The 108111-nt window shown below is 36.7% G+C and overlaps 14 protein-coding genes across 23 annotated transcripts; 6 read left to right on the top strand and 8 right to left on the bottom strand.

Annotated features, from left to right (window-relative positions):
* Positions 1-1274: 1274 nt before the first annotated feature.
* On the bottom strand, positions 1275-17195 carry LOC145903785 (acetyl-coenzyme A synthetase, cytoplasmic-like). The gene is made up of 14 exons (XM_082991925.1): positions 16995-17195; positions 14216-14357; positions 12260-12317; positions 12008-12145; positions 9217-9289; positions 8806-8987; positions 8116-8253; positions 7471-7641; positions 7282-7415; positions 5948-6080; positions 5566-5703; positions 4813-4990; positions 4056-4232; positions 1275-1679 (listed from the first exon to the last, which is right to left on the bottom strand). The coding sequence occupies exons 1-14, from the start codon at positions 17176-17178 to the stop codon at positions 1480-1482; spliced, it is 2046 nt and encodes a 681-aa protein (XP_082848051.1). The 5' UTR covers positions 17179-17195; the 3' UTR covers positions 1275-1479.
* A 6029-nt stretch (positions 17196-23224) lies between these two features.
* Positions 23225-32093, top strand: LOC145903635 (exportin-2-like). The gene is made up of 23 exons (XM_082991744.1): positions 23225-23246; positions 23901-24036; positions 24109-24263; positions 24327-24453; positions 24852-24972; positions 25551-25692; positions 26134-26190; positions 26611-26703; positions 28030-28197; positions 28361-28462; positions 28805-28898; positions 29017-29126; positions 29185-29362; positions 29423-29621; positions 29753-29954; positions 30139-30313; positions 30417-30562; positions 30673-30803; positions 30878-31045; positions 31147-31293; positions 31529-31626; positions 31752-31879; positions 31941-32093. Exons 2-23 carry the CDS (start codon positions 23958-23960, stop codon positions 32022-32024), a joined length of 2904 nt encoding a protein of 967 aa, XP_082847870.1. The 5' UTR covers positions 23225-23246; positions 23901-23957; the 3' UTR covers positions 32025-32093.
* A 2589-nt stretch (positions 32094-34682) lies between these two features.
* Positions 34683-37648, top strand: LOC145903567 (uncharacterized). The gene is made up of 8 exons (XM_082991660.1): positions 34683-34930; positions 35076-35167; positions 35229-35277; positions 36106-36188; positions 36272-36359; positions 36446-36571; positions 36707-36973; positions 37149-37648. The coding sequence occupies exons 1-8, from the start codon at positions 34712-34714 to the stop codon at positions 37473-37475; spliced, it is 1251 nt and encodes a 416-aa protein (XP_082847786.1). The 5' UTR covers positions 34683-34711; the 3' UTR covers positions 37476-37648.
* A 915-nt stretch (positions 37649-38563) lies between these two features.
* On the top strand, positions 38564-41288 carry LOC145902911 (molybdenum cofactor sulfurase-like). The gene is made up of 12 exons (XM_082990999.1): positions 38564-38618; positions 38697-38842; positions 39079-39196; positions 39265-39370; positions 39450-39536; positions 39705-39808; positions 39885-40031; positions 40113-40245; positions 40567-40689; positions 40754-40888; positions 40952-41087; positions 41148-41288. Exons 1-12 carry the CDS (start codon positions 38564-38566, stop codon positions 41286-41288), a joined length of 1431 nt encoding a protein of 476 aa, XP_082847125.1.
* Positions 41289-43137: 1849 nt separating this feature from the next.
* Positions 43138-45823, top strand: LOC145902662 (uncharacterized). Of its 4 annotated transcripts, none has more exons than XM_082990718.1 (7): positions 43138-43255; positions 43589-43690; positions 43743-43836; positions 43937-44039; positions 44248-44352; positions 44478-44626; positions 44780-45823. In XM_082990718.1, exons 2-7 carry the CDS (start codon positions 43624-43626, stop codon positions 44928-44930), a joined length of 669 nt encoding a protein of 222 aa, XP_082846844.1. In that variant the 5' UTR covers positions 43138-43255; positions 43589-43623; the 3' UTR covers positions 44931-45823. The 4 variants fall into 4 exon arrangements, with proteins under 4 accessions (XP_082846844.1, XP_082846843.1, XP_082846842.1 ...); XM_082990717.1 differs by having other exon boundaries at positions 43155-43255; positions 43585-43690; XM_082990716.1 differs by lacking the exon at positions 43138-43255 and adding an exon at positions 43262-43440.
* Positions 45824-48242: 2419 nt separating this feature from the next.
* LOC145904065 (myotubularin-related protein 9-like) lies at positions 48243-51426 on the top strand. Its single transcript, XM_082992292.1, has 13 exons — positions 48243-48360; positions 48435-48589; positions 48940-49048; positions 49151-49276; positions 49343-49513; positions 49678-49796; positions 49919-50017; positions 50159-50320; positions 50375-50463; positions 50604-50700; positions 50760-50936; positions 50996-51147; positions 51214-51426. Exons 1-13 carry the CDS (start codon positions 48337-48339, stop codon positions 51369-51371), a joined length of 1638 nt encoding a protein of 545 aa, XP_082848418.1. The 5' UTR covers positions 48243-48336; the 3' UTR covers positions 51372-51426.
* LOC145904063 (uncharacterized) lies at positions 51423-57491 on the bottom strand. Of its 4 annotated transcripts, none has more exons than XM_082992289.1 (15): positions 57321-57491; positions 56817-56963; positions 56513-56596; positions 55931-56077; positions 55617-55737; positions 55024-55560; positions 54861-54963; positions 54706-54801; positions 54535-54646; positions 53999-54089; positions 53440-53570; positions 52862-53018; positions 52632-52725; positions 52188-52352; positions 51423-52076 (listed from the first exon to the last, which is right to left on the bottom strand). In XM_082992289.1, the coding sequence occupies exons 1-15, from the start codon at positions 57388-57390 to the stop codon at positions 51984-51986; spliced, it is 2148 nt and encodes a 715-aa protein (XP_082848415.1). In that variant the 5' UTR covers positions 57391-57491; the 3' UTR covers positions 51423-51983. The 4 variants fall into 4 exon arrangements, with proteins under 4 accessions (XP_082848415.1, XP_082848416.1, XP_082848414.1 ...); XM_082992290.1 differs by having other exon boundaries at positions 51425-52076; positions 52862-53021; positions 54706-54795; XM_082992288.1 differs by having other exon boundaries at positions 51426-52076; positions 52862-53021.
* Positions 57492-63617: 6126 nt separating this feature from the next.
* LOC145903835 (ras-related protein Rab-23-like) lies at positions 63618-66695 on the bottom strand. Its single transcript, XM_082991997.1, has 6 exons — positions 66541-66695; positions 66129-66214; positions 65445-65604; positions 65300-65382; positions 65009-65098; positions 63618-64703 (listed from the first exon to the last, which is right to left on the bottom strand). Exons 1-6 carry the CDS (start codon positions 66693-66695, stop codon positions 64552-64554), a joined length of 726 nt encoding a protein of 241 aa, XP_082848123.1. The 3' UTR covers positions 63618-64551.
* A 51-nt stretch (positions 66696-66746) lies between these two features.
* On the bottom strand, positions 66747-68648 carry LOC145903834 (BRCA1-associated RING domain protein 1-like). The gene has a single exon (XM_082991996.1). The coding sequence runs from the start codon at positions 68570-68572 to the stop codon at positions 66941-66943; it is 1632 nt and encodes a 543-aa protein (XP_082848122.1). The 5' UTR covers positions 68573-68648; the 3' UTR covers positions 66747-66940.
* Positions 68649-70487: 1839 nt separating this feature from the next.
* Positions 70488-70877, bottom strand: LOC145902910 (uncharacterized). Its single transcript, XM_082990998.1, has one exon. The coding sequence runs from the start codon at positions 70875-70877 to the stop codon at positions 70488-70490; it is 390 nt and encodes a 129-aa protein (XP_082847124.1).
* A 15863-nt stretch (positions 70878-86740) lies between these two features.
* On the top strand, positions 86741-89897 carry LOC145904012 (homer protein homolog 2-like). Of its 2 annotated transcripts, none has more exons than XM_082992223.1 (8): positions 86741-87531; positions 87591-87747; positions 88107-88264; positions 88323-88431; positions 88770-88906; positions 88962-89118; positions 89182-89373; positions 89521-89897. In XM_082992223.1, exons 1-8 carry the CDS (start codon positions 87527-87529, stop codon positions 89695-89697), a joined length of 1092 nt encoding a protein of 363 aa, XP_082848349.1. In that variant the 5' UTR covers positions 86741-87526; the 3' UTR covers positions 89698-89897. The 2 variants fall into 2 exon arrangements, with proteins under 2 accessions (XP_082848349.1, XP_082848348.1); XM_082992222.1 differs by having other exon boundaries at positions 89518-89897.
* A 23-nt stretch (positions 89898-89920) lies between these two features.
* On the bottom strand, positions 89921-99294 carry LOC145904010 (pentatricopeptide repeat-containing protein 1, mitochondrial-like). 3 transcript variants are annotated; one of them, XM_082992220.1, is made up of 14 exons: positions 93885-94034; positions 93121-93234; positions 92757-92881; positions 92488-92628; positions 92259-92426; positions 92056-92205; positions 91884-91993; positions 91664-91829; positions 90853-91062; positions 90639-90794; positions 90442-90570; positions 90306-90390; positions 90119-90249; positions 89921-90057 (listed from the first exon to the last, which is right to left on the bottom strand). In XM_082992220.1, the coding sequence occupies exons 1-14, from the start codon at positions 94012-94014 to the stop codon at positions 89965-89967; spliced, it is 1908 nt and encodes a 635-aa protein (XP_082848346.1). In that variant the 5' UTR covers positions 94015-94034; the 3' UTR covers positions 89921-89964. The 3 variants fall into 3 exon arrangements, with proteins under 3 accessions (XP_082848346.1, XP_082848345.1, XP_082848344.1); XM_082992219.1 differs by adding an exon at positions 99226-99294 and having other exon boundaries at positions 89950-90249; positions 93885-94020; XM_082992218.1 differs by having other exon boundaries at positions 89950-90249.
* Positions 94269-95857, bottom strand: LOC145904011 (CDP-diacylglycerol--glycerol-3-phosphate 3-phosphatidyltransferase, mitochondrial-like). The gene has a single exon (XM_082992221.1). It carries the CDS (start codon positions 95837-95839, stop codon positions 94292-94294), a length of 1548 nt encoding a protein of 515 aa, XP_082848347.1. The 5' UTR covers positions 95840-95857; the 3' UTR covers positions 94269-94291.
* Positions 98381-99337, bottom strand: LOC145904013 (2-oxoglutarate and iron-dependent oxygenase domain-containing protein 3-like). Its single transcript, XM_082992224.1, has one exon. The coding sequence runs from the start codon at positions 99335-99337 to the stop codon at positions 98381-98383; it is 957 nt and encodes a 318-aa protein (XP_082848350.1).
* Between the last annotated feature and the right edge of the window lie 8774 nt (positions 99338-108111).

Genomic DNA, 108111 nt, shown 5'->3' with positions numbered 1-108111 from the left:
TATAACTTTTTTCACGGGTCGACAGGAAAGATGATTCTGCCACCGTTGAGAAGCCTTTTAAAATCCCTTTACAGCGATACCTAACTTGTGCGCGATTTCGTGGGGGAAATATGTTTACCGACGGAATATTAAATAGGACCGTCATAACAAAAATCAGTCTTTTGCTTATAACTTTGGCTACAGATCGACAATTCTACCACCATTGCAAAGCTTGCACAAATACCTTTCCAACGATACGAAACGTGTCTTCTCATTCGCGGGGGAAATATGTTTACCGGCCGAATATTGTTCATATAACCTCGCCCCCCCAAAAACAGTTTTTCGATCATAACTTTTTTTCTAGCCACAGCAGGAAAAATAATTTTACCACCATTGCAAAACCTATTTCAAACGGAACCATAAACTTGTCTTCTCATTCCTGGGGGAAATATGTTTCCCGGCCGAATATTAATTATGATTAAAAAAAATCAGTTTTTTGCTTGTAACTTTTGCTACAGTTCGACGGGAAAGACAATTCTACCACCATTGCAAAGCTTGCACAAATACCTTTCCAACGATACTAAGTTGTCTTCTCCTTCGCGGGGCTTATGTGTTTACCGGCCTAATATTGTTCATAACCACGGTCCGAAAAATACAGTTTTTAAATTATTTTTCCTGCTGTGCCTAGGAACTATTGAAAAAAAAGCATGATTTTCCTTTTAGGTTTCTTCCAGGAGGCAGTATTATGAAAAAATTTATTACATTATTCTTTTGAATTGCAACAAATCTTGAAAAGATATGGACATTAAGGTATAATCGACTCTGCAGGCCAGCCATAGGGTCAATCATAAACTTCTGGCATTTTTGTCCCTAACACCCTCAAAAAACTAAAATTATATTATCCTGCTAATAAATGTACAGAATAACACACTGACATCGTCACAAACAACCTTTTAAGCAAAGAATCTTCCTCTGTAATGGCTTCAAATTAATTTGACAAAAAAAATATTTTCCAAGCCAACATTTTCAATAAAACAGATCGTCTTCTTGAGCAATGTCATGCAGAAGATGTTTTGAGTTTTCACTTTTCAATATTTGATGTAATTTTCTAAATTATGTTCAGTTCTTAATATAAAATATATTTTTCACTTTGATTTGTCAAAATATGCTTGATGTGATCAATCAACTTTAAAAAGTAAAATGCATATTTGTACTCCAATATACCCATGCAACCACTACAATTTAAATGTTTACTCAAATTTGTTTTCTTTAACTAACCTCACTAAATGTGATTGAGTATAAAAATTAATGACTTTATGCAAATGCAAAGTATGAAGCAAGTTTAAAACATAGCCCAATCAAGTTGAGGAATTATTCAAAAATATTGTCGTTAATTGGTGGAAATTCACAGGTACTGTTAAATTTAAACAATATTGGTGCAATGGTAATGAAATTTCCTACACCATCATGTCACAATTGAGAAGCTGTATTGCTTCTTAGTCACTCTTGTTCTGGTCGGTTTGCAAAGAGGATATCAACCACAGAATGATCAGCCATTGTGGATATATCGCCGATGTCATGGTTACCACGGGCAACACTTCTTAAAACTCGTCTCATGATCTTTCCAGATCTTGTTTTGGGGAGACCAGGTGCATATTGTATGTAGTCAGGTGTGCAAAAGGGTCCAATGCTGTGGCGAACTGTGAAAATACAGAAATACACATGGCAACATTATGTTCTGGTTTCATGTTCCCCATTTTGTTCTAGACTAGCAATGACAGCATTACAAATTTGTCAGCAGTACTCAGACAAAGTTTTTGTACTCAGACACCGTTAAGTAATGATTGTATATTCGACTTTTGATCTGACAAATTTCCCAAATTAATTGTTTAAAAAAAAGCTTAATATATCGTTAAATTGTGTTTGTGCATGACTAATTTTCATGTCAAACTTCAACATAAATGTTTACTTTAAGATGGTGCTTAAATTAATTCCCACCACGCTTTCTGTGTAATTGAATTTTATGTATTGTTTATTTGCGAAATCGCATGACATAATTTTTGTCCATGTTTTTTATAGCGTGATACCATGCAATCATGCTGCCTTTATAAACTGCCGCTGGCAATGAGACAGCCTGACAGAGGCAAGCTGGCATAACCAATGCAACTGTATTGTTTTGTGACAATTGCTCACATTTGATAAACTGTAGCTCTTTAACTCATAAATTTAATTCCGCATTTTTCTTTATTAATTGATCTCGATTTATAATGTCATTTTAACGTCAAAACTCATGTTTATCGAAGTAACTTTGAGGCACTGTAAATACATTTGGTGGTGTAGCAATCGTTGTAAAAAAAATAGTTTGTAAAACAATTTATTGAGTTTAGTTTGTGTGAAAGGCAGTTTTAGAATTATTCTTAGTTGGCCAAAAGTAAGCGAATAACGAAGTCATGAAAAGCGTGTTTAAAAAGCGTAACACACACTTTGGAGAACCAATTACCAATGAACTAAATTTGTACATTTGGTCATCCAAAAAGTTGTTTTTCAAAATTACTGCAGTAGCTGTCAAAAGAATTGTCTTTTGTCAAAAGAAAAATTATTTTCAGTCAGGACAAAAGTGTGCTTTGGAAGAAAAATTGACAAACATTTCACATTGTTGACAACTAGTATTTTAGACCAGGGTTTTTACCTTCCTAGGGCAACAGCAGACTTTAGTCCTTGGGATTTGATTGTGGCAAGTCGAGTAAAGAGTTTTCAGGACAGGCGAAAAAATATTGGGCCCAAGTTCACACACTGTCACATTTGTGTTGCAATTTCATTTTCTTACAGAGCCTTGTTACATGACAATTGAACTTAAACTCTACAAAATTTGCTTTGTTATTTGACTTGTCAGTCAAATACGTTGTTCACCAGAGCCATGTATACCCTTTTTGCACTAAACTTAGCCTAAGTTGCAAGGATTTTTTTAACCTTCCAAGCACATGAATCAAATTATGCAGATATATGAGCGGCATATTAACTCCCATAAAGTGTACAGTGTACTCTTCAAAGGTGTTGAATGTTGATTAGTTATCTACATTGTTGATTTTCATAAATGATTTTTCAAAATGTGACATGAATTTCACAGTCATCTTCTGCAATTACTTTATATCTACATTATATGTAGCAACCCTATTATAGGTCTGCAACAGAATTTGATGCGAAGCATAGGCCTGTTTTCATCAACAAATTATCTTGATTTTTAGTTTTGAACCTTATTTGTTCTTAACTAGTGTCATGAAATAAGCCAATTACAGTAACATTCATGGGCGTCAATTTTTTAACGTTTTGTAACATATTAAGGGTGACTTTTTCTGGTTTTAGAAACATGTAAAAAACATTTTGTCATTCGTATTGCCCTAAACATAGGCAAGCGACTCAAATTCTGTTAATGTCAGTTTGTTTTCACAACAAACCATGTTGTTATAGCACTAATTTTTAGACACTTCAATTACGGATCCCCTTACTGAAACCGACACATTTTTGTTTCACTGGGTCTATTGCAGATTTAGTAATTATGAAGTAACATACAAATCTATTATGCAACAATGCTGATTCTTACCATTATGCCACAACAATTGCTGCGTTGGGTAGCAATCCACGAGACACTTGTGTTTGTCATGATTGTGAGGGTGTTAATACAGGTCGTTTGAAACTAGCTTAATGTATAGTATAATGTATGTGGTTTCTCAGGAAATACTTTTTAATTTAAAACAAAATCCAGGGGTGACAATACATACATTGTCACCCCTGTTTGTTTGTGGGGGGTGACAAGTCACCCTAGTCACCCTTAAATCGACGCCTATTGTAACATTTGCAGTAGTTATACACAAGTGTATTATGTTCACATATCTTATAATTTTACACAACACATGCCAAAATGTTTTCAAAATATTATGGTTTATTTGGGATTGTTTCAGGGTACACAGTTGAAAAAATCCTGGTTTAGACAACTCTATGGATTATTTACTGCCTGAAGCACTGTGATGGTATGAAACAAATGGCTTCGGTAATTGCAAATCATTTGGATTTCTTACCTCTTTCCTTAAGTTCCGTTGCCAAGGTTGGAGTAAACTCTGTGCCATCTACCAAAGTAACAAAGCAATACAAAGATTCTCCCTTAACTTCATGAGGTTTTCCCACAACTGCAGCTTCAGCGACCAAAGGATGTTCAATCAACACTGATTCAACTTCGGCAGTGCTTAGCAAATGACCTAAAAACAGAAACAATATGTATTTTGTATTTATTATAAATTCAACAAGAAATATCAAATTTAATCTCTACAAAGTAGGCCAGCACCTCTTGACCTTTCAAAAGTTGCAGACAAGTCTATTTTCAAACAACTTCTAAAGCCCAGTGAAATCCAAACGGAATGTTATGAATATGAACAGAGCAAACTGATAAAAAATAATGTATACTAAGGCAAAGTATGCATCTGGCACTGGAAGAGTTCAATTTATTGTGAAAACTGATGATGTGTTTATGAAATAATATGAACAAATCACACCTTAACAAAGCTGGCTAAATATGTTTTATGTGACTATTTAAAAATGGCCACTAGCAATCCAAAACATTAACAGATGTGATTATCTTTTGGTCCAAATTAATGATAAAAAAAATAGAAAGAAAAAAAAACATGCAAAAATAGAACTTACAACTTGCTTTTTTGTGCTTTTTTAAAAATTTTAAAACATGAAGGAATAATCTATATTGGCTATATCGACAACTAAATGATCACAACAAATGAGTGCTAAACAACTCAAAAATACTTGGTTAAACTTTTGTAAATTCACCCGAAACATTAATCATATCATCAATTCTTCCTGTGATCCAGAAGTAACCATCATCATCTCTGTAACATCCGTCTCCTGGTACATAATAACCAGGAAATTTCTTGAAATAAGTTGCTTCAAACCTTTTCTGATCACCATAAACTGTTCTCATCATCCCGGGCCATGGTTGCTTAAACACCTACAATAAACATTATTTACACGGAAACATGCTTTTTTACCGTACAAAAAGCAGTTGTGGACAAAATTATACTTTTGGGAATCCTTCAAAAACTCATTCATTTTTAATCATCTTTATGTAATATTCAGGTTTTTTTTTAGAGTATGGCTGTTACATAAAAGCACCTTACTCCTTTCAGAAAACATTCATAATTTTTAAACCTTGTTTTATTCTGCAAGTAAATATCAAATTTTTGTCAACCTTTATTCCCCTTTCAATATATATTTAAACAACTATAATTAGTGGAATAAAAAAGCCAGGCAAGAAACATTGTTTTCAAAAATATTGGTGACTGTTAAACACAAACATTTACGGAACATTTTTTTTCAATTAAAAGGAGTTGTGATACAAAAGTAAGGAGAACAACATCAGATGTAATTTACTGTCCCTTGCATTATTTCCTTTTATATAAGATAGATCAAAAGATTATCAGTTCTTGCTGCTAATTGGTATTGCCACACATATTTTTTTATTTCATATTTTCTATGAAATGCTGGATTGATAAAGGCTATGTTTATTGTCAAGGGGACAATTACCAGATATCCTTCACCAGAGCCTGTGACTTCTTTGCCATTTTCTGACAATACAGCTGGAACAATACCAAAAAAAGGAAATGTTGCAGAACCAGGTTTAGTTGGAGTGCAACCAGGTAAAGGTGTCAGGACATGGCCTCCCTAAAATGAATCATTACTGATGTTGCGAACTAATTGTTGCATTCACTAAATAATACAAAAATATGCTGAAAAATGTTGGAGATTTAAAATAGTCCTTTCAAAAGCAAGGGTTTACATCAGAAGTAGGGGATTATTTCGGAAATTTTTCACATTACAAAAAATTTATTTGCATGCTTTCTAAAACAAAACATAACAGCATGGTAACAAAATTATACACTGCAAAGCAAGTGTTTCCATATCTTACTGTTTCTGTCTGCCAAAATGTGTCCACGATTGTGCAATTCCCATTTCCAATAACTTTGTGATACCACATCCATGCCTCTGGGTTTATTGGTTCACCTACAGTACCCAACACTTGCAAGGTATTTCTTTTATATCTGAAAAAAGGCAAATATGGTAAATCAACTACTTTCATCCACATCACAAAGACAGATAAAAGGATTAATCATATGAGAATCATTTAATTTTTTTGCAAGTTGATTTAACTATAAACTAAAGATACAAATAAATGAAGTCCTCCAATTAAAAAATGTCTTGCACAATTCTATACCACACAAAACTATTTCTGCATTATATCAGTTTGAATTGTATTGTTTTTTTATATATAGATTAGTTTTACAAATATGCAATTCTCTGGTAAAGGCAACTTCAGCTTAACTACTAAATCAAATTATATTCCCTTAAAACTTTTCTACCAAAATTTTCTGTCAAAATCTCGGTGGAAGCCAGTTTAGTAGTAAAACACGTTGCCAATATTACGCATGTTGAAAACAACTGTTAGCGCTCGCAAATGTGCAAAGAGGAATATAAGGCCACAGCATGCAACATAGTTTTTATTTGTTTGTTTTTTTGATAATGTAAGCCCACATTTAATTCCATTTAGATAACACCTATATTTAAACCTTTCTTTCAAAGTCGTGGTAATGAAACTACGGCGCAAGCACTACCGCAAAAACTCGCATCGAGTGTTCCACAGTGTTACGCAATTGCGTAAGCCAGGAAGCCACCGTTTATGTGACGATGCGCGCCAACACTGGCGTTTGTATTTTGCAAAGCTCGACCACAATTAACCTTAATTTACAGCGGAAAATTGGGAATTCCCCAAAAAATTTCGACCCCCCCCGCTCTAAAAACAAATCTGTAATGGTCTAGGACGTGGTCTTGCACCATCAAATACACATCGATGTTTTAGCAGTAGATAATTTGCGAAATATATAAAAAACAGACGAAATACAAAATACTCGTTTAGCTACATTTATTTTGGTGCAGTGCGACTTCTGTTTAGAAATGAATAAACTTAAAAGGTCTCGCTTTTGAAAACATAATTGTTGCGGTTATTGACCAACGGCACAACAAACGATTGTTTCATAAGAGTCATCGCCGCGTGAATGCAGCGCGCGCGAATGAGAAACAAAGAAACAGCGGAGACAAACTCTTGACCGCCGTGTTCGATCCTGCGTAGCGGGAAATTAATCGCACTTTCATACCCCACAAAATGCCGAGAGGGGTGTTCTGACACCTAAACACCCCCCCCCCCCCCCCCCCCCCCCCCCTAGATCCGCCACTATTTGTACATACTTTTTTACAGGGTTGTCACCATATTTCATCAACGACCTAACAGCGGTTGGAGCAGTGTAAAACTTTGAGACTTGGTACTTGTCGACAATTGACCAATACCGACTTGGATCAGGAAAAAGTGGAGTTCCTTCAAACTAAGAAAGATTAAACAAAAAGTAAGAAAATCATTAGTAATTGGTATGGACTTACCAATACAGAAGTAGCCCCATTTAATAGTGGTCCATATGTAATATATGTGTGACCAGTGATCCAACCAATATCTGCAGTGCAAAAATACACATCACCAGGATGATAGTCAAATGTGTATTTGTGTGTGGTGGCAGCATACAACATGTATCCAGTAACATGATGTAAAATACCCTAAATCATAAAAATGAAAATATTGTTGAGTGAAACCTTTTTTTTGCAAAACATTAAGATTGCATTTTCAACAAATAAAGCAGGTGGCGATAAGACCATTCATGGCAAGAGTCGAAAAAGTAACGAGAAAATATACAGACTACAAACAAAGATGTTGGTAGCCAAACCTGGATTTTTCACAGGTAAGGCAGGCTTTTAGGAATCAACGGCTATGTCAAGAGGCATTCTTTTTTGGCAACTATTTAAATAACCAAGTTATTTAGCATTACCAGTATGTGTTTTTAAAACAAACACAATTTGCTGCAAAAATATACTATGTGGAAACAGTTTGTATGGAAATCATAGGATTAGCCTGAAATGAAGTTACTAGCCGCATTTATATGCATAAATTTTCATGGTGGACTGCTGTACCATACCTTTATTGGTTTTGGTAAAATGTTTATGAATAGTCAAATTAAATGAAAATTTAATTGCCTTTGGTTTGCCAGTTGAGCCACTGGTGTACAAGATAAAAAGAGGCTCTTCACTCTTCAACCATTCTGGCTCATATTCAGTGGAAGCTCCATTCATTAACTCATGCCACCATTTGTCAACATCAGAGTTCCAAGGCACCTTTTACAAACACAAATATTTAAAAAAAATTGCATTCACATTTTTAACACAGATATATTTGCCAGAATGGGAAATACAACAAATTACACAACACATCAGACTCAACATTTTTTGTGATTTACATCTATAGTTGAGGTTCTGTGCATCGTAAATATAGGAAGCACAAACTTATCTTGAAATTGTCTAGTGAAACTGTCAAGGGTTTTTGAAATAGTCTTTTAATTAAATCTATAAAAATTTAAGAATAAAAAGTCCGCTCAACTTTTTATGGTTATAACTAATTTCTGCTCAGTAGGCATACACTTACTATAAAATCATAAACAAGTCATTTATCACTGGAAGTTTGAAAAACTTTTTACCTAATTGTTTGGCAATGCCCACTAATATTCAACATATCAAATTGTTTGAATTTAAAAAAAAAGCAAAACTGTGAAATCAGACGAGAAATGACAAGGTTATATTTGATGACCAGCTTCTCCTTGGTGTAAAATGTGCCCACAACTTACCTGAAACCACATACAAAGAGCTAAATTTTGTAGTATTTGTTCTTACTATTGATTTCGGACAGGGCCTTTTTGCTGGTCTGTCAGTAACATCATCACTGTAACTCTTGTTTGTTATGTGTTTTACAACAATGCAGGTAGAAACTTTATGTTTAGCCACACAACACAATTCCAGAGCTTCATCAACTATTTCTTTGAGCTGAATTAATTTTGGACCTCTGTACACACCATCTAAAAACAAATGACAAACTTTATCGGTCATTTTCTGTCAAACATTACCTTATGATTTACAGGATAGTATAAAAAATATTCTAGATTTTTAGCAATATTCCATTCTGTCATGGTCATGCATCTTGCCTATACATGCAAACTTACACATGCCATTTAAAATACTGCACATTAACCAAAAACATGTTTTTACAATTTAAAGCTACTAACTACAAAATCTAACCATACAAACCTGCTGTTAAAACAATATCACATTCAGCATCTAAAATTCTTGAGCTCAAAGATTCGGCCGAAAATCCAGCAAACTATACAAAAACAACCAAGATGTTTGGGTATGCATACTTATATAAAAAATAAAACCATTAAATTTGCAATGTACCAAGTGCAGTTTCGAAATGAAGGTGTAAAATCGCATTTCAGAGTCTGTAAAAAGTATCAATCTACTTTTACTTATCTGTAATTGTCTTTTTTTAAACCAAATAGTTGTGGATATAAATATATTAAATTTTGTTTCTGCAACTATTACTGTTTTTAGTTTGGCATACTCAATTTTTAGATTGCACGTCTGTAGTTTTTATACTGTATGTAGGCATTTTTTGGAAGCACAATCTAATGAAATGCAAGGATTCACAGAACATCAAAGTGACATGTTAGCAAATACAACAACTGACCTCAGAAACATTCTAGAAAGATAATTGGCAATTTACACACACCATACAATCTACTAAAGGAAACTAATTGTAGGTATAGGGAAAACAGAGAGACAGTTGAAATCAGTACATAATCAACAAAACATATTTTTATTACTTTTTACCACTTGGGAGAATGGTGGACTAAGTTTGCGTAGAAATTAAAGTTTTAAGTGTAACACAAAGATAAATTGTGATGGCAACAAGTAAATCAAAAAGTTAAAAGGCAGCCAGACTAAATAACACGTCTCAAATCAATTTTTTTCACAAAATGGACTACCACCCAAATGAACAAGAAATGTGACTAGAAAAATGTCATAACCTACAAAAATCAGATAGGTTTATTGAGTCAACCACACATACCCATAAGGAGCGTGAACAACAACATTATTGAAGAACTGCACAAAATTTGTAATACCATGTCACAGCAAAGATTGTTTTTAAAATGGCTAAGTTGATACGGAGATCTTTAAATCCAGCAACAGTTAAAATTAATATAATCAAGTGAAACCAAACTGTCACACTATTCCTGCCCAAAACAATTTAAACCTAGAGTGGATAATAAAAACAAGTGTAAAGTAAACATTGCAATTAATTAAATTACAAAGATAATATCTGTACAAATGTTATTTAAGCTTTAAATCTGGGGTCACCAAACTTTTTTCACAAAATTGCCATATAGGTATCAGGGCCATGGTCTCCTTGTACAGGGTACTACTTTGACAGACTAAAGTCACAGTATAATAGAAAGTAGTTCACAGCTGAAGTTCATGCTTTTTTTGAAACAAATCTTAATAGGTGCACTTCACTTTGTTAGCAAAATTCACTGTGTTATCGACTTACAAGCATGGGCGTATGCAGGGAGGGTCGAGGGGTCCGGACCCCCGTTTTGTGAAATATTTTGGTCTGTTTTTTTAGCAAAACAAAGGCCACTGTATTTTTTGTCAAAATCCGCGTGAAAACCAGAAGTTTTTTTTAACGTTGACCTAAAAACCGCATCGTGCTTGCACTCGCTATTGTTTCCAAACAGGGAGCATTGTTACCGCATGCAAAATAGTTTTTATTTGTATGTTTTCGTGATAACGTAAGCCTAAGCCCACGTTTGATCCCTTTTGGTTACAAATATATTCAAGCTTTTCTTTGAAAGTAGTAGTAATAAAACTACGGCACAAGCACTACCGCCGAAACTCGCATCGAGTGTTCCATAGCGTTACACAATTGCGCCAGAAAGCCACCGTGTATGTGACGATTTGCGCGAACACGGGCGTTCGTTTTTTGCGATTCTCGACCACAGTTTACACCTGAAAATCTTTCCCAAAAAAATTGGATCCCCTCTATAAAAAATCCTGGATACGCCAATGGTGATGGATTATTTCTTCGTAATGGCTCTAAAATTACTTTCTTACTCTTAAACAAATGTCAAAAGCCAGAAAGCAAACTGTGCCATGGTGCCGCAAGTTCTTTGAATTAAGGTTGAGGTGGGGTTGGTTACCCCAAAAATGTCCGAAATGTAAGTGAACTTTCAGATGAATTGCTTATTCTTAAGTTTATTTAGAATATCATTTCCAATTTTAGGCAAATGCAACTACGTACAGCACAAAAACTGGTGCGTCTGGAGCCAAAATATTTTAAACAATCAGGTTTGAACAGCATATTGGAGGGGGCACCTTAGCACAAACTGTGAACACATATGTTCAGCAATGCACAAATTTGGCATTTGGCTTTCACATGGGCTTGAAATTCGGACTTAGCATAGTTAGAATCCAATCTGTCATGCATCCGATCAAGTATATTAATATGTAGGGAAAAGCTGAAGGACACCAGTGGTTAAATGCAGTTTGTGCCAACCGTGGATATGTCATGCTGAGTTGCAAACAGCTAAATCTCTCACTCCTGCATCCACTTAGTCGGCAATGTCAACCAATATTTCGATGTTTTGTCGCTTCTAGTGTTGTAACAGACATGTCTAATAAGGATTTTCGTTACTGGTAGGCGTGATCCTTATTAGACATATCTGTAACAACAACAACACCGTAGGGTGATCTCTTTTGATGCAACATGCATTTTTATCAATAAACATTGCTGTTGTACCAGCTGAAGCATATACAGCAAACAATATGTAACCTGGTAAATGAAGTAACCAATATTGTACAACCACTACATGCCACCGGTTGGGAAACACTCCTCTGAACAAAAGAATAAAAAGGAGAAATCTGCTATTTTAGATGAGTGCAGGGCATCATTATCAAAATATAATTGCAAAAAAATTAATTTCAGAGAAATGCACCTATCCTATATTTGGTAATGTAGTACAGCTTCATTATATATACTTACAACAATGGAATGAATAGCTCCAATTCGCACGCAAGCCAACATAGCAACAACAAGTTCCATGATCATTGGCATGTAAATTGCAACCTTATCTCCCTTTTTTACACCCAAAGATTTAAGGACATTTGAAAACTTGCAAACCTGAAAATAAAACAACATACTTGTGACTCACAAATTTTGAGCATCGGTTTAAAATGTGCTGGAAATTTTTGTTGTTGGTTTAACCTAAACAAATATACTCTTTAAAAAACAAACCTCATTTAGCAACTCCTGATATGTAATGCTGGTGCAATCCATAGGATCATTTCCCTCCCTGTAAACACACAGGTAAAACATGAGTGATACTAACAGCACAATTACAGTTCATGCAACAAATCTTGTTGTATTTATGAACAAACATTTACAGTTTATAAATTTAAAAAAAAACTTAAATAAGTACAGTTCAATGTAATTTTGTGCACATTTTTTTGCTTTTCAGTTACAGTATTTAAACGTTATTTATTGTAAACAGGTAAGTTCAGTGTTTCTGAACTGAAGGGTTGTTTTTTACCGCCCAATTGGATGAGTTGTCTTGAAGTTTTAAACATGTTTCGGAATTTGATTGGACTTATTAAATATAAAACGCTGTTCGCCCTTGTTTTAAACACTAAAAAAATATAATGTCATAATTATATAGTAATAATAAAATGTGATACATGCCCCATTGTGATCTTAGTGTCCTGCTCTCTTAGTTTTTCGTTTTTATCTTTTTTGTGGGATAAGCACAGCCAACCATAAGCATGAACCTAACTAATATATGTAAATTTCATTATCTTAGGCATGTTGAAAAGAAAAACTTCTTGAAATGAAATAAATCTGGCAGCCCTGCTCAAGTGGGTGAATGGTTTATCCCAGCGTGCATGAATTTTTTCCAGGGGGGGAATGAAAAAACATTTTTTCGTATCTAGTTTGTATCCAACTAATATTTGCTTTCATCGACATGACAATAATGCAATACATAATATCTAAGATTAGTATTTTCGGCATGTGACAACTGTTGTTTGCAACCTCTAACAGTACATCCAGAAATATCGTACAATTTCTATAAAATGCAGTTTGCACTGTATAATTAAGGGTGAATGAAATTCCACAAACTTGAGTAAGGATAAAAGTGTTGGTTTGTAAATTATTTGTCCACGTTTAAGCATATGGTTCTGAACCTTCTGGCGACCCAACTAATGGGTTTGTTGGCATGGTAAATCCCTTTATTATAAAACATAGGTTCAGACAGTAGTACTACAACAGGATAGTTGTTCAAATATTATGGTAGTTCTTTGGGTTTCAAGGTTGTCTTGGCCTTTGTTGGTAGTTTCCAATTGTATTACCGATCTTGTGCCAGGTGTGGGCAAAGTGATAATACTTCCATGAACACTGTTGACTTCCATTTTGATATGTCGTTAGCGACTGTCAATGCTATGACTTGCATCACAAAAATAACCTGCCTTCGTAACATTTGGATTGTTCGTCACTTAACAATCAAGGCGTTTTTGATTCCACGTTAATTTTTGCTCAGTTCGTGTGTGATACACAAATACCCGGAAAAGACAACTTTAATGCCCAAAATACTATTATCTTTCATAGTATTATCTGATACGGTGGTAGAGATCCCCTATGTGTATGTGAAGGTTGCCTGGCAAGTTGTGCGCTTGCGCACCAGTGTACCTTGGCCACAGTATACCCCGTGAAACCACTGAGCTCCTGTAGCTCAGTTGGTAGAGCGTTGGGCCTGGTTAGCCCAGGGTTGTGAGTTCAAACCTCACCGGGAGCTTGATTTTTCAAATCTTGCTCCGACTTGTCAGGAAAAAGTGGCTGATCCAGCTAGGCTGCAATGCCTGGGCTGCCAAGCCTGCAAACCTAATGATCGCGATACGATAGCTGTGATTGCCAAGCAAGGACCTGCGCAGTGTGGCGATCCTGCCAATCATGCCATTGCATGAAATATTACTGCGTTATCCTTCATAGTATTGAAATTTATGCATTAATCCACACACTATTGTTGGTATTCCAGAACATTTTTCTTGAGCGTAAAAGTTCGGTTTTGGCCGAATCAAAACAAATTATTCGGCCGAAACGGAATCTTCGTAAAAAATCGCTGATTCGGCAAACTGAGGTTTCAGTAGATCACTAGTTTATGTTGTATTGTATATAATTGTTTATGAAAACATAGCTTACCAATAGAAAGCTGTAACATTCCCTCTTCCCTCCTTCACGTGTCTGTCCAGGCAGTTATAGCTGATATTAGTAATAGCATTTTCCATGAACTTCACAAATATTGGCCCATCATTTACATTGAAATTGTAATCAAACACCTTGCCTGGAATAACAGTTTTAGTAAATGTGCTGAAAGTTGCAAGTCAGACCGAGAATATTACAGAAGAGATGTACAGTACAACTTGAATATTAGATGAGTATTAATAGTTTAATTTGCCACTCAACCAAAGAAGAATAACCCACAGACACCTGGATACACCAATGTATAAATATTCTCAATTTCAAAGTACTTCAAAAGAAAACTAGGTAGAGATTCTATTTAAATAAGTTGGAGAAACTGATAATGCCTTTTTTTAGGCGAAATATATTTTTCTTAAAAAAACATCCACCATCTGAGCTGTCTACAGATCGCTTTGTTAATTGTAACATATAAGCACAACTGGTTAGTTGTGAAAATTTTTGTATTACCATTCTGTAATTGAATATGCTTTTAGCAGGCTAAAATGAAAGTTTAAAAAAAAGGTAGATATTAGGAATGGCCAACTTAGAATAATGAATCCAAAGGATTTAAATCACAAACTATTCAAATCGAAATTCAAATTTAAACAGAATAATATGATTTGGTTTATTACTTTATTACTTTATTACATAATTTGGCCACATTTTTTTGCAAACATGATGTCAATTTCGCTCAGCATTTAAACAATTTTCACACACATGCAACTTGTCAGAAGTTGTGACATAACACACAGTGGCGGATTTAGGGGCGTGTATTGGTGTCAGAACACCCGCTTCAGGCACATTGCAGGGTTCGAATTAGCAGCTCGCAATTCGCAAATTGCGAACCGTTTTTGGGTTGTTGCGACCCGTTTATGAGATTATTGCGATGCAACACGCAGCAGATTATAAGGCGCCGCATCCTTCTTTATCTATTCATTCGTACACGCAACAAGCGCTGATGCAAACAACGTTATTAACGTTTTTTGGCAATGTCAACGACTATTGTATTTCAATTCTCGTATTTTGTCAAGCCTCTATTGCGCAAGTTAATGAAACGATGGCGATGTGTTACGAAACAAATATTGAGTCAACGAGTTTAAAACAGCAGGTTTTAAGCGCAGTGCACAATCGCGTACGAAGCAAAATTCAAGTATTGGAATTTAGGTTGTAACGTTTTTGCGATACGTTTTTTTACCGCTAATTCGAACCCTGCATTGTTTTAAAGGGTGTGAAAGTGCAGTTACTTTCCGCTAAACAGGAACGAACACTATGACTAAGTGTTAGTCTCCTCGGTTGCCTTGATTTCGGTCGAGCGCGACGCATTCACGCGGCAATGACCCCTTATGAAACAATCGTTTGTTGTGCCGTTGGTCAATAACCCGTCAACAATACCGTTTTCGAAAGCGCAGCCTTATAAGTTTATTCATTTCTGCTACAATTTCTATACAGAGCTGCACGCTGTAAAAATTGTTTGACAAGATTGCACCAAATTATATGCAGCTATACGAATATTTTGTATTTCGTCTGTTTTTAATATATTTCCAAATGCTTATCTACCGCTGAAACATGGATGTATATTTAGTGGTGCAAGACTACATCCTAGACCATTACAGATTTGTGTTTAGGCACAGTTTAAAAACGATCCCGACGCAATACTTGATACTCGTCGATGATACAGATGCAATCGCATTGTTTCATAATGTAAGGTTTGTTTTTGCGTTTTCGTGAAACTGGACGCACATGCACAAAAGCAACTAAAAAGTCTTATGTTTCGCAGAAGTTGTTCGATATTTCGCTTAACTACTGTATTGTGGTACCTGTTTTTTAAAGCTGAATTTGCATGGTAAAAAATTGTAACTGCATCCAACAGCTTTATTAATTAGGTACAGAAACTGAACACCCCCCTCATATTTTTTCTAGATCCACCACTGGTGGCATACATTAAAACTGCCAGGACTTGCAAACAAAAAAGAATTGTATGAACTCAAAACATGCAAGAATGAAAGTAAGCTTGCTCCAATCTCCAAGAACACACTTTTCTAAGCAGTAATCCCCTTGCATTTTTGCTTACAGAACCTCACAGAAACAGTGCAGATTTTGCAGCACCCAGAGGCCATTGTTAGTTTGGATAAATAGCTAATGTTTTGACATCTTTGCAAATTGCAAAAACTTTACATTCAGCCGATAATGTTGTTTTGGCCTCGCACAAAAAATAGGTGAAAATGTGGCGTCACCACAGAGGTAGGGGCAAGTTGTGACATCACAAATAAACTATGTCACTTTGAAGTCACAGACCACAGAAGTTACATGCAAAAACAAATTTGCCCTTGAATATCGGCAAACCTACAACAGCAACAAAACTGCTCTATATTACAGGTTTAGGGTTTAAAATTTTAATAACTAAGCCCTAAAACATTTTGATTTCTACTTAGTTTGTATTAATCCATACTACAAATGTATAAAAATATGTATTGTTGTTAGTTAATTGCTGCTATGCAGTACAGCATTAATTGTTCTTACATGGGGACTTGCTAAAAAGACAAGGTAGATGCAATTTTTGATAGTTCGTAGCTTCACTTAATGATGTCACATTGACATAATTTTTGGTGTGATGTCATAACTTGACACCAATATGGTGATGCAATTTATAGGGTTTCGAGAACATAGTTATGCACAATTAAACACTACACCCATGAAAAACTTTTGATAACTGAAGTTTTTTTTAGGTTATCCTGCTCACCAGTATGCTGTTCTTTGAAATAAAAATCTTTTGCAATACTTCTCCAAAAATCATCAGGGTCAGCAATGCTTTTTTCATACATTTCTTGATATTGTGTTATACTTGAAACATATGCCACAGATTGCACAGCTTTTCCAGGTGAATACAAAGTTTTAGTTTCACCACTTGCCATATCGCCATCCATTGCTAAAAATATCCTAAACCTTACATACATGAACAACTATTAGTTAATTGTTATTTTAAGTTGTTCTACGAGAAATCAAGAGTTCAAACGATCTGTATTGAAAAAGTTAAAGAAGGCATCCCAATTTCCCAAATCAGCAGTCACGCCCAGCCCACACCACACCACGATTTCTGTGAAACTTTGCTGCAACCGCTGCAAAACCTAAGATTGCCGCCTCACACAGTTTCAAGCAAAGAAGAAAAACTATAACCAGACGACATAATAGAGAAGAGTCTAAACTCGAAATACATACATTTGTTGGAAAAGAATGATGTTTTGCTCGTCCATACGACCAAGTTTTTTTTCAGACATGAATATCAGTGCGCAATCATTGCACAAATGGGGATGAATCGTTGCGGATTCATATGCGAATTTGGTGTTTTTTAGGGCGCTTAAAAACATGGCAAATAAAATAAATTTTGAAACATTTATCATTAAAAAAGAATTGGTCCCTCGTAGGGTTGGCGTTCGCTATTTATTTAACCCTATTTGTCCTTTAGTAATATTTGAATCTAGGTTATATTATTTGTCCTTACTTTTGAAATCGTTTTCACTATTCAATAAGAGTTAAAGTTCGACACCATCGGTGACAGGTCCTACAGCCATCGCGGTGTCAGGCTGAGGCTTTCTTGACAGCTTTGATGTTGGGTTCGCGGTGATACAATTCCGCCAAAACCCTTCGACAAACCAATCGCGACCCTTCAAAGGTTAAAACGAAAAAAAAATAATCAAATCGTATATCTGCTCAAAGTAACCCATTGTTTTGGAAATTTTATTTAGTAAAAAGTCATTTCCACATAAAAATACAATACCAGCAAGAATAGCACTATATTTGTTGTAGTAAGAGAATGTATGGGTGTCATGCCTTAGGAATGACTCGAAAGTTTGTGCAATTATGGCTCACTCTTGTCTCGGAGAGAAGGAACTACCACTAAGTCCAAGGTTTAAGGATAAGGCACTTGCCACTTTTGCGCATTCTCCACGTTACTGGAAGCGCTATGTCGACGACACCTTTTCTATCGCTGATGCAGCACAGCACCAGTCGTTCCTTGTCCCCATCAACCATGTGAAAGATTCCATCGTGTTCACTTTGGAAAAGGAAAGTGGTGGTAAATGACCCTTTTTGGATACAGAGGTTGTTCGTGATAAGAACGGTATATGATCAGCGACCGTGCTTGCATCGGTACCCGACGCACACCAATCTGTACCTATCGTTTAGGTCAGCATATCCGATACAGCAAGACCGAGCAAAAGAGATAATAAATTTCATCAAGAAAGCGCTGCGAAAGAATTTGTATCAGTCATGGATGTGAGAAGAATCCATATTTGTATTTCTATTAAAATAAGTTTCGCCGGCGGGAAATGCCCACCCTGTATTTTGCAAAGGCTTACCTCCAAACTGCCAGTCCTAGGGGGGGGTACAAACAGCCCTGGGGGGAGTCATAAACAGTCAGGAGACATCTAATTCTGAATGCATTGTGCAGAGGAGGGTTAGTGGACTTAATGTTGTTGCAAATGGAGGATACTTTCTGTGATTCATGTTTTCACAAACCAACCCTATAGGGCTACACTTTTTTTGGCTTTTTTTAGTCAAAATAGTGTCCAACGGGGGGACAAAATGCCCCTGGGGGAGCCTTTAAAGTAGTTATCTCGAATATAATTTTGACCAGAATTCCTAGACAAGGGACGGGACTAACAGAAAATCACAAATTGAGCATACTTTCTGTGATTCATTTTTCCTCAAAATCCACCTCAATATTTTGGTAGTTTTTCAGCTACATGTTCATTAACTCTGTTGCGCAGGAGTTCGCCAAGAAACTCTTTTCCATAGAACTACAGAGATACGGCCTACAGAAGGAACCTCGCAAAAAAGCCGCAAGAATCAGCGCCAACTACCGGCACAATCGTTGTGCCATATGTTCCTGTCTTAACAGACACGCTAAGGCGTTTGATGTCGGGCTATGGTATTGCGGTCTACACAAAGCCTCATAGAACTCTGGGCAGAGTAATGTTGCCCAACCCAAGGGAGTTGTATATTTTTTCCGTGCAAAGACTGCGGTAGAGCATATATGCGTGAAACCGGAAGAGCGTTACAGACTCGACCAAAATAACACCACCGCGACGTTACAGCGAAAAACAGGCAAAGGACGGCACTAGCGAAGCATGATGCTACACTCGGCCACCAAGTGGACTGTGACGAGGCCTGAGTCCTAAAGAGAGAGAGAGAGGACAAACATACGAAACGTCTATGATCACAAACGTTACAACCAAAGTCCAGCACGACAACCATTGTTGTATTTATGGCTTTGGTGAAAGGTCCAACATTGACAAAATACATGTTGTTTAAGCCCTTGTAATAAGTTATAGGGGCAGTGGGAATACTTCCATAAACAAACCTTTAGTTTTAAACTTTTTAATACTTTTTTGCTACGAATATAGCTTCCCCAGTATTCGATATGTGTTGTGCCTTTGCCTGTACCTAGCCAGCAAAGTCATCCGGACCCAGCCTCGAGATAATTAGTTGCCCTTAAGGTTTCAACATTGTGAACAGTAAAGACCGCATATCAGTATTTCTATTAAAAAAGTTTCGCCCGCGGGAAATGTCCGTCTTGTACTCCTCGGTGATAGAGAAACTCAGTGATGTCACAAGGCAACCGGTGATGCAGTGAGGTCAATTTTCGGGTTGAATGAGCAGGTAGTCACGTGCTGTTGCCAGAGCGATTTTCGGCGTGTTTGGTGCAGTTTTAGCGCATTTTTTGCCCTTCTCATTCAGCTAGTCATTTGGTTCTGGGTGCTGTGAAAAAGTTAGTTGAAAAAGCACTAAAATGTTCAATTTTTCATAGCTCAAAATTGAATCACAGTAGTATACCTTAATTTATGATATTATGTTAGGCCCGCCTCTTATCTACGCATTCAGGTCAAAATTAGTTGCAGGATAGTTGCTTAAAGCGCCCCCCAGGGGGCATTTCTCCCCCTGGTCCGACATTATTTTAGCTGAATAGGCTGCAAAAAATTTAAGTTGGTTTTGCGAAAAAATGAATCACAAAAACCTCATCCAATTTGCAATTTAATGTTGGCCCCAACCCTTTCTACGCTATGGCAAAAAAAGTGTTCAAGGAAAGTTTCTTTGGTTGCCCCCTGGGACTGTTTTTGCTATCCTACAGGACATGAGATCCTCCTGGAGGCTCCTCAGATCCTTGCTGTGTCTTGTCCGATGCAGCTGCAATCAATTTTTTTCTCTTCAAATAGTACCAGTAGATCTTCATGGGTCACCGACCACAGGAATTGTTGTGGAAAAACAAGCAAATCACTCAGTATGGGTATTAATGTTGATGGCCTTCAAAACTTGATTTTGGGGATTTGTTACTGATATGGGGCCTAAAGAGGAAAATATTGGAAATATATAATTTATAGTACGGCCCGCTGATACATCGCAGAGTTTGTCTCGTGTCGAGGGTCGATATACCCTTGTCCATTTAGCCTACACAGTTTGTTCAAATTTGGTTGTTGGAAAAGTGTTTGGGGGCATTTACCACCGTTTAGACAATATTTTGGATAAAAGAGTAATATAAAATGCAAAAACGCCCTTTTTCCATTAACAACGGCAGGGCCCGCTTGACCTGGCGAAATCATAATTCGAAGAGAATGATGCTGCAAAGTAATGTGGCAAATGGAGTCCAAATTCGCCCTAAGAGGGCACCCAGCTTATAATTTAGTGTAGTATTTTATTCAAATATATAACCAAAAATAACATGTGGTTATCCTGCTCAAACCTAAACATTAAATTTAGCACAGATTTCTATTTTACACAGAGTTATATGTGTAATAAATTTGGCGAAAACTTTGTGACCCGATGCAGTAGTATTTTCCAGGCATCGCATTTGATCTCCTGGAAGTCATGCGTGACGGAGACAATCTGGAAAGCCGTTTTGTTACCAAGGAACATATTATACTTTTCCCGCCAAATGTAAAACAGGTCATTTGGAGAGGCATGCCAAAATAGTCATTGTGTTTTACGTGAAAAGTTTCATTCGAATTTTTATTGTAGAATTACAGGTTTTCTTTGAAACAAAAGCATGTTTAAATATATATGCTTCACATATTTGTGGGCTTACTACTTCTGTGTTACACAACGCTGCATGGTCTGGATTTGAATCTTTCGCAAACTCATCTCGGCCCCGGGTGTTTATGAATGGGTTTGAGTGTATTTGGCCCGTATATCTCCTTATCTCCTGTGTTCGATTAAGATTTGTTGCTACATGGATAATTCGAGTACTCTCAGTTTAATAAAAAGGTCAAAATTTTGTAAAACAGATGCCTTTGGTTTATATAGGTATTGTTTAGCTTTGCTGGTTTAATAATAATAAATAACATATCGGCCAACACCCCTTTTAGTTTTGTAAATGTTTGCACAGGGGATTTTCAATTGCGCAGACGCTTTTCGTGTCATGCAAATTTTTTTGCGCTTATTTCCTCGAAAAGTGTGACTTCTTTTTTCTATCAAGTACTTATCCTTCATGACCTCCAACCTCCACAATGCAAAACTATAGTCCCAATGCTTGGCGTTCTTGTGTAATATTCATAAAAGATGACAATTTTATTCTCACCTTATAGATAGTTTGTTGCAGCTTCATCCTATCATTTTGTATCTATCATGTTTTTTAGCATTTTGTTATTTCCAGGTGGTCTACATATTATGAGCACTTTCAATTAAAAGATTTAATTGAAAGAAAGTTTTGTTGCAATGGTGATGGATTTCCTGCCAGGGGTGCGCGAGACTTGTTCGTAAGGACTCTTAGACTTGTTTAAATGAAACTATATTACCTCTATACTCTATAGCAGTATTTTTCAACCTTTTTGAGCCACGGAAAATTATTTTTATCAAAATAACCGTGCGGAACACCAAATTGTTGGAAGTACTGCGGCATTGTACTTAACCAGCAACAGGCTCGCGCAATTACATTCTTATTAGGCCTATTACAAAACGAATCTTATTGTTTCACAACAATAGAACATTCAAACTGGTGATAGTGGATGATTATTTTCATAAAAAAGTGATTTTCGACACGTGTTTCACGGAACATCAGTCTAATAAATTTCTTGCGGAACACCTGATGATCTTTCACGGAGCACTGGTGTTCCGCGGAACACCTGTTGAAAATCACTGCTCTATAGGAACAGTAAAAATGTTGTTACAGTAAAAACTTCGGTTTTGCCATAATGTCTACACATATAGTAGACCTCTGCTTGATTTTTGTGGATAAGGCGCAGATCTGCATTTTCCTTGACAGTTTGTTTCAAGCCACTAATTTTGATTTTCAAAAGTTATTGAGGGAAGTAACGCAACTGTTTGTCACATCAAATGCACCTAAATTTCACATAAATTAGGTGAAGATTTGGTTTAACCAAGGTTTACTTTATATTGTCCCCTAAAATGTGTGCGAGAACTGGTTGCTGATTTCGAAGGAAAAAGGTTGGGAACCACTGCATTAAAGAATATGAAAATCTTCATGTTACTGAAAATATTTCTTACAACAATCATCTTAGAAAACAAATTTATCAAGACACCCATGAAAAACCTCTAACAAACTACCAAGGTTTGCAAGGTTGCGTTTACTTTGGTAAACAATGTGTTAAGAACTTTTTACTGATGTTTCTGGTGATTTTGAAACAGGTTTTCAACCTATTGGTTAATGAGATGTGGAAAGGAGGTGTAGATAGACGTTAAATAAATAACGCTACTTTAAAAATGAAATTTTGCCATTATTATTAACGTTGTTCCACTACGCTGAACAGACTCAGCGATGACATGCCGTTTTGTTGTTTACTAACTGAAAAATCAACAACAGAAAATGGGGGTGATATAATTTTCTAAAAAAATTTTTTGTCAATTATTGAATATTATTGAAAGGTGCCTTCATAAATTTTCAAGAAGATTTATTTTTTAAGAACATAAGGTCAGAATGGTAGTAAATTAAAAACATATTTTTTTTAGTTGCAGCCAATTGATTTTATGCCATGCTATTCAGGTAAGATGAACCATTTGTTTGGGAGTTTGTGTAAAGAGAAGTTGAAAGATACATACCAAATTTAACCTTTTTTAATGCTATTCTATTTTAAATGACTGTATATGTACATCCTTCTCTACTTCCTAGGCTTTCTGATTGCGGTAATTGAATTTGCATACAAGGGGGAGGGGGGTATATAGAATACCACACTATTCTAGATTACTTAAATCGAATCCAGAATTCCAAATTATATTCTGTTTTTCCTTGTGGCATTGTAAAGTAAATACCTATTTTTCAAAGGTCTGCATAAGTGCAATAATTTTTCAAACATTGCATGCCATTGAATCAATGTAATTGAAAAGAAAATAGTTGAACTAGTAATGGGATAAAGCTTGTGAGATAATTATGAAACTGAATTGCATTATTTAATTTAAATTGGAATTTGGATTAGAATCCTCCAGATGTTTTATTCCGAATTGTCAATCCCTATTAAAGTTTTCAATGAAGGCCAATTCAAACTTTTGTCTAGTTTGTCCTCTCAGCAAAAAGGGTCCAATAGTTAACCCACACATTTTTGTGGTAATTATTGGTTGCATTTTGCTTTGTAACTATGATTGCTTTCTTGCAAACCTGTACTTTGTCTTTCACAACCTTTATTTTGATTTTGTGTAATAGGATTTTTGTATTTTGTTTATCAATGGTTTTGTGGTTGAACCACCCACTTTTGCAACAATGAATGAACAAGACTTTCAAGCATTAGCAAATTATTTGCAACAAACACTCTCTGCAGATTCAGATATTAGAAGGCAAGGTTAGTTGGGCTTTGTGTTAACTGTTAAAATGTGTGTTTGCTATCATTTGTACTAAACAATGTTCTTATTAGCTGAAAAGTTTCTTGAGAAAGTGGAGCAAACACAAGGATATGCTTTGATGCTTTTAAAACTTGTTGAAGATGGAAGCAAAGAAAAAGGAGTAACACCTACTGCTCTGGCTTCAGCAATCTCATTTAAAAATTTTGTAAAACGGAATTGGCACATTGTATGATGATCATATATATCACAACAGGACTTGATATTTAGGTTCTGACAGGGATTTTTTTAGGTTGAAGATGAAACAAACAAAATTTGTGAAGAGGATAGATTGTCCATCAAAGCAAATGTTATTAACTTGATGCTTCATAGCCAAGAACAGTATCAAAAACAATTAAGTGAAGCTATCAGCATCATAGGTTGTTTAGTATTCAATGTAACATAACTGAAATCAAGTCTTGTTGGGCTTCTGTTAGAAAAGAAACTTAAATTTTGGATTCAGTTTTTTTTTTAAATTGTTTGGTTTCAAGCTCTGTGTTTTGTGTTTGATCTTAGTCAAAAAAAATATGAACAAAATGGTGGTATTTATAAATTTATAATATACAAAAGAAACAGTACTTTAATTGCTTTGAGACACTGTAGAAGTAGATCTAACAAGATTGTATGAACAAAGTTTATTTTGTGCAATTTTACCAAAACCCCAATAACAAAATATCTTGGAGCCTTTAACAACCACATGGAACTGAGATAATGCAAAAGTGTTTGATGGTTTTGGTGCTAGATCAAATTCATGGAATTCATTTTTTCATATTTCTAGGGAGAGAAGACTTTCCTGATAAGTGGCCAAGTTTAATATCAGAAATGGTTGGAAAATTTGAAAGTGCAGATTTTCACATCATTAACGGTGTTTTACAGACTGCACATTCTTTGTTTAAAAGGTTTGAATCTTTGTGTTAGACTATCTGTACATAAACAGTTACTTAATTGTACACTAAGAAATCTATTTAGGTACTGGTTTATCTAATAACTTTAACATTGTACTATTATTTTCCACATTAATTTTGAAAGAAATAGTAAATTTTGCCATTGGCAATAGGTTTAGCAAAGATTACAAAGCAGCAAGCATGAAAAAGATAGGTATGTGTAAGTGATGGAAACCAAGCCTGTGTTACTTAATCATGACATGATGTCCAATATCACAATAAAACCACACTGGAATTAATATTTGACAAATTATGCCCCTCATCACAAAGTCACCGTACTGCGGCAAATTTGTGTGTAGATTAATATCATGAAGCAACTCGCAGCTTAGATTTTCCTAATTTTCACTCTTAATGTTATTGTTTATTTACACGCTCTGGTTTATAAAAAATATTTATGGCGTGTAATTTTGTTAAAACATTGGCATTTTTTGCAAAAATATCAGTTGATGACTTATTATGTTAACAAGCGTAAATATCAGATAAAGTCAGTAATTTTTCTGTGCATAGATTTATTTATATGTTTTTACATGCAGGTACCGTCATGAGTTCAGGTCAGATAAATTGTGGCAAGAAATCAAGTATGTTCTTGATGGCTTTGCTGGGCCATTAACAAAACTTTTTGAAAATACGATCAAGTTGGCGTCGCAATACTCCAATGAAAAATCTGTGTTAAAGGTTAATTGTTTATTATCCTTTTATCATCGCTCAATGTAAGATGTTTATGAATTTTAAACTGTAAACACTCCTATCTAAAATTAACAAAAAACATATTTGGACCATTGCACTATGTAAACCTTTAAATCCCGAAAGGAATTACTTCACAAAATCTAAACAAACAAGAAACGTTTGGAAAATTTGTTTTATTTTTGGACTGCACCTTGTGAAAGTATGATGCAAGCTATCCACAAAGTGACTGCACTGCTTTTTTATGTAAAACAAGGAATTCAGTCAGTCCATACTAATGAGACTTAAGTACTGAACATTTACAGTAGTTTAGTAAGATGCAAAGACTATCAAACATAGTCCCAATTATCATAAACTTCTAATTTGTCATTGGAACTCAAATTTAAAAACAATTTCAGTACAATAAAAGAATAAAAGTATATTTTTATTTAGATCCTGTTCAGTTCATTGGTAGTGGTTTCAAAGGTTTTCTACAGCCTGAACTATCAGGTATATATCTAACTTACTTGGTCATTTGGTTTTTCATGGTTAGGTTTAACTTCCTGATATCAGAATTTATTCACATAAGTGTGCTTATTGTCCTATTTTTAACAGTTTACAATCAACATGCTTTTGTAATTAAATACTGGAAGTTCACATATGTAAGCTACTACTATTTGCAGTGTGTATGTTACATTCTCAATGAACTCAAATCTAAACTTAGAACTGAGCAGTTATGCCACCGCAGTGGTATATGCAACCAATTCCATACACCATGTAAATTTATTTATTAGATGGATTCTAGCCATTAATATTTTTTGAAAGATGGCCCACCTGTAACTTACCACAGTTGATTGTCAAAGAATATTTTTTATTTAACATTTGATGACCGCGTCATCAATTTCATTTTAACTTATTCTTTTTATCTAGGATCTTCCAGAGTTTTTTGAAGACAACATGAAAACTTGGATGGAACAATTTCATATGCTTCTTACCACAGACAATTCTTTACTTCATACTGAGGTAGGGCCAATGTTCATTTGGACATTTTCTGTAATTTGGGCAAGTTTTTATTGTTTCTTTACATAAAAGATTCTACATTCATGTATATGTATTTGTATTTTTTAATAGTGGACTACAGGAGTAATGTTTTTTTCTTGAAATTGCCCAATCTTTTATGGTGTAAATTGAAATTAGAAATGAGAAGAAAGATTACTGTTGGGTAGTTGATGCTTTATTGCGAGAAGGATGCACAATGGTTGTGTAATACAAAACGAAAAAAAAAATTGTCATGTTTTAACTCTTTCCACTCTAAGCCTCTATATATAGAAGATTATGCAACTACCGTACAATACGAGCATCTAGAAGGTAAATAAAATCATCATTATTATCATGATCATTTGCCTCGGCTGTGCGAAAATACATTCAGTTCAATGTACTAGGATGGAAAAACAATTCCTTGCACCAACAAAAGTCTACAGTATCGTTTTGATGAATTTTTATTAATTTTTAAAATGCTAATTTTTATAAATTTTTTTGCTCTGTTTTTATATATTTCAGTTGCAATACGACCAGCAACGTTATAATCAAAATTAAGTCGTAACAGTAAGTAGCTAAGTACAGAGATTGCTTAAACCAGGGGTATCAAACACAAACTTGGGCCAAGTTAAAAAATAAAGTCAACAGGAATAAACTGTAGTTGAAATGGTGTGCCACAAAATGGGCTGAGATGTGCCACGAAAGTTTTGTCAATTAACAATAATTTATGATGTTACAGTATACGTTGTAAAATCGCCAACTTGCAAGACCAGCTTACAAAGGAGCAATGGCTTTCAGTGATGAAACAATAGCAATAGCCTTCCAAAAAAGGCTTTTACAGCTTTCTCTTTTCAAACTTTACAATAAATGTGTCACGAGCATTTTAATCGGTTCAGAATAGAGTGAATAACTTAAATTTAAACACAGTCAAAATTTGTCTTTTTGGACATCAATTATTTTGCAAAAAAAAAATTAAAATTCACTTACCAATAGCAATTTGTTACATTTTTAGTCCATGTGAAGGGTTACACACTCATGTATGGAGCAGCATGTAACTAACTTATGGTTGTTGTTTTGAATAAATATCCAACTGAATATGGATTATGGAATAATTAGATGGTTGAAAAAAAATTGTACCCACAACTTTATCGAAACATTTCTTGAAAAAAAAGATTGCTCTATTGAATCATTTGTACCTTAATTTTGTTCAATACCACTCTTCCTAAATTCATATCAGAATTGGAAATTGTGTCATTGTGCAACACTATATTATAAAAAGTATTCCAATAACTCAGTGAATCGTGTTTTTAGGACAGTCAAGAAACTGGGTATGTGGAGTTGCTAAAGTCTCAGATATGTGACAATGTTTCTTTGTATGCTCAAAAATATGATGAAGAGTTTGCACCATATTTACCACAGTTTGTCACAGCAGTTTGGAATTTGCTCATCAATACTGGCAATGAAGTTAAATACGATCTGGTAACCTTGCTATAACTGTACTTGCTACATTGCATTTTTTATGTCCACTGAGAGCAAGATTTGTAACAAACTTGACAGTAATAATTGACTAGCTTTTTGAACAGTTCTTTGCATTCATGGCATGATAGGGATTAACCCCTAATGCTTCTAATTATACATGCAGCTTGTTTCTAATGCAATTGGATTTTTACGTTCGGTGTGTGAGAGGCCGCAGTATAAGACCTTATTTGAGCAGGAAGGACTATTGGAATCAGTCTGTGAAAAGGTAATAACTTATTGTTGCAATACGGCTCTTCTGGCACCATGCAGCAGTCTTCATCGGTATGTAAAATACGAATAATACAACATGGACAATGTTATGGTGCACAAATAGGAAAAACTGCTAGAATTTGTGCGCCTTAACGTTGTCCATTTTTATCCATAAGCGCATTTTTACATCCCGATAAAGGCTGCTGCTTGGTGGCCAAAACGTCGATAAAATAAAACTATTGCCAGTCAAAACCCACTGTGATAACTTGAAAACCTTTTCATGTTTACCCAAAAAAACACATTTATTCATGGTTGCCTTTATGAACACAACTGCTTAGTTTTGTATTTTTGTTTTGAGGTGGTTGTGCCAAATATGGAGTTTCGAGCATGTGATGAAGAACAGTTTGAAGACAATGCTGATGAGTACATAAGGCGTGATTTGGAAGGTTCAGGTAAATATTTACATTTTCATGGTAACTAAAATATTTGGTTTTCTTATTGGTGCTGTTGTGTAGCAATTCTTTTTATGCTCAAAAGACCCTATTAAATTAAAGCACTTTTTATATAAAGATGTTGATACAAGAAGAAGAGCTGCATGTGATTTAGTTAGAGGTCTCACAAAGCACTTTCAGGGCCCTGTTACTCAAATATTTTCACAGTATGTTGGAATAATGCTTCAGGTAAAAAATAAATTAAAATTTACAGAGGCAGTAAAATTTATATCTATATTACTGCCAGCAATACAACACATCTCCGGTGGATCATTGGAAAAGTAAGGATGCAGCAATATATTTAGTCACATCCCTTGCACAAAAAGGGTCTACTGCTAAACTTGGGACCACACAATCCAATGAGTTAGTTAACCTCAAGGACTTCTATGTTTCCCATATTTTGCCAGAGTTAAACCATGCCAACAGTAAGTTTAGTTTGTAATGCTTTCTGTGTATTTTTTTTAATAAATCATGTGTTGTTTTAGTTGATGAAAGATCGGTCCTTAAAGCTGACTCAATCAGATATGTAGTCACTTTTCGAACCCAGCTTGAGCGTGAAAATCTACTGCTTGTTATCCCACCTTTGACAGAACTTCTTGCCTCTAATAGTCATGTAGTGCATACCTATGCTGCCCATGCAATAGAAAGAATTCTCATGATTAAATCCCAAAATAACAAACCATTGTAAGTACCAACTGCCTATTTGGAAATTTTATTTCTGTTTGGAGTCTTTCTTAATAACATGGAAATATTGGCTTAAGTTACCTGAATTTATTAATTACGTTCTTGGCAATGGTGCTTCCCAATTTTTGTAGGATCACCAAAGAAGACCTGCAGCCATTTCTCGAAAATGTACTCGCGAAAATATTTTCCTGTCTGATGATTGTTGGCTCGGAAGAAAATGAATATGTGATGAAGACACTAATGCGTGTTCTATCTTTAGGTCAAGAGTTGATTATGCCTTATATGGGTTTGATAGTAAATGGTCTTACACAAAAGCTTGTTGCAGTGAGCAAGGTGGAGTAATACTTTTTTTTAAATATAAGCCTGGTGCAAATATGGCAAATAGTACCATATATATATGTGTAGTGACTTTTTTGGTACAATATTAATCTATCATCTGACAAAAACAGCTTGCTTAGCCTGAAGAAATAAAGGGAAGTGATATGTCAACTACATTTGTAAAACACTTGTTTTTTAGAATCCTAGCAAACCTCATTTTAACCACTACTTGTTTGAGGCTTTGTCTCTGTGCATCAGAATTACTTGCAAGCAAGATAGATCTGCTGTTGTTTCATTTGAAGAAGCATTGTTTGGAATATTTACTAATATTTTAATGCAAGATGTCACAGAATTTATTCCATATGTTTTTCAAGGTAATAGCATAGTGTAGTTTGGTTTGTACCAATTTTCAATCATTATATTCAGTGACATGTATGCATTCTTATCATCCAAATGTAATTTTTACTTACCTTATAGTCATGTCACTTTTACTGGAAATGCAAGACCCCCCTGCTCCTGAAACATACATGTCCCTGTTTCCACATTTACTGAATCCTGTATTGTGGGAGAGACCAGGAAACATCCCTGCCTTGGTACGGCTTGTACAGGCTTTTATTGAAAAGGTGGGATGTTTTCAACAAAAGCAAAAAATTAGCTTTTCAAAGAAAAACTGAAACCATTGTTACACTTACAAAAAAAAATTAAAAATACATATTTATGTTGTTTACTGTAGGCAGGAAACACCATTGTCAAATCAGGAAAATTAAACAATTTGCTTGGGGTGTTTCAGAAACTTATTGCCTCTAAAGCCAATGATCATTATGGATTCTATTTACTTAACAGTTTGGTTGAACATATGGGGCAGTAAGTAACTAACTAACTAATTAATTTTAACAAATTTACAGCGACTTTTTGTTTTTTGTGTGCCATCTTTGCAGAGATGAGCTGGAATCCTCAATGAAACAGATTTATTCATTGCTCTTTCAACGGTTGATGAGAAGCAAAACCATTAAATTCATTCGGGGACTTCTTGTGTTTTTTGCATTGTATATAACCAAGTATAGTGCTGACAAATTCCAATCTTTAATTGACTCCATACAAGAAAAGTAAAGCAGCTTTGTGATTATTATATAGCATGTATTTCTTTTAATTGAATGAATTTGTACAGCAGAGTTTTGTACAAATGAATTTTGTTTTCAAATTCCAGAATGTTTGGAATGGTTTTGGAGAAACTGATCATTAGTGATCTACAGAAAGTTACAGGAGCAACAGAGAGAAAAATATGTTCAGTGGGATACACAAAACTCCTTGCATCTTGTACAGCATTATTTGATGAGAATTACTCACATTTCTGGTAACATAAAACAAGTGAATTGTAATGATATTTTGTACTCGTGCAAGTGGCAGTAAATAAATAGAGATTTATTGCTACAATACAACGATGACAAGAGATCCAGATGAAGGCTGTTGCATAGCAAGAAAACGTTGATATAATACTATAATTGCCAGAAGAGTCATATTGTAGCAATAAACCATGCCTGGCAGCATCTCTAGTAATTTTTTTAAATAGATGTTTTCTTATTATTCAGGCCACGGCTTTTGGAAGCAGTTATAGGCCTATTTGAACTTCCAGAAGACGACTCTGTACCTGATGATGAACATTTTATTGAAGTAGAAGAGACCCCTGGTAAGACCACCTAACGATTTCTCACATATAAAAATTTGTGACAGCGAGAAATGTTGCATATAATTAGAGAGAACCTTCCTAAATTCAAAATTACAAGTATGTTTTGTTGAAAATGATCTGTTCAGGTTATCAAACTGCTTACTCACAACTGGCATTTGCTGGTAGACAGGATCACGACCCAGTTTCAGTGGGAAACCCCAAAGCGTATTTAGCAGAAAGTCTTGGAACACTTGCAAAACATTTTCCCGGCAGAGTGAGTAGTTAAACCCGTGGTAAAGTATTTCAACTGCTCTTTAGGCAAAAAATTTTTATAGGTTCCTGGAATGCTTGGCTACATAGATCCCAAAGCACGAGAATTTCTTACAGGATACCTAAATGCTGCTCAAGTTCAACTTTAACTGCCATTTGCCTTGTTTAATATATTTTCTTCCAACCGTGATGCTGTATTTGTAATAAAGTTTGCGCGGTCATGGAAGGTCGAATAAGCTTGTTTATGGCATAAAATATTTTGAATCCGTGACTTGCATACGTAAAAGCGGCCAGGTTTCAGTTCATAGCATGGGTCGAGAAAACAACATTGATAAAATAGTTGTTTAGTGAAAAAGTACTACGTACCGCTGATACCTAGCAAAGTTTGGCTTTGGCCCGCAGCTACGAAAAGGTTGCCGACCCGTGGTTTTGATGTAACTGTATTTATTGTGCAGTAAATATTGCACGGTACCCTGAGCAACAACAACTTCTGAAGTTTTATTGTGCTTGCTAGTTGTTAATATTGTGGGTAAAAATGCCACCCTCAAAATTTAATCAATTAACTTACTTATTCCTATCTTAAAATATGACAAAGTATTTTAGTCGTAAAGCGGGAGTTATCCAATGGGAGGATCGCAAACCTAAAAATCTTCTCAAAGAAGCTTGTGAAGTTTATTTCCGTTCACCAAATCATACTGCAAAGCTAGCCTTTCAGTTGCTTTAGTATAATAACGATTCCGAGAGAGAAAACGCATATTCGTGTGGGAAACGTTAATATTTTGTGTATGTGCCGTCAAAACATTTTGTTAGGAATAAGCGCGCCACCACCATGAAAGTCCGACACTACTGCAGTAGTATTTCAACATGAGCAATGCAGACGAAGGAAATCTCGATTCCAAGTCTGTTTGTCACTTGTTTTGTACGAATTATAAAAAAACAACTATGCAAGTTCGTTTCTTTACGAGACCGAAAGCGCAAAGAATCTTTTTTACTCTTCGAAGCAATTATATTCCGTTTTATCTGGTTTGAGGTATTATTTGTTTGTAGTTTAATTACATACGTGCCCGGGGCAGATACGGCATTTGCCTGAAATTAACCCTTAGTCGGGGAGGTACCTTGTCGTAAACTTGTCCGTTTTATCTTTGTTACGAGATAAAATAACAACGTTATTGCTTCTGCAATACCTTGCGGTGTCCTCTATATGTGTGATGCGTCACATTTTACGTGTTAACTCTAACCAATGAAATACAGGTATTGCTCATAAAGTTTACTGTTTGTGTATTTCATTATTATCTTTGTGATTTATCCTAAACTGATATATTTAGAAGATTCTGATGGGCATCCTATATTACTTCCCAATAATACTGATGATTATCAATGGTATTAAAGAATCTTTGCCAAACTTTGTACCATGATAATTATACTATTCGGAATATCCGTTCTATTTATTCTAAAAAATATATTTTGGAATATCAAGCCAATTGAGGAAACGAGAATTCTGACAGCAGGTAGGTTAGTCGTCAGTGTCAAGGTGAACTGACCTTTATGAGAGAATCTACATGGCGTCAGCACTCTCAAGTCCTAACAGCTAGTGCAACTACAAAGCTGCAGATCAAATATCTCGTTTCTTGTTCGGCTGCTGTAACATTTTTGGTTATAGTCTGCTAAAAGTATACCTATATGATGTTAATGTTTGAAGTGTACATTACGCAAATTACCAAGGAAATTATTTTTTATTTGCAACGGAAAAATCCATGAACAGGAAATTTAGAAGTATTCTTGACTAATCGCAAATTTTTCCAATACTGAATTATTAGAACGTAATTCCGTGCCTGTAATCCTACGGAAATTGAACAAAGATGGGATTCGTCAAGACATGTTTAGTAGGCTACAAGTACCTAACACTTAGATGTGTATAATATGTTATTATGTCCACCACCCTGAACAATTTCAATACAATTTCATTTTCACACGGCTGATAAAGACATGAATAAGACATACCGTTTCGAACAGATCGCCAGAAGAAATTGTATTTCTGCAATGAGTTATAAGAGTCTTTTCCTAAAACAAAGTCCCAGTAAAGCTTCTCAAACAAAGGAAAGCAAGTAAAGCACCAAAAAGAGTGTTTGCTTGTCTTCAAACCATTAAAGCTTACTTGAAACTGTAGATTAAAAAGAAGATTGCACGTTTCACTGGAATAATCCCTCGCAAATTACAGGGTATTTGTGTTTATGGAAAGTTTAAGTCAAGATTTGTTCGGACTCGTTTGAACATGACTGGGCGGTTACTTACGATACATTTTGATTTGTTTGCCCTGCGGTTGCTAGATTAGTTTGCTTTTCCATAAATCATAGACGCACGCTCGTATACTGGTGTAAAATTGGACTCAAAGTACACCCTTTTGCCTTCTTTGTCGGCTGCGATAAACCATTGCGTAAGTCGTGGTAATGTTCCAAACGCTGCTGCGACAGCACAATACTTTTTCCCTAAAAAATCTTTGGTTTGATGATTTGTCGACAAAGCAGCAATCAGCGGCTCTTACTATTTGCTGAACCAGTGTAGAATCTTTTCAGTGAGTTGTATTTGCCTTTTTCGGGATGAGTTGGTGTGTAAACATTAAATGGTTTTATCAGGCTTTGTTGCTGTGTAGTGATGGATAGGACAGTTTATCACGATAAATAGGCTGGTCTTTGACTTGCTCGTTCTTTTATAGTGGATTATAAGGTGTTCAAACAGTAGCCAAACAAATAGCTGTAACATTTAGGGTAGTCAAGTATTTTGATCTATATTCTTAGAAATCGCAGGAAAGTTACACAAAATTTCTGTGGAGAAAAACATGTCTGTGAGCTTGCAAACTAAAGAGACATGCTGTGACAAAGTTCAACCTGGGCGTTATCCCAAAACGATGGTGGCCACAGGTGATTTTGTCGATTGGGGAACCAAGTGTTACCAACTGCAACTGGAACTATCGTACAAAAATAATGAGATAGAGATTCTGAAAAAGAAGTTAAAAAAGACTTTCCGCGAACTTTACCCCGGGGGCGACAATACTAAAGTGAGTAAGCCTTTTGCAATCGGATTATAATTCCTAACACCTGTGCTCTCAATGTTACCATATATATCGTTTACCAAGTAACGTACTAGCTGTTTTTTCCGACTTTTATCAAATACTTATTAATAATTAATATTTTGCCCTGAAGACATCTGCCGTAGAGCGACTTCGTAACAAGCAGCTTGCGACAGAAAAAAAATTAAGTTTTGCCAAACAGCAAATCCAACATGAAAAGAAAAGGTAAATTTATTTGTTTCATTGCGTAAATTTATTGGTAATTTACGTCTGTAAACCTTTGCAGATGTAATGATTTGTCGGTTCAATTGACTCAAATAAAAAAGCGTTACGAGGTATGTACCATTCGTTTTCATCACAAGATAATCGAAAGGTTTCCTTTACTATTACAGCAACAAATAGTCATATAGGCCTACAGTAGAACTCGTGTAATACCAGTGCTGAAAATAAGTCACAACGTCGTTCCGGTAAAATAATTCATGCTGGTACACCGTTCTGGTAAGAACTCATCGGCTGGTATATCCCAAATAGTTGCGATCAACTTAATTTTTTTTTAAAAAATTTTAAGAAGTTGACGAAAACACTCAATCGTTTCACTACGATTTTTTACTTTCAACCCTAGTCAATCCGGATTCGATTTATCAGAAACTTCGTCAGTTTGTACAAACAAATGATTCGCCTATTTCGGATAAAAGTTGCTCTCTTGGCATCGCGTAATCCGTATTTGGGTGGATTTTCCCGCTTCAATTTTGCATTGGTACACTAAATCGTATTTCTGTTGAATGTTGATTCATAATAACTGCGTACCGTTACGACCTTATCGACTGCATAAAGTCGTGCGTATGACGTACAACAGTCAATTCGCCCATTTGGTAATCAACGTGTAAAGTTATAAACACGTGTAGCAGTGCTAATTGGATCTTTAGTTTACAAAGATGACTTTACTGTGTCCATGAAGGAGATTTTTGCGATATCCTACTAACGTTAGGCTTGAAACAAACTTCTTCGGGTAATTCGGATAATCGCCTAATCCGGATAAATTTATCGGAAAAATCGTATCCGGTTTAACTGAGTTTTACTGTATGTGATTATCTAGAAAAATAAGTCAACCGATACCCCCGGGCAATAACTACCCTTACCAACTAAACGTATTTCGCTTTCAGAAACTTCGAAAACCAAAATTGAACAACGACAAATCAGTGCAAACAGTTCCAGATAACAGCAAAGCAACGCAAGTCCCAAACAAGTAAGGCCAGAACTATAGCTTGCTTTGTTAATACTACACTTTATGCAAGCTTAAAAGCTACCACATAACATGTGTTTGTATAGTACAACACGGAAATACAGAACAGTTACAACGCAGTATTGTACAGATTTCACGCGTAATGAGGAATATAAAGATCTCATATCAACAAAGGTAATATTTGTCGTATTTTAGGGGCAGCCTATGCATAAAGTGTGGCATTAATAATATGTCATTGACAATATGTTAACCACATTTAGACACCAAACGATGAAAAAGCTCTAAAAGCTGAAACATCAAGTGTTCAGTTTGCAAGTGCTGTGACTATCAAAGACAACCTAAACGAAAACAGTGAAAGAAAGCCCCTTGAAATGTGCTTGGTTCAAGTAAGAAAATTGTTTATCTGATTTAAGTTGTTGAAATAGTGCTCTATTTTCTATTGTTTGCATCGCGTTGAATTATTTATTAAGTTATAACGAAAAATGTGCTTCGAAATAGCTTTTATATATTTTTTCTTATAGGAATTTAACAAAGGTGAAGTGAAGACAATGGTTCAGGCAAATAAAAGTTTTAAAGTTACTGAGCAACCTATAACAATCAGTCGGGAATCATATGATAAACTGAAACAGGACAACTTTTCATTTGAAAGCCAATTCCCCATAACTGGTGTAAACACGCCCGACAGTCTTCAATCTGATAGTGGCATCTCAAGTATCAGGCTTTCATCTGACTCTCCCCAACATATGCCTTTTAATTCTCCAAACATGTGCAAACCAAGTTACTCCCAGGTATCTTTTAAATTTACTTTACTGTGTGGACATTTTCTTTATTGTTTGCATAGGCTATACTAGTTCAAACAAAAGGCTATACTCAAAAATCTGCGCCTAAAAACCACCAAAATTACAACACATTGACCATAAACAACTGTTAAATAGATTTTCAATCTGGTTTTCCTTTTTTTAGATTTTTAATCAAAGAGGTAACTCAGGAGTTGAAACCCCACGAACGTATGAAAGAAGTTTGCCATTTTATCTCAGTAGCGACGAAAGACCAATTCCAACTGCTTCAACAAATGGTCGCGTTGGTTTAAAATCTAACTTAGAACCACAAACCGAAAATAGTCATTCTTTTTTTCGAGAAATGCAAAGACGCACTGTTGTAAATAATTCACTGAGCGCTATGACCCCATATCATTTGTTGCGCAGAGAGCAAGACAAAAAAGACAGTCTTCAAACAAGTAACAGTCTTATATACGTTCATACATCTGAAATAAAGTTTCCAGGTCGCTAGGCATTAGAAATATTGAAATGCATAGAGTACAAAATTATTATCTTGCGTATAGCTATGCTTGTATGTGTGCACGAGAAATACCTGTTCATTTATCACTCAACATCAATTTGCACAATTAGGCACATACTTGGGTTGTTTTGCTATTATTGTGTTTTGCATAGTGTATGTGTTCATCGACCATATTGTGTTTTGCATCAAAAGATCTGTCCACCGGGTGGAGGTCACACTTGTATAAATGACAATATTAAAACATTTGCACCACCCGAGGCAGAAAAGAGTATTAATTTTTATTTATTTTATTTTTTGAAATTTGAAATGTTTGACAATCACAGTCTTAAAAATGTTACGTTTAGATATAGAAGACATATAGAACGTAAAGACACCGTTGCAGTATTTTATAACCTTGTCGTTGGGTTCGCTATTTTTCTATTTTGGCGTTCCCACAAAGGCTATATATAACTCCGTTGTCCTTCCAAAACTGCTTCCAGAAACGGGCCACTGAAAAAACACAGACATAGAAAAACTTGTGTGTCTCCATTCGCTTCTTCGTACAATATCAGTTTATTAATCTGTATGCTACATACGTCAAACAGGAAGAGAGTAACAAAGTAAGTAGGTATGATTTGCTTTTAAATGGGGTTCTACGCAGGTTCAACGGATTTAATTTTTACTTTGCTTTGACAATTCAGCCTCATAGTTTGTACGAGAAGCATCTCTGCAAATTACAAATCTATCCTAAGTTAAATCTGAGACTGCAAAACATATTACATGAATCAGCGCCAGAAAAGTAAATGACGTGGTTTTGTTTTCGAGTTCCCTAATAACTTCCTAATTATAGTAAAAGCGCATCATCACGATTGCCTTTTTGCAATTATAGGGCGTGTCACTATCCCGCCCCCTGAAAAGAAGGGAGAAATATGACTTGCAATTGTTACTAATTGCCACTAATTCCCAAGTGGAAAAAAACATTAAAAGGGTTGCTGTTAAAAGTGCAAACTGTAATGCTCTGCTTCGAAATTGAAAGCTGGTGAAATAACAGCGCATACCTCTAAAGAAGTATAACTCAGAGAAAAGACACAAGATAAGAAATGTATCCAAGAAATCTTAAATATATTCGTAAAAAGGAGTTTTCCCGATTTAAAGGTAAATATACAATAAATATTAAAATGTTAGTTTTAAAATGCAATTGAAGATTTTCCAAAATTTAATCATATTTTGAAGATCAAGTATATTTGGACTTCACCGGTGCCTCTCTTTATTCCGAAAAACAAGTGAAGGAATTTTCCAAATGTTTGCAAACTAACTTGTACGGAAATCCACACAGCGGCAATCCCAGCAGCGATCGTATGAAAAATGTTGTCGAAGAGGTTTCGTAATGCAAAACTATTTATAGAATTGTTGAAATTTCACTTATACGTGTAAATTGTGACAATTTTAAATAGCCGCATATACTTTGTTATGCTTGTTTGCAACAGAAAATTTTCAGTGGCACTAAACTTTAATTTCACTTTTAGTTAGGATTAATGTTTTTTCTCTGATATTGGTGTTACACCCTTTACCAACAAATGCGCCAATTTTTATTTTTCCCTTAATGAATTCCCAGGTTCGCAACATAATCCTGAGCCATTTCCATGTAACAAAAAATGATTATGACGTTATTTTTACCTCTGGCACTACAGCAAGTTTAAAATTACTTGCTCAGGCATTTAATTGGAAGTCAGGTATAGTTATTGCGTTTGATTTTAAGAGGTTTAAATTGTCTATCTTACTTGTGATTCGTTGTGCGCAGGAAAATCCTGTTTTGCTTACTTGGAAGACAATCACACATCTGTTGTTGGAATGCGGCAAGTCGCAAATGAGAATGGTGCATTTGTGTTTTGTCTTCAAATTCCTCGGTAAATTACACATTACTCTAAATTTAAATTTTTGTGGGGATATAGACAACAGTAATACTGAAACGTGTGATCTTTTTAGGGATACCGAACACGTTAACGAAATCAACAAATATGACAGCAGTATTGTGGAAAAAGGTTGCGGATCTGCTGATGGCAAAACTTTTGGGTATAATTAACGTTAATTTAATTAATTCTACATAGCTCACACCTGTATGGAGCTAGGCTTATTTCTAATAAACAAAATAGAAGAAAAGTAAGAAAGAAAGTTTTGTCGCTTTAGTATATTGTTGTGTGAATAAGTTTCAGTTACAACCATTTTTACTTATTCGTGTAGGGAGAGCACGGTTTCAAACCTGTTGGCTTATCCTGCGCAAAGCAACTTTACAGGACGCAGATATCCTTTAAACTGGATTAATGAAATACACCAAAATGGACTGAGTTTGGCCAAAGGTATTGACTACAGATTGCAGATATAACTTTTAAAACATATCGTACAACTTTCAAATGACAACAGGTACTCAGGATAGCGAACCTTTTTTTGGCCGATGGTTTGTTTTATTGGACGCTGCCGCTTTTGTGCCAACCTCTCCTTTAAATTTAGCTGAGTATCCAGCAGACTTTGTGTGTATGTCTTTTTACAAGATGTTTGGCTTTCCTACAGGTATGTTAATTGATAGTAGGCTGGTTTCGTCTAAACTGTTCACCTATTTTCTTTACATGTAAAATTGCAATTCAACTTCAGGTATTGGGGCACTTTTGGTTAATAAACATGCAAGTAATGTCCTGAACAAAAAGCAATACTTCGGTGGAGGAACGACCGACGTATATACTGCTTCGGAAAGTTTTGTTGCTTTGAAAGCACAACTGCACGAAAGGTTTACATTTAAAATTTAGGTCGCAAAAATTCCTAAAAAAATATTTGAATCTTTGAACTTTTACTTTAGACTAATTCTAAAGGTACAAAATACAAAACATTTTTTACATATACTATGCTTCTTTCGTGTGTAATAAAACTAAGTTGAAGAAATATTTGTAAGGAATACTTTAGACCAGAATATAAGGTCCCACCTGTTACATCGAACTTTCTTTACATAGCTGCCTTTTAGCATTTTCTGGCAATGCCTTAATAAATCTTTTTATAAGGTCTGTTGTCGCCCTAATCATTTTTTATTTTGTCAATTTTCGATATTTGGCAGGTTTGAGGAAGGAACAATTGGATATCTTGACATTCTGGCATTAAAATTTGGCTTTCATACTCTGCAACGGATTGCTGGTTCGATGGAAAACGTATCCAAACACGTTTTTTCGCTAATTAAAAGGTGCTTGCCGTAAATTGTTAACTCTTGACAACAAAACGTTGAATTGCAAAAGAATTTTCGTTAGAATGTTGGATTCCATGCAAACAATGTCACATAGGAATGGTAAAAGAGTTTGTGAAATCTACGCCCTAAGCAGGTACAAAAATCAAAATGAACAAGGTGCAATTATTTCTTTCAATCTATTGAAAGATGATGGAAGGTATATGCTGTTTGGTTGGAATGCAAACGTTTCCCTAAATTTATGTTTATTCCTAAATTAAAGTTACATCGGTTTTATTTCGGTCCTTGAATCTGCTGCTGCTGAGGGAATACATTTACGCGGAGGCTGCTTCTGCAACTACGGCTCGTGCAACCGATTGCTGGAAATTGGGGATGAAAAATTAAAAGAAATGTACAAGGTTAAACAACATAACTTCTTTTTGTAAGAAATGTTATTTTCAAGACCATTTTCGTTTTAGTTGGGATATAAATGTGGAAAGATAGATTTAGTTGACGACAAACCAGTCGGTGCGTTGCGAGTTTCACTCGGTTACATGTCCACTATGCATGACGTCAAAATCTTCATCACGTTTCTTCGTGAGAAATTTGTAAACCGCTGAACTGAAGCCAATTAAGCATGCTCTTATTAACATACAAAATCAAATGTAATTTTATTCGATTGTTGTTTGTTATGATGTACAAATAAATGTTCGCAATCGCAAAACTGTTTTTTTATGCAGACTTGCAATAAAAGGCTTTTTAAATGTAAGGATATTTAAGGTTTGTCTTGGACAAAATATAAAAGTAAACATAAACTATTACCGCATATGTTATAGGCTATCTTTAGTTTCTTCATTGTGTAAAACATTCTCTGAGGTCTAGTGCGGAATCGTACGTACCTATGTTCAAGAAACCGGGGAAACCCCAAATTACGTCACAATAAAGGTGGGGTCAAGTTATGACGTCACATCCGAAATTACGTCACTGACCGAAGATACGCACCGACGAAGATTCTCGCCTACACGCACATAGGCGGTTTTCCTATAGGCATCGGAAAGGCGACGAAAGGCACAACAGCAAGGAAGAAATACGTGTTTACGCTTCATTGATTATTTAATAAAATAAACCTATTACAAGCTTGAAATTGCCTACAATCAACCACAAGGGTATCCAAAATCAGTATAAGAAAAAAATGAAGCTAAGCATAGCGCGTATTAGCGCCGTTGGCGGTAAATATGTCACAAAGTGAACAATTGTACGTTGCCCTGAAGGAGATGTTGCACAGACAACCACAAGTGTCACAAAACCACCATACTTGAAAATCTAGGCGAAAACGAAATATTAACCCTATTCAAATCGACGACAAACTTTTGTTTGTGACGTAACACCTACATTTTACGTCAGTTTCAATTGGTTGTCACATGTTACGAAGAAGAGCACCTATTTGATAATCGAGCTCATTCACAATCAAATCCGACAAGTATTTCTCTCAAAAATGAACAAAACGTTAACCCATGTTAATGCGCTTCAGCGCCGCGGTCGGTAAACAACTATCAACATGTGCAATAGTTCGTAACAATGAAGGAGACGTCGCAGAAACTTGAAATTTAGTACCAATGACAATAAGGGACAAGAAGGGATGATAAATGGATTCGATTAAAATTACAATCATCTTATAGCACCGTCTCTTCTGTACAATCGTACACATTTATACATTAATCGGATCAGTACTTTAGCTTGTACACCTCGAAACATACACATGTAACATACGTCACAGAAACCAGTGCTTATATTGCGTAATGTTTTGCGTGCAGCTTTGCACATGTACTGCATAATCCCATAATGTGACCCAAATGATTTAGCCATCGAATATTGTCGAGTAAAGTGATTCATTCAACATCCTGTTTACCACATAAATGTTCTCCTATGCGTATGTCATATCACACCTATGTTCATGTATTATATTACTTCAAGCGCCTGAAGATATCACGTGACATTACCTGGCCAACCCTGCCAACACGGACAACCCTGCCAACCCGGACAACCCTGCCAACCCGGACAACCCTGCCAACCCGGACAACCCTGCAAACCCTGCCGACCCGGACAACCGTGCCAATCCTGCCGACCCGGACAATCCTGCCGACCCGGACAACCCTGCCAACCCGGTATATTTAGAGGAACCGTGCAAAAAGTCGCATTTGATCTCCTGGAAATCATGCGTGACGGAGACAATGGTTGCACTACCATAAGAATATACTATGCTGTAACAATTTACAAGCGAAGTTTTGTTTTTGTTAAAAATCGTGTTATGCCTTTGTTATGGGTGAAACATTACCCAGTCAAGAACTATTATTTAACGATCATCTTACAAATCCGACATAACATTTGAAGCGGGCTTTTGTTCGCTTTGGTTTTGTTACCGTTCCATAGGGGTGACAAGTGGTAAAGAGCGACGTGCTACGGAAACACTTCGTTTGTATTGAGAGGCTACTTTACAACAAAGGGTCGTACTTTGCACATGTTTCTTACAAAAACAGCATTTTAAAAATAGTCTGTTTACATTTATTCGTCTCACTTCAGACAATCGGTAAAACATTTTGACTTGTTACACCTTATGATTTTTGGTTGTGGGATATTATGTAGTAGAACGGTTCACCATGCCAGTACAACCTGTTGGTTGTAGCAGGAAGTTTTGAAAGTCATAGTTTGTAACTGTCCATGTACCATCATTGTACCTAATTGACACTAGGAACAATAAAGAAATACTACATGGTAGGGCATACGAACAAGAAAGAAAGTTGCTTTCTATGTGAAGGTTTCTATGTGTGGATAAGTTTTGTAATGTTTATGCATTCATTTGCAAAAGATATACAAATAACAATTTAAGATTGTACATTGACAAAGTTTTGTTTCAAGGAAGAAACGAAACGAAACAGCTATTCCTGGGCTATCGACATGGAGTACCCGCTTGAGCTAGCACACTTATCACGTTTGTCACATTATGGCATGGGTATTAGTAAAGGTTAGTAAGGGGTATTATTCATGTGACGTATTTTAAATGAGGATACACATAGGTTTGCAAGTACCTGAATGGGACTACAAGAGCGTAGGCAACCACGCCACACCTTCACGATTATTTCTTCAAAAAGGTCCGAGGAATGGATACACGTAAGTTTTTCAGCTAAAAAACAAACTGTATTTACGAAATTGATTTTTATTTTCTTGAAGCAAGAGTTTAACAGTTGTCCTTGCTGTGGCTCCATTTTAGATTGGAATTAAAACGAGAAATGGTAGAAAACGACAGAAAGCTTAAAACGGCCATGCAAAAGCAACGTATATCAATGAACAAGGAAAAGAAAACTTTAGAACAGGTAAAATTTATTGATAATTGGAATGGAGCAATATGCAAAAATATATGTGAACGCGTTTGTGATAAGAGCAATAACGCCGGCCTAACATATATAGGTTTTCAAAATTCAAAAATTGATATACTTTTTTTTAACTTGTCCCTCAAATACACAAAGGAACAGAACGTTTCGTTGGTGTTCATTTTATTAACACAACAAATCTATTCGATAGATTTTACGGAGGAACACAAAACCATACATATGCCATCGTGGCAATATTCTTTCAAGATACGGAGAAACTTTTAACAATCTTCCATCATCTTTAAGCAGAGGAAGGGCAAGTTGATCTTGTTGAATAATTTTTGTTTCTGCATTTGTAGCAAGTTTAGAAGCACTGTGCCTTATGTAACATGTAAAGAAAAAAAATCACAAAAGACCATTATATATAACCGCTTTATTTAGACAATTCTGTCAAGCCAGTCAGTCCGAAGTAATGCCGGCGTCCCATTAACTGTTGTTGATGCTGAAACTGTGGTTTCAGAGCACTATGTGGTTTGCAGTCGTTGCAAGAAAACCTACAAGGAAAGTTCGAATGCGATGGATACGTGCAGGTATTCAGAAAATATACTGTTCACAAATACACATGTATTGCGTTCAATCAAATCATGAAGTCGACGAATAAATGTGGTTGGCTGAAATCAAGGATAATTTACATTTTTAATGAGTAGCCTAATTGCCAAATTTCCAAGTTTAATCCATTCTAGATTCCACATTGGTCCAATCGTTGGTGTTTTCGGTGGAATGTGCCAAGGTTGCGGAAGACTTGATTACACATTGGGTTGCGTTACAGACTATCACACAAGAAAACAAAAGCAAAAAATTGAAAATTCCCGCACTGCTGAAAACAACCAGTAAATTGTAGAACTAATTTTATTGTTCATGTTGAATGCTTTCAAAAAGAGCTATTAGAAATTAATAGGTGCCTCCACAACACATCGTTTTAAATTTAACTTCAGACAGTATTATCAATTCGTTCCCAATCGTTAACTTTTGTATGCCATGCAAATGTGCGTGTTTCTTCGGCATAAACGTATGTTAAAATGCTTTTGAAAGTGCTTGAAGCGTCATTCTTTTGCTTGGAGTCTTCTCGTTTCGCGATGAAGTATTGAGACTATTTGTCTTTAAGAAACAATTGAAAAGTTTTTCACAACGCATCAATGTATAGGCTCATAACGCATTCACACATAAAGGTTTGTTTTTATTTTAATATTTGATTCACCTTTAATATTTGATGTGTTTAAGGTTTAGAAACTTAATCTTGTGCGCCAAGAATAAGACAGAGCCTAACCTCGTAGAAGAAATAAAAGAAATTAGGGAAAAGATAGATAAACGTACCTGTCTGTAATCAGAATAATTGCGACTAAAAAGCCGTTTGAGAATTTGTGCCCGGTGGCCCTTCTACAGTAACCATCCACAAAAGACGCGGGCGGCAAGCAAAATCCAGTAAAATTAAATATTTGTAAAGAATTTTTATGTGACGCAATCAGTGCGGCTTCCTTGTTAGAAATAATTAATGCAGTGGGTCTTGCTACCAACTGCTGGACCTTTAATTATTTCCTTCAAGTAATAATTAAGTTTCCAGATAAACATAAAAAATCATGTCAGAATATCTAGAGGCTTCACTAGAAGGAAATTTATGCGCCGGCCTAACATTTAGAGTGCCGCTTTTATCACTCCAAAACACTTCACTCTCTTTTCGTCGCCAACTTTATATCACGAGTAGGCTATGATGGGGAAGCTATCGCATATTATATGTAAGTTACATAAGGTTCATTTCAACTTTTCGTTATCGGCAATAAAATGTGGTCTTGGATACAGAAGACGCTTGAAACCGTTAAATCCGAAGTGGAAGAGGAAAGAGCATTAAGATCTCAGCAGCTTCTCATGCATTTAGCATCAGCTGCAAATCTTTTTCAGGTAGCTTTACCAGCAGTTGATATGTATATTGTGGGTGTGGAATAAAATATGAGATATTTTTGCCGCAAACCCGGTTTTATTTGATCGATTAATTGTAAAATGTCCAAAACTAAGCAAGTTGGATAGTCAAGATGTACAATATGAAAAAAAAGAGACTGTATTGCCATAACAGGGTTGTGAACGAGGGGGATCGTTAACAAAAAAGCGCTAGTTGACAAAACTTTGAACGCGAACAACTCAGCTATCTTACGAGAGAGCGGCCTATTTTTTTACACAGTATTTTTTATAATTTATAAAACCTCTGCGCGACACGGTATTTTTCCATGACTTGTTGCTAAATATTAATATCATATTCACAATCGAATATTAATATGGATTTTAATATTCGAATGTGAATATGATGATAATATTTAGATATTAGAGTCGATAAGTATGGTGTCGGTATAATATGTAGCCCATCTTGATGTGTGCCATGGGTGCTAATCACTACGATTATTTTTGTTGTTGTTTTTAGAATACTGAGGATGCCGCATAGGCGAAATATATATATTCAAAAAAACATCTTGCTTGGCTGATTAAGTAGAAATCTAGGCCAGTCCTAGTTATAACTTTTTGAAAGAATTTAAAAGCTTTAATCCCAAACCAATCCAAGTCGTCAGTGGGAGATCTACGCTTTTTTATAAACGTTTTTAATATGTAGCCCATGAACGGTGTAAAAAATGGCACAGCTACCTCGTAAGATAGCTGAGTTACCTACGTCCAGAGATTTGTTAAGTGGCGTTGTTGTTTTCAAACATTGTATTGTATAAAATATTATCTTTAGATTATCTAAATCTAAGCTAGTAGGCCTGAGAGGGATAGTTAGGGGCAGTTTCTTTGATTTGGTGCATTTGACTGTTATGCAAACCGGTCGGACATATTTGCTTGTGAGAAATTTAACCCCATACAAAAGAAAAGCCATTAGATGATCATGATCTACTGTTATTTTCCGTAGACTTATACGCCGCAGTAAAAACGCACAAATATTTGGATTTAGGGTTGTGATACACGCGTTTTAATAAATAACTCCTATCTAAACCAATGCATGTGTGGCCCCTCTAAAAATAGGCATTGTAGATAGGCATTGAATCTAGGCATCGATGCCTAGACTCAATGCCTACAAGGCATATTATGTCTACAACGCCTTGGCTCAATGCCTACAATACCTATACTCTATGCCTACAATGCCTAGACTCAATGTCCACTATGCCTACGACACCTACAATGGTATTTTAGAGGCACCCTAGCATGTGCAGCATTGTGACGTCAGACTCATTGTTGACGCAAAGTCAGAACCATGTTGCACTTTTCTATTATCAGTTTTTTTCTGCAAAACTAGCAACGTTACAAAAATTTTGCAGAAAGAAAAATAATAATATTTCATGATGCATTGCTATGTTAAAATGGAAGTGCATTTGATCAAAATCCTATCTTTACCACCATAGGCGTCAATATTTCAACGTTTTAGAAAATGTAAGGGTGACTTTTCCAGGTTTTAAAAACACACAAAAAACATTCCGTCAGTCGTATCAGGGGTTAACACTTATTTATGGAATAAGGAATCAAAGGAAACTCACACTAATTTACGGAAAAGAAACCTAAGGAAAATCACAAACACTAATTTACTTCTTCTAAGTCTCCTTTGTCGCTTATTCGCAGCAATAATTCCTTTTTTTTTGCCTCATCTTTGATATCTCCCTATATATTTGCGACTCCACAAATAAATGGATCATGGCTTTCGGTCTCCTGATCATAACTTGTGGAGCAATAAACTGTTTTTACTACATAAAATATACCTAACCAGCAGCACTTCTTTCACGTGACACAAGTTAACCTTCAATTTTACATGTTACTAAAACAACTATGTGTCCACGCTTCTAGTTTTTTTAGTGAGTATGAAGTACCATATCAATCTATTACACAACAATGTCGATTCTTACTATTATGCTACAACAACTGCTGCGCTGGGTAACAATCCATGATACACTTGTGTTGTCATGATTGTGACGGTGATAATAAAGGTCTTTTGAAACTAGCTTAACACATGTATAATGTATGTGGTTTTTCTGACAATAATTTTTAATTTAAACAAAATCCAGGGGTGACAATACGTGCATTGTCACCCCTGTTTGTTTGTTTGTTTGTCCTGTAAAGAATGCAGTATACTGATTATATAGTGAAGTGTAGTGAACAGATTATTATGTCTTTTGTAGATGTGTTGTTTGTTTGGCCTCTTACATGTGTAACATTGGTGTTGTTTTGAGTAATTTTTGGGTGACAATTTATTCTTTAAATTAAATGTGCTATGGAGTTTTCAGAATTTATTCAAGTAAGTTAAATGTTTTATTGCATGATTGCAAGTGTATTGAATATTTTGATTTTGTAACATAAAATATTGTGCAGACACCTAAAGTCGAAGATGCAGTTTTGGAAGGAGAAATGGGTGTGGTTCTTGTAACAGCATGCTTGACAGGGCATCATTTAATACTATATTCTCATAATGGTGAAAACAAGGAATACTGGATTCTACACAAAAATGTTGACACTGTCGAAAAGAGGTATATATATATATACCATATAGCTAATATTAAAAATGCCTGTTTTAAAATAGTGATTTGGTCTTAAGGATATACCAAGATAAAGAGAATTTTTTTATCAAACAATCTACGTAATTGCTTAATTGTGTGTTGGTAAACAATAGGCATTCATGGGTCAAGAAATGTTAGGAATATAATAATTAATTAGTATGTTTTATTCGTAACTTTGTTTTTTAAATGTCCCGAATGTTGAAACTTCTTGTTTAGGTAAATATTCAATATTTTGTTTAACTTATTTGAATCAATTGTACAGATGTAATATTATGAGGTGTCATTTGGCTAACTATTGGGTTAATGTACATGGTTTTTAGGTACATGGTGGACAAAAATACCCTTGTTCTAAAGTGTAAAGATTTCAGACAATATTATATCACCATTCCCGTGACAGAGGATTCAAACAACATAGCAAGTTCTATTGAGGTGATAATGTTTTCCATTGATGTTTGTTACTTCTACATTCTTAACTTGTCATTACACATGGTAACACTGTAATATAATAATATTTGTGAAAAAATTGTACAGACTTTGTCCAGTCTGAACAATCCAGCTTTACAATATCCATTCTTTCACCGCCCAAAATTTACTTTTGATGAAGATGGTTATGATTTATTTTGCACTGAGCATAGATTTGCATCTTTGTCTAAAAAGGTTTTTAATTGTTTTTATTGCATAAACCTTGCTGTATGGAAAAATAATATTATACATGTGTTTTAGTCTGACCAGTGGAGGGTATCCAACATCAATCTTCATTTCTCAGTGTGTAACTCTTATCCATCCCAAGTGATTGTTCCCAAAGCAATCAATGATGATGTAATTGTAAAATCTGCTAAGTTTCGCCATGGAGGTCGATTTCCCATTTTAAGCTATTTTCATACTAATGGCAGGGTAAATTATTGATGCCATTGAGTTTAAAGAATGTTATTTCTGCATTACAAAAACTCTCAAGCTTTTCAATGTTTAAGGTTATAAATTAAATTGTTTGGCAGCTCTTTCATAAACTACATACCTCACTTCCATTTTATAATGTGCAACTATTTGTAAATGATTAGGTTGTAATGAGATGTGGACAACCTCTCACAGGCCAAAACCAAAAACGGTGCAAAGAAGATGAAAAGCTAATAAATGTAGTGCTTGGATCCTCACACAGAGGTTATATTCTGGATACCCGGTAATTTTGTATCCATACACTGTTTAGTATTTTTTTTTTCAATTAAAGCATTCCATAATATTTACTTTTGGCAAAAAGCAGTGCAATATAATTGGTTCGTAAAATGACAAAAAAATTAACAGGACACCACAGGCTGCATTACAAGCTCGGTCAAAAGGTGGAGGATTCGAAACTGAATTTAATTATCCCCAGTGGAGGAAATTCCACAATAGTTTACAAAAGTAAGATCTTTTTTGTGTCAATGCTTGACTGTTTTTAATTAAAAAATATTATTATAATTGTATACATTCAATATTCTTGCATTAAGTTTGCATTTAGTATTATCATTTTTGCACAAACAATCAGAACAGTTATTGTTACAGGTTTAGCATTTACCAGGAAAGCTTTGTGAGAATAGTTGAAGCATGTCAAGATAAAAATTCCAGCAGTGACAAATGGCAAAGCAAGCTGGAATCAAGCAACTGGATGAATTATGTAAAGGATGTTCTTTCTGCTGCCTGTCTTGTTTCCCAGTGTGTAGATAGGTAAGTTTAGTATGTAGGCCAAAGATTCATTGTACTATGTGGTTATGATTAAAGAGAAGGAGCATCAGTTCTTGTCCATGGAACAGAAGGCACTGATTCAACTTTGTTGGTCACTTCCTTGACTCAAATTATACTTGATCCATGTAAGTTATCTTTCAAAAAATTGAAATATAAGATAGTGGTTGTTGTTTGTTTGTAGACCAAGTTGCCTGTAAAAACTTCCCAACTTTGAACAGTTGCATTTAAATTTCAGGTAAACTTTTTTAAATGTGTTTTGTTTTAGACTGCAGAACTATTAGAGGTTTTTTTTGTTTAATTGACTTGGAGTGGATCCAAGCTGGGCATCCATTTTTGGACCGATGTTTTCATGGTGCTCAAAGGTGTAGTACTGGGGTTATTGTTATTATTTAGAGTAAAAATGTGGTTTTGTGTTGTGCAGTAACCAACGTGCAAGAGCGGAAGGACCAACTTTCACATTATTTTTGGACTGTGTTTATCAACTTTTAGAGCAATTTCCCTTATCTTTTGAGTTTTCCGATGTTCTTCTCACTGAACTATACAGGCATGCATACGCATCAGATTTTGGTACATTTCTCTGTAATAATGAAATGGAGAGGTGGGAAATATTTGCTGTTTGTATGATTTGTTTGGTTTTATTGTATGCAAAATTTTCAGGAGGAAGTATAAAGTTCGGACAAAAACTGTGTCATTGTGGTCATATTTACTGTCGGTAAATATTTTACCGATATTTTTGAATCCTCTTTACCAACAAAGACCAGGAGTAATTTGGCCATCAGTTGCTCCACAAAGCTTGAAATTGTGGGATGGTTTGTATTAGACTTATTTTTGTCAAAAATATGCTTAATTGTTTAGCAATATACTTTATTCATTAGGTCTGTTTTTAAATGATTTTGATCCATCAAGTGAAGTGCGACGTATTGTCAAGGATAGTATATCCTATATGGAGGACCTTCAAAGTCAAATATCTGAGCTTTCAAAAGAAATAAGAACACTAGAATTCAAAAATGAAACCAACACCAACGGGCCTTGATTATTCCAAGTTTTTGTTTTTAATTGCAGTGCAATAAAAATTGTTTGTGCATGATTATATGTAGTAAAAACCCCAAATAGACTCTATCATAAATTAGTTTGTGTAATAGCAACAGAAGTTAAAGGGCTCTGACATGAAGACTTAGGAAGAATAAAAACATCACTGCATTCATTGTTCACTCTAACAGACATTTCAATCTTGCTTATGTACACCAAGCCCAAATGTATTTTTTCCATTGGGTGTCAATACTATTTTGTCTTCTCGCCACAATGCCTATTAGGTCAATGCAATAAAAATTCCATATAGGGTGGTACTATCACATGAACAAATCACATACATTGAGGTTGCCAAATCTATCATATGAAAAATCAATTATCTCTGGTGGGATCTTTAAAGAATGATAAATAACTGTACACACTTAAAAAGACAAAAAAATTTAAAAGTCTGAAACAAAATAGATTATTAATAATAACAACAACAACATTGGTCTGCTGAGACACATTGCCATGGTAGCGATTTGTCCTTTGGCAATCTTGTAACTTCTGGTATGTTGGCAATCTTGCTCCACCAAGTGAGTGATACATAACGTTTAACCCAAACTAATCACTTTTTTCAGGGCTTGTGAAATCTTGTGAATCGTCGAGATTCTTCATGTACTTCCATTTCTGTTGCTTTAAATTCATTTAATTCTTTTCTAATGGATGCCTGTTACAAAAAAACATGCAATATTTATGCACTTGCATCAGTTGACTTGCAAAGAATAACGATTTATCTTTTAAGTTGGCAAGAACCAAGGTGTCAGAAAAATAAAATAACCTTGTCTGATGGTGTTAGACGAGTCCAAGGTTTGTCTCCTCGCCTATCATAGTTTTGGACCTCATAAACTTCAACATATTCATGCCAATTTATGAGAACTTTTCTTTCAACTAACTCCTTTACTGTGGGTCTCATGGAAAGTTTGCGTGTAAGTTGACGTTTTACCTGAATAGTAAGAATGCAAGTTTACGAGTCGAGACTGATGGCTGTACAGTGTGTACAAGTAAAAAGTTTTCCAAACAGGCATTTCTCCACTGTCATATAAGGTTATCCAGATCCGGACTTCTTAAACTATGAAAACATGTTAGCTTTTGTGGGGACAATACATTATACACTTTTATTTATTTACTGGGGTTAAACAGAAAATTGGGTGGCACACATATGCTTATTCAAAAAGGTTTTGAGAAGTCCTAATCTGTATAAGCAATTTGACACAAAACATGCCTTTTCCCTTTCTTTGTGCTTGTCTTCGACAGATTCGTGAGGCAAGATGTTTCTTTGCTGCAACTCCTCCTTTGTAGGTCTTTGACTGATTCGTCTACAGTACAACATTGAGGAAATACCAAACGCAGTGCTTCAGAAAGTTTCATACCACACTTTTGCAAAACCACAAGATTTCTAAACAGTCGTCTACTTAAAAAATGAGAATGTAGATGTTTGCTAAATAGCTCTACCTCGTAAGGTTAATTTTTAGAGCAGAACGCTCAACTTCTGATTTTTGAGGGCTAGCAATAATATTTCTGTCTTCTAATTCTTTTTTGTCTGGTCTGTTTGCCAAACGAAGAGCAAGTGTGTCGCGGCGAGCAACTTTTGCAGCTAAACCTCCAGATTCTTCTAAAAAGAAACAAATAGTATTATCCCAGTACTACATTATGATGAATTTTACTCAAAAAGCTCATGTTTCGGATTAACACAAAATAACTGTTTCACAATCAAGAATTTTCCTAACTCCAAGTCATAATGTTGCTACCCTTTCAGTAACAAGTAGCAACAAACTATTCAAAAAATAGGATTAATATCTAAACCCATAATTAAACATCTAAATCATGCAATGGAAGTTAGTTATGTGGAGTAGTGTTGAAGAGCACATATGGATTGGTACCGGCCCCTCCAAAATGTATGAATTTATTGTCAATTAAGTCAATTTATTTTGTATTGCAAAAAAGCAGTTTTTTTTGCCTACATTCCTCTTGACACATTGCCTACATTCCTCTTAAAGGTAAGGAAAATACATATTACAAAAAATATCTACCTTCTTCATCTTCTTCTGGTTCATCGTCTCGATACAAAATAGGACCAGAAGAATCAGAGTCAGAGTCCACATCATACCCTTGTTTTGTGGGCTTATCACTTGAATGTGGATCAAAATTATTTCGGATGTATCTACAATGAAAGGTGATTCTGTGTCATAAAACAAGCACCAGTTTTGCAAAACTGAAACATGTTGTGCCATGAAATGTAACCTTACACTTTTATTTTACAACATCAACACAAGATAAAATGAAACACTGAATAGCTTCCAACTAGCACCACAAACCAATACAGCATGCCAAGATCTGTCAAGCTCCATAGTATATTTTACTATGGCACAATGTTTCAGCAATACATTGACTGGTGGACTTTTCCTAAGTATATTAATTTTTGTTTGCAAAAATACTTTGAATTTCCTAAATCAAAATATATTTTACAATAAATTTTACTCTTCACTGTTAAACCAATTGTACAAAAACAAACTATTAGTGCACAATTACAAGTAGAATAAACAACTTGTTTTCTGAATTATTTTTCATCATAAATCTTACAAAACTCACTGTGGAATGTTAATGTGAGTTGTCCTTTGAATAATTTCGGCACTTCCAGCAAACATAACAGGGCCGTTAAAGCCAGATTTTCCAGCTTTTTCTAAAAGTAATTTAATTTATTGAGCGCATTTGAATATTTTGTTTCTTGTATATTGTACAAAAGCAAATGTGCATGCCAGAGTATATTTTTATATGTGTACAAAGTATATATGTGTACAAAATTATTATTCTTTGGCTTTTACTTTAAATAAAAGTTGGGTGAATTTGTTTTGATGAATGTCGCTGGTGGACTGTGAATTTATTGAATATAAATATAGATTTTTTTGTATATCCTGCTTGTCTTCCTAAGGTAAACTTTTTTGTATGAGATGTAATGCTTCCCCACACCCAAATTCAACCCCCAGTCATAGAAATCATCCAACCAGCAGACTGGACTTAAAACAGTAATGTGATGTCAAAATGAATTGTTTAACAGTATTTCATAGGTGATGTAGGAAAAACTAGTGATTTTGGAATAAAATTTAAAACATATTAGAACTGCCAACCTTCAAGGGTTTTGTTGAAATGTGGTTTGCTCTGCTGTGGTGGAGGAATAGGAGCGGATGTAACACTGTGGATTTCAGTGGACTGACCAGCATTTTTTACTTGCTCTGTTATCTATAACATTAAAATCAGACAATTAAACCAAATTTAGGATTACCTTTATACATTATTACCTGAGAAATCACCTGCTTGCTGGGCTTTGGCAGTGGTTTAGGCGGCTGAGGTTTCACAGACATGTTTTGATGTCCGGCTGCCAATGTATTCTGCCCCTGTGGTATCATTGCCTTAGTGTGAAATTAAATTAATTGCACAGAAAAAATTAACATACAATGTGGGTACGCTTGGCAGCAACAGGTCTTTGTCCTTCAGTGTCAGAGGTATCAGGGAACCCTGATATGTTGTTGGAATTTTCCTTAGGAGGCATTTCAGCACTGGAAAAAAACTGTGATAACATGTGGAAAAACAAAATGAATGCTAAAAATTTATGATACCTTTGATTAAAATGTGGGAATGTAGAATGTCTGGTTTGCGTATTTTGGCACTGAGAAGAAACATCAGTAATACTATTTTTTGTGTTGGAAAGCTGAGATGAAGGGGGGAGTTGATGCAAAATGTTGCCAGAGATAGCCTTGGATAAGTCCAGTGATAAACGAGCAGCAAGGGTTGGTGGAAGGGATGAGGCAGTTGTGTGAGGGCCCCGAAAAGTCCCCTCATCCTTTTCATTCTCTCCAGTGTCTTTAGTGGAGTTATTATGTTTTGCATGGGACCGTGCCATGGGTTGTGGAACTGTTGATGTGGTGTGAGTCGAATCATTACTTGCCACTCTACTGTCCTTTTGAACTCTGCCTTTACCAACTATTCCTACGGCCAATTCACTGCCGCTGGAGTTGGACATGTGGAATCTTCCAACAGATGCATCACTTAAACTGTAACTATGAGTTGCAACCTGGTATGAATGTCGGTGTGTGCTATTTTTTGCAGCAAATTCATTTTCTCTCGCAATTTCATCAGATGGTGACTTCTGATGTCTGCAAAATATGCAATACTTGTAAAAAATTGTAACTTCGAACATAATGTTGTTTACATATAAACTGGCTGTTTCCTTCTTTCCTCTGGTTGGGACCCAATTCGATTTCTGCTCATTTGTCCGGTTAATGTTGACAGTCCGTCTGAATTTCTTGATGAGTTCCAATCTGCACAGTTAACTGATAAATTTCATTGATTCAAATCATCAAGCTTTAAAGAAGAATTTTTTTTATATAATGACTCAGTCCCTCCACCACCTGGCCCAGTAATTTTTTAGTGGATTGAATTGATCATACTTCACAAATTTTTCAACCCATTAAACCTGTAGTGGTGAAAAGACAATACGAAATTTTTACTAAAAAGCTTTCTTACTGTTTTTTTCTTTAACTGGGTCATCTCTTTTCAGACTTTCACTATCATCTGTTTTTTTGCGTGGTTTACTGCTGTTAGCCTTTTCCACACAATCCCCAATATTAGAAGAAGAAAAAGCATGTTGGGCTGTATCATTTTCTTCAAAATCTAGCATTAAAACCACTTATATTTACCAAAATATTTTTTTCTAATTTTCAGTTGTGACCATGTATGATGTGTTAACATAATGAATTAGTTTAGCAAAAGCTAAAAAGGTGTAAGCTGTAGATCAGACTGGGAAAACTTTTTAACTCATGGACAAAAATGAACAGGTGGGCCATGCATGTATAAAGTGGACAAAGAGTGTTTACACTACATTTTATAAGTTAACCTATTTACAATAATTAACATTCATAAGCTGTATCTGGAATGCAAAAAGCATAAACAGCAAGTCAGACACAACGAGCTGTAATATAAGTTTACTATCATTTAGTTGTCGGAGGCCACAAGGCAGCTTTGTTACAGGTGTTGCAATAGGAGCAAACAATTTCTTTTGTTGAATTAATTATTGTAAATTTCAAATTGTTGCTTAAAATAACAAACCGTTTTTTTCATTATTTCCATGAAGAAATCCTTTCTTCATCATATCCTCTCTGGTACTGCGAACTGAAATCTTTCTTTCCAACACTGTGAGTGCAAATATATAGAACTAGGCTTTTAAAAATTAACAATAATTACACTATTATGATCAACCAGTGTTTGAGAAATAATGTTTTAAACAACCAAATAATGCATTCTGACTATGTTTAGCACTATTTTTGCTTCCCACTAAAGTACATAACCATCCACACCATACACCACATTTCATTTTTTTTAAATTTACAAGAACTTTTTACTCTCTACAAACCTGACGCTGTTTTAAGAAATTGCTCACTCCGTTTTTTCTTTTTCCATTTCCATGGCTGAAATATTCTCTTCCAATTGCTTTGTGCTTTGTCTTTCTTCAACTTGGCTGTTTCAGCACTGGATTCATCTGCTTTTGTAGGATCTTCAACTAAAACATAGTTTTCTATAGAAATTGCTGGAAATTTTAGTGAAAAGCACACTGTTTAAAACAGTAATTAAAACAACTGCTTACATTTGTCATGACACAGCCATATTTATTTTCATCAACAACACACACATGTCGTTTGTCATCAAGCTAGATAAAAATTTCTATTTTTCCTACATTATTTTTATGGGTAACTATTGAATCATAGAAACATAGTGTAGTTGCTTTTGTATAACTTCATTTTTAAATTTAAATTTTTTACTAAAGTATTATATTTAGTCAGTAAAACTGACAGCTAAAATTGATAACAAAACCTATTTAAAGTAAAATTACATAGCGTACAACAAATTACAAATATACCAAATTTGGGATCTGTGTTTTCATCCCCCTGTTCCGTTGCAGTGGGATAGTTGCGATAAAGGCTAGACATTATTGCATGTGAGGCACAAATGAAAAATATTGATGCATGTTGTGTTTTATGGCATTTTACAAAAATCCATTGTCTGAAACACACTTTTATGAATGCTGCTTCAACCTGCAACAAAAATGTGCTGCATATGATAGGCAGTAAGAGCCTGAATTTTAGCAGTAAGCTAAACTCATTCAAAAGAAAGTGTTGGGCCTAATATTTATAAATAGTTTTCGAAATTAGCAAATCTTTTGTTAAAACTGGCAACGCTGATGTATTAGTTACATAACTTTCTGATAGATCTGTCTGATAAAATTTCGTCTGCTTCAAGTTTGCAGATGCTGGAATTGTGGAATATATGTGCAATACAAATACCCATCTGCAGGCTATATAGCAACACAAAACTAGAATAGGTTCTTTCAGAATAGGCTACAGGTTTTTGTGGGCATTTGTCTGACATATTTTCTCATATAACCACTTACACAATCCATGATTTGAATCATTGTCGATAGACACTGTCACTAGAACGAAATTTTGCTTCTTAATTTTATTAAATAAAATAGATGCAACCACCAAACGGCGCACAAGTCACTAATTCAATAAAAATAGATTCCAGCTATTTCCGGATTGTCATAAATTTACTAATGATACATTGCTAGTTTCCCACAAAATAGCGCAACAGAAGCCTCTTATAAATTCAATTGACTTGAAAAGTCAGAATGTTTCGGCAAAGGTTAAATGCCGTGTATTTTGGTATTACCGTATACGCCAGAGTTCCGCAAACGCAGGTCGCGACCAGTAAAATATTAACCACACACAAGGGACATGCTTTAGGGCCAACCAAATATCCAGGCCAACTTTATGACGTAAGTTCAGAAAAACAGAGTTCAAACGGTCAACAACGTCGTCTTCGCATCGAGTGGTAACTCCTTTACAGGCTCGACTTACACTGACAATGTGTGCGATGATTAGGTTTGCAGGCTTGGCAGCCCAGGCATTGCAGCCTAGCTGGATCAGCCACTTTTTCTTGACAAGTCGGTGCAAGATTTGAAAAATCAAGCTCCCGGTGAGGTTTGATCTCACGAAGGTTGCCTGGCAATTTGTGCGCTTGCGCACCAGTGTACCTTGGCCACAATATACCCCGTGAAACCACTGAGCTCCTGTAGCTCAGTTGGTAGAGCGTTGGGCCTGGTTAGCCCAGGGTCGAGAGTTCAAACCTCACCGGGAGCTTGATTTTTTAAATTTTGCACCGACTTGTCAGGAAAAAGTGGCTGATCCAGCAAGGCTGCAATGCCTGCAAACCTAATGATCGCGATCCGATAGCTGTGATCGCCAAGCAAGGACCTGCGCAGTGTCGCGATCCTGCCAATTATGCCCTTGCATGAAATGTTACTGCGTTAATGTGTGCGATGTTGGTAAACGCAACATATGTGTATTTTCAGGCCACTTGCTACGATTTACCTTGGTGGAGGGGGGTACACTGGTCGCAGTTGATATATCGAAAGGTTTAGGAATTGCATCACCCCGAACTCAACATCAAACCTGTCAAGAAAGTCCCGGTGAGACAACATGCTGACTGCAGATCGTGTCAGAACAAAACCGAGATCTGTGCAGGTCAATGAGATCAAAAGTTATGATCTGTTAGACCGAAAACCATGATCTGTTTATTTGTGGAAAGAGTCGCAAATATATAGGGAGATATCAAAGATGATGCAGACACAAAGAGATAATTGCTGCGGTTATGCGACATATAGGAGACTTAGAAGAAGTAACGCAGGTAGAAAGACGTAACGCTAGCAAGATAACTAGCGATAGCGTCAGAAAGACTGGGTGTAAATGTTTAAGATAAGAAAGCAGTTTTAAAAGTTTAAACAAAATATTAAAATGCTTCGAAGTATGACAAGCCGAATATTCGACACTAGGCTGCCCATTTTGGGTCACGAAAAGTGTGCAAATAACCACAAGCCATTGTTTAGTTTTCGTATATTTTTAATGTACACAAAGTGTTTACTTACTTATATTTAGAAACAATGTTGTGGGTCGCGCCGAAAAGTATATTTGCGGACTCCTGTGGTATACAACCATAAATAATGTTTTTGGTATTCCATGACAACAAAACAGTGTTTTTGTTAATGCAGGAAAATACCACAGGTGTGCTAAGTTCGCTAGGTCCAACTTCGTAATACTAGTTCGGTTTAGGTTATTATAGTAATATACTTCCAGCGCAAGTCTTGTCAAAAGAGCGCACATCTGGATGTTTTGACATTGTTGTTTATTTAAAAAGAATATGCGACTTTATTAAAAAAGTTAAAAAAACTTAAGCACAATTGCTGTGAAACAAAAGCTGTTAAGAATACAGTGCATCAGTTAACGTTAACAAGGCCAGGTCAACTGACAGTATCACGTGCGCTCCGTCAATTAAGAGCACCCATCGCATGGCCATCGGCAAAGGGCCTCTAAAGCTAACTGAAGGTTTAACAACATAGGGTAAACGGTCTGTCACACGGTTTACGTGTTTTACTAGTGCATTTCCTGTTGGTGGTATATTTTACTGACAGAATTTACATGTGCTGGTACGATCGTATATATACATCATCAATTTGTCAATGACGCTTACAATATCATCGGAAACACAATTTGGCGTTGAAGGCAATTTTAAAAGTGCGTCAGTTTTCCGAGAACAAGCCATCTATGCATTCCAAGCAAAACTTCTCATGACCAGAGAACCTCGACACGTCACTGCATGCCAATGAATAAAAGAGAGAGAGCATTTGATTGTAAAGTCTTCACACGCCGTCTGCATTGATGGTGCTTGGTCATGATATGCGAAAGCATCCCATCATATTCCTTTTCAAATTTGTATTTCATTCTACAACTTTCGGACATGAAAGCACCCATCATCGAAACGCAACAGGATTGCATATCAGTCCGACAGCTCCTCTATGTTCTTTTATACGTTGTGCTGTTCGTATGGTCGTGATCAATGGCAGTTAAAGAGAAAGCACGTTTTGTTTTTCGTAACAGTAAAACAACCTTTATGAAACTTTCTCCAGACAACACAGGATGCTTCTTTTCAAGCTCAGTCATATTCTTCAAATAAACGGGAATCGAGCATAATTTGTGTGACCCACCGCAAAAATCACACGGCGTGATTTCCGTCAGTGCGCCCAAATACATACCAAAATTCGATGATCTTAGTGAAAGTACGAATGTTAATACGGATATTTAAAAATTGCGGATAGTTGCAAGGTCGCTTTATCACGCCATTGGGTAAACATTTTCCATTTCCATCACTGGGGATGTATAACGAAATAATTTAATGTTATGTCACAGTGACCTAATGTGCTCTTCGAGTGCAAGAAACACGCTTTGTTTCAAGGAAGGAACGGATAATCCAGCTGGTGCAATTTCAGCGTGGACCAATGCTTGAATCCAATCACTACCTGACAACCAATCACCGATGGTTTTGAGAGAAACAATACCAATGTGAAGACCACCTAAAAACACGAAATGATCCTCTGTTTTCCATCCAATTATATTATTTTTTGTGAAATTCGGTTCTTTCGAGAGATTACAAGCGCGTCCTTATAGCACAGTGGTTCTTAACCAGGGTTCGATCGAACCCGTGGGGTTTGATGGCTACGTTTCAGGGGTTCGACAAAAGTCCAATGATTTACAAATATCTGCGAATGTATTAGTCATATTTTTCTTTCAAATTAATTGCAGAAACCAAAAAATTTGAAAGTCGTTCGCAGTCACGGCCAACGTAAATAATCAGCACATTTATGAGATCATTATCCTTCAGAAAAGGGCGCTTCAAAACATATTTGTAGTGCAATAAAAAGATATTCCAGTGGCACCGCTAAATATGCTTTATATAGAGTGACCATATCTGACTAAGTACGGTGATGGCCCGGGCGTCATAACTATGGAATATTATGCGAATTCAAATTTAGGACTTTATATAGTCATTTCAACCCGACGCATATTCTGTTTGCGGTAGAAAGGAAAAACATAACATCCTGCATGCGAAAATGACTTTGCTTGGACACAGTAACCCAAATTCATTAAAACTTTGTTAGATTGATTTTTGCTCCTATTCCGTTTTGTTTGCTTTTTGCTTGTCTTACTCTTCATGTTATCGGAGTTCGCCGAATGTTTGCAGCAATAATGAGAGCTGCTGGTGTGTTGTGAGTTTCACTCTGGTCTTCTATGTTCTAGTAGCATATCGATAAGGGCACGAATAATAACTCAAGGTTGGAACAGACTTCCCCTGGTATTTATACGGAAAAGGATCATCAAGAAATGATCATCATTTGCAAAAAGATATTTTGTTATAACCCGTGCAAGGTGTAATGCTTTATCCAAACCATTATGTTTACATGCCTTTGTCAAGGGCGAAGTAATTAAAGTATGTTTTTGAAACGCTAACCTAATTTATTCTTGACCATGTCCGGGAAATGAAATAATGGCCGATGTTTCAAACGCGTTGTATATAAACCTAAAGTTCAAACTGAATGCCAAATTGCTTAAAAAGGCTAAAAAAACAAAAGTGGCTCCATGTCTAAAATGTTTTCAAAAGCTTTTCTGCATAATCGTGCCAAATGCCATGCTTATCACAAAATGTACAATTGTTGTGATTTCGGGAGTTCTGCCGTTGCACTACTTCGCTATCGCACGAGACTGTGCGTTTGACCAATGCGCCCATTTCCAGCTTCCAAAAACTTTTGACTTAGATGACTTAATTTAATGTTTGGCACAGTTGCTGATGGTCGCTAAAGCCCATATTTCATGCAAGGATGAGGTACGAAAAATGTTTTGCTATAGTTATTTGGCACAACTTTTAATTTCAAAACTTACCAATAGCGCATGTGGTCTTGCTATAATCATCCATTTATTACTCATCTTGGTATAAATCGAAGTTGACTTAGCCTGCTACTGCTGATCAGTAACATGCAGATACATCAAATTTAAATGCAATCTCATGCGAACGAAACAAACATGCTTGTTCCCGGCACATTCGCTTGCTTGCGTTTAAATACAAAATATTATTTGTTGAAAAGTACAGGCCGTTTCATTTAATAATGTTGTTACAGCTTTTTTAAAGTTGAATTTGTGTTTCTCACGAAAAACCCCGCAAAACGCATTTTTGTTGGCAGGTTTTGCACTAAACACAACGGGAAAAAACGACCTTACAACCCTGTGCCAGAGGTATCACAAACTTGGGGTTTAAAAATTAGTCTCACATTGGAAAAACTTACGGCATAATAAATTGAAAGCACAATTTTTAACGTTACAAATAAAATGGATAATGATGAGAAACAAAAATACGCAATGCTTAATTTCTGAGTTTTTTGTGATTATAACTTAACGACCAGATTCAATTAATTTATTGGACAATGTGTTTATGAGGAGGCGGAAAGTAGTATAGGGGGTTCATGCGAACCTCTTCTTAGCATTGGCCAATCAGTTGTTAAAATTACCAACGCTTGCTCACTACATAATTTGGCTTGCAGTCACGTGCATTCAGGATTTCCATGCCGCTCGTCGATGACGTAACACATTCCTATTGCACGTTCAATTAGAGCACTGGGCGATATCAGATTAGCCGTGAAATATCATCGGCATAAGTTTTTGCAAGATTTTATGACCGAATTGTGTTCGATTCGCGTGCTGCTCTATATATCGTTCAAGGGCGCAAGGAGGTATGGTTACTATTTGTCCAATTAAAAAAGGTTCTTGTTTTTTTAGAAGGCCAAATTTGATTTTATTCGATAGCAGGAGTGTGTAAGGTTGTTGGTTCAAAAGGATTTTATCGGCATACGTTTGTGCATGGTTTTATGGCCGAAATGTGTTGAAAACATGGGAAAATAAGGTGGGTATGGTTTTGTTTTGCAAATTTGACAATGTTCTTGTTTTTTTAGAAGGCCAAATTTGGTGTTATTTGATGAAGGCAAAAGAATATTTGATTTAAAGGATTTCAACGGCAAACGTCGTTGCTTAGAGTTATGCCATAATACGCATATGATATTCATAACCGATTATGAATATGTTTTTTTTTATAATTTTGATATCGTTAGAAAGGTTAGCCTATGAACTTTTACGTGTAAATCATGCTTCTGCCTCGAAGGGCGGCCGAGTAACCCGCGTTCAAAGTTTTGTTAACTGGCGATTTTTTTTGTCCCTTTTGTCCGTGAAATCGCTGTGAGAAGAAACTGACTCGTGTTCCACTTCAGTAAATTTTTTTGTGTTTAGTACTTTTAATCACGATTAATGCTTGCAACAAAACAAAATTTACATGTGGTTATAAGAAAGCGAAAATTTCAATGTCCGTAACGAGTAATGCAACTGCTTTCGAGAACGGATAAATGAGAAGCCAGATCGACGTGGCAGGTAGCTTATATGAAGCCAAATGCCGAAAAATTACACATATGTAGATCGAGATCTTATTCTCACACAGTGCTTATACTGGGAAACACATACGAGTTTTTTGAGCCTGCAATGGAGTCACTATTATAACATGAAGGAGCCAAAGTTTAACATTCACGCTGGCCTCCAGCCCTGAAACAATATCCGAATACACTTTACATTTGGTCTGATCATAAATTTGTGATATTATTAAGTGATACAATTTAGTGCAGGAAATGGGTGCAAGTATTCAACATACAGAAATAAAAACATATCATGTAGCCACTTCGAGAGTAGGCAGCATTGGAACATATAATTGCATACAGAAACCACATACTTTCATTTATACTACAAATAGTCAGGTAATCAATATGGGACTGAGGTCTAAAATACCTTAGCAAGCAGATTCCAAGCTCAACTTCCAAATAACTGAATTCTGCTTTTTTGTGCATACATGATAAAAAAAAACATGCTAAACAGACTCCCTCGGACACAAGTAATTCACTGTGTTGGCACAACCAAAACTTATATCACAGTTTTACAATTTACCCACCATATCCACAATAAGAAAAAGTACAGAAAAATAGAAGTGCAATAACAAGCAACACAATCTTATAAATTATGTGACCTATGGCTGTTTTAAAAGGGGTAAAAACAGAAACCACTAAAGTATATATGAAGTCGCATTAGTTAACATGTAATTGGTGCACTACTGCCACATTCCAAGAAACATTGAGGGTCTGCCTTTTAAAAAGTTGTCATAAATGTCAAAGATCAGAAAAATTTACATCTACTAAATGGATTTTTGTTTTTAGAAGCAACCCTTGACTTGCTTGGCTGCAAATTAATAGTTTCTCCCCCAGTTTCAAGGTTTCCATTTTTGTTGTTTGATTTTGATGAGTTGGCACTTGTGGTATTAAAGAGACCTAAAAAGATTCAAAAGCTTTAACTAGCTATTTTTAAAATTGTTAAAGTTTGTTAGTCGCTGAAAGGTTCATATAAAATCTCGTGGCCCGCAAATCCCGAACAGTATGCCCCAAACAGCAACTTGTACTACCTTATAGTATGGGTTTAATTACCAAATTAATGGTCTTCAAATAATTGCAGTAACTTAACAAAAATAGAGTGGCAAAAAGTTTTTGCTTGGCAAGTTGCAAAAATTATGCTTGCATAATGCACTGGGCCACATCAGGTACGTTACCATGACCCTAAAAGCACAATAAACAAATACCGATTTGTCTAATTGGTGTTGTATTTTCCGTCTCCATTTCTGCTTCCTGTTTGGATTTCTGCATATGCTTTTCAGCCAAGTACAGAAACACTAAAAAGTATATATAGTTTACATTCACTGCTTTACAAATGTTATATGGACTTCATGCTTTTAATATTATAATAATCTTTAAAATTCACACACAAGAGTATATATCACAAATTATTAAATATACAATAAATATTTATAAATAATAAATATTTTTTAGTTAATAAAGCACACTTAGTTTTAAGTTTTGTATGGCAGATTTACCTTCATTTACATTGAGATCTTCCTTTACTGATGTGCGATAAAAACGTAGCTTTAATTTTTTTGCTAGGTTTTCAGCTTCCTCTCTAAAATTTAACAAATAAATGTTTTATAATTGTGGCAAAATGTCACACATGCATAAACATACTGTTCAATAACTGCTTCTTCCAAAAGATCTATTTTGTTTTGAACAAGAACTAAAGGTATATTTGGTCCAACTTCTTCCTCCACCTTACTCCTCCACTTTTCGATTGCATCAAAAGAATCTCTGTCAGTGGTTGAGAAAGCAAGAACACATGCTTGGGCACCTATTTAAAAACCATAAAGTTGGGATATTAGCCGAAAAAGGACAAATTTAATTTTATTATTTTTGAACATCAAGTCAGGCTACCCAAATAACTAACATAATAATATATTTATTTATGAGAAAGAAATGGTCATAACAGTTTTCAAATAATTGCTAGATAAACCACATCCGAAAGTAATAGTGCATTGGGCTTTCGATTGATTTAGATCAAATAAACTCGGTAAATCATTTTTAGTAAGCGTTAAAAATCTATTCAAAGTTTGTAAAGTACTTAAACAACATTTGGCTATCTCATAATAACAACTTTTGCCAAACTGTACGACAACATCATACATATTGCATTCAACGCCATCAGCTAATTGGAAAAGCTCATAAATAAGTCAGCAATGGTTCAAAATGTTTTTTTTCAATAATTAGCATGTTTCTTAAGTGAAAATCACTCTACTATAAACACATGCATATTGGGGGCATGAAAAATGTTAGGTTTTTTTAATGTTTATCAATATTTGTAGAACAAACTTGTACCTCTGTAGTAAGCCTTTGTTATTGAATCAAATTCTTCCTGGCCTGCAGTGTCCCATAACATGAGTCTAATATCACTGTCATGAAGCCTGTAAGTGTCTCAAACATTACATTGTTGGCCATATTTAAACCTATATGCAATTAAGTAATTCACTTTAACCTATATGCAACTTTAGAGTATTTTTTTTTCATAAAATCTTTGTTCTTCCAGATCCAACAAAAAAACAATTACTGCATCAAAATACGTCATAAATGTTGAACTAAAGTTTGTTTGTTTTCTTTGGTTGACAACATATTTGTCAATGTGTACAAAAGTGGCAACAGATTGTGAAACAGTAGTAATAAACTTATACTTGTATAAACCACACCAAATTTTTAAACAAAATAAATGAAACTAATTTATACATACACATACCGCATCTCTTTTTCCAGGAAGTCAACACCAATGGTTTTCTTATATTCTCGAGTAAATATACCTTTACAATATCTTTGTATCATACTGGACTTTCCAACAGCACCATTTCCAACAACTACAACTTTGATAGCTATCTCAAGATCCTCCTCCAGCATTGTACCAATTATAGTTGCCACAAAGCAAGATAGTATTAGTTTTTTCAAAACCTGTTGAAAACAAAAAACAATGGTATCTGTCTTATGTAACACAAAGCTTTGACATGGTTGTTGCCAGAGGCTCAGATACAGTAGGTTTTGGGAAAAGATAGTTTGCACACTGTTACAAAAAATGAAAGCTTTTGATTCTGTTGTTACAAAACTAGCAAGAATAACTACAAAACTGCACAATCACAACACATTTCTCACAATAAATCAACAGGAATATTAACAAAGGAAAACTGTGACAGACAATTTAAGATCCATGAAACTGGTACAGTAGACACTTTTCCTTGTTGTATAAATTTTGGAAGAGATTTTTGCGATGAGTCATAAACAATGTAGTAAGTATAAGAGTGATTTTGTGTGTCTGGAGAAATATGATATGGTACTTTTCTACACACTTGAATACAGTCGCTATCTGGTTTCGGTGATCTACTTAAAACTTGCCCATCAGCAGCTTTTATGAGCTCAATAATTTCTTTTTTGTTTGGTAATGAAAAGACACCATGTAAATAAAAATGGCAACCATCAAACAGGCGAGGAAGTTGCCTAAGTCTGCTTGTTGTTGACCGAAGTGGGCCACCAACATTTGGATCTTCCAAACAACCTTTAACTTGAAAAGAAACTTCATCTACCAAGTTTTTCTGGGTAATACATGCATTTATCCATTTTTCATTCAGAATCCAAGCTCCACAGGCAATAGCTTGCAAGTACTTTAATGACCTTATTGCTTTTCCAGCATGATTAACCTTTGTCAAAAAGTGTGTTGATCCAAAGGCAGTACCTTTAAGAACTTTGCACTTTAAACATTCAGTGCATAATGTGACAATTGTACTTTCAATGGAACTTGAAAATGCTATAGTTTTTTCAGAGAGTTTGTCCATCTTATAAGCAGAAAAATCTTGTTTCTTATCAAAGTTTTTCATTGAAGACTTAAGCAATATTTTCATGGGTTCACTTTTGGCAAATGACTCAGCCGTTTTGCCTTCTGCATTTCTGAGAGTAGTGTTCGCTCCCCTTTTGAGGAGTAATTCAACAGTTTCATAATTATCATTAGCAACAGCATCCATTAGCGGTGAGTCATTTCCATGGCCAGGCATATCAACAAAAGCTCCAAAGTCCAACAACTTTTCTACAATACTATTATATCCCCTTATACAAGCTTCATGGAGCGGGGACCAACCTGCATTATCTTTTACATTAACATCAGCACCATCTTCAAGCAATGAAACTAATGTTTGGTATTGTCCACTAATTGCAGCTAAATGCAAGTCACTTTCCCCCTTTTTGTTTTTTTGGCAAGATTTTGTCAGCTTAGGATAGGGCAAGCTCTGAGTTTTTGGAGTGCCAACTTGCTTTGTGCCTTTTTTGGTTTTACTGTATGGTGTTTTTAACAATATTTGGGATTCAGTTTGACAGTACTTGGGATCAAAACTTCCGTATTCTGGAACATCAGCTATTATCTTCATCTGATCATTAATTTGCAAGCAAGTGTTTGATATATTCTGCATCTTTTTGCTGACAACTTTGTCTTGAATCCACAAAGGTATTCTGCACACAGGACATACTGATGCTTGTTCAACACAGGCTAAACAAAATATGTGATCACAGTTACGCAGAGCAACTGGTTGCTTCATGTAACTGTTACATGACTGACAAAGCAACGAATCTTTTAAACTATTTACAGCCTTTGCTGTATTGGGAAACATTTCTGTTTCATTTATTTTTGTGCATGCTTCTTTGGACATTTTGTATTGAAAACCAATTCCTGTCTTCAAAAAACAGCAAAAACACTTAGTGACATTTTTTCCTAATAAATATATATATATATACATCGTACACTAGACCCAATATTTATTTGACTGTATTTGGTACACTTTATAATTTAACTGTACAAAGCTATCCTACATTAGTTACTTCCCAGTGCAAGTACCCCAACCCGCCCGCGGCCCGATGATCCGGTATTACTAGATTTTTCCTATTTACCGAAAAAATTCCGTTCAAGCACTTTGTACACGGATATCATTGCAGTTCTACCAGGTAGTAGCAGATTTACATGCGGATATATCAATAATATTTAGACCTAATTTATTAGCTTTTTGTACCAAATAACAAGTTCAAAGCATTTTCCCAATGTAAAATCTAAATTTACACAAAAGGGAAATCAGCAATTTAGACAGAATAAATAAATAATTGCATGTAACAAAAGTCCCGAACTGCAACACACATTTATCAAAATATTCACCTCAAATACTTCGTAAAAATAGTAACATATAGTTAAGGTAGTTAAGGTAGTTAAAAAAAATTATTAACTTTCATCAAACAAATCCGTATGTGTGTTCTGTACGCATTTTCACTGGCGGAAGTGTGCAGAAATGTTTAGGGAGCATGTTTAGCGTACTCTTGATCACAGCCATGATCTGTTTGTTTCGTCTGCTCCTTTCTGTATTTACACTGTTCCAACAAATAAACACATGAACCAAGAGAGAGATCTGTGTGTATCCCCTTTGTCTCGCAGCATTATTAGGAATTATGATTGGTAATAAACTCCAAAATTAAAGTCCATGTAGATGAAGAGAATATTATTTTTATGTAGGCCCACTACTGGCGATTGCAAAGTGTACACAGACAGACAGCAACCGCACATTTCTTTCTACTTTTCTTAATTTAACTCCTTTCAGGCGACGATTACTGCAGTCATGCGATGCGTCGGTTGAAGAGTCGCATGGGCGAAGACCCGACATCAAGCTTTCGACACCATGTTGGCAGCAGATCCCGACGTAAAAAGCGTAAAATTCCTATCAGTAATTAATACATTGAAATCAACAAGAAATTTCACAGACTTCCCTTTTCATAAAAATATGGATACGCCAGGAGAATATGGATAGGCACCTATCGACCCAAACGTTTTCTTTTTTGGTCACACCGGGATTTGAACCCATTTCGCGTGCAAAACACACTGGAAATAAACACCACCGGCCTATACTAGCGACGAACGAAATATAATGCTAATGAGTCTCGATATGTAGCCTATTTCTCCTTTTGGCTTTTATAGCTTGTTGTTAATCTGGGTTAAAAAAACAAGGTTTTGAAGTCGCGAAAAAAGAATTTTTTTTGGTTTGATCCGACTTTTATTCAAAAGTGAAGTTAATTAGAGTGTAATATTTGCGGTACTCTGACGTCATGAATATTCAGATTTGGCCGGATATCTGTGTGCTATTATTGTAAGGTTGTCAGAAGTCCGACTGGGGGAATTTGTTGCATAATTATACAACAGATGGTATAAAAGGAGTCGTGGTCGTCGTTTTTTTAGCGAATCCGACTCCATGCGAAAACTACCGAATCCGTTGACGCTGACAAATAAAAATTGAACATTTAGCAACCTAAAGATAAAGATATTTTTTTATCTAGAGTAGCCTATATCGATTTTATAACTAAATTATTAATATCCGCGTTCGGGACGCAAAAGGACGTAATGACTCAACGAAATTACTGTTGTGTCACGAGAATATCTTAAATATAGCTTCTGTGGGCCGCATGTATTATATTGCTGCGAGAATTATGAAAAATGATATCTTGTAATCTTTCCCCGTTGCCTAATAAATTTTAAAACTGCACATAATATTAAAAATTGGTTTTAAATTGAAAAGAAGCAAAGAAGTTCAAATTGAATAGTTTTTGCAATCAGAACACATTAAATCTTTGCAAACCCATTTGCAGGAAAAACTGATATAAATAAGTTTAACGATTTTATTCGCTCATGTAAAAACTTTTGAACTTTGCCACAGCTTTCGTTCCTTCAGAAACAGCGTGTTTTTGAAGTTCTCCAGGTAGTATTCGACGTACAGCGCTCTGGACGTCTTTTTCGGTCATTGTTGTTCGGTTTGCGTCCTTCATGCAAGTTGATGCTGCTTTTGCCAGAACACCGAACAGATGATTTATCATTACGTTCATTGCATCCATGGCCGGACGGGTAATACCAGTGTCTTCATAAACTTCCTTCAAAATTTTAAACAGATGACTACGAAAATCCTCTAGATCTTTCGAGCCTTTTCGTTTGATAAGCCCGCTTGAGCTTGCTGTAGACGTGGAACATCTGGAACTTTGACTTGAAGAATGGCATCTTTTATTTTTCGCCATAAGTGACCTATAGCAAAAAATTACTCGTTTACTTATATTTATAAAAAATGCTGCGCAGCAACAAAGTTGTTGTGAGAAATATTCCAAAATAACATGCTAAACCGGTGGCCCAAATTAAATAATTAATTGGGAGCGGAACAAAGTTTTCGCATGCCATAATCGTACCCCAAAAAATTCAGCAAACTAACCTTATTTGTATCAATCGACTATATATGGTAAATCTATATACGGCTCAGAAACCAGCTAAAAACCTATAATACCAAACCTGAAACTAGCAGGAAAAATAGTCATTTTTTATATGGTTGAGATGTTTGTGAAAGGTTCCATATTTTTTGTTCCGGGGTAACCAATACTTTGAGCCATTATACTCATAAATTGGAAAGATTTTCCTAATCTTTCGTGTAAATTAGCGAACTGGTTGTTAAAAACATTTAAGGCTTTGATTTTCCAATTACTTAAATTAGAATTACCTTGATGAGCTTATAAAAAAAATAAGCACGTTGCTCTTCGATGATCCAGTATAGATATTATTTCAGTCACGTTGTTCAGAGGATTTTTATGATGGTACCTTTCTTCTTTAAATCGTACACAAGGACAAATCTTTGAAATAACGACGTTATAACAGCTCTGGCTACAGTGCTGACCGTAAGCCGAAGTCGAAACGCTGTTCCGGTAGAAATTAAACGATTGGTGTATTACAAATAGTTATGGAAACTTAAATTTAGCATGTTATTCACACAGTATACGAAAACACAATGGTATATTTTCCCGATTTTTTTTTACTTTCACGGCTGCCTGACTGGCTACATGACAGCGAGATTTCATTAGGTTTCGGCACGCCAGAAGCCCTTTTCTACATAATCTACAGCAAGAGTCCCCAGCCAGTTTTGCAGTAGGAACCGGTTTACTGCAGGTACCAATATTTTCTGTGGACTTCAAGGATAAACAGAACAGAAATGTAGGTTTGTTCAAATTTCCACATTAGTTACTTATTTCACTTTGGTTTAATCTTATCGTACTGTATGTTCCATCGCATGTGTGCATTTTGATTTTGGAAACAACCATAAAAGCAGCAAATAGTAAAAATAAGAAATATCTAATTTTACAAACAAATAAAAAATAAAAACTTTTGAAACATGCGGATCTAGGTAAACAAAAGGTTTAAGCGCAGTGTGCAGAAAATTTAGTTTCGTTTGCCAAACGTGATCACGAACAAAGGCCGACCTGCGATGTGCAACGTCATCCACCAGAACACGCATTAAATAACTGGTTTAAAAAAGAACAGCCCTATCCCTTTCATTGATCAGTGTGTGGGAGGCGCAAGATGTATTAAATGATGTCAGGGGGGCGCGACCAAAAAAGTTTAAGAACCACTTACCTAGCGAAACATGACACTCGATTGAAAATCGATTATTAAAATGTTTTGAAAAGAAAACCAAACATATTGTATGATCTGTACTGAAAACCTACATTACACAAGAAACCTATGTTTTAGGATTATGCGTTTTGTCACTTTTTAATTTGGGTAAGCTTACCTTTAAAGCACCTACGTTTTATTGCAGCTCTCCCGTTGAAGCTTGAAAAAGATATGGTACAAATTCTATCAAACAAATCCATTCAATCTCTTCACACAAGCCTTGTCATTGTTACTTGCTGTTTGTGTTGTTGTTTATGACATCATACACCCGTACGGTTTTGTGTGAAGTGGCCCAGTTTCAAGAAGCTTTGTAACGTAAGCTAATTGAAGATGCCAACAGGCGAAATTAATATTTCTTTATATGCGCAAAAGAGCCATAATAATCAATGAGAGCTGCAGACAGGGTGTATACACGCACTGTTTCGACCTGTAAGGTCTCATCAGTGCAGCTGTTGATGTGGCACTGTGCTAGCTGGTAGACTAGCAGGCACACATATTTCCACTTTGTGGTACCTTTCGGTCAATCGTCGATATGTTGGGTACCAAACTACGTAACAATCAATATTTCTTCAATAAAGATCTTATACTGGCGTGATCGTCTTTTACTCCTTTTGGAACTCTAGGAATGTTAACGTAAGCTATGTACGATTTGATCACCATCTTTTGTTTAATATTAGGACAAGACATAACAAAGAAAGAAGCAATCAATAAGTATCTTAACATCATCTAAGAAGTATATTGTTTTACTTCTAAGCAGAGATAAGTTGTATATTTGTAAGTTGTGACAATAGTCCAGCGGCAGAGCACAACAATTGCGTATTTTGTGATAAAAGCATGTAAATTGACACTTTTGTGCAGAAAGGCAAAACAAAAAAGTTTTGATATGGAGCCACCCAAAATTCCCCCCTCTTGTGGTGGAATTTTGACCTCTAGTGTTCATTTATTGCATATCGGGTATTCATTTGTATTCTGCAAAAATTTTATTTCGCACCAATACCCGTTGTAAACTCCGCTGCTATAATTGAAACTAAGTCTGCTATGCGAGTTGTTTACTATAGCTACTAAATTTGACTCCGTGAGCAGACTAATTTTTTTAATAGAACGACACGTTGCAGTTGGTTTGAATTAATTTGTCCAAAGTGCGTGGCAGTTAGTTAGTAAAATTTTAGGTCTATAGTTGGATGGCAGAGTAAATGTCAGAATGAAATGCAGAGGATAACACGTATATAACAAGTTACGATGAATATTGTGCGAGTTCTGCAGGGAAGCCTAACTCCGTCTGCATCCTTCGTTCAGTCTGCGTCCCAGTTGTGTGAAGAATTAAGTTAGGAGACATGCGTGTGGTGTTACAAGATCGGTTACTGATATTGGTTGCGATATGGGTTAAAATAGCCTTTTTACATTAAAAAAAGGAATATTATAGACAAAATCTGTGCATAAATATAGATATTTAATGTAAGTTTATATCCATGTTGCATGAAGTGATAAATATGACGAAACAATTACATTACTTTAGGCGCGCAACGAACACGAGGCGAAACCCTGACTAATAGGTTTTGAAAGTCATTCGGTCAGTCAGTGTAAACTATTGGATTGGGTGATACCATTGCATTCACCTGAGTTGTGGTTCAAGTCAGTGAGATGTGAGGTCGACTTCATTCGGAGTGGTGTCATTCGAACTCTGGCATTCCCACCGTTACCTGGACATAAGTTGACATGAGCTATTTTATTACAATTACGTGACATAAACAAGCTGAACAGCACCTAAGTAAATTATGTCTAAGCGATGTTCTCGTCCAGGATGAATCATTGCAGGCGCCTGGACGTCATGTTGTCATAGATTGAAGCCGTTGTATTGTATAAAATCGAAACGACGAGGTGTAGGGTGGGGTGTGGATATAAAACTATGGCAAAAAATTAATCAGTTTTAAAAGTTAATGCATGTTACTAGTAAGCATACAGTTGGACGCCATGAACGGAGACGAGGGTGTAGAAGCAGCAATGATTGACAATGCGGCTTTTATCAAAACTAAATGGCAACAGATTAAAAAGAGAACAAGTGATGAGAAGGGTGCAAGCAGTAGGGATTTGAACCAACAAGTGCAAGCAGTAGGGATTCGCCGTCAGTTATGCGAACACTCAGAGCCTATCAACAAGTACAGAGAAGTCAAGCTGTTATGTTTATTTTTATGTGGAAGAACAGATCAAAAAGAATTGCACGAATTTGCAACATTTCCAGTTTATAGCCGTGTGAGGGCTCGTGCTGCTTTAATGGGAGATAACGAAATAGCATGCAAGCTTAGTGTGGGAGATATGGTCGCTTGGAAAGCAAGTAAGCAAGATCAAAGCAATGCGAATTCAAGGAGGAAGAGGCGGAAAACTATATCGTACTCTGTCTGTTAAGTACTCTGTTTTACATCTAACAGTTTTTGTGATGGAAAATTGTTGATGGTGATTGGCAGTGATAAAAATCTCTTTTCTGCAGATAAAAGAAAAAATTTTTCCTTGTTCAAAAACTTGTACAGTTCGGCAGTTTCGCTAGATCAGCAGAAAAAGCTTGTTGTTAATTGCACCTATTGCAAATGTGTCTCGTAACCATCTCTTGAACCGTTGGCTCAAGCGGGCTAAATTTGGGGGGTGGATCACTAGAAACTGCAGCTCCACTTCGTCCGTATTTCCACAGTAGACCATCCCTAAAGCGGGTTAACTAGATAACCAATTTCTTTATGTTTATGGTAACCCACGAGGAGAAATGTTGCAACAAGCTCCGTAGAGGCGTTTGGTTAACAGTCACATACACAGCACAAACAGTATGTGTTTTTAATTCGTGATTAGCATAGAACAGAAAGGACATGTGGCTGGTTTAGACAAAATTCTACGTTTCCACAGAAATTCTGGACTCCTATACCACTGTCTGGCCTTGTCAAATTCATTCCGGAAGCAATTCCATTTTATTGACCCACTAAATACAGCACATTTTCGTAAAGACACTAACGAATTGATATTGTATGATCACGACTCAAACCTTTACCCCGTGTATAAAATATAATTCAGCAAGTATCGTTTTTTTGCAACAGGTTCCCAAAAACGGGTAATATGCAAATTTTTAGTAAATTAAAATGTAATCTGGCCGGGTCCGGATATTAAATAATGACCAATATCCGGGCACCCGGATCCGGCGCAGCACATCACTTTGGTAGTCCACTGGGGGGCGCCCCAAACCGCTACAGGCCACCACTAAAATTGTAGCGAATCACAATCCTTTGGAGCAAACGACATCTGCAGAAACATGCCTTTGATGTCAGCCGCAAAGGCATCCACCTACTGACGAAAACGTAGCAACACTCCCAACAGACTATTAGTAAGATCAGGGCCTTGCAACACCTTGCAATATGTCGTTCAATGACAATCCCTAATGGGAAGCAGCGCAGTCGAAAACAATTTGAAATTTGCTACCCTTAGTATGTACCATGTATGTCATGTATGAAAAACGGTCCGTGTGGGTATTCTTCGAGCAAACCCTTCTTTTGAGTAATCCTCTAATTTTCTTTGGACTTTTTAAAACAGTTGCGTATCTTTCTCAAAACGACAGTGCAAATGTAGAAAGCGTCAAAGTTTTGTTGTGTAGCAGCTTCGGTTCGGCCGATTTTCAAGGTAATCCAATCTGGTTAATAGTGTCCATGCACTCTCATGATGAAGACTCACAAGAGTCGAATTTACTCGCTCGTTTACCTTGACATCAAAGAAGGGCCGTTTCGCGCCTTTTGCTCTGGCGGTGGATCATATGCAACCAATTTCAGCACTAATAATTTTTCCGGCACCATTAATTTCTTTAAAATCTCTATATCTTTCAAGAATTTGGCACTGATAAGCGTGAAAGTAATTAAAATTGGTAGAAATCCTAGGTGGTTTCGTACTTGGTTGAATGTGACGTCACCCCCCAAAAAAAAAGGGTGAAAACGTCTGTGATTGAAGAAATTGTGATGAAATGATGGAAAACCTGAGACTTGCAGAGTAATTCATATGAAATATCTGTCATGGTATTTTTTTCCTGGAATATACTCTGTTTTGTGATAAAAATCCAGCAGAAGCTTGATTGTATGGGTGAAACCGAAACCATGGTGAAACAACCTTTTGAAATGGTGCTCAATGACGTGGAACGGTTTATATAAAAAGTATATTTTGGATTCTGTTGGATGACAAGATTAGTTAATTCGCGGCTATAACACACAACTATACAATACTAGCCGAAACGAGAAGATAATACTAGGCGCTTGTTTCGTCACAAGGTGTTCCAAACGTAATGACTGTGGTGGCGGGAAACAATTATTTCTCACTGGAGAGCGTCCCGTCATTGTCCGTGTAATCCTCGCTGTGTTTTTTCGGGAGCAGCATATTAAAAAAGTAGACTTGTTTTCGATTGTCGCGTTTATCTGCATCAAATTTTGTGGTTATGTGTTTTACGGCGTACAAATCGTTGCCCTGTCGTGATCAGGATGGGAAGCCTTATGACGGAAATAGCCCACAGTTTTTTTATTGCAAAGCATCATCAAAAAGCAGCGTGCAATACAAAATCGATCAATCTAAAAATGCCAAATAACTCGGTCCACAAAAGTTTCTCCAAGACTGAAACGAAAACAGATCCCTCAAGTGAAACAATAACAAGGGTGATGCACCGTTAAATTTAGCCAATATTGACACATAAACCCCTTAAATAAAAACCACTTTGTACTTTTACTTGTTTGATTCCAGTGGTCTAGAGCGAAAACGGTTTTCTTTTGTTCCAAACTAAAAAAAACAATTTTGTTTACGCCAAAACAAAGATATCGTCATATACTATTATATGTCATACCAATATTATGTCGCTGTGGCGTTATTAACTGAAATTGCCCACTGCAATACACGCTAGCATGGTCAATACATACGTACGTTTGTTTACGTGTTTGTATGGACTATGCCTCTACCGCACAATATATTCCTGTTGCAGACACGTACTTTTGCAACCAACTTTGTTCAAGCAACTTATATAGAACGACAAAAACAACCTATGTTGCTTATAACGTACCGGTCGGCTTTTGTTGACTTTGTACTGCACAAAGTTTTCACAAAACTTGATCCACATATATAAGTCTGGGTAAAATTGAAATTTGTGCAAATTTTAATGGTTGGGTGTGAACAGGGCAACCACCTGTTATTTTTGGTTATATATTTGAATTCATTTTACTCTTTTATACGTTGTTTTTACAGACACTAAAGATGCTTCATAGCAAAATATAATTGTCTCACACGAAAGCCAATGAGGTAGTGGCATGATTTTTTTACACTCTATAGTTTATAGACTGATCTTTCGAATGATACGAAAATTATAAAAAACATATTCATATTCGATTAAAAAAACATATTCATATTCGGTTATGAGGTAGTTGCATGATTTTTTCACACTCTATAGTTCATAGACTGATCTCTCGAACGAATATCGTGTATTTTAAATACGTTCTGAAAGTCCAAAAATGCGGATTTGGACAAACGTTGATCGCCGATAATCGAACGCAGGGGAGCATGGAAAAAAGTTAACAGGAATAAAGCGCACTCGGTTTAATGGCAGGAAGCTTAACAGACCAAACGAGTTTGCGAAAATTTACGACGAAAAACACAACGCGCTTATAGTTGAGTTTATGGACAGTGGGTGTAGATTCCCAAACCAAAATTTATTAATTTTTGTTGTTGTTGTGTTTTCTATGTTTGACGCATCATGTTTGAGGCGTAACAAGGCTGCGCAGTAGCCGTGCGAGTGCAGACCGCGTGGTTATATTTGCCTGTTCTTGTGTTGCCAGTGTTTATCACATGCGGATACCGACAGACCAGTAACCCTAATTTTATCCAATAGGTGGCGCTATTTTTGCAGCAATTTTTTTTTTTTTTATTGGTCGGGGTACAATCTCTAAGATCCACATTCATTTCAAGGCGTCGAACTTTTCTTGTGATAAAAAAATAACAACCATATACAAAGTATAAAGAAACTAAACAACTTTGGGCAACGAGGCTCAGAACCGAACGGTCGCATTAAAGTTTTTTTGCAATTTATCATCCGCCATTCCAAGCGATGCGAAACTCACCCAACCGTCTCTGGAAAGTTACTTAAACATTATGACAACTTAAACAAATTGTTATTTGATTTTGCATACCGGTATACAAAAAAAAATCTAATACTTCCATATTGTGCCCAAACAAAGGTCGGATTACTTCTATTATTGCAGTGCCAATAAACATTGAGAGCTTTTTGTATCTATATTAATGCAGTACAAAACATAGGATACGCGGGGTTTCGTAGAGCTGCATTGCTGTCGGAGCGCAACTCTACAAAGTGATTGGTCGGTTATTAGTTATAGACGCCCATTCTTCATTCGCACAATTTGTCTTTTTCATGCTGTAGCGTTACGCTCCCCATAAAATTAACACTACACTCCTGGTAATCAGTATGTTGAGAAAAATACGCGTAATTATCACCACAGTTGAGATATTAAACTTTAAATGTAAGTTCCATACGAGGTAAAAAAACAAGCAAACACAACGAACGATGTAAACGAAATTTTGAATACCAACGTTTTTTTTCAGGTAGAGCGTTTACAAATTGGGCACTGGTGAACGTTGAGCTAACCATCCAGTTTTGGATATGAGCTGTGCACGGTATAGACTTTGTGCTCTGGTTGGAAAACTAAGGCAATTTTTCTTTTTCTGTCCAAATTGACAGGAAAAATCGACATCATGCAAGTCTTACTTTATTCAGTGTTTTTTAGATTCGCAAAATAAGCGTTAACATAATGACACATGTATCTCCATTTGAGTTGAATGAGAAAAAATAACGCATCAGTGCCTATTAATCTTCGATCAGTTTTATAAGGGTTACTGATCTGTCGGTATTCGCATGTGTTTTTATCATGTTTTAACTAAGGATTCTAGTTGAATAAGGCCTTATTGCAGGCGTGGGTAATGTTTTTGTTTGTTGACTGTGCTTTGAGACATTTGACTGGCATCTGATTAATGCAACTGATGGATGTGATTTCACAACGGGCAGCCTATGTCTGCGTATAGATCGATCGCAAAGCAGTTTGGTAAGTGTGCTAGTATTTGCCATGTCTGCAAACTGTATGTACAATTGTGATACTTTTTTTGTTTAAGTAGAAACCGTCCCTGTTCTGGCGCGTTGATGTTGTGCCGGTTGTGGAATTCAAGTCCTTCCTCAATTCCACCTTACAGTTGTTGCATAAGGTCGGTCAAGTTTTAATATTCACGTTTATTCCAGTATTCTCGAAATAAATTCCTAAGTTGCGATTTTAAAAAGATTTAGAACACATCTGTATTAAAATAGAATATTAAAGCACATACAGGCACATTACACCGGCCTCAACATTACACCAGCCTCAACATTACACCGGCCGAAACGTGGGGATCATAAGATAACAGGTGCTTATTACGTCACAAGACGTCGAAACAAAATCACTGTAATGGCGGGAAATAATTATTTTGTACTGGGGAGCTTATTGTCGTAACACCGGTCATTCCGCCGTTGTATTGAATACAAGTGTGTGTTGTGTTCTGCGGGCTTGGCCACTACCTGGGAGAATTTAGGGCGCGTTTTCAACACATTTAGACTAAAGGTCAAAACTGCTGTGTGGCGTGTAGCGCCGCAGATCCGCTGGAGCCTGGAAAAGTTTCAATAAACTGTTATTGTTACAACCGTTTGTGAAGTCACAACATGCCTGTCCTGACAAAGAAGAAGAGAAAGCGGCTTGGCTGTGCATTAAAACAGTTACAAGATGGTTACCTCGATGCTGAGAGATGATGCTAAATCGCGAAAATAAAAAACTGCAAGATGCGTTGCTTGCCGTAGAAACAAGCTATACTGAGGTTATGAACCTATCTGAAGATATGTCTGATGAGGCCACGATGCCGGAAAGTGCGTCTCGGAAAATGGATTGTGTTCGAGGCAAGAACGAGTTCGACATTCGCGTCAGGCAGTGGCTGCGAGACATTTCAAAACCGGTGCCTGTCTCGGAAGCTGGTAGCCGTTCACCCCTTGCAAGTAGGACCTAGAAACGACGTGATTCCACTATTCACAGTGGCGTAAGATCTCCCAGGAGCTCGAAATACAGTCTAAAGTTGAAGGAAACCCGTGTTAAACTAAACCTTGCTCGTTTAGCACGCAGGAAAGACGAAGAATGAAAAGAAGAGGCAACAAAACAAGCCACCCTGCAACATGCGGAACAAGAACTGGGCTAAAAGGAAGCTGAAATCGCAGATCGCAAATCTCAACGGAAGTTGGAACTGAACTGGACGCGTGGGAAGAAGTCGCTAGTGTTTGTTCGTAGAATAACCCCGCAAAGACACAGTGAGTCCCAAGAATCCTGAAGAATTAGTGATCGAAGATCCTAAACCAAATGAAATAAAGTTCGAGGAATTCGAACGTCCTCGTGCACCTGAAGTGCTGGTGCCGAGGGAGGTACGGGTTACGTCATCCGATAACGTTGGCTGTTAGGAGCAACCTTTGGTGAGGAACAACTGTTTTCGTTATTCTTTACCTTCTAAGACTGATGATCAGCGACGTGACGAACAAAAGACACATTTTAGTCCTCATTATACTGAAGTTGGTTTTTTGCCAAAGCCACAAATAACAAAGTTTGATGGCGACCCTATGGACTATTGGTCATTTGTAAATAGATACAGAATTCATATTGCTAGCAGATTATACTCTGATGACTTAAGACTTACGTATTTGCTGCAACATTGCACGCCGAGCGTCAATGAGAAGCTGAGGCATTATACGTCATCCTCAAATCCTGCAACCAGCTACGAACTTGCCTGGAAAGAACTGTACAAACGCTATGCTTAATCACATATCATCGCTCGGTGCTGCGAAAGGAAGTTGCAAGAAAGTCCGAAGATTGGACGAAACGACCCCGACGGTTTGGAAAAGTTGGCCGTCCTCCTTTAAAGTGCATATGCCACGGTCATGGCAACTTTGCGCAAAATTAAAGGTACATCTACAACAAACATATATCCAAAGTTTTTCGGTTCTACGTCAACTAAGAAATGTAGAAAACTGCACGAAAAGAAGCGGCGAGCAAAAATCGTAACCTTTTTTCCTGTGGCGAAATTGACATCACACAAGGCGCTCGCGTCGAAAAAATGCATTATTTACATAGGAAAAGGCGCCTTATATTGCAGATATCGAATAGTTTCAAACATAGGAGAATCCAAAGATTACGTTACCTCAAAGGTTAGGACAAGGTTTTACATCACACAAAAATATGTCACTGTGACGTCACAAACCAAAGGCTTATTCGTCCTTGATTATCGGAAGACCAAAGGGTATAGCAGCAACGACATTACTCTTCCATGAGACGGGGATGGTGCGTTTGTTTGCTCAGTGACATTACATGACGTCATTGTGGGTGTGATGTCATAACTTTAACCTCACCTTTGTGTTGACTTTAATTTGATGATTCCAACGTTACAACTATATTGCGAAAAATACATTAGTGGTTGAAAGTGGCGAATTAAATCAATCATATATGACGCGAACTCGTAGGCAACGCTACTGTCAGACAATAGATGCTACTATGACAGAATAACAGTGTTGTGTTGCTTAATCAGCTAATTTGGTAGGTTTTTCTCGGCGGTCTTTGCCAGCCTCCAAATCCAATTAACCTACTTCTATTTTTTGCTGTGATTGGACAAAACGAAAATGCTAAATTGACGGTTTGTAAAAGTTCATGTATCACGTTAGCGATCATAAATGCTGTAACAACAAGAACACCCTGTCCCAGTAACTGTTTTATTATTCCACAACTAAATAAGACATAATAGGTCGAAACAGCGGCCATCTGTCTGCAGCTCAAATTAACATCAAAATCCGTTTGTTGCACTTTTTGTCTCCTGTTTAATGCAATATTATGCTTACACCAGTTTTACAATGTTTCCATTCCCACGCAAAAAGCTTTCTGCTAGCACTCGCACGACCAAAACGCCTTCTTTGACGTCACGCAACAATAATCTCGCTTTCGCACGATTTCGTTCGCAGCGGTAAAAATGCGACTTTGATCAGCTGTATTTCAGAAACCAGTCGCCTCTACTTTTTTCGCCAAAAATGTTTTAAAGTTATGAACATCCCTTAGTTTCATTATTAACGTGTTTTATTTTTCCGTGTCACATGCATTTTAAGAGATGATGCGTATCATTGGAGGAAATCACTGGCATGTCTACCGTTAATTCCGTCGGTTTTATTGTTGTTATTGCTAGCAAGCTACCTGTGGAGATGCAATGCAAATGGGTTTCTTTATTTGTTGCATTGTTAAGGGAGGGGTGGAGTCGCGCGTTTAGTGGATTTTGTGAATTTCGTTGTAAAGCAGAGTGAGAAAGCCAACTCGATATATAGGAAAGGTCTCTTTCTTCGGGCCCCCATAAGAATTAAAGTCTCTAACGACAAAAGGCGACGTACAACGAAATCGGTGCAGAACGAACAACAGTCAATAACACAACAACAAAATTCCTTGTTTGCCGTATCCTTGTTTTGCTAAGCCGCATGACCTCGACGTCTGCTATATGCGTTTAAAACGAAAATCGCATCGTGAGCGACGACAATTTGTGAGAGAGAAAGGTTTATGTTTCCGGTTTATTAAAGTGGGACACATGGTTGTCGATTGCAGCAGTAAGATGGTCTGCCGTGAGGAAGTGCATACCATCATGTGCTACTGCACAATCCGGCGAGACCCCGACCGACGTACGCATCTTTGAAGGACAAAAAATGGAAATGACGCAGGGTAGTTTCTTGAATACCGTGGGCTGTCAATTCTACCTGTTCGAGTCCGCGTTGGCGACAAGGAAATTGAAACATATGCTCTGCTCAACACTGGTTCGGACAAAACCTTCTGTGAGAAACGGCTGATCAACGTGTTAGATGTTGAGGTAGGCGGCGAACCAGTTCATATAAGGCTCGGTTTGATCAATGGTGCAAAGGAGCTGAACACCATGAAAATCTCAGTACTGCCCTTGATGGGAGGAGAGGAGTTCAATTTACCGGAAGTGACGCTACTTGACGAAATCCCTGTTCCGCCTAAGCATATCCAAAAGTTTGGGACACCTTTTCGTCCTAAGCATCTGCAGGAAGTACATTTACCGCAAATCAAAGGTGGGTCTGTTACGTTACTTATTGGTACAGACAACTACTTAGTTCATCGATGTCTGGTGAGTCGGTTCTCTCCTGATTCGGAGTACCCGGACCCTCTCCAAACGCCTCTATAGGTTGGTTGCTAAGACGTTATGCACATCGATAACCTCATCGTGTCCGATGATGGTGAAACTTACCCCATGCGGAGCAACAGGGAAGCAATGGAGTTCGGATTGAAGTTTTCAGCAGAAGACGGCATTACATATGACATCATGGCCAGGCAAGTGGAACACAAAGCCAGAGTTTCTATGTCCAACTCGTAATCTGTCGCAAGAATTAGTCTAATATGCGAGGGGAGTGTATCTATGAAAACCCGTTTCAACAAGCGTTCGGTCATCGGGTCCATACCACTTCTTGTATCCAACAACCACAACATCTCATGTAATAATTCGATGGGGCGTCTGCCTTTCAATGACGTCTCATTCATGAGCTCTACTCAAAACCACGTTGCCAACTTTGGTTATTTGTTCCTCACTAAGGCTAGACACAACGTAATTAAACATCTGCCACTCGCCACTGATTCCACAGCTTCCCAATGTCTGCTCAGCGCTTTGGAACCAGGCTCTAGGCATGCTCGTCCAAAAAGCAGGCAAAGTAAGCTTTGGAACACTTGGTGTCGGCACTAACCCTATTCGCGACATTCTGACTGAAGATGTAGGTAAGCGCTGTCGGCTGGATTAACACGACTGCTAAAATCATCAGGCAACGTCGAAAACTCCGCAACATTTATCGGCGTAAGTATGCACCGGACCACTCCTAAACAGTGTTTATAATGGCGAGTATTTTTTGTTTCAAAAATATAAATTTATATTTCTTAATCGAATTTTATCATGCTCATAACCGAATATGAATATGTCTTTTTTGATAATTTTGGTATTGTTAGAAATGTCTATGCTTAAATCATGCCGTTGATTGGCCCATAACCCGGTTTTGCAGCATATCAAGTAACTTTATTAAAAATTTAAGTTTTGTGATCTTCTTTTGCCTTTTTCAAACCAAACGTTTTGAAAATTGGTCCCAAGCTGTATCGCATTTTCGATTTTTTTCATTTCGGATATCCCGATAAAGGCGCCCGGTTACTATTTATTTTGGTAGCCTATGTGTCTGAGTATTGGTAATGTTTCTTATGACCAACGTTGCCGCACTGAAATTGTACTGAAATGAAACTGTACAAGTACTGAAATTGGTGTCATCGGTTGCGATGGTTGCAGTTCTTTTCAGTAAAAGTGACGCGTTTGCATCAGATTATTCGGCGTCAGTAGTTCGACAGGGGATCTTGTGCATGAGCCTTATCATCATATCCCAAACTCCACGAATGTTACCAGCCGATTAAAAGTCTAAACATACGTCTGTTGACGGAAAATGCGGTATAGCGTGACTACCCTAACGTTTACAAAGTTACCTATCGTAGACACAGTGCAAGGTATAGGGTAAATTATTTAAGTTACCCCCCTTGGATGAAAATATGTACCGTCCCTGTTTGCCGCAGCAGTCACGTGTTTAGGTAACCGATTTTGTCCAGTTTACTGATCTTGGACGCTTACCTATGTTGGCCGTAACGTTACAGCCCCTTCTCGCCCGGTCCCTCTAAAAACCCATTGTAGCCATCGTAGGCATTGTAGGCATTGTATGCATTGTAGGCATTGTAGGCATTGAGTCTAGTCATTGTACACGTAGAGTCGGGTGCCTCTAAAATACCATTGTAGGCATTGTGGGCATCGTAGGCATTGAGCCTAGGCATTGTAGGCATCGTAGGCATTGTCGGCATTGTAGGCATCGTAGGGATCGTAGGCATTGTAGGCATTGAGTCTAGGCATTGTACGCATATAGTCTAGGCATCGTAGGCATTGAGTCTAGGCATTGTACGCGTAGAGTCCAGGCATCGTAGGCATTGAGTCTAGGCATTGTACGCGTAGAGTCTAGGCATTGTAGGCATAGAGTCTATAGGCATCGTAGGCATTGTCCTCGTAGAGTCTTATAGGCATCGTAGGCATTGTACGCATAGAGTCATGCGTACAATGCCTAGACTCAATGCCTACGATGCCTAAGGACTCTATGCGTACAATGCCTAGACTCAATGCCTACAATGCCTACGATGCCTAAAGGACTCTATGCGTACAATGCCTAGACTCAATGCCTACAATGCCTACGATGCCTGGACTCTATGCGTACAATGCCTAGGCTCAATGCCTACAATGCCTAAACTCTACGCGTACAATGCCTAGACTCAATGCCTACGATGCCTATAAGACTCTATGCGTACAATGCCTAGACTCAATGCCTACAATGCCTACGATGCCTGGACTCTGTGCGTACAATGCCTAGACTCAATGCCTACAATGCCTACGATACCTAGACTCTACGCGTACAATGCCTAGACTCAATGCCTAGACTCAATGCCTACGATGCCTATAAGACTCTACGCGGTCCCTCTAAAAACCCATTGTAGCCATCGTAGGCATTGTAGGCATTGTATGCATTGTAGGCATTGTAGGCATTGAGTCTAGTCATTGTACGCATAGAGTCTTATAGGCATCGTAGGCATTGAGTCTAGGCATTGTACGCGTAGAGTTTAGGCATTGTAGGCATTGAGCCTAGGCATTGTACGCATAGAGTCCAGGCATCGTAGGCATTGTAGGCATTGAGTCTAGGCATTGTACGCATAGAGTCCTTTAGGCATCGTAGGCATTGTAGGCATTGAGTCTAGGCATTGTACGCATAGAGTCCTTAGGTATCGTAGGCATTGAGTCTAGGCATTGTACGCATGACTCTATGCGTACAATGCCTACGATGCCTATAAGACTCTACGAGGACAATGCCTACGATGCCTATAGACTCTATGCCTACAATGCCTAGACTCTACGCGTACAATGCCTAGACTCAATGCCTACGATGCCTGGACTCTACGCGTACAATGCCTAGACTCAATGCCTACGATGCCTGGACTCTACGCGTACAATGCCTAGACTCAATGCCTACGATGCCTAGACTATATGCGTACAATGCCTAGACTCAATGCCTACAATGCCTACGATCCCTACGATGCCTACAATGCCGACAATGCCTACGATGCCTACAATGCCTAGGCTCAATGCCTACGATGCCCACAATGCCTACAATGGTATTTTAGAGGCACCCCTTCTCGCCACCCGCGTTCAAAGTTTTGTTAACTGGCGGTTTTTTCATTTTTTCGTCAACTAGGTTCCCTCTGGTTTTGATTTTTACTACTTGTTTTGTAGCAGCCGGGTTGTAGCTTGTATAGGCCTTCCTGCAGGTCCAAATGTATATGAAGCACTAGTGCCTGCTGTCAGGAGACGTTTCTTGTAAACTTTGGTATTTTATGTGTTTTAGTTTTGAGCAAGCCTCTTGGCAGGATTGAAAAAAAAATATGAGTGAATCATACCATTGTAAAACATACAAATTGTGTAGCCTATGAATAACAAACTCTGACTCCGCTTTTGTTGTTTAGGTTACTGTGAGTTAGTTGAAATCATGCGTTATATGTCAATATTTTTAGTTGGTGTTCTTTGTAAATTACAAAAATTTTTTTTTGCAATGCATGTATGATATCTGCATGCTGTTATGTATGATATATGCATGGTGCTATTTAAGCTTTTCTATTGATCTTTAAAAGTCCGGTGTATGTTTGTGTTTTACTACTAGAGCAGTCCGCGTTTCAGATCAGAAGTGATGAGAAATGTTTGAACATATATTACATAACTTTTGTACTGAAAACAATTGTTTAAAAACATCAGTTTAGTATATAATCCAAATTTAAATTGTATAAAGTATTTTTTATGTCCTGTTCATTATCGTAGACATAAGGTGTTAGCTTATGTACTTTCTTCCCATGTGCAGATATAAGGTAGCCTACTTTCTTCTTACCTCGTTTTATTAAAAATTGCGGAAGGTCGTGAAAACACTTTTCAAAATTTGTTGAATGATATTCAAAATGTAGTTTGATGAACTGTTTATGATTCTCAAAGAAAAGTTGCAATCCGTACAATGGGGTAGGTGTTGCCATGCATTAAAAATTATTGTGTGGTAAAGCAATTTTTGTTTTGTTTAGGGAAGTGCCAATATACAGCAGCAAAGCACACGTCTTTGTCATTGACCCAGTGACAAAAAAGTCATGGATACCAGCAAGTAAAGCTGCAGCCATCGTCAATTTTTTTTTTGACTCTTCACGCAAGTCATATAGAATCATAAGTGTTGAAGGTTCAAAAGTAAGATATGTTTGGCAAAATTCATAAAAGTATTTTTATTTTCAATTCATTATTTTTTACATAGAATAACAAACTTCAGAGCACTAACGATATGTTGGTGATATTGCAGTTGAGCATGAATTATTTATGACTTGGTAGAAGTCATACAGCTGTTTTAATCATGGACTAATCCAATGGTCCATTGAATGTTGCTATGGTTTGTGATGCTTCACTGAAATACAAAGCCTCATACATTACTTACCATAAATGTTCTATTATTAAACCTTTTTGTGGCCCAATTAATATAAAATGTGCTATAACAAGATAAAATATTTGTTTTGTTAATATTATACATGTTACAACCATACAATTGTTTTTAGGCAATAATCAACAGCACAGTAACAACAGATATGTCTTTTACAAAAACTTCTGCAAAGTTTGGTCAATGGGCTGATATGAGGGCCAACACAGTATATGGCCTTGGGTTTGCATCAGATATTCAGCTATCCAAGTTTACTGAGCAGTTTGAAGAAATTCGGTTTGTTGCTTATTCCATTGGACCAGCACAAAGAAAAAAACCATGTATTATCTTTCAGTGACAGGGCAAGAGAACTAACTCAAGTTAATCATGATAACATTTCAACAAGCAATGGTTCACCAGAACAACAGGATGGTGAAAAGTCAAGAGTAATTATCACAAAAGAGGTAGCTGCATCAAAATGTAGTAATTGTTTTGATTGCCAATATATTTACAAGTTACCCATGTTGGGTAATAGTCCAGTGATCAATTTTTGAAGTAGAATTCTGCAATACACTGTAAATCAATATTATTGACTATTTGGTTGGTCACTTGGGAAATGCAGTTTACTTGTGTGTGTAACAAAGCTTGTTTCATTATACTTCACTTGCTTGTTCTAAAAAAAACAAGAAGGCCAATTCCGACCTATAAGGTCTCATCAGTGCAGCTTGGTGTGACTCTTCTATTATTGGCTCCACTTTGCCTATACTATCCAGAGTATTCCCAACACTTTTATTGTTTATAGGATGCTTCAACAGGAAATGATTGTGATGAAGAAATATTTAGTTCTGCTTCAGATGACAGTCGAAACACCTTTCTAAGTTCAGAACTAAGAAATCTGCGTCTTCAAAATGAACGGTTAAAACTTACCGTTACACAGAAGTAATGAAATTTACTTAGTTTTTTTTGTGTGTATAAATTGTGTTTTTTTCAACAGCTCAGCAAATTCTAAGAAGTCTGAGACCGAATTGCAAGCCCTTAAAAACACAAACAGCCGATTAACAACAGCTTTGCAAGAATCCATGTCAAATGTTGACCAATGGCATAGGCAACTTACGATGTACAAAGAAGATAATGAACATCTCAAGACACAGGTAATCATTATATGAAAACATGTTTAACAACCACTTACATTCTGTATGTATTTGTGGTAACAGCTAAATGATAAAAACATGGAAAAGCAGAAGGAACAGGAGTTACTCATTCAAATTGAAGGTTTAAAGAAACAGGTTGAACAACTGCAAGTGGAGATTTCAGAGAAATCACAAGAGTGCAATATGTTGCAACAACGTGTAGGAGTGCTTACTGTTGTTGAAAAGCAACATAATGAATGTGCCAACAGAATCAAGGTCTGACCTAAAGTGTAGAGTTTGTAAAATGTATTGTCCTAAACATGACAACCAGAATTTTTTTACTTTTGACTAAATGTTTTTTTAAAAAACAAATTAAGATGGATATTTACTGCTTATAACTTCACTTAAACAATTTCATAGAAGTCATATGATGAGGTGCATCATCTAAAAGACAAATTGACAGTTTTGGAAGAAAAGGCCGTCCAAGCAGCACGTGATAAAAATCGTAAACAACAAGAAGCACAGCATCTTGTCGGTGAACTTGCTAGCTACTTGACAGACATAACTGCTGTTACACAAAAACTTCAATCCACACTTTAAACTGATGTTGTAAACTCTGTACAAATTTAGTTTTATTTTTGTTGCATGTTTCATAGTTGTTTGCCCTTTCTCCTGCACTATTGTTCACACATTTTATTTTCTTCAACTACTGCCCATTGAAGCCCTGTTGCAATTTTTACCTACCTTGCAATGTCAACACCTCTTGCCTCTTCATAATATTGTGGTGCTACTATATATATCTTCACAAATGATCAACTGTGAGTAAATTTGACAAAAGTCCTATTTTATTGTTCTGCAATAAACACCTTAATGGGTAATGTAAATTTCATGTAGCCATTTACTGTAAAATTGTTTGAAGCTTTGGAACATTTTCTCGAAGTGTGGGTCTAGGTTGGACCACTGAAAAGTGAAACAGAATGTGTAAATTGATATTTATCCTTAAACCTTTTTTGCAAACTACCTTCTGATAATTTTGTGGAATAAAAGAGGCAGTTTCCAGAACACCAATAATAGATTGGTCCACGGGTACATTTTCTTTTTTGATGTACTCCATTAAGTAGGACAAGTAATCATAGTCAGGGTAAAATACATCTGAAAAATATTTTACATAAATCACATTGACGAACCAATTGAAAGCAAATTCATACCATTATTGAGTTTTGAGCGCCATCTTTTTCGGTTATTTAAAATTCCAACTATCAGTGTGTGCATCATAACAGTGGTGGGCTTCACCTGTTTCAAAACTGTTTTCAAATGTGTGCACAAAAAAGAAAAAATACACACCTGCTTGCTTGTTATATCTGCAATAAATGCTTTTCCGGCTTGGAAGTTTCTGACAGAAATTGCATATATGCACCAAGATCTGCAATTTCTTTGTAAACTCTTGGAATTTACTATTCCTTTCCAAATTTCCTGGCAATTCAATACAGTGACAAAAAACTCCTAATTTGCATTAAAGAAAAAATATTTCAGTATGTTACCTTGCCTTCATCGTCATTTTTGCGCACAAATCTTTTTTTCATAATGCAGTTGTAAAAGTCCACATCAATTTTACATTTTGACTTCTTAACAACACTAATGAGATGGTTTTCCTGCTCATATGAGTTTGGCATCACCTCTGCCAAAGCAGTAAATATCTGAAAAAGTCCAGGTATAATGCAAATGTTTTAAATCGTTGTAAATATACTGAAATACTTTAGAATTTCCCTTAATCTGATGTTTTGTTAAAAGATCAAGAATATATGTATATCCTCCAACTAAATCCAGTCTATCTGCAGGTTGAACGCAATTAGTGATTTTTATTATTTCAGTGCTGGATTGACTCTTTGATATCATGCTTAGTCTTGCATTGTTTGTGGGAATATTTGAAAGCCTTGTATCTCTCTCTTCAGTTGTGCTGCTCCCCTAAAGATGCAGGTTTTAGAGTGAAGGAAGCTTATTAATATAACTATTAAAATAAGTTTCACCGGCGGGAAATGCCCACCTTGTACTCGTCTGTCACAATAAGAGGACGTCACAAAGCAACCAGTGATGCATGGGGGTTAATTTTACCGATAAGGGAGCACATATGCATGCATTGTTGTTCGAGATAATTTGAGCCAGTTTAGGGTGGTTTTGAGCACTTCGAATCAGGTAGCTACTAGGTTATAAAAGGCAGCTCAAACTTCAGGCTATATTTGCAGAAAAATGAATCATTTGGGCCCAGACATTGTGGTTTTATGAAAAATCCATCCCTCATCTACACATTCTGGTCACCAGACAGGTGCATTTTTGACCCCTGGGGCATTTGATCCCTCCCTGTTGGACATTATTGGGGGTAAAAAAACAACAAAAAATGCAATTAAAATTTGCAAAAAAGTAAATCATTTAAGTATCCCATCTTTTGTGGTTGAATGCAAGGTCCATCTCTCAACAGCATTAAAATTAGCTGAATAATTGCCTAAGCAACCTCCCAGGACTGTTTAGTCCAACATGTACTTGGGTAATACAACAAAGTGCGACTTACCATTGAAACTAGGTCTTGGAATGAAGGTAGACTTTTGAAATTATCCAAAGGCTTTGTTGATGTACGTTTTGGCGCAGTTTTTTGACCTTTAAGTGACATGAACTGTCGGAAGTTTTTACTTATAAAATCTTTTGGGACAATCGGATCGGCATTTTGAAGTAGTAACCTTAAAACCAAGGTTTATAAACAATTTTTATTGAGGAACTGATACTAATCTCACCGACTGGCCAAATCAGTATCCCTGATCCCACACTGCTTAACTGCTTGAAGAAACGACATTATTATGGGTGCAGTGGGTTGTATTCCAAGGTCTAACATTGTTTTCCAAACCTACTGATTTATTGCAATTATTTTTTTTCTGGAAAAATTTTTAAAAAAAAATCTTTTTTTGCCTGAATAGTGTGAATGAAGCCATTTTCCTTGCTAGATCTACAACTCATTAACAAAATAGCAAAATATATGTCGTCCGGTTCAATGCCATTTTTCATTGATTCATGGAATACCTCAAGAGTATTTTTAAAGCTTCCATGTTTAGCATATGCCTAAAAATTGTAACCAAATAAATAAATTCGTTTTGCAAAATAAAGGGTGTTACCTTCATTAGGGCACCATATGAATTGCGATGAAGTTTGACATTTTTTGTCCTTAGTTCATCTTGGAGTTTTTTTACTTTTATTAAGTCTGTAGGACATGTGGAGTTTCCAACTACATTAAATAGTGATGTGATGCAGGGAAGGGAAGCTGTTAGCCCATACTCTTTCATCTAAAAAAATATTCACAGCTACTATGGTAACAGTTTATGGGTATATAATGTATGTAAGCACCTTGTAGTACAATGTATAAGCTCTCTGGACATCCCCCACACGACCAAGAGCTCCAATTACAACTGAAAAGTTGTACTCCTGTGGCTTCACCTTTTCAACCTTCAGCATTTGATATTCCAATAGGTTCACACATTCATCCACCTGTTGATACAGCCAGTTGTTCAGCCACAATGCTTTTGAAACAAGTGGATTTACACAAAGCTCACATTGTGGTGTCGCATTCTAATACTATGTATTACCAAATTAAACAAAACCACAAAACATAGTACCTTTCCAATCTTTGCCAATTTTTTGCATTCACAATGAAACCAAAATGGTTCATTTTTTGTGATAATAACTACATCCTCCTCAACTGCAGTATCGGTGTAGCTTGATTGGTCAAACACAGTAATTCCTAAACATATTATGAGATCTAGGATTTTCTGTCATGACTGCAGGGGTTACAGTTTGTTTTTACAAAGCTACATAAACGTCACCAAAGAAAAATTGAATGATAAAGAAAAAAAATGATGAAAACAATCATTTTGTGTAAGGGTTTCAAAAGATATTTTTAAGTAAAAATCATACTTTTAAGCCAAATATATAGTATAAAATTACTTTACAATACAAACAAATGTATGTGATAGAGTTTACCTTTCTGCCTTGCTATCACTCCAAATGTGTCCACATGATTTGAGTTGATGCCATTTCTTAAACGAGGTAAGTCACCTTGAGATGTGTCCGTTATAACTTCATGAATCTTGCAAACTAAAGGTTCAAAAAACAAAAGCAACAATTAAAAACAGTTCGATCATTTAACTTTCAATTTAAAATTAAGGAATATGCAGAATAGTCCATTAAAAAAATATTGTCCTAAATTACAGCTTTCGTTTTTAAAAATAGATTTACTTTTTACCACATGCCAATATGCAAAACAAAAATTCAATGCGGGTGTGAAAAATATTCACCTGGTGCAATGCATTACATAGGGGTCTCAAACATGTGGCCTGTGAAGCACTTTTAAATATTAGGTTAAAGTATAAGGCTAATGTGTCAACACCATGCATTGATTTCCATGTAAGAAGTATAAGGTTTTATGCCAAAAAACTTTAACAGCCTTTTATGGCCCTGACTAAAGGTGATTTATTCACTTTGCTACATGTATTTCTGTTTGTCACACTATACGGAAGCACTCATGCATGTGATTGCCCTTTTTGATCAAGTCACGTCTATGATAAGATGAACTAGGTTGAATATTAATCGCCACAAATCACATTACAATTAATAGTGATGGAGTATGTTTGTTGACACTCACAGTGCACCCCTTGAGTTACTTTGAAAGTTCTCATTGGGCTCTTGGTGTTTGAGACCACTGCATTAGAGTATATACATATATACATACATATATATATACTAACTTTTTTGTTGTTGTGGTGTGACTTTTAAAAAGTTCACTCCTGGTTTTTCAAAACCGTGCAAGGATCGCAAAATTCCTAAATGCTTACAAAAATTTTTGGTGCAGTGAGTGCACAGCATGACAGGAAACATTTTTTTCTGAAATGTACCAAGTTCGTAAGAATTAAAAGTTTTAACAGAAGTACTGAACTTCTTTGTTGCAATGTGTTAAATTTCTATGAAGGGAAAAATATACCACAAACATACAACAATTACATGTTTGTCTTAATTTTTTTTTAAATCATTCACACAAAGTGTGGTGTACAATATTAATAAATAGTATGCCAATACAGTCACATCCCAAATCCAATTTTTATGTCTCAATTGGGTAAAGATGATTTCCAACATAAACCCACATAGTATTGTTAAATCAAAAATATTTCCGTATTAAAGTAGAAATCAAGGCAACCCATCCAGGAACTTTACATCTTGGCTGAATAAAAGTATCTTTAGTCACAGGCTGAGAAAAATCTGCAATTCTTGTCCTTTCTCTGTGCAAGTTTTTCATCAAATCCTGATTTTTTGTTACTATTGTTACTTGCGCTTCCATGTCACGCTCCACTGATCTGGAGCCGAAGTTCGGAGAACCAATCATGGTAAGGAAAGGACCAGAACCTTGTTGATTATATACCCACATTCCTTTTGCATGGTATGTCCAACCAGGCCTGGTATACTCCCATAGTTTTACAAGCTCATTTCTTTTTGCAAACATAAGTCGATTATAAAAATTTTTGGTTAAATGAACATACATGGCTGGTATGTAGCCAGATAATCCTGATGCATTTAAAAACCCATTTGCTTCAGGTGATGCAACATAAATGTTAAATTTTGCTGGACTATTAACTATTAAATTTGCATAATCATTTGTAATGTTAAAATAGCCAGATGTCATACAAACTTGTGAGGTGCCTTTAACACTGTGTAATATTCCTTTTGTTATGTGCTCATCTTGATTTATTCCGGCAAATCCAAGCTGTACTGAAGGAAATACATAAGTGTCCATATGCTGCATGTCTTTAAATTTATCCTGAGTGGCCACATTTCTAAAATGTTGATAAACATCCTTGCTGTGAAAATACTTTTGATAAAAACACCACATAGCAGAGATTGGAGTTTTTGAAGAAAACCCTGATAGTTTACTTGTCTTTTCTACATCTCTGTGTATGAATTCTGGATAAATTAGAGGACCAAGGCGGCTTCTGACATATGAAACAAACAGATCATAATCACCCTCAAACGGATGGTAAGGACATTGATCAGAAAATTTTAAGCTTCCATTTTGTTGCAAATGAAAAGAGAAAGAAGAGACAGCCTTTACCAAGGAGTGGAAAAAGTCCGTTAGTGGTTTATTGTTTTCAAATTTTACGTAGCGATCTTGTCGATTAGTAAAGTAATCATGACTTAAGTTTGCTCCCGAAACAATAACTGTATCATCAAAAATATAAATTTTCATGTGTGCCAGGCCAATAACTTCATTCCATCTGGCTGGCAAAACAGACTTCCATGCTCCCCGTAGTTGAGGTGAGTGATAAAGTGAAACTTGCAAAGAATATTTTTTTGTCACCAAAGGATTTTTAAAATCTCTAACTAATGGCATCAGCATTTCTTTCGAGCTTCCTTTACTATCCCTACAGCCTCGGTTGTAATCAAGTAAAATGTTTACATCTAGTGCTCGGTTGCTTTCCTCTGCTTTGGCAAGTGCTGAATAAAGTTCATCAACAATGCACTTTTCTAGTTGCCCAACTCCTAAATATAGGGAAGTCAGAAGAATACGATGTTTCGCAGACTGTATTCCCTCCAACAATGCATGGTAAAATGAGTCCGGAGTTTCAAGAATATGTACATTTTTTCCATGAGTTGGAAAACAAGGAACTTGTTTGAATATCCAATTCAGATTATCAAAGACAAAATCTGACATGCTAAACACAACTGGTGAAAACTCTGTATAGAACACAAAATTCTATTGATTTTGATAAGATGCTGCAAGTACGCAATAGCAAAAAATAAATACAGCTATGGTAATATTCAGAAAAAGTAAGGTTGAGATGCTTATAAATTTATTCAAAAGAACACCAGAGTAACCAAAAGTTATCTAAAAAATGGGGAAAAGCAGTTCAACAGGGACAACTGCTTTCCTTGGCTTGTGAATCTTACACAAGATCAGGAGGGGCAATCTCTATCTTGCATCAAGGATTTTTTTCAAAACGGCGCCCTGGCCCCTATATGATCGCCCTACTACAAGGCCCTCATTACTTCTTAAGAATAGTCTTTGTAAAAACTGTTTTTAATCATAATTGTTTCAATCTCAAGCAAAAATATGCTCAGTGCTTGCAACCCCAAGTAAAACTGCTACTAGAGACATACATGTTTGGTCTGTCACATAGCGCAGGGTTGGCCAACTTGTCAGAGCGATTAGGATCAACAAAGAAACTTCCAAATAATGCTCGATCGACTTACAAGCGAATCCAGTTTATGAAAGGCGGAAGATATCGGTGTGGTAGTATTTTCCATGAAAAGCAGGGTCAAACTTTTAGGGAATTCCCCTAAATTTTACAGGCATGGCAAATACTACAACACCGGGTCACAAAGCTTTTACCAAACTTGATCCACATATAAGTCTGTGTAAAACAAAAATATGTGCAAATTTAATGATTGGTGTAAACAGGGCCACCACCTGTTATTTTTGGTTATAAGTTTGAGTTGAAATACTACACGAAATCATAGCGTTAAAATTCGCACAGATTTCTATGTTATATGTGGATCATGTTTGGTAAAAGCTTCGTCACTCGGTGTAAAAGTATCTTCCGGCAAAAATTACAAAAGGTGGAGTTTTGCAAAAACCAACGTTGCGTGTCTGCAGCAATCTTCCCATTCCCATGCAGTTATGCGTAGTTGTGTCAAAGTACCGAAAACTGAAGCGCACATTAATGTTATAGGGTGTCACGCGCGCCAGGTATGGGATTTATTAGAAACGAAATAGGAATTTAATATGAGTTTGTCCGTATAGGTTTTGTGTGCTAATAATAAACACATGGATTTCCAAATTTTAGAGGTAAATTCTTACTGTTTGCATCATACTTATACCACCCACAAACAATGAATATATTTTGACTTCTGTTCTGCCCTGAAAATATTTGTTTTACCCGCACGAAAAGGGCACAGGTTGTTTGCGTATTTACAAAATCGACCACGTATCGGTAATATTGCTGCGAAATTGACAACAATGGTAAACGTGGGTATAATGCGTTAAACCGGCGAACATTTTCAAAAGATGGTGTTTACTGTAAATTTTGTCAAATAATTGTCGATGGTATGTATTTATTCGATCGCTGTGTTGGCCATCCCTTCATGTTTTCCATGCTGTGTGCATAAAGCGTGTTGCAATGATTGAAATTAAAGGCCCGTTTACACACGAACACAGTTTGGCACGGCACAGCACAGTCTGGCACACACGGCGTTTACACTACTGGAATAATCGAGCACGACTACAGGGATTTCCCTGTAATGAACACGAAACCGACAAGTGCAAGTGACAAATTACGTTGATAATTTTTTAAGGTTGTCAGTCTTGACTTGCATTTCTCGACCCGCCAGCGATATTATTGATACAAATTAAAGTTGTTGTTATTGGCTGTACATATTCTTCAACAAAAAGCATGTACTGTTTTACACAGTTAAGGCATGTAATGTTTTGCATTATTTTTTACGACGCAAGGTAACACTACAATATGCTGAACCAAACACCACAGATTATGAAAACAAAGATGGTATAATTAAAACAGGACAAAGGTTTTCCACAGCAGCATCCCGCTGAGACGCCGTTCCACACACCACTTTGTAATTCAGTTACGGCACCATTTCATACTCTTAAAAACAATCGCTCACATGTCAAACGCGGCCGCATCACACAACCACCACTAAAATAATATATGTCCTCTCCTTTTAAGCAGTCGCCTTGCACTCTCGCATGAATGTGTGCCGAAATGTGCCCAACTGTGCCCGAATTTATGCTCGTCGAGCAAAAGAGAGCACATCCTAGCACAGACCGGCACATCCCATCCCAGCACAACTCAGCACGCGCGCACAATAAAACAAACACGGAATCGTCTGTAGTGTAAACGGGCCTTAAGACCTAACGCTTGTTCTTTCTATGCGAACTGGTCACTAACAACTTTGCAAAGACCATTCACTGCGTTTGAAAATAACGTCATACAACGCAGGACTTTGCTACAGTAAATTAGCAGTTGGTCCCAACGTAATCACACGCTATAAATGATAACTATATAAATAGGAGTTTTGGAAAGATATTTAAAAAATAAAAATTGTATTTAAATTATATTATTCTCAACAAAAATCACAACCACTAATATCCATATTATTTAGTTCATAATTCAATTTTTCATTAATTGACAAACATGACACAGTTTTAACACGAAAACACAAGTTATAAAGAAAAATCTTATTGCCATAAACTGTCCTCAATGCTGTGATTAGGATCACATGTAAATGAAATAGTCATTGCATATCTTGTGCCACCAGTTACCTTTTCGACATGGTGGGGGTTTTCAGAGCCAGATGTGAAAAAGGACACTCTTCCTTTTCTAGGTTGAATAATCGCTTGATTGTCATCAAAAACAAACTGCCCCCCAGTAAAGTCAACGTCATAATCACTAAGATATAACAGAGAAGTGTAATCAAAAGAGCCATACTGAATTTTATCAATGTGACTGTGCCAGTATTCATCATGCTTTGTTTGTGCAGGTTTTGAAGTCATGCGTGAAAAAAAAGTTGGTTTTGTCAAATAAAGACTGTTGCTTTTTATTCCAAACTTAGAAGTAACAGCCTTCTTGATTTTATCTTTAACTGTCTTGTATGTGGTGAGCACATTGTCAGAAAAAAGTGTGGCTAGTTGAGACCGATTTAAAACTTTATATAGGTTAACAAATTTTTCCCCCTTGGATAATGCACCAGAATGTAGATCTAGTATGGAAGCACCACCAGAAGATCCACCATAAGCGATTCCTGTTTTTGCCAAATGTATCAAAGTTGTTAGTTCCCTCTCACTTAAAAGACCATCATTCACACATCGACTGCAAATTGCAACTGGGGTACATGTTTCAAAAACATCTTGCTTGTAATCCAATGAGCATGACACATTTTCAGTTTTTGATAGAATAAAAACTTCTTTTGGGGCAAATATCTTGCTTTTATCTCTCATCAGTAAAACACATGCTGCTGTGACAACACTCAACACTATTGCAAAGACAAACACATTTTGGTTTCCAGCAGTTGTTGTTTTCTTACCTGAAGATGTTTTCTTGCTCATAATGTACACCTTCAAGTATTTAGCATAGTGGTGTGAAAATATTTTCCTGTTGGGAAGTAAAGAAAAAAAAAAGTACTGAACCTGCTTCATTAATTTTAGCCGGAGTGGAGTAAAAGTGTTGGATCGTTGCTGGATAATTGCTTAAGCAGCCTCCTCAGTTTGGTCTAGTGAGTTGCTTCCCAACAAGTGGGTTGCGACCCATTGGTGGGTCTATTTCAGGTGGGTCGCGAAGCATTTCTAAGTGTTACAGTTTTTTATACCACGAAATTATTGCATTATCATTACGTAACATCGCTTGGTCATATCTAATTGTGGGTCGCACAATAAAACTTGCATCAAAAGTGGGTCGCGAGTTGAAAAAAGTTGGGAAGCACTGGTCTAGTGTACAGTTTATGGGCGACCAAAAGGGTCATAATTCACATGTTGCTTATTTGGCGAACGTGTACATCATTCTGACCCTTCTGATGCGCTTTGTCAAGTAATCTTTAACCCTGGGGAAAAAATAATGCTGTGTATATGCTTTGAGGAACAATGCGAATGCTGTGATCCTGTTATTCACACATCTGTTCTAAGCTACGCTAATTTTCAAAACATTCTATGGCCCGGAACATTAGTAAATTGGCACTTGTATGTAGTGCCGCAATTGCTTACTGTGTACGCTGAGAGGAACAATTCGCATGTTGAGAATTGAGAACACTGATCTGTATAAACACCACCCTCATTCTGGCAGAATTCTGGCAGAATAATTTTGCAAATTTGCCACATTCTACAAGGTACAACAGGCATTTACTCAAAAATTGTTTTTTTTTGGATTAGAATCAAATTACAGAGATGAGCAAGCAGTTCAAACCTCAAAAAACATTTAAACAACATTTTCCGCAGTTGTATCAATCAAAAAAATCGCGAATTAAAAAAATCGCCTGGTTTTGCGATTCAGCATAATGGCGGCATGCGAAAAACTAGTCTAATACAAAGAATTCTGCTCGGCGTTCTGGCAATAGGTGCCAATATTGACCAATATCAAGAGAACGGAAATTTAATTCTCTACAACATGCAATTAACAAATTTGAAATTAAGGCCCCGGATGACCTTCAAATCGCCGTTTGAAGACGACCCGCTTTGAGCGAATCAGCAGCGTAATGGCGTAATGTCGGCATGCGAAAAACTTCCCTATTAAAACAATTCTGCTCGGCGTTCTGGCAATAGGTGCCAATATTGACCAATATCAAGAGAACGGAAATTTAATTCTCTACAACATGCAATTAACAAATTTGAAATTAAGGCCCCGGATGACCTTCAAATCGCCGATTGAAGACGACCCGCTTTGAGCGAATCAGCAGCGTAATGGCGTAATGTCGGCATGCGAAAAACTTCCCTATTAAAACAATTCTGCTCGGCGTTCTGGCAATAGGTGCCAATATTGACCAATATCAAGAGAACGGAAATTTAATTCTCTGCAACATGCAATTAACAAATTTGAAATTAAGGTGCCGGATGACCTTCAAATCGCCGATTGAAGACGACCCGCTTTGAGCGAATCAGCAGCGTAATGGCGTAATGTCGGCATGCGAAAAACTTCCCTATCAAAACAATTCTGCTCGGCGTTCTGGCAATAGGTGCCAATATTGACCAATATCAAGAGAACGGAAATTTAATTCTCTGCAACATGCAATTAACAAATTTGAAATTAAGGCCCCGGATGACCTTCAAATCGCCGTTTGAAGACGACCCGCTTTGAGCGAATCAGCAGCGTAATGGCGTAATGTCGGCATGCGAAAAACTTCCCTATCAAAACAATTCTGCTCGGCGTTCTGGCAATAGGTGCCAATATTGACCAATATCAAGAGAACGGAAATTTAATTCTCTACAACATGCAATTAACAAATTTGAAATTAAGGTGCCGGATGACCTTCAAATCGCAGATTGAAGACGACCCGCTTTGAGCGAATCAGCAGCGTAATGGCGTAATGTCGGCATGCGAAAAACTTCCCTATTAAAACAATTCTGCTCGGCGTTCTGGCAATAGGTGCCAATATTGACCAATATCAAGAGAACGGAAATTTAATTCTCTACAACATGCAATTAACAAATTTGAAATTAAGGCCCCGGATGACCTTCAAATCGCCGATTGAAGACGACCCGCTTTGAGCGAATCAGCAGCGTAATGGCGTAATGTCGGCATGCGAAAAACTTCCCTATCAAAACAATTCTGCTCGGCGTTCTGGCAATAGGTGCCAATATTGACCAATATCAAGAGAACGGAAATTTAATTCTCTACAACATGCAATTAACAAATTTGAAATTAAGGCCCCGGATGACCTTCAAATGGCCGTTTGAAGACGACCCGCTTTGAGCGAATCAGCAGCGTAATGGCGTAATGTCGGCATGCGAAAAACTTCCCTATTAAAACAATTCTGCTCGGCGTTCTCGCAATAGGTGCCAATATTGACCAATATCAAGAGAACGGAAATTTAATTCTCTGCAACATGCAATTAACAAATTTGAAATTAAGGCCCCGGATGACCTTCAAATCGCCGATTGAAGACGACCCGCTTTGAGCGAATCAGCAGCGTAATGGCGTAATGTCGGCATGCGAAAAACTTCCCTATTAAAACAATTCTGCTCGGCGTTCTCGCAATAGGTGCCAATATTGACCAATATCAAGAGAACGGAAATTTAATTCTCTGCAACATGCAATTAACAAATTTGAAATTAAGGTGCCGGATGACCTTCAAATCGCCGATTGAAGACGACCCGCTTTGAGCGAATCAGCAGCGTAATGGCGTAATGTCGGCATGCGAAAAACTTCCCTATTAAAACAATTCTGCTCGGCGTTCTGGCAATAGGTGCCAATATTGACCAATATCAAGAGAACGGAAATTTAATTCTCTACAACATGCAATTAACAAATTGGAAATTAAGGCCCCGGATGACCTTCAAATCGCCGTTTGAAGACGACCCGCTTTGAGCGAATCAGCAGCGTAATGGCGTAATGTCGGCATGCGAAAAACTTCCCTATTAAAACAATTCTGCTCGGCGTTCTCGCAATAGGTGCCAATATTGACCAATATCAAGAGAACGGAAATTTAATTCTCTGCAACATGCAATTAACAAATTTGAAATTAAGGTGCCGGATGACCTTCAAATCGCCGATTGAAGACGACCCGCTTTGAGCGAATCAGCAGCGTAATGGCGTAATGTCGGCATGCGAAAAACTTCCCTATGAAAACAATTCTGCTCGGCGTTCTCGCAATAGGTGCCAATATTGACCAATATCAAGAGAACGGAAATTTAATTTTCTGCAACATGCAATTAACAAATTGAAAATTAAGGCCCCGGATGACCTTCAAATCGCCGTTTGAAGACGACCCGCTTTGAGCGAATCAGCAGCGTAATGGCGTAATGTCGGCATGCGAAAAACTTCCCTATTAAAACAATTCTGCTCGGCGTTCTGGCAATAGGTGCCAATATTGACCAATATCAAGAGAACGGAAATTTAATTCTCTACAACATGCAATTAACAAATTGGAAATTAAGGCCCCGGATGACCTTCAAATCGCCGTTTGAAGACGACCCGCTTTGAGCGAATCAGCAGCGTAATGGCGTAATGTCGGCATGCGAAAAACTTCCCTATTAAAACAATTCTGCTCGGCGTTCTCGCAATAGGTGCCAATATTGACCAATATCAAGAGAACGGAAATTTAATTCTCTGCAACATGCAATTAACAAATTTGAAATTAAGGTGCCGGATGACCTTCAAATCGCCGATTGAAGACGACCCGCTTTGAGCGAATCAGCAGCGTAATGGCGTAATGTCGGCATGCGAAAAACTTCCCTATTAAAACAATTCTGCTCGGCGTTCTGGCAATAGGTGCCAATATTGACCAATATCAAGAGAACGGAAATTTAATTCTCTACAACATGCAATTAACAAATTTGAAATTAAGGCCCCGGATGACCTTCAAATCGCCGATTGAAGACGACCCGCTTTGAGCGAATCAGCAGCGTAATGGCGTAATGTCGGCATGCGAAAAACTTCCCTATCAAAACAATTCTGCTCGGCGTTCTGGCAATAGGTGCCAATATTGACCAATATCAAGAGAACGGAAATTTAATTCTCTACAACATGCAATTAACAAATTTGAAATTAAGGCCCCGGATGACCTTCAAATGGCCGTTTGAAGACGACCCGCTTTGAGCGAATCAGCAGCGTAATGGCGTAATGTCGGCATGCGAAAAACTTCCCTATTAAAACAATTCTGCTCGGCGTTCTCGCAATAGGTGCCAATATTGACCAATATCAAGAGAACGGAAATTTAATTCTCTGCAACATGCAATTAACAAATTTGAAATTAAGGCCCCGGATGACCTTCAAATCGCCGATTGAAGACGACCCGCTTTGAGCGAATCAGCAGCGTAATGGCGTAATGTCGGCATGCGAAAAACTTCCCTATTAAAACAATTCTGCTCGGCGTTCTCGCAATAGGTGCCAATATTGACCAATATCAAGAGAACGGAAATTTAATTCTCTGCAACATGCAATTAACAAATTTGAAATTAAGGTGCCGGATGACCTTCAAATCGCCGATTGAAGACGACCCGCTTTGAGCGAATCAGCAGCGTAATGGCGTAATGTCGGCATGCGAAAAACTTCCCTATTAAAACAATTCTGCTCGGCGTTCTGGCAATAGGTGCCAATATTGACCAATATCAAGAGAACGGAAATTTAATTCTCTACAACATGCAATTAACAAATTGGAAATTAAGGCCCCGGATGACCTTCAAATCGCCGTTTGAAGACGACCCGCTTTGAGCGAATCAGCAGCGTAATGGCGTAATGTCGGCATGCGAAAAACTTCCCTATTAAAACAATTCTGCTCGGCGTTCTCGCAATAGGTGCCAATATTGACCAATATCAAGAGAACGGAAATTTAATTCTCTGCAACATGCAATTAACAAATTTGAAATTAAGGTGCCGGATGACCTTCAAATCGCCGATTGAAGACGACCCGCTTTGAGCGAATCAGCAGCGTAATGGCGTAATGTCGGCATGCGAAAAACTTCCCTATGAAAACAATTCTGCTCGGCGTTCTCGCAATAGGTGCCAATATTGACCAATATCAAGAGAACGGAAATTTAATTTTCTGCAACATGCAATTAACAAATTGAAAATTAAGGCCCCGGATGACCTTCAAATCGCCGTTTGAAGACGACCCGCTTTGAGCGAATCAGCAGCGTAATGGCGTAATGTCGGCATGCGAAAAACTTCCCTATTAAAACAATTCTGCTCGGCGTTCTGGCAATAGGTGCCAATATTGACCAATATCAAGAGAACGGAAATTTAATTCTCTACAACATGCAATTAACAAATTGGAAATTAAGGCCCCGGATGACCTTCAAATCGCCGTTTGAAGACGACCCGCTTTGAGCGAATCAGCAGCGTAATGGCGTAATGTCGGCATGCGAAAAACTTCCCTATTAAAACAATTCTGCTCGGCGTTCTCGCAATAGGTGCCAATATTGACCAATATCAAGAGAACGGAAATTTAATTCTCTGCAACATGCAATTAACAAATTTGAAATTAAGGTGCCGGATGACCTTCAAATCGCCGATTGAAGACGACCCGCTTTGAGCGAATCAGCAGCGTAATGGCGTAATGTCGGCATGCGAAAAACTCCCCTATTAAAACAATTCTGCTCGGCGTTCTCGCAATAGGTGCCAATATTGACCAATATCAAGAGAACGGAAATTTAATTCTCTACAACATGCAATTAACAAATTTGAAATTAAGGCCCCGGATGACCTTCAAATCGCCGATTGAAGACGACCCGCTTTGAGCGAATCAGCAGCGTAATGGCGTAATGTCGGCATGCGAAAAACTTCCCTATCAAAACAATTCTGCTCGGAGTTCTGGCAATAGGTGCCAATATTGACCAATATCAAGAGAACGGAAATTTAATTCTCTGCAACATGCAATTAACAAATTTGAAATTAAGGCCCCGGATGACCTTCAAATCGCCGATAGAAGACGACCCGCTTTGAGCGAATCAGCAGCGTAATGGCGTAATGTCGGCATGCGAAAAACTTCCCTATTAAAACAATTCTGCTCGGCGTTCTCGCAATAGGTGCCAATATTGACCAATATCAAGAGAACGGAAATTTAATTCTCTGCAACATGCAATTAACAAATTTGAAATTAAGGCCCCGGATGACCTTCAAATCGCCGATTGAAGACGACCCGCTTTGAGCGAATCAGCAGCGTAATGGCGTAATGTCGGCATGCGAAAAACTTCCCTATTAAAACAATTCTGCTCGGCGTTCTCGCAATAGGTGCCAATATTGACCAATATCAAGAGAACGGAAATTTAATTCTCTGCAACATGCAATTAACAAATTTGAAATTAAGGCCCCGGATGACCTTCAAATCGCCGATTGAAGACGACCCGCTTTGAGCGAATCAGCAGCGTAATGGCGTAATGTCGGCATGCGAAAAACTTCCCTATTAAAACAATTCTGCTCGGCGTTCTCGCAATAGGTGCCAATATTGACCAATATCAAGAGAACGGAAATTTAATTCTCTGCAACATGCAATTAACAAATTTGAAATTAAGGTGCCGGATGACCTTCAAATCGCCGATTGAAGACGACCCGCTTTGAGCGAATCAGCAGCGTAATGGCGTAATGTCGGCATGCGAAAAACTTCCCTATTAAAACAATTCTGCTCGGCGTTCTCGCAATAGGTGCCAATATTGACCAATATCAAGAGAACGGAAATTTAATTCTCTGCAACATGCAATTAACAAATTTGAAATTAAGGCCCCGGATGACCTTCAAATCGCCGATTGAAGACGACCCGCTTTGAGCGAATCAGCAGCGTAATGGCGTAATGTCGGCATGCGAAAAACTTCCCTATTAAAACAATTCTGCTCGGCGTTCTCGCAATAGGTGCCAATATTGACCAATATCAAGAGAACGGAAATTTAATTCTCTGCAACATGCAATTAACAAATTTGAAATTAAGGTGCCGGATGACCTTCAAATCGCCGATTGAAGACGACCCGCTTTGAGCGAATCAGCAGCGTAATGGCGTAATGTCGGCATGCGAAAAACTTCCCTATTAAAACAATTCTGCTCGGCGTTCTCGCAATAGGTGCCAATATTGACCAATATCAAGAGAACGGAAATTTAATTCTCTGCAACATGCAATTAACAAATTTGAAATTAAGGCCCCGGATGACCTTCAAATCGCCGATTGAAGACGACCCGCTTTGAGCGAATCAGCAGCGTAATGGCGTAATGTCGGCATGCGAAAAACTTCCCTATTAAAACAATTCTGCTCGGCGTTCTCGCAATAGGTGCCAATATTGACCAATATCAAGAGAACGGAAATTTAATTCTCTGCAACATGCAATTAACAAATTTGAAATTAAGGTGCCGGATGACCTTCAAATCGCCGATTGAAGACGACCCGCTTTGAGCGAATCAGCAGCGTAATGGCGTAATGTCGGCATGCGAAAAACTCCCCTATTAAAACAATTCTGCTCGGCGTTCTCGCAATAGGTGCCAATATTGACCAATATCAAGAGAACGGAAATTTAATTCTCTGCAACATGCAATTAACAAATTGGAAATTAAGGTGCCGGATGACCTTCAAATCGCCCATTGAAGACGACCCGCTTTGAGCGAATCAGCAGCGTAATGGCGTAATGTCAATAAAAACTTCCTCATTACAACAATTCTGCTCGGCGTTCTTGTAGTAGGTGCCAATATTGACCAATATCAAGAGAACTGAAACTTAATCAGGTAGAATATCTATTCACAATGTAAAGGAGTTGTCACCCTGTTTCCTGATAGTGGGAAAGGTTTTCTATATTCCCAAATTATCGCCCGATACCTTTGCTAAACATGGACTACAAGATCTCCTTAAAAGTCGTCAACGCAAGATACGTGGTTTTCTATCGAAGGAGCGACACGGCTTCCAACCGCACCGATATATAGGGTCAAATATCCGGTTGCTGTTCGACATTATTGACATTAGGGACCATTACCATGTTTCCACATAGACCTACATGCAAATTTTCGACACCATATTTCTTGGAATCGTTTGACATAGAACGTGGCCTCAGACAAGATGACCCACTCTCCTTAACTTTGTTCGTGGTCTGCATGAATAAAAATCATCCCTGTTTGCATTGTTTTTGCACAAGGTGCGAATACTGATTTCTCAAAAATCTTAAAAAAATAATTGAATTAAACTTTCTCCCTTCCCTGAAAAAGCCAACATAGTTATGGACCTTTGGGCGACCAGAGGAATAACCCTTATCGGGAAGATAACTATAGCCATAATAGGAAAGAAATAAAAGCGTTACTATATCTTAAATTTTGCATGGGCGGGGGTATGATAGATAATGAGAATCATATGTTGCCTCTTAATTTAAAGCGCTGTTATCCAAACCTTTTAACCAAACAAAACCAATCTCCAAACACGATTTCTGCACCAAAACAGATTTGAGGTGCTCTTAAATTCGTCGGTTGTTCCATAGCAAAATATTGAAGACTCTTATTTCTTTGAAAACCTTACATTGTGTCAAAAGTATGGCGATGTCAATTCTCAGCCAAAAATCCAACCACATGCGCAACAGCTTGGACAAAATTATAAAAAAGCGCAGTAAACCATTTTTTAGAAAATTTTCACGAAGAGTGAGTATTTGCTCTTGTTGACCTGTTGGTATATTCGTTACAGAGTTTGGTTTTGAGCCAAATACAACATTTTTCGTCAAGTTTCTGCAGCTTGTAGCAAGTCTACATGAGGAGTGGGACACAGTTCCTTCGCAAACAAAAAAAGCCAACATACGTGTCTAAA

This window comes from Ascidia mentula, chromosome 5 (genome assembly GCF_947561715.1).
Source record: "Ascidia mentula chromosome 5, kaAscMent1.1, whole genome shotgun sequence".
NCBI classification, from domain to species: domain Eukaryota; kingdom Metazoa; phylum Chordata; class Ascidiacea; order Phlebobranchia; family Ascidiidae; genus Ascidia; species Ascidia mentula.
Note: the sequence above shows the minus strand (reverse complement) of the source record. Positions and strands in the feature narration are given on the sequence as shown.

Coding starts and splice junctions, on each gene's coding strand:
- LOC145903785 (XM_082991925.1), bottom strand. CDS start 17,178: ATGGATGGCGATATGGCAAGTGGTGAAACTAAAACTTTGTATTCACCT. Junction 8,254..8,805: donor GGCCCTGTCCGAAATCAATA/GTAAGAACAAAT, acceptor TGTTTGTAAAAG/GTGCCTTGGAACTCTGATGT. Junction 4,991..5,565: donor GCTCTGGTGAAGGATATCTG/GTAATTGTCCCC, acceptor TGTTTATTGTAG/GTGTTTAAGCAACCATGGCC.
- LOC145903635 (XM_082991744.1), top strand. CDS start 23,958: ATGAATGAACAAGACTTTCAAGCATTAGCAAATTATTTGCAACAAACA. Junction 29,622..29,752: donor TCCCAAAATAACAAACCATT/GTAAGTACCAAC, acceptor CAATTTTTGTAG/GATCACCAAAGAAGACCTGC. Junction 29,955..30,138: donor AGCTTGTTGCAGTGAGCAAG/GTGGAGTAATAC, acceptor CTTGTTTTTTAG/AATCCTAGCAAACCTCATTT.
- LOC145903567 (XM_082991660.1), top strand. CDS start 34,712: ATGTCTGTGAGCTTGCAAACTAAAGAGACATGCTGTGACAAAGTTCAA. Junction 36,189..36,271: donor GCAACGCAAGTCCCAAACAA/GTAAGGCCAGAA, acceptor GTGTTTGTATAG/TACAACACGGAAATACAGAA. Junction 36,974..37,148: donor GCAAACCAAGTTACTCCCAG/GTATCTTTTAAA, acceptor TCCTTTTTTTAG/ATTTTTAATCAAAGAGGTAA.
- LOC145902911 (XM_082990999.1), top strand. CDS start 38,564: ATGTATCCAAGAAATCTTAAATATATTCGTAAAAAGGAGTTTTCCCGA. Junction 39,809..39,884: donor AATACACCAAAATGGACTGA/GTTTGGCCAAAG, acceptor AAATGACAACAG/GTACTCAGGATAGCGAACCT. Junction 40,690..40,753: donor GTTTTTTCGCTAATTAAAAG/GTGCTTGCCGTA, acceptor AATTTTCGTTAG/AATGTTGGATTCCATGCAAA.
- LOC145902662 (XM_082990715.1), top strand. Junction 43,691..43,742: donor TGGCATGGGTATTAGTAAAG/GTTAGTAAGGGG, acceptor GGATACACATAG/GTTTGCAAGTACCTGAATGG. Junction 44,040..44,247: donor AAAAGAAAACTTTAGAACAG/GTAAAATTTATT, acceptor TCTATTCGATAG/ATTTTACGGAGGAACACAAA.
- LOC145904065 (XM_082992292.1), top strand. CDS start 48,337: ATGGAGTTTTCAGAATTTATTCAA. Junction 49,514..49,677: donor ATTTTCATACTAATGGCAGG/GTAAATTATTGA, acceptor GTAAATGATTAG/GTTGTAATGAGATGTGGACA. Junction 49,797..49,918: donor GGTTATATTCTGGATACCCG/GTAATTTTGTAT, acceptor AAAAATTAACAG/GACACCACAGGCTGCATTAC.
- LOC145904063 (XM_082992288.1), bottom strand. CDS start 57,390: ATGTCTAGCCTTTATCGCAACTATCCCACTGCAACGGAACAGGGGGAT. Junction 56,964..57,320: donor AAACACAGATCCCAAATTTG/GTATATTTGTAA, acceptor ACTATGTTTTAG/TTGAAGATCCTACAAAAGCA. Junction 52,077..52,187: donor GTCTAACACCATCAGACAAG/GTTATTTTATTT, acceptor TTTTTGTAACAG/GCATCCATTAGAAAAGAATT.
- LOC145903835 (XM_082991997.1), bottom strand. CDS start 66,695: ATGCTGGAGGAGGATCTTGAGATAGCTATCAAAGTTGTAGTTGTTGGA. Junction 65,383..65,444: donor GAAGAAGCAGTTATTGAACA/GTATGTTTATGC, acceptor GTTAAATTTTAG/AGAGGAAGCTGAAAACCTAG. Junction 65,099..65,299: donor AGATCTCAATGTAAATGAAG/GTAAATCTGCCA, acceptor TATACTTTTTAG/TGTTTCTGTACTTGGCTGAA.
- LOC145903834 (XM_082991996.1), bottom strand. CDS start 68,572: ATGTATATATATATATATTTATTAGGAAAAAATGTCACTAAGTGTTTT.
- LOC145902910 (XM_082990998.1), bottom strand. CDS start 70,877: ATGGCGAAAAATAAAAGATGCCATTCTTCAAGTCAAAGTTCCAGATGT.
- LOC145904012 (XM_082992222.1), top strand. Junction 87,748..88,106: donor TAAGTGTTGAAGGTTCAAAA/GTAAGATATGTT, acceptor AATTGTTTTTAG/GCAATAATCAACAGCACAGT. Junction 89,119..89,181: donor ATGAACATCTCAAGACACAG/GTAATCATTATA, acceptor TTGTGGTAACAG/CTAAATGATAAAAACATGGA.
- LOC145904010 (XM_082992219.1), bottom strand. CDS start 94,014: ATGTTTCCTGTCATGCTGTGCACTCACTGCACCAAAAATTTTTGTAAG. Junction 90,391..90,441: donor CAGATATAACAAGCAAGCAG/GTGTGTATTTTT, acceptor GTTTTGAAACAG/GTGAAGCCCACCACTGTTAT. Junction 90,250..90,305: donor GCGCTCAAAACTCAATAATG/GTATGAATTTGC, acceptor AATATTTTTCAG/ATGTATTTTACCCTGACTAT.
- LOC145904011 (XM_082992221.1), bottom strand. CDS start 95,839: ATGTCAGATTTTGTCTTTGATAATCTGAATTGGATATTCAAACAAGTT.
- LOC145904013 (XM_082992224.1), bottom strand. CDS start 99,337: ATGAAGCAGGTTCAGTACTTTTTTTTTTCTTTACTTCCCAACAGGAAA.